Here is a 144,179-nt window from a genome sequence, read left to right on the forward strand (position 1 = left end):
TTCTAGGGTTTCGCTGCTCCAAACAGGTCATCGTGGAATTTTCGCTATAACTTTTTTTCTGTGACGTTTCAGAAGTTGCAAAAAAAACCCATTTGAGAAGAATTGGTGCTGAACCTTGGGTCCGAATTTCAGAGATTTTCGCGCGATATTTTCGGAGATATGATCTAAGGAAGTTGGCCTTTTTGCAGACTCCTGAATTACATTCAAAACAGGTGACCTGGGGAAAATCGTCATAACTCTCTCTCTGAAGATCGGATTGAAATTTCGTAAAAAGGTTCAGAAAGAGGACGGACTGTAGTTTCTTGTATGTGTGTTTTAGATTCAAAGGTTAAAACAGTGGCTCGTGGCACGTCGTACAAGTTCGCTCTACTGAACTAGTCTAAAAGAAAGTCACTGTGGGAGATTTCACATAACTCTTCCTTGGAGAATCCAATTTGGCTCAGACTTGTGGCATTGGAAAGAGGACGCAGAAGGCTACTGCAGGTATCAATTTCAGAACTGGATGATTCGAAATTACAGAGACACATCAGATTCAATATCAGGCTTCTATAAAGTGAAAAAAAAGTGTGTAGTTTTTTTTTTAATTTTTGTGTAAGCTTGGTTTAAAGGAATTCAAAGGGCATAGTAAAGAATTATTATCGGTAACTGATGCCCCGAGGAAAGAAAATGCAAACACCTAGTAAGGAACCTGAAAGCTCTAGCATGACTCATGAAGAAGAAGAAGAAATGCTACGTGATATATCAAAATTACAAGAACAAGTGCAACAAATGTCACGATCACAAAAGCTAACAGAAGCTAAGATAAGTGGCGTGGAATCTAAGATAAAGGGCATGGAAGCTAAGATGGATGATTCAAAGACATATTTGAAGAGAGACATGGCAGATTTGAAGATAGATTTGAAGACAGATATGGAAGAATTGAAGAAGTTGCTACAAGAAAGTGTCACTGATGGTGAAAAGGTAGTAAAGGAAACTCATGATGAGAACAAAAGAAATGTTAATCATGATACCATAGACGCTAATGCTGGATCGAAGACTCATCATGTTCCAAAAATCGATATGAGGAAGTTTGATGGCAAGGATCCTGCCACATGGATATTACAGATGGAGCAATTCTTCGATCTCAATAATGTGCAAAACACACAAAAGGTACGTATGGAAACTTTATATTTGGAACCAAATCAGTTTGTATGGTATCAATGGCTTTGTTCTCGTAAACAATTTATCACTTGGGCAATTTTTACGGAAGAATTGATAGCACATTATGAGGATACAAAAAGCAACACTTTTTTTAGCCAATTGATGAATCTCAAACAAAAGGGTTCAATAATGGAGCACATTGAGGAGTTCCAAAAATTGAACATAAGGATAAAAGATATTCCAGAGGAGCATAGGATTGATGTGTTCATAGGGTCTTTAAAGGATAATATCCAACATGATGTGCGCCTTTGGGAACCTGATTCATTAGAGAAGGCATTCAGGTTAGCAAGAAAAATGGAAAGCAAAATTATGGCAACTAGGAAGCATACCATTCACAACTATAAAGATGGAAGTGTTGTTGCCCATAGTCTTCCACAACCTACAAGGTTGACACCGCAACAATTGGAAGAAAAAAGAGCAAAAGGGCTTTGTTACAATTGTGATAGCAAATACACAAAAGGTCATAAGTGTGCTGAGAAGAAATTATTCTACATAGATTGTGAAGAGGAAGAAGAAAAGGAGCAAGAAAGGTCAAAAGAAGAGGATATATTCCAGGAACAAAGCCTATATGAAGAACAAATAAATCTGACCATATCTTGTAATGCATTGGCGGGAATTACCACTCCTCAAACCATCAAGATAGAAGGACAAATCAAGAAGAAAAAGGTGATAGTGTTGATTGATTCAGGAAGCACCCACAATTTTATTCATTGTAGGGTAGCAAAAGAATTGAATTGCTTCCTATATCCAGCACCAGAGTGTCAAGTGATGATTGCAAATGGAGGAACAATAAATTGCTCTGGAAAGTGCCATAATATCAAGCTATCCATGGGAGAATATGTATTGACTAGCCCAATGCTTTCCATTCCAATGGGAGGTGCTGATGTTGTACTAGGAGTCCAATGGCTACAATCCTTGGGTACAATAGCTTTTAATTTTCAAGAACTTTTCATGAAATTTTCTGTGGAAGGAAAGGAAGTTGAATTAAGGGGTATTGCAGGGAAACCAGGAAAGATAATCAGCTCTAATGGTATGACAAAGCTTCTAAAAAAGGAGAAAAGGGGTGTAATTGCACAATTATGTTCGCTAGATGTTTCCACATTAGAATCATCTATTTCTCCAGATCTCCAAAAAGTCCTGGACAATCATTCCAAGGTATTTGAGACTCCCAAAGGTCTCCCACCTATGCGTGATCATGATCATGCTATTCATCTGATTCCAGGAAGTGTTCCTCCAAACATCAGGCCGTACAGATATCCCTATGTCCAAAAAAGTGAAATTGAACGTATGGTTGCAGAAATGCTAGAGGCTGGTATAATTCAACCGAGTCAAAGTTCTTTCTCTGCTCCAGTAGTATTGGTGCACAAGAAGGATGGATCATGGCGCATGTGTCCGGATTATAGGGAGCTCAACAAGCTCACTATTAAAGATAAGTTCCCCATTCCTGTCATTGATGAATTACTGGATGAATTGCATGGATCAATTTACTTCACCAAGTTGGATCTTCGTTCAGGATATCATCAAATCAGAATGAAGATTGAAGACATTCCGAAAACGGCATTTAGAACTCATGAGGGTCATTATGAATTTTTGGTCATGCCTTTTGGCCTTACCAATGCACCTTCAACATTTCAAGGTTTGATGAATTCAATTTTCAAACCATTCCTTAGAAAATTTGTGTTAGTATTTTTTGATGATATACTTATCTACAACAAGTCTTGGAAGGATCATGTTGAACATGTCGACAGGGTGCTACAACTATTGGAAGAGAAACAATTATATGCCAAAAGATCCAAATGTTTCTTTGGAGTCCAGGAGGTGGAATATTTGGGTCATATTGTATCTCATGAAGGAGTTAAGGTAGACCCTACCAAAATTAAAGCCATTAAGGAATGGAAAATCCCCACATCCATAAAGCATTTGCGCGGATTTCTTGGGTTGACAGGGTATTATCGCAAGTTTGTTAAGAATTATGGGAGAATAGCAGCACCTCTAATGACATTATTGAAGAAAGATGCATTTTCATGGACTCCGGAAGCAACAAAGGCCTTTGAACATCTTAAAGAGGCAATGTGCCAAGCACTGGTCTTAGCTACACCGGACTTCACAAAAACCTTTACTGTGGAATGTGATGCTTCAGGAAATGGAATTGGTGCTGTTCTAATGCAAGATGAAAGACCCATTGCCTTTGAAAGTCGTCCAATCAAGGGAAAGTTTCTAAGAAAAGCTATTTATGAGAAGGAAATGTTGGCAATACTCCATGCACTTAAGAAATGGCGACCCTACCTAATGGGAAGACACTTCAAGGTAAAAATAGATCATGATAGCCTTAAATACTTTTTAGAACAAAGATTATCCTCTGAAGAGCAACAAAAGTCGGTCACAAAGATGTTGGGTTATGACTTTGAAATCATCTACAAAAAGGGGAAGCAAAATGTGGTGGCAGATGCACTCTCAAGGAAGGATGAGGATGTGGAAGCATTGTTGTGCGCTATTTCTATCATCCAACCAGATTGGATAAATGAAGCAAGGGAGGAATGGAAGAATGACGAAGAAGTATGGGCACTTATTCGAAAGCTACAACAAGATTCCAGTACGTCTGATACATTTAGCTGGAAAAATGATTCGTTATGGTACAAAGATCGCTTATACCTCTGTAATAATTCCCAGCTAAAACAAAAGATTCTTATGGAATTGCACACTTCTCCCTTAGGAGGGCACTCAGGATTTTTAAAAACTTACCACAGGGTGAAGAAGGAATTTTTTTGGGATGGCCTTAAATCAGATATTCATAAGTTTGTGGCAGAATGTTTGGTTTGCCAGCAAAATAAAGTTGAAACAATTAAGACACCGGGTCTATTACAACCTTTACCCATTCCAAGCCAACGTTGGGAGGAGGTATCAATGGATTTTATCACAGGTTTACCCAAGTCTGAGGGAAAGAGTGTCATCATGGTGGTAGTTGATAGACTTACCAAGTATGCACACTTTTGTGCATTATCACATCCATTTAAAGCCAGTACAGTTTCTACTGCATTTATGGAAACAATTCAAAAGCTACATGGAAACCCAAAGATTATTGTAAGTGACAGAGATCCCATTTTCACTGGAAATTTTTGGACAGAATTATTTTCTTGTCTTGGTACTCAGTTAGCTCATAGCTCATCTTATCATCCTCAATTTGATGGGAAAACTGAGATAGTAAACAAATGTTTGGAAGGATACCTTCGCTGCTTTGTATCTGATAAACGGACACAATGGGTCAAATGGTTGCCTCTGGCTGAATGGTGGTATAACACTTCCTTTCATACAGCAACAAAAATGACCCCATTTATGGCACTTTATGGGTATCAACCACCATCCATCACATCATATTTAAGAGAAAATTCTAAGGTTCAGGCAATGGAACATCACATCGAACATCAACAACAAGTCCTCCAACTCTTAAAGGATAACCTTGTGTTGGCACATAATAGAATGAAACAACAGGCAGATCAGCATCGCAGTGAAAGAAGTTTTGATGTAGGTGATTGGGTATTCCTACGGCTACAACCATATAAGCAAATGTCCCTCAAGCAAGCTAAGAAGGATAATAAATTATCACCAAAGTATTATGGTCCGTACAAGGTGTTGCAAAAGATTGGTACTATGGCATACAAATTGGAGCTTCCTGCAGCTTCTCGATTGCACCCAGTTTTCCATGTTTCATGCTTAAAGAAGATTATAGGCGATAAGCTCCCAGTTCAAACAATATTGCCAGAACTTGAAGAAGAAGGAAAAATTATATTGGAACCGGAAGCAGTTATAGAAACAAGAACTCGACAGCTACGAAATCGATCAATTTCAGAGTACCTTATCAAGTGGAAGAACTTATCCGCTGAAGATTCCACATGGGAGGACGAGAATTTTATGCAGAAGTATCCTGAACTACTCAAGCGTTGAGGACAACACTTTTTTGAAGGAGAGGGGCATGTTGGGTCCCTATAATACTAGTGATTACCCCATTACTATTGTAGTTATACCCCTTATTTATATTGATGTACCCATGTAGTGCCCATATTGTTACTATTGTGCCACATAGAAGCCCACTATTGTTATTGTTGTGCCCTACAATATTATTGTTATGTAGGCTTTGATTGTATTGGGACCACTTAGACTCCTATATATAGAAAGGAGGTATTTTCATTTGTATCATCCAAGAATTGTTCATTTATGTAATGTAAAGGAGGTTGCCCCCTCGAAGAGGCTGAATTCTAAGGCGTGGATCTCTCTTTTCTATCTTTTTGTGAGTTGGTTTCATAACATTACAAGGCTTTGTTTAACGATGTTCACATGTCATTGAACAGTAGCCTTTGAAGCACAATGGCCATATTTATGGTTTTAATTGGGGGTGGTTGTCGATCAATGACAATCCCTATCCATGATTAAACGCCTCTCTCACAAGGTCCCTTCAGAATATGTTAGTTTCCAGCCTGATAGAATGACTTAGCTTTTCAAGGATTGTGATAGAAGAATATAAGGAGATTCCTAATAAATAAGCAGTCAAACAGACTTCTTAACAACTAGAGAAATTTGGATGCATGTAGAAAATTTCTACAACCCAAAAAAATATATTGTAGAGGATGACAGAAGGCAATAATTAGTAAATATGAAGAGGAGATATGTGAGACAAATAGTCCAATAAGCTAATCTCTTTAATGATTATAATTTTGCAGGGGATTTCGGAAAGATTGATACTCAATCTATTATTACCCAGAATCTTCTATGCAAATTTGAACATGTGCAGAAAGAGAGTGTGAAAGTACTAGAAAACACAAAATTTTGTCAAACTAGAGCCAGAAAGCTTTGATTAGAAATCCTATAATAGAAGCTATTAAAAGTGAAGAGCCTTAACATCAAAATCCCACGTTGTTTATTACAAATGAAATAATATATATAGACAAGATCTCTCCTAACTGTTACAATAATTATGGAATAAAATCCTAAATAGTATACTAAAAATAAAACATTGTCTCTAGATTATCTGTTGGAAACTTTGAACTGCTTGCAACTATCTTGCCTTGAAATCTGGAATTGGTCGAAAGATTTCTGAAAATCTGCACAATAATCTTCAATCTGCTAATTTTATGTTTCTATGTTTTAGTCTTATTCTCATTCCCTTGAAGTCTAGAAAAAGGTTGAAATTGTTTTCTCATAATCAGCTAACTGTCCCTTTGAATTCTATTTTTGTCATTTTCTTATTTTCATCATCCTTTATTTTGTCACAAATACTTAAAGAAAAATATATTTTTAAATTAAATTTCCAAATATTTGATTAAAATCTTAAATGAATATCAGGATTTAGAATTTCAATATATTTATTTAAATGGTTTTATAAACCATCTAGTTTTCCAAATCCATGTATTGTTTTCTTTTGCCCCCTCTATTGTTTCTCCTTTTCACCCTCCTCTGTAAATTCATTTCATACCTGCAAATTCCTTTTACCCTTGTAGAATACCTGGAGTTGATTTGTGTGGTTGGTAGAGTATTTTCACTTCACTGTTTTACTTTCACCTGCAACATGATTTTACACCTATAAATTGATTTCACCATGCCTCTAAATTTATTTGACATGGGCCTCTTTTACATTAATCTCCCATCGGTGAAATGCATTTACATGAACGCATCTTTGCTCACATGTACATTAATTTCAAAAACATATGAAATTTTCATTTTTATTTTCTCTCATAAATTCATTGCATCAGTGAATTTCATTTTACCTAAAATCATTTTACACCTTAGCTTGTTATTTCATTTCACCCACTTGACCTTCTATCTCTGAATTTTCTCTAACTCCCACCCACATAGAATTTATTTCATAATCATATGAAATTCCATTCCCCCCACATTTATAAAAGTCAACAATAAAGTTCATGGTTTTCGGAGAGGGTAGTGGTAAGTGGTTTAGGAAGGGGGTAGTGGTAAGCCGTTTAGGAAGGGGGTGCAAAGTGAAAAAGGAAATAACATGTGTAAAAAGCAGTGGTGTAAAAAACATCTTTTCGCACCACCCTTGGTTAATTGTCATAAGAGAAGAGCTTAGTGGTGCTAAATATATTTATAACCCTTGGATTAAATGTGCTCATATCTCGAGGTATGGAAGAATGGGGGAGTTTAAATAGCTATATGCAGGGTGGGCCACAAACTTTGACCTTTAGCTTTTGAGTGTTGGATTTAAATTCTTATATATATATATATCTGTGTGTGTGTGAGAGATCATTTAGCCCAGGCGGACCAAAATATGTTACAACATCCAACATCAATTCTAATGGGGAATGCTTCCCCCTATCGGATGCAGAGAACTAGTAGACCAGTTGTCTTAAGTGTCGGGCATGGAGTCATACCGTAAACCTGATCATCAGCCATTCATCTACCATCATATAAAAATATTACCAATCCTCATGGATCAATATTGTCATTTGAATACCCTGCTACTGCACACTAAAAAAATGCAACTGTGAAATGAAACCATATATCTGCACTAATTCGGATACACTTTCTTACTGAAATATGAAAATAACTAATCAATCCCACACACCTCTATTTAAGTGAACTGAGAAACTTTACACTGTTATGTGTAATCTGATTTCCAATGTAACCAAGTGTGAACTAGATTTATTGACAAACCATGTTGCGAGCACTGAAAATCTGAAGAATATATACAATATGAACATATAATCCCATGGGAAACTTATACTTACAGGTGTACTTTAAAAGTTTCATCCTCTGTACACATTTTAGATTTCTGACTATTGCTGAGAGGGAGAGACATATATTGTTGATTGCAAGTACCAATGAACATTGCATAGCAGTATAGTCAACTAAAATTTCGAAACAGTGGAATCAGTTACCAAGTGGAATCGCCATATGACAAAGTGGAGTTGTCAGGTGAAAGAAATGCAACCAATAATAAATGCCTACTCCTTGTTCACCAACAAGGAATAGATCTAATCTTTATCATTCCCCGGAGAAAGATATCTTCGTTACTTTTCTCCCCGGAAACGGTGCCAAATGTTGTACCTGTTTCCCATAGGCATTCCTTGTTGCAAAAACTACGCCAGGGAACAAACTCAACCAGCCTTTAGGTTCAAGCTAGCCCTTGAACCAGAGGGGGCTCCCTCAGTGGTTACAAGGCTTTGTTTAACGATGTTCACCTATCACTGAATAACAACCTTTGAAGCACAATGGTCAGATTTATGGTTTTAATTGGGGTGGTAAGTGATCAATAACAATCCATATCCATGATGAAAGACCTATCTCACAAGGTCCCTCCAGAACGTGTCAGCTTCCAGCCTGACATAATGACTTATCTTTTCAAGGATTATGATAGAAGAATGTAAGGAGATTCCTAATAATTAAGTAGTCATACAAACTTCTTAACAACTAGGGAAATTTGGAGTGCGTAGAAGATTTCTACAGTCCAACAAAACACATTGTAGGGGATAACAGAAGGAAATAATTAGTAAGTATGAAGAGGAGTTATCCCAGACAAATAGTACAATAATCTAATCTCTTTAATGATTATAATTTTGCAGGGGATTTTAGAAAGATTGATACTCAATCTATTCTTACCCAAAATCTTCTATGCAAACTTGAACATGTGCAGAAAGAGAGTATGAAAGTACTAGAAAACACAACATTATGTCAAACTGGAGATGGAAGGATTTCATTAGAAATCCTATAATAGAAGTTATTACAAAGTGAAGAGCCTTGGCATCAAAAGCCCACATTGTTTATTACAATTGAAATAATATATATAGACAAGATTTCTCCTAATTGTTACAATACTTATGGAATAAATAGTATACTAAAAATAAAACACTCTCTCTAAATTATCTGCTAGAAATTTTGAACTGCTTCTAACTATCTTGCCATGAAATCTGGAATTGGTTGAATGATTGTTGAAAATCTGCAAAATAATCCTCAATCTGTTGATCTTCTGCTCCTAGGTGTTTTAGAGTGATCTTCATTCCCTTGAAGTCTGGAAAAAGGTTGAAATTGTTTTCCCATAATCAGCTAATTGTCCCTTTGAATTCTATTTTTTTCATTTTCTTATTTTCATCATCCTTTATTTTGTCACAAATATTTGAGGAAAAAAGTATTTTTAAATAAAATTTCCAAATAATTGATTAAACTCTTAAATGAATATCAGGATTTAGAATTTCAATATATTTATTTAAATGATTTTGATAAACCATCTAGTTTTCCAAATCCATTGGATTTACAAAACCATGTGTAGTTTTTAAAATCCATGGCTTGTTTCTCCTTTTCACCTTCCTCTGTAAATTCATTTCATACTTGCAAATTCATTTTACCCTTGTAGAATACCTCGATGGTTTTGCAAAACCATGTGTTGATTTGTGTGGTTGGTAGAGTATTTCACTTTACTCTTTTACTTTCTCCTGCAACATTATTTTACACATATAAATTGATTTCACCATGCTTGTAAATTTATTTCACCTAGGCCTCTTTTACCTTAATCACCCATCCTGAAATACATTTATTGCACCTTATCTTTTTCATTCGGCCTCCCATGCACATAGCATTTATTTCATAATGGTATGAAATTCCGTTCCTCCCACATTTATCAAAACAATAAAGTTCATGGTTTTCGGAGAGTAGTGGTAAGTGGTTTAGGAAGTGGGGGTGCAAAGTGAAAAAGGAAATAACACGTGTAAAACGCAATAATGTAAAAAACATATTTTCGCAGTCCCTCTTAGTTAAATGTCAAAAGAGCTAGGGGTGTGAAACATATTTATAACCCTTGGATTAAATGTGCCCATATATCGAGGCATGGAAGAATAGGAGAGTTTAAATACTTAAGTGCGGGGCGGCCATAGGCTTTGACCTTTAGCTTTAGCTTTAGCGCTCGGGGTGGGAAATATATTTATAACCCTTGGATTAAATGTGCCCATATCTCGAGGCATGGAAGAATAAGGGAGTTTAAATAGTTAATGTGGGAAGAGTTGGGGGTGTGAAACATATTTATAGCCCTTGGATTAAATGTGCCCATATCTGGAGGCATGGAAGAATAGGGGAGTTTAAATAGTTAAGTGCTAGGTGGGCCACAGGCTCTGACCTTTAGCTTTAGAGTTGGGGTGCGAAATATATTTATAACCCTTGGATTAAATGTGCCCATATCTCGAGGCATGGAAGAATAGGGGAGTTTAAATAGTTAAGTGGGGGGTGGGCCATGGGCTTTGACCTTTCGCTTTTGAGTGTTGGCTTTAAATGCTTCCTTTAGCTTTAGAGTTGGGGGTGCGAAATATATTTATAACCCTTGGATTAAATGTGCCCATATCTCGAGGCATGGAAGAATAGGGGAGTTTAAATAGTTAAGTGGGGGGTGGGCCATGGGCTTTGACCTTTCGCTTTTGAGTGTTGGCTTTAAATGCTTCGCATATGATTAGGATCAATTTTTTATTTTTTATAATATACTTTTAAAATATTTCCATAAAAATATATAATTATATCTTTATAAAAATAAAAATATTTAAATTAAAATTATTATATTAAAAAAATCATTTAAAAGCATAATAAATATATATCTCAGCATTTAGCCCAGAAGGAAATTGGCAATTTCTCACTGAAATATTTTTAATTTTCAGTGTAGTAAAATATATTACAACAGGACCTTGGACTCATGCACTACTTTCTAGGTCTTGAGGCATGGCAAACACCCAGTGAGATATTCCTTTCACAAAGAAAATATGTAATGAAGTTGTTAAAAATATTTGGAATGATAGAATGCAAGTCGATGGCCACATTGATGGAAATGAACTTCAATAAGTTATGTGGAGAAGTTGCGAGACCCAATTTGGCAAATCCATGCGAGTATAGACAGTGAATTGGTGCTCTGATGTTCCTAGTGCACACTTGTCCAGAAATATGCTATGTAGTGACCAAGCTAAGTCAATTCATGATCAAGCCTCTCCATGCACATTGGATCGTTGCCAAACACATCTTCAGATATTTGTGTTGGATGATTGCATTGGTCTGATATATTCTATCGGAGATGTTCGACTTCATGGATACATTGATGTTGATTAGACATGGAATGTTATCGATTGGAAGAGTATGTGTTGATGTTGTTTCAGTCTTGGATCTGCCACGATATCCTGGATGAGTTGGAAGCAGAGGTTCGTAGCATTGAGTACCATCCAAGCAGAGTATATTTCCACTAGCATGGCTAGTTGCAAAGCTGGTTTGGTTAAGGAAGCTCTTTGGAGATCTTTTGAGTAGGTCCTAGATACTACAATAATATATTGCGACAACAAGAGTGGGGCCTCTGTTTGGCAGAGAATCGTGTATTTCATGACAAGTCCAAGCACATAGAGATCTAATATAACTTCATTCCAGACATGGTACGGAGAGGAGTCTTTAGACTCCATAACATATCGACAAATGAGAATATTGCTGATATTCTCACCAAGTCTTTGTCGAAAGGGGAGTTCTTGGTCTTTAGAGAACAACTTGGACTGATGGATGTGACCCATCCTGATAAGGGACAGTGTTGATCAAGGACACTGAGCTAGCTCTTCCCCCCTGTTGAGCTCCTAGGGTGAGGAATTGATATAGAGGGCTCCTATGGTTGAGGGATCTCCGAACAATAGGGTATTACCCCTATATGTTATCCATAGGGTTGGAGATGTTTCTCCCCTATATATGCATATGGTTGGAGATGTTTCTCCCCTATCTGGTCTATGCAAAGAATACCCCAGTTGGCATCATACCCACAAGCCAAGCTTGTTGGGAATACTATTCCCCGTTTGGCCAACGGGTTGAGAGTGTACCTAGGGTGTAAAAACCAAGTTGATTATGATACATTTGTTCTACCTTGTGACTATTTAGGGTCATTGGTGGGAAAATTGTCAGGCAATAGGATTAGGTTGATATTTTCTCCCCTTTGTGGTTTCAATTTGAGAATGAGCTCCCCGATGTGATTCCAACGTTGATATGAGCTCCCTAGTGTATTTGAATATCTTATTTCTCAATATGGGGTTTAAAATATGTGACTCCCCCATGAGATAGAGAGTGGAATATAATGCTCCCCGATTGTTCTTTTAGATTCAAGAATGTTTTAGTAGATAGAGTTCAGCAGAGATGGACATGGCATGAAAAAATGATATTGGTAGGTGGAATTCTTCCTAGTTGAGAGAAAGTAATAATTTATGCAACTAGGGTAAAATTCCACATTGTAAATCCCATACATCAAATATGATGATTTCATTAGATTCCTCTTTTCAAGAGGAACAAAATCGACCTAAGGATCACCCCATTTGGACAAGCAGAAGTTGGTTTTTGAATTTATGAACCCTCTCATATACATTAAGACAGGTCGGCCTCACACATATGTACAATTGGACAGGTCGGCCTCAACATCAAGTGGACCCTCATGGAAGCCTATAAATACAAGATACCTCAACCACATTTGGACAGCATCATCAAGAATTCTCTTCTCTTCTATTGTTTGGTTCAGGTAGGTCTAGCAAAGGAAGTTTAGGGTAAGGTCCGAAATTACAGGTCTGAGGCTCAGATGTGTGTAAGGTTTCTGTTTTTCAGTCGCACGCTCGTCATAGGATATATTTGACTGCAATTGCTTTCTCGCAGTGCTCCAGAGAGCGACTAGGAAGCCACAGTCGCATGCACAACATCCTGAAGGAAGCAACCTGGGCGCAAAGGCAATTCTGGGAGGTATGGACCCCAGTCACTTGCTTTCCACGCTTCAGGGAGCGACCAAGAAATCATAACCACTCACACACAGTTCCTCAAGGAGCAACTGGGTTTCAAGCTATGGTTTTATAATCTAGAGACCACATTCGCTCGTTTATAGTGTCTCAGGGAGAGACTGGAAAGGCTCAATCACTAGTATATTATCTTCATGAGCGTGACCAGGGTTCTGAACTAGCGTTTGACAGTTGACTGCAGGCAGGAGAGTTTCTCTTTGTTGTACAGTAATTCTAGAAGTTTTTTTCTGATTTGTATTGGGTAAATCTTGGTTGATGATTATGTATTGTGCTCATTGTACTCTTTGTTGAAACATTTTATGACAACCTAATAAGAATATCTGAAAGGGTTTTCTCCCACAATGGGGTTTTTCCCCCTAGTCTTTGACCAATCTAGTGTCTCTTGTAGTTGTGCTATTGTCTCCTTTGTCATTGCATATATTGTTCTATCTGCAGTTACTATTGGAAACATTGTTAATAACTGGATGCATTTCTTAATGAAGACTTGATTTGGGCTAAAGTAATTGAAACAACATAAAAAAATCTGAAAAATTAACAAATTTTACATCCCTTCGCACAACTGTCATCCTAAGGGATGGAAAGCACACACGGTAGTTGAGTGGAGTTTCTGTATAACCCACAAATACCCCCAATTTTGATGTTGTCTCTAGCTTCTTCCTTGATCCTTTGAAGACATGGCAATAAATAGAGGCTCCAAAAATCCTAAAGTGCGACACATCCGACTTCCTCTCCGAGAAAGACTCCTTCAGTGCAATCATGCCAAGAATCCAATGAGGACTCCAATTCTACAAATAGATTATTGTGTTGCATGCCTCATCCCACAAGTGAAGAGGTATGCCTTGGTCATGCAACATCACCCTCGTTGCTCCCACAATGCTATTGTTCTTTCTTTCAACCACCCCATTCTAATGTGGGTTATGGGGTGTTGTCAATTCTCGTCAAATGCCTTCTTTCGCATAGAAAATTTTAAACTCATTCGACACGTACTCACCTCCATTTTCGCTCTTGAGAGCCTTCACCTTCTTGTCAATTTCTTTCTCAACCATTGCCTTGAATTCTACAAACTTGGAGAATGTATCATCTTTCTTCCACATGAAGAAGATCCAATACTTTTGTGAGAAGTCATCAATAAAAATGACAAAATATTTGTGTCTGGTAGTGGAGGTTGTCAAGAAAGTTCCACGGACATCAGAGTGGATCCTTTCCAAGAATGCATGTGCTTTGTTGTCATGATCATGGAATGTGGATTTTGTGTACTTCCCCAAAGTACATCCTTTGCATACACCATGTTGCTCAAGTGCTCCTTTGGGGAGGCCTATGGTTATTTCTTGCATAATATTCAAGGCACCATGATGAAAATGGTCAAGTATTTTGTGCCAAATTTCACCGACATCGTGGCTCTGCACTTTCTCCGCCTTAGTGCTTAATGCAGCACAATCTTCCACATAATAGGTTCTTCACACAAACCCTGATCTGCTTCACATGTCCCATGCCTATGTTTCTCAAGAATGCCTTTTCTTTGTTGAAGATCACATCATAAGCACGGTCTTCCAAAACTACAACAAAGATGATATTTTTTTTAGGCCCGAAACAAACATGATATCCTTGAGCCTAAAGGGGGAGCCTGACTCCCTCTGAAAGGTGATTGTACCAATCTCGATCGTGTTATACCTTTCTTCGTCCCTCGCCTCGATGTGCATTTGCAAATATTTTTCTTCCAGGGCACTGAAAAAGTCTCTACACCCTGTCATGTGGAACGATGTACCTGAGTCCAAGTACCACACGCTCCCCATCATTGTGTTGGCCATGCATGCAATAAGGGTAAAGTCAAGCTCGAACTGTGAAGCCATGGCTTCACCTGTTGCTCCTCTTGAGGTCTTCTAGCTTGCCTTTCTGTGTGGACATTTCGTGGCATAGTACCTGAATTCGTGGCAATGGAAGCATTTAATTTTGGACAAATCTTTCTTCTTTCCCCCTTGACAGGATTCTGGTTTGGATTGAGACTTCTTCCCTTTTCCCTTCTTTTCCTTTCCATCCAATGAAAAATTTTCTTCATCCTTTCCTTTAGATGAAGTCCCATCTATGGTATTCCGCTTTATTTCCTCTTGTACCAAATCAAACCATAAGCGCTTCCAATTCAATAGTTTCTCCCTCCCGTTCACTGAATCTTGATAGTTATGCCAGCTCTTGGGAAGGCCCAGAAGGTCTAGGATTACCAAGTCTTCTTCAGGAACATTAACACCGACCCCACCAAGTTCATCACGACATTGTTTGAACTTGCTCAGATACTATGGAATAGTGTCATTCTTCTCCATCTTGATACTTCAAATTTTATCTTTGAGCGCCAGCGTCCTATGGTCACTATTATTCTCAAACAATTATGTCAGTGTTTTCCACATTACGAATAGAGTTTCTTTTATGTGGAGATTTTTGACAATGTAATTCGGTACTCCCTCCAAGATTATTCTCCTCGCCTTGGCTACATCTTTCTTCCACTGAGCAAGGTTTTGGGCATCATATTCCATTGGTTTGGCAACATTTGTCTTTATTTATTCTAACAATCCATTGTCATCCAATATTGTCTCCATGTGATCCTTCCATGCAAAAAAATTAGAGGTGTCTTCCAAGGCATACTCTAGCCTTAGTCTATTGTAGGCCATCACAAGCCATGTCACACAAGTTAACTGCATCCAAGTTATCTGCTAATGTGGAAATTCGAATTTTCTCAATTTAATAAAGGAAAAATCAAATTGAGAATTTCTCGCTGCATTTTTCAACAAGGATCAAAAGACAACTTTAGTTGCAAGAACTCCACAACAAAAAGGAGTCGTAGAAAGAAAGGATGGGTCGGTATAAGAAGTGGTGAGAACAATGTTGCTAGAATTCAATTACTAGATAAGTTTTGGAAGGAAGCGATTGTCGCAACAGTTTACATCATGAACATAGCACAACTTCGAGTTAGCAACGACAAACACCATATGAGCTATAGAAAGTTAGGCCAACTTCAGTTAAGTATTTCAGAATTTTTCGAAGCAAATGTTACATGAAGATAAATGTTGATAGTTGGGAAAATTGATTCTAGAGTAAGCGAGGTAATCTTCCTTGGATACTCAACAAGAAGCAAAATTTGTAAATGCTACAATAAAAGACTACACAAAGTTGTGGAATGTATTGATGTAAGAATAGACGAAGCTTGGCCAAAGAAAAAAGCAGAACAAACAAATGAGAATTTAGAAGATGCCATCTGTGTGGACCAAGAAGAGATTACTACGAGAAATAGCTTTTAAATTTGTACAAAAATTCACCCAGAGAAATAAACTATTGGAGATGCTGATGAAGGAATACAAACCCAAAGAAGAATGACCAATTCACCAAGAAAAGACAATCTTGCTTTGCTATCCAAAATACAACCAAAGGACTTTCCACAATCCAATAAGGACCAACATTGGGTAAATGATATGGAAGGAGAATTAAATCAAATTGAGAAAAAAATGGCACCTGGGAATTTGTGCCATGACCGAAAGATAAAAATGCAATTGGGACCATGTGGGTATTCAAAAACAAGATGAATGAAGAGAGACAAATTATCATAAACAAGGCAAGACTTGTTTGTTTTATGTACAAATTGAAGAAATTGACTTCAAAGAAATTTTTGCTTCAGTTGCTAGATTAGCAACCATAAGAATGTTCTTGCACTTTGTGTGTTTGAAAGGATTCAATTTTATCAAATGGATGTTAAAGTGGCCTTTCTAAATGGAGACTTAAAGGAGGAAGTACAAATTGAACAGCTATAAGGTTTTGACTTGTCCAAAAATATAGACTGTGCAAATTGAAGAAAGCTCTTTATGCGTTAAAGCAAGCTCTAAAAGCTTCGTATGCCAGGCTAGACCACTATTCAACAGGAAGGTTTCAAAAGAGGGGTTGTTGACTATAATCTATACATCAAGCTAGAAATGGGCAATGTATTGATTACACTTGTATATGTGGATGGTCTCATCTTTTGAGGCAAAAACAATGATGAATCATGAATTTGTGCAGGAAATGTCAAAGGAATTTGAAATATCTATGATTGGATAATTATCTTTCTTTCTTCGAACTACAGTTTTCTCAAATCAATGAAAGAACATACATTTTCCAAACCAAATACCTTAATGAAATGCTCAAATGTTTTGGAATGGAAGAATGTGCACCAATTAGTACCCATATGATTGTTAGATGCAAGTTAAGCAAGGATGATGAATCTCTTGAAATCAATTCAAGACTTCACAAATCTATGATTGGGAGTCTATTATACTTGACAGCTTTGAGACCACACATTATGGAGACAATTGGAATGGCTGCAAAATTCCAATCAACATCAAAGGAATCACATATGCAAGTGGTAAAAAGGATATTCCCATACTTAAAGGGCACACTTGATTTTGGGCTTTGGTAACCAAAGAGTACATATTTCACATTAACAGCGTACACATCTGTTGATTGGGAAAATACCATTGATGACAGAAAAAATGTAAAGTTTTAACCTTGTACAATTAGTTGTTGCACGCAGATTCTTAATAAAAAGAGAAAAATTGCAATCTCACACTCAAACTTCACACATATTTTATCCCAGAAACCCAAAACAAAGAAAACCAACAAGATTTTTTTTCACTATCTTTTTTGTATAATATGCAATACAATATACATCTTGTAACATATGAACCTCCAATCGAATCATAGTTCCATAATCGAAACTAAAAAACTGGTGGAATCCACAATGTGCCACAAAATTTCTCTTAGCAAAATCGTGGGCTAAAAAATGTCAAAAAAAATATTTTGAGGCGCTACACCAAACCCCCTGCAGGGGGGGCGCCTTACCCCTTGCATATCCCGTAGAAACCCCCTTTGTTTATGGTGCATATAAGTTGTGCAAAGAATATAACACATACTCAACAAAAAGCACCAATGGGAGTGTATTTTTCTTGGGAGATTGCCTTGAATCTTGGTCAAGCATAAAGCAATCATCAATTTCTCTTTCTACAGCTAAATTTGAATACATAGCAGCAACATATTGTTGTACTGAAGTTCTCTAGATGAAACAAACTTTACAAGACATCAAAGTGGAATATGATCATTCCATTGTTATTTTTTGCAACACTAATGCAATCAATATCTCAAAAATTCCTATCATGCATTAAAAAACAAAGCATATTCCAATCAAGTATCATTTCCTCAAAGAACAAGTCACCAAGCATAATGTCAAAATGAAATATGTTGGCATCTTTACCAAACCTCTACCCAGAGAAACTTTTAAGTATCTCAAGCAGAAGTTGGGAGTGATCTCTCCTTTATCTCAGTAAAGGAAGCACAAACTCAAAGGGGATACCCTTTGGTATTGATGTCAAAGGGGGGGAGCATGCAAAATGGGAAAGCAACTGACAAGAAATATGAAGAAAATGCAGACAAGGGAAGAAAGTGTTGGAAGAAGCAGATATCAAAGTATTTCCATCAATAACAAAGGCATAGATTATTGACGACGGTTGTTATTGATGTCAAATTTTGTCCAATTGATAAAAAACATTACATAGTCAAATTGCATATTCCAAGACCTTTACAATGATATATGGCAACCCCTCTCATTCCATATGAATAAGGAGATATGAAATATTTTGTCAAGAGGACCCAACCAAAGTACAAGAAAGCCCCATTTGGATATCCTATCTTTGAAGGCAATTTTAATCCAATTACCTAGCTCAAATGGGAGCATCAGATATATTGTTGGAAAGCTTATTCCAAGACCTTTTCAACCATATATGGCATTCCTTTTAACTCCTCATGGAGCAACCTAATGTTCAAGCCTAAAGTATAGGAGCACATCTGAAGTTCATACCTCATGAACCAAGAAGAAGGGAAGTGACGTCGAGTGGAGCAACTTAATGTTCAAGCCTATGGCCCTAGTGTTGATATGCAGTTCATGGTAATGTTAAACTCTTAAAGTAAAAGTGACATTCTCCTTTATTTTTCATTTTCATCCTTTTACTTAAACTTTTAACATTACCATGAAATTACTCAAAATGTTTGAGAGTGGTTCCACCCTCACTGGATTTCATATGGAGAAAGTAGAATTTTAGATCTCACTCAAAATCCAGCAGACTTATCTCTTTTTCAAGATTTCAGGATTAGGGGGATTACAATGTTTCCATTGAATTTTGTCATGTACTGAAGTATGGAACTTGTATTTAATCAAGAGAACCAAGCCCTCTATGCAGGGGAGACTCCCAATAATCAAGATCACATAGGGTACTAGGGTATGGAACTTATATTTAGTCAAGAGCACTAAGGTCGTTCAACTATGTAAGAGGAGACTCCCAATCAAGCACAAGATAATAAATTGGAAATTTCTCTTCGCTGATTTCGGATATTGTTATTTTCATTATGTGATCATTCATGAGAAATGTGATGTATATTTAGAGACTTATAGTTTACGCATTGACAATTGCAATTTAATCATAATGTAATAAATTAGAATGTATCATGTATGCTTTATGATTGCACATATTTCTTAACTGTCTTTATATATATATATATATATATATATATATATATATATATATATATATATATATATTGTGTTTCCCCATTTCCAAAATTTGGGGGGGGTCACATTTCGTACATGTGCCCATTTCGGGAACTCGTACCCTTTTCCTCGTTTCATGCAACTTATATATATATATATATAGAGAGAGAGAGAGAGAGAGAGAGAGAGAGAGAGAGAGAGAGAGAGAGAGTTGTGAACTTCGCCATACAAAGATTGTAAGGTAGAAATCGTAAGAGCAATTTTTTTATACATCAATTATATAATCAACATTGAAATGCCAAACATTTGAAGATGTACCATATTCACGTACTAACCTCAAAACAGATTTGAGAGCCATCATTTCACAGAAGGCATTAGTTTCCTAACCAATTCCTACTTTGAATGCAATGTCATGATAGGGAGATATAAAATTCATCTTAAACCCCCCTCAAAAGGGTTCCCTTGTGATGCATTATCAAAAAAAACCCCAAGGGGTGTTCTTGTTTATTGCCTCTTTTGCCTGTTCTTGTTTATTGCCTCTTTTGCCTAAAAATATGTGATTGATTTTTCCTAAAACCATGGGTAGGCATTTCATATGCTAAGGGCCTAGAATACACAATTGCGAGTTTATTTATCCTCAAAAACCTTTAAGTCTTAGGCAAGGTATACTCCCCAAGCTATATTAATAGGTAGTGCTTTGTATCTTTAATGTCTCCTTTTTGGAACACCAATTTCTAAATGCTTCTTCAATATTTTTACTTTCCCCATGGTTCCTAAACTCTATAATTCTTTCCACTTATTTTTGTACCTCCTTGGTATATGGGCAATTCCAAGATGACATAATATAGAGTTTCTTCTTGATGAAATGGACTACATCTTGGCCCAATGGAATTTCCTTTTGTTAAGGACCTCCCATGTAGATGCCTTATTAAGTTTCCACCACCAAATCTAATGACCACCTTTTCTTTCCATTGCTAGTGTTTTATAACCAACTTTAGGAAGATAAATGTTAGTTAGATTCAATGACCAAATCAGTTTATCTTCCTCTTCCGTAAGTCCAACATGATACTCTTTGAGTATGATTATGTATCTTTCCCATCATTTAGCATGGTCTTCCCCAAACATATATCTTTCGAAGATAGCCCTTGTTAATACAAAGTAGTAGTCGTTTCCTAATTTGTAACTTATCAATGTGTAAAGTACCCTAGATTTCTTAACTCTCGTATCATTGATAAGGGTAGTATGTGTATACCTTTTCTCCCTACCCATTGAGTAGGGTCAATTTGGGTTTTATATCCTTTTCCAAGTTTCCATATCAACCAATTTCCAACCAACTAGAATGCATAAGTAATGACTTTCCAAATTATTGAAGCATTTCTTACTTGTTTACAAAGATTTCTAATGTAATCTTTCACTATGCCAAGGGCGTATACCTTTTCTCCCTACCCATTGAGTAAGGTCAATTTGGGTTTTATATCCTTTTCCAATTTGCCATATCAACCAAATTCCAACCAACTGGAATCCATAAGTAATGAATTTCCAAATTATTGAAGCATTTCTTACTTGTTTACAAAGATTTCTAATGTAATCTTTCACCATGCCAAGTGCTATGTACTTTTCTCTTACGACGTGAAACCACAAACATGATCCTTGAATTATCCTCCACAATTTTTTTTGCGGCAAGAACCTTTTAGAAGAGAAAACGGTTTTCAATCCCCCATCCTCCAAGGGCTTTAAGTAAGGCCAGTCTTTTCTAAGAGGTCGACAAAAGACTTTCTTCTTTTGATCTTCAAACAAAATAGATTTGTAACAAAGTCACCTAATGGTTTCCAAAACTCCTTTTGGGACCCATGCAAGTGATATCCAATAAATTTGGATCACTGCCAGGATTGCTTTAACTAGTATCAAACAACCTCCTTTGGATAACCACCTATTACACCACGTGCTTAATTTCTTTTCCACTTCAATAATCAAGCATTTCCAGTCATGTTTCGTATACATTTTTGGATTTAAACAGAAATGTAGATAACAATTAGTGGGCCATAATCTTTTAATTGCATCATACCAAATAAATCATTTCATGTTTGAAGATGACAGAAGAAAAAGAATGTTCATCAAGTTTTTGAATTTATCCTTCAATGGCTATGGTTCTCTCTAAGCACTGAAAATTTCGATTAGAAGGGAGCGACTTAACTCAACCAGATACTCCATACTACCACAAACTGTGTACACAATGAAATCCCTACTTTACCTATCCAACCACCAAAGCGAAGTAAAGAACTCCACCGAATTATAATTATAATTATTTTATCTACAACCGTTTACAAAAGTCTCATTTTCTGTGAAATTTGACCATAATGACCAATCCTACGCTAAAGAAAGCAGATTAATATTCAACAAACGTAAAGAAGATTCTTAGATACAAATTGAATGGTATGGTTTGCACATTGACAATTGCTCTTATGAAGTGAGCTTGACTACGGCATTTTAGTTGGATTTTAATTTGTTTAGGTCTTTGTTAAATCGATATTTCTATAATTCAACATCATTGTACCTAATTATTATCTAGTTCGGTATTAACTCTACTGCAAGATAGCAAAATCAACAGTAGTCTACAAAAATGTCTCGTCTGCTTCATCTAAATATAAAACGATTCTATTGTGCAGTCAGCATTAGGGCATGCATCTCCTGTCGTGGAACCTTCTGATGATTCAACATCATATGGTTAGTTAGCAAGGGAATGTGCTAACCTCCTTATTGAACAGAAGATTCTTTAGTATCACTGGACTCTGTCATTGCATACTAACTGGTGAGGCCATACACTGAAAACAATGTACTACACTAGATTTAACAGAGTTAGCAAGGGAATGTGCTAACATCCATATTAAACAGAAGATTCTTTAGTATCACTGGACTCTGTCATTGCATACTAACTGGCGAGGCCATACACTGAAAACAATGTACTACACTAGATTTAACATGAAGCACACAAAAGGTCCTCTACATACTCCATATTTTTGGAAAATGAAACTCAGGCATTTGCATATTGTACCTAAAACACATTTCATCTGAACTTGCACTTCATTCTATCTATCCACATTAGAAGTGATTCGTGCACAAAATTTTAAAGCTGTTTTTTTAACTTCTTTAAGAGCATGTTCATTAACCAGCCATCCAAGTAAAGATGGTTGAGATCACTGTGAGCATCAATATGCAAACAAACAATTCTCTTGAAACCAATTATTTCTTGTACTCACTCCTTAGTAATGCAAGAGAGGCACGAATCATATAAATAAAATAAATTGACCAATCATTGTGTATCTTCGTCGGTGTTATCTCCAGGAGGATCTTATTAATTCATCATTCAAAACAGGAAAAAGTCATATAAATAATAAATCAATTCAGTTGAAACAAATTCTTCATGATGGCTATTATCATGGACTGCATTTTACAGGTCTTCATTCCAATCTTGAATACCATTAATAGTTCACGTCCAAAATCTGCTTTGTAATATACTCCAAAACATTAAACTTGAGATATAGTTTTATTGTCATGTGAGAGCACCAGCAAATGGTAGTATACAATTTCCCACGGCAACTAAACCTCCTATTACAGTTGAGCTGCACACATATAAAGACTTTGCATATAAAAAAACATAATACATTTCCAGGAAATTCACTGGCTTTTTGTGAGTCAGAATGACCAGATATAGAAGACTCACAGAAAGTATATTTAATGTGCTTCCAGTAAGCAGCTAGGCAAAAGCCATGTCAGCCTCTGCATTTTCAATACTTAACCATGTTCTTCCGATCCATAAAATACATTTATTTTACCATATGTCCATCTTCTTCAAGCTGGCAAACTGTATCCAAGCTTCACATCAGCCTTGAGACTTTTGTCATTAGAACTAGATAAAATATAAACAATAAATTTTATTTCTATAATGATACGTAATGCAGGAGATACTTAACTAAGGACAAAAGATAACATGAACATAGAGTTCTGGTTCATCAAACTCCAAGAAATTAATTTAGCTCAATATATATTTATTTCTCATCGCGTCCATAGCATAACATGTAGGCAGCTCCAATAGACTACTTTTGCAATCCCACTACGTATTTAATAACACATGGAGAAACAGCAAAATAGGCAGGCACAAACTTGGCCTAAGAAGAAACATGGATATACTACTAAATAGCAACATGGTGACAAATGACATTATCTAGAAACCAGATCAAAAATCATCGTAAACAAGGCAATGTAAGTATCCAGCACCAAGGTGCTATTATTAGCAAATCCCGGGCATGATTATGCATGTTTACAGAGGTCTCTTACTTCAAGTAACAGGATACTAACTGGAATCATCCACATCTGGTCTTCGTTAACATAATTTGCTTTCCCAAAGCAACCAGTTATAACATCAGGTCTTCACATATAACATATAACGATAAAAAGTCAAACTGGGATAACACAACCTTGTGTCGAAGTTACTTACACGGTTTGAAAAATATTCAATATCTGCCTTTGCTAACCAGTAATAAGGTAGCATTCTCTCCTTCAGAAAGGGGGAATCTATAAATTCATTAACTTGCTTCATGCACCAAAATAAGGGGCTTTGTAATATATTCAATGTTGTAAGAAATTATTAAAGAATACATAAAACAGAGAGAATTGACAAACCTATCATATCTGACACCAGATGAAGTTGGTTTTGTTGCAGGAACTTCTTTCAGAGAAAAGTAGGACCTACATTTTTTAGCGAAAGACTGAGTTACATATGTGCTGAACCAACATTCTTGTTAACCATAGTTCATAATTTTCAAGAAACTGCTTTGACCTGGAGACAAAAACATTGAGCTTACACAATAGCATTTTTTAAGGAAATCCCCAGGCATCCTCCACAAAATCAGGCTTAACCTCAACACAAACACAATTGCTAATATGAGAACAGCATAATGAAATAATGGCACTTTGGCGTGCAACCTAAAACAAAAAACAAGATAACTTATTTAATGTACAAGCATTTTAAAAACTCCACTCTCTAGACATATACATAAGAAAGTCGTATTTTCTTCGTTGACGAAAACATGAATTTAAAATTTACTTGAAAGTTGAAACTGCTCATCAGAAAATCTAGTTTCGATAAGATTTTTATTATTTGAGAACCAATTCTAGCAATCAAACGGACATCAATTTCACACATCATAGAGAATACAATAAATAAGAGTTTTCAAAAATGCGGACCTAGAAGGTCTTGAAGTGTAATACCTTTGAAAACTGGAGGCTTCTCATATTTTATTTTCCTGTCATCTTCATTTTGCCACTCACTATCATCATCATTTGTCTCTTCCTTTTCCTCATTTCCCACTTCACTCTCGCTTGCTGTCTCCCACTCAGAGTCATCACCTTCTCTGACATATGCTTCCCCTCTTTTGCCATCATAGTGTACAGCTCCATGTTTCAATGCTGCTTCTTTAAACAACCATGCAGCATGCATCTGTTTCTTCACCAAACGTTCAGCATAGTCAGGAACCTTGTTTTGCTTCAAACAGAGGTCAGGATCTGTTGACTGGGAACATTCATTAATGAACAATATTGCATCTAACAAGCTTTCCTTGGCCAAGCCCAGCATATCATAAGCTTGAGCTCTCCTCCACAAGCTTTTTGCATGACGATTAACAGGATTATGTAAAGACAATGCACGAGTGGTGTCACTAATTGCTGCCAACGGGTCTTGCAAGAGCAGATAGCATTGCGCCCGATTGCTATAGAGGACAACTCTCTCTTTCTTTGATTTCACAGGACATAGGGCTAATGCCTCGCTATACTTTGATGCTGCACCTGCAATGTCTCCTGAAGAAAAAAGAGAATTCCCCTCGAGCTTTACCACAAGAGATGCTGCTTGCTTTATGTGTAGATCTTCTTTGGGCATATTTTTCTCCCACTTCAGTCTTTGACGGATACTAGTTAACTCATCAAGCAGTTCTTTTGTACGGGATGTAAGCATTGTACGAATAGATACCTGTGGTGAAGAATAATCCTGAAGAAGAACGTTGGCTATTGACTCACCAAGCTTTTTATGGTCCCCCAAACTCGACAATTCTGCTAAATCAACGAGTGCCAGTGCTGCCTTGTCCATGACCTAACATAATCACAAAAAATGGCATCAGCACACAGCCAAAGAATACAACATGATTTTGCTTAAGCAATTATTAATAAATAGGAATTTGAGTGGTGTAGAATGAAGAGAAATTCACAAAAGAAGACCAAAGGGATTGGAAGATAGCAAAGGTTGAAGTTTAAGAATGAAATGTTATAGAAAAATCTGTATAATCATACCAAGTGCATTTCCTTTGATTTACGAACAAATTCCAGACTTCATACCATGCAGGCAGTATCATAGTTATATTTCTGTAACAGCTAGAATGCTCAATAGATAAGCCCCTACATCTGTTCATTGGAATTATTTACAAACATACACTGGGAAAGAGTTACCAGTTTCTAAAATTGGTCCCCCGTCTCAAGATAATTTTAGCCTGTAACTTCCCCTGACCCTTGATTCTATGGGATGTTGCCAAATCATGTTATGGGATCTCAAACACAGTGGGTTATTATGTTGCCTTAGTCCATCCACTTTGTCAAACAACTCAGCAATTCGAATGTTTCTAAAGGAACTAAGAAATCTTGAAAGCCCTGACGTATTTATAGCCATTTTTCAATTGGGGCTATGGAAAGAATGGAATCAAGTGGAACGTAATCCCTCTTTCCCCTCCTTTGTCAAATTCTGCACCTCTATCCCAAAAAAATATGCATCGTTGAAGAGGGTCATACACTACAACCCTACTAATAATATGTAACAAATTGTCTCCTTGTTACCAACATGACCACCAACTAGCCCTTCATGAACTTCTCTGAGGATGTCAGAACAACCTCTCATCCCCCACGCTTACGAAGTATTTCACTAGCCTTGATGTCATAAAGTAATTTAACAATAAGCTAAAGCTTCAACCACTTTTCTCAGTGCTTTAAAATTATGCAACATCTATAAATACCAACCAGAAAGTGTCTACTGGCAAAATTTAGGCATCTGGTAGATCTTCTTGTAATTGCACCTATTCATCTATTTCTATACTACATAAATAACCTAGAATTTCATGATTCCCCTATGCTTTAAAAAATCTCAAGCTCGTATTCCTCGAATAGCTTGGTTCTATGTTGTCCTGACATAATAGGCTCTGTCCGCAACAATATCTTAGTGCTTGATGGCCCACATCAAAATCAAACTTAGAAGTCAATAAGAAATTACAAAACTTTTGCAAGGCATATGCCATGTACCATGTCTCAGGATTTTCCCTTCAGTTGTATAATTCCTTTCTAACTTTTGATAGCATCTGACAAGAAAAATATATTGGGTGATCCAGACTGCCCTCTCTAGATTATCCTAATAGCAATAGATGATTTTTCCACATTCACCTCAAAAGGGGCTGCTCTAACATGGGAATTTTATAATAAGTATTGCTGCATTCTCTTTTTGAACAAGGTGAAGGCTTGTTCACATTGCCCTCTCCATCCAAAAGTGACATCTTTGCCTAGTAGCCACTCCACAGGATAGTTTATTTGTGCAGAGTGTTGAAAGAATTTGTAGCAATAAGTGCGTGGCATACACACTCTGTCCCACGACGAATTGCCTTGTGGCTTTAGGTCAAAAGCTGTATTCACCTTAGCTAGATCTCCCTTTTACAATAGGGTGGTAATAATGTGGCCAAGTAATTTTCCTCAAAGGCTCATAAGATGCACCTTTTTGGGTCGAAGCATTAACCTCAAATGTTGAATATGATCATCAAGCATTGAATATAAAAACCAATCATCCAAATTGATCTTCAGGAATTTCAAGATGAAGTATCTGAAAATATCAGTCACATTTCAACTGAAAGCTACAAGTCATCAATCCATCTAAACGGTGTAATGTTATAGTTATATGCTCATCATTTGGTCGCAAGCCCAGTTTGCATTGATCAACTTTAGTGATTTTAACCTAATTATAGCAAGAAAAACTATCTCTTAAAGAGGAAATCTTCTCGCAAGCTACATGCTCCAAGGATTCTATAAAGTCAGTAGAAAAGGGGTCTCTAACTGTAACTTTATTCAACTCCCTATACTCAATTGCAGATTCCAAAATTCTTATTCTTATTTTAGAACACAAGAATCAGACTTGTCCATTCATTGATCTCTATGGGCTTGATGTACACAATTCCCAACTATCAATCTCAACTTTCAACTACCCTTTCCAATGATGTGATGAACATCTGGGCACATGATTTATTGATTTTACATCAAGTAGGAGATCAAAATGTAGCTCACCCATTTTTTGAGGAATTTCCTTGTTATCTTTATATGGCTAAACAAAAATATTGGTAAACTCCCAAAATAGTGCATGGGCATGATCATTTGTGCAGGTATTTCACTAATTCGCATCCTCCATGATTTTTCCTTCAGCTTCGTTACCATGCTGAACAACCATGTAGGCATCCTAAGAATTGGCAATCTCGATAGTTTTTTCACCTACTTATATTGAGCTTATGTCTTTCACATCCTCTTGTTTCTGACCATGTAGAATCTTCCATTTTTTTTGTTTCTTTTGTCATCATTCAATTATTTTTTTATGTATCTAGCAAAACATGATCCTCTCCTACTTCTCAGTAGTCACCTCTTTAAAAATATGTTTCAGTATTCACAGTTACATAAAATAATTATTTAATTGCATTGCAAGTCTATAATGTATCCATCCATTCTTGAATTTTCTGCAAAACTGCCTGCAGTTGCAGACTACTACTAGCATTGATTAGCGTTCCTAGTATTCGTCCCTCCGAACTTTTCCATGGATCTATCCAACAAAGTGTCTGCTGCTCTTTCTTAACATATAAATGCCATTCCTCAGCAGTAACTGCAAGGTATACTGAGATATTTTGAACATATATGAGGTGGATATTTAAGCGTTATGCCTTAAGTGCAATGCAAAATCTTGCATCATTTGGCGAAATGCACGATCTTCCATCATTTCGTGCAATGCTTCATAAATTAAACTAGAATTAGTATTGAAAGGAAGCTTTGATGACAGAACAAGTGTGATTCATAATAAAGAACCATGTGTAGTTCAATTCACTAAGAGGTGTTGAAAAACAAACAACCACCCTCTTCCCATAGGGTCCTAAATATATATTTTTAAAACTTCTGCATGTGGACTATTCGATCATCCGCTTCTTTGAATGGATTTGTAGAAAAACAAGTTGGAATAGATACAGTCCTGGTTTTGAGACAACTGTGGCATGCAACTTGTGAAACCCATTTTTTGACCGACTCAGAATGATATATGATTCAGCATCTATGTTAACTATCCAAAACTCATAGCTACATCTTTTAAGTGCATTGTCTTTGTTAGCTTTATAGACATATAAAACGATACTAGTCTAGATTTTGGGGCTGTATTAACCCAGTTTAATATTTGAAGCCAAAGGATGCAAGAGGTAGCACTGGTCACATGCCAAGAAGATTTTAGAGATTATTAACTTGATGACCAAAGTCAACTGCCATGTAAAGTAATTTCACCATGTGAATCTTAGATAATACACTAGGTCTTCAAGGACATTGACCTATTACGCTATTTTTGTTGAACTATGTTCTTCCTAAGAATTATTTAATTCATACAACGCACTAAGGACTTCAATAAACTTTCTAAAGACAACCATGCCTAGGATATATTTTCCATTGCTTTTACTAATGAGTATAGCATCTCATATATAGACTTGTTTTCAGTTAAAAATGTTGGGAGAATCAAATTGGCCCCACATCAAAACTTTGTGTCTCAATTTTTGGCTTCGGCCTTGTAATTTCTTTGATTCTATCTACTTTGTCCTTTTCCCTAAGATCCAATCGCAAGAAATTCTCTTCTCTAAGAATTTATTTTGAAGAACTTCTTATCAGAATGCAACAAACGTGCCCTTTCCCAAACTAGGAGTATTACAATAAAGTGTCATTCACTTACAACATTCAATGAAGAACCCTTCGACTAAGAATCCGCAAGTTGAATGTATTTATTTTCAAAGTCACTAAGGACTTACCCTATCTCCCACTTGCAGAGGCCTGATTGCCCATGAGGGGAAAAACATGTCTTGGTGGGATTTGGACCTTGGTGGGGACAAATATCACCACTTTTGTAACCATGAACAAAGATATGTTCATAGTGTAAGCAAATTTGAAGATGATCCTCCTAGATTCCATGCATTCCTATTCAAAGAAATCGATTCTAAACTATCATTGGGGAAGCTTGGGATGTGCACATTTCCCAATTGGGTGGTTGTAACATAGAGAGTGTACTTTCCCATTCTATTTGGACTAAAGCATTACAGATAATGATCATATTTAGAACTTAGACGTATTAAGTCTTAGATATATAATTAAGTCTTGCTCAATGAAAAATTTAAGGACGGAAATTCATTTTAAAATGCAGAAACCTTGGTAAATCTTACTAGTCCTTAATATGCAAACTATAAAATGTTTGGAAACATTTTAACTAATGCAATGGTTGATAGTTAGGTGTTTGGAAGTTACATGCATACTCCTCTTCTCCTACTATGTAATGAGACATCACATTGTCTAATGATATGAATGAATCCACTCTTTCTCATTCTAATGTGTATCATGTTAGTGTTTATGTGTGTGAAACCAACATTGTATCAGAAACATGGAAAAGCCAATGAAGCAGGGAAAGCGACTGAGCGACTAATATGTTCAAAGAAAGCACCAAAAGACTACAATCACATACATTAGATAGAAGAATTGTGTGATATATTGCATGTGTTGTTGATCAGTTCCATTTGGAGAAGGGGAATACACTCAATCGTGGGTCCATGAGAACTCATTGTAGCCATTTGAAAGAGAAAAAAAGGATGACGGAGCATACCATTGCTGAGGCAATTGATGAGAAGGAAATTAGTAGCCACCGCCACCAAATAGGAGGACCGCGACCAAATAGAAAAATCCATCAAGTTATTAAATCATCCGAATGATTGGATTAGTGTGTCATAGAATATACACACAAAAAGCTGTCAAGGGATGGTCTTGGCTCTACAAAGGTATATTCTTTAAAAAGTGAAGTCGTCAAGAAGCCTAAAGCTGTCAAGCCAGCATTAGTGTGGAGTGGTGGAGTTGATGTAGGAAAAGTATGGCATACGTAGGGAACTCGTGAGGAATTGACAAAGTGATACACTGTGTGAGCTACCGTATGAACAATCGTCGAGGAAAGGGTGTTTACAAGTCAATGAAAATACATACAATCAACACATTGTGGGGAATAAAATATTTCAATGTGTGAACAAAGATATCAGACCTGACCTAACAAGGAGAAAGGCACGCAAAAGAAAGTCACAAGGCACATGTTCCAAATAGGTCTGAAATTCGTTGCCAGATGAGAACCAATTTCTTTTTATCATGCAAGAATTGATTGTAGTGTTGAATGTGAAATTGGCAAAATATACTAAATTTCTGAAATGACTCATCCACAGAAACTTTGTTTTAGAACAAGAGTAGGGCTATAGTTGATTGTTTGTGTAGCGTGCTGCTGTTTGGGATAGAAATAAGGCTTTCAATCGCTGAGTCGTAGCAGTAAATTCAGATTTATTTTGTGCATTGATATCCCAGAAAGATGGAAGGTTTATCCCATATAATGTTGGATAAATACGGAAAGTTTAATGGTTAGAATTTTAAACTATGCAAATATAAAATGCTTGCCATATCTGACTATGGATGTTTCAACAAACTTGTATTAGGAAAAAAAGTACAGAGTAAGATCAATGTGGATGCCCAAGTGCAGTATGATGAGAAGAATCGAGAAGTTGCAATACTGATCAAGATCTTGGTAATGAATGAGGTGCTTCTTGAAGCTCAATTTAGTAATGATGCATTTTTCATGTGGGGGAATCTATGAGACATGTATGAAACCTCAGACAAAGGTAGAGCTTTCTTCCTTAAAAGTATTTTTCAATTAAAATGGAGTTTGAATCCCTACAAGATCATTTGCTAAAAATTAAGGATATTAGATATTTGAAAAGCACTCTTTACATCTATCTAATGGACTTTCCAACTGAATTGAGCTACTAAGGCAAGGATGAGCTGTATGGTACTCATCTTGGTTGTAGGAGCAAAGGTCCCCTCATAGTCTATGCCTTCCTTCTGTGAGAACCCTCGAGCAACAAGGCGAGCCTTATACTTGTCTAAGGTTCCATCAGCTTTGTATTTCACTGTATACACGCATTTCCAGCTAATGGGCTTCTTCTCTACAGGAAGATCAGAAAGGGTCCAAGTGTGATTCTTCTGGAGACTCTGGAATTCAGCTTCCATAGCCTGTTCCCACTCAGGTATAGCCTTAGCCTCTGAATAGGTTTGAGGCTCAAAAACACAGTGTAGGTTAGCAATAAGAGCAAAATTTACTGTAGGTTGTTGTTTGCTCTTCTTTCTAGAAGTTATACCTTCAAGGAGCTCATTATCCCAGAGATCACCAATAGTTTTAGCCCACCATTTAGGCCGGAGAGTAGAAGAACCAATATCTGGAGTAGATGGAGGAGGATCAGGAACAACAAGAGCAGCGAGATGAGGATTATTTTCCAGAGGGAACTCAGGTAGTGCATCATCAAATACTGATGTTGCATCATCCCTCCCATCAGGTGGACCTAACGGAAGAAGAACACTGGGAGGTTGATCCTCAGAACACTGCTCAGAAGGAGGGGACTGAAAGAACCCTCTGTCTTCATCAAATACTACGTCCCAACTGAAGATAAGACAATCAGTGTCTAATTCTATCAGCCTGTAGGTCTTGTGGTGATCACTACACCCTATCATCATGAGTTTCTGGCTTTTGGAATCCAACTTAAAGCACTTAGCAGCTGGAATCCAAACATATGCAACTGAGCCAAACACTTTGAGGTGACTGATCTTAGGCTTACAGCCAGACCAAACCTCTTCTGGAGTCTTCCCCTTAACAGCCTGAGTAGGTGAGCGGTTAAGAAGATAGACAGTAGTAAACACTGCTCCAGCCCAAAATTTGTTCGGAACACTCCTGTGTTGTAACATGGAACGAGCCATTTCAACAACCGTATGGTTGAGACGTTCGACAACACTGTTCTATTGAGGAGTGTAGGGTGTAGTTAACTGGCATTTGATGCCATGGGTATCACAGAAGTTGGAGAAAGCAGAAGAACAAAATTCGCCCCCCCCCCCCCCCCCTTATCTGTCCTAAGAGTTGTGATATTACAGCCAAACTCTTTTTCAACTAAGGACTTATACTTCTGAAAGATACTAAATACATCAAATTTATGTTTTAGAAAGTACACCCACATCTTTCTACTGGAATCATCTACAATAAGAAGAAAATATTTGCAACTAGTAACTGAAGATGTATTCATAGGACCACAAATATCAGCATGAATTAACTGGAGTACCTTAGATGCGCGCCAAGATTCTCCATCCTTGAATGAAGAGCGGCGTTGCTTGCCAGCTTGACAGGCGCCACACACTCCCAACTGTTGAGTCTGAATATCAGGTAACCCTGACACAAGGCCCTCCCGAGATAGCTGAGAGAGATACTGAGTGTTTAGATGCCCATATCTCTTATGCCACAGAGTGCTGATGGGAGAAACACGAGCTGCTAGAGCCACTTCTGTAGAATCACCAGTGTCAAGAAGCCTGTATAGACCATGATCCTCTAGGCCAACAACAACCGTAAGACGAGTTTCCCTGTCAATAATAGACCACTTGTGCGCATTGAACACTACATCAAGCCGAGGAGAGTTCCTCATAATCTGGCTGACATACAACAGATTAATTTCCATACCAGGAACATAGTACACATTCAGGAAGATGAGTGTGCGCCCATTAGATTGGATCTGAATTGTACCTCTACCAACCATTGTGTACTTTTCAACTCCGTCGAATACCATGGCATCACTGAAAGATGAGAAGTCAGTAAACCAGTCACCCCTGTGAGAGAAATGACGTGATGCACCAGAGTCAATGTACCAGGCAGAAGACGAGGCATGATCTAAGGACCTCTTAGCCATAAAGGCGTAAAAGGCAGATTCCTTCTGCTCGGAATGTTCTGCAACATTCGCTTGTTGATGAGACCCTCCCTGCTTCTTTTGTTTAGAAGCAATTCTCTGTCGGCAATCTTTCTTCATGTGTCCGAACTTGTGACAGTAGTTACACTGCACATTTTTCTTCTTAGCAGGATCATAAGGCTGAGAAGAACCTATCTGCTGAAAGGACTGAGAGGACTGATATTTGGCAGCAAAAGCATTTTCTAAGGCTGATGAAGCACCACTACCAAATTGTTGTTTCCAACGATCCTGCTGCATGAGTTTGGTGCATAACTCTGGAAACATCAGATCAACATTAGTGGAGGTAATGTTGAGTGTTTCTAGAAAGTGCTCATAAGGTTTTGGTAGACTTTTCAGAGTGATGACTACCATATCTTCTTCCTCCATGGTCCGACCAATGGCTTCGACCTGATCTCGAATGTCTTTAATCTTGTTACGATGTTCCTGTAAAGACATACGTTCGTCCATCATGATGGAGAACAACTAATTCTTTAGAAAGAAAGCTCTGCTCTTGTCGGATGTCTCATGCAGTTCCTTTAAATGTTGCCAGATTTCGGCAGTTGTCTTGCCGGAAGGAATCTGTGGTAACTAATCATCAATCACAGAGAGTTTGAGAAGCATAACAACCTCTCGATTTCGATCATCACACTTATCTTGATCAGCACCAACTGTACTAGAACTAAGCTCTTTACCCAAAACGAGCTGGTCAAGGTGCCTATATTCAAAAATGGTCAACATTCTCTATTTCCAGATGTTATAATTGGTGCCATTAAAGCGTTGATTGCCTTCCAACATCAGATCGGTTAACGAGGTTATCCGCACGTTTCCCAAGACACGAAAATCAACAAAGGAGTCTAGCACAAATTTCAATGCAGATGTTGGCTTATCCAAACAAAATCTAACAAGTGCTAGAAACAAAATTCAAATCCGCTGACTCGAAAATCGAGGCACGAAAAACAATGCACCCATAAAATTCTGACAACTACCCAGTTGAGATATCACAAAACCCACGTCAAATCTGTAATCAAAAAACGTTTTTGACAAATGAAAAAGGTAAAATACCCTGGTCGATGAAAAAACGAGCCACGAAAAAAATCACCGCAATAATTGACGGATTCTCGAGCTGGAGCCACCAGAATTAGAATTTCGGTTTCATTTAACTTGAATAAGCAACATTGGACTTGAAACTACATTGGAGAATTGATGTGCAGGAAGAAAAGATCCACTTGGAACCCGCTATAGAGCTTTGAAGAAAAGATCCTGCATGAAGCATTGGACGTCGAGCATGCCTGCGTTGACTAGTTCCTTTTTTTTAATTGAGGACAAAGGTATCGTTGGACAAAAACGCAGTGATCGACTTGCAGGATGTGGGTATTAGTGATGCTTCGTTTCCAGACGGTGAGAACACCTTGCAGCTTCCTTTGCGTCAAGACACAGATTCAAAAATCTTCGTCAAATGTCGTCTTGATGTATTTCGGCCCCGAAACTCGCCTTATCTGTTGTAGTCCTGAAAGGAGCAATTTGGCTAATGATTCAGCTTCCTCGCACTCAGAAAATTCGTCCTCCTTTTCTCTAATTATTTCTGCTCTAGCAAATGATGAAAGTCGGTGCCAGCAAAATGATTAACTCGGCCCTTATAAATCGATGAATTCGGCCCCTGCGAATACCATAAGCCCGCAAGATATTTTCCAGCTTGATACCGAGCACGGTGCCGCCAAGACATTTGATGGCCTAGTCGTGTTTTTCACCGTCAATTGACGCTGGGAGGAGTTGACAATCGGCGCCAGGACAAGTCTCGAAATGTAGACAAACAATGAAACGCCCAGGTCCGATCCCCACGGCTTACTTCAGGCACTGGAGATTCAGAACAGGAGCGGGAAAATCCTTCGATTAATGCGCCAATCAAAACGAAAGCTCTTGCAACGTAGAAATCCACACCCGCTGTAACTTAGAATCAAACCAAATCCGACCCAACACTACATGGACAACTCTGGTATGAAAACCCTCAAAAAAACTACAACTCCGAAATTATGATGCCCAATAAAAAAAATTCAGACTCCTAAAGAGCTATTTCGAAATGAAGCAAAATTTTTTAAACAATGAAAAATTATTTCGAAAAAAATTCCTCAAGCTCTAATACCATAATTAATGAATGAATTAAATTGATTTGCAATGAGAAATGAAGCTCAATAAATAATACAAATGTATTTACAGAAATAGAAACAGCAAGTTTCTACTAAGAAATAGAAACAGCAAGTTTCTAAGAAGAAACTACTTAATAAGATAAGAGTAATGTTTTTAAAACCGAAACCGGTGATCGGACCGGTCCACCTAATGAACCGGTTTACTGACCGGAACCGGTCTAACAGAGACTGGTTTGGTTTAAACGAACCAGTTTTAAAAAATACATTAAATAATTAATTTTTTTAATGAAACAAAACTATTTTTAAGATGTAAAACCATGATTCCAAGCCAATAGAGACAAAATATGCAAAGTTTGCTCATTTATATTATACCATGTAAAGGTGAATATATCAAAATGGCACCGAGTACAATACATATCATCGAAAAAATAGCAAAATGCATAAGAAATGAGGCTCTGAATGGCCTATAAAGTCCAAAAACAATGTTGCAAGCTATGAGGTCATTGGCCTACTACAAGTCTACAGTGTACACATGATCAATCATCAAATTCATCACCACTACTAGACACAGGATCATCATCAGGAGCTACATCGACATCATCTGGTTCAGAGTCTGAGGATGCCTCAGCCTGATCTGCAACCTTAGTATCAATGCCACCAATGACAATAGAAGCGGACCTAATGGAAGCACGAGTTTGTAGACCTGCATGACTAGTGCCTTCCATTGGTTCTTTGCCTTTCCTTGATGCCGCTATTGATCCTAGTTCTGATGCCACCACATAATCTGCATCATCCCCCGCTAAAGCCATGTCGATATCAAAATCAGCCTCAAACACATGTTCTTCAGTCTCCTCCACCCATTCTGATGTTGGATCAATATCGTCCAACACAATGGGATCTAGATCAGGAGTTTTGCTCATCATTTGGAGCTCCGATTGCATTTATTGTTTACCCCCAAACCATGAAATCCTGAAAACCATTAAGTCTGTTGAATTGAGTGCAATCTAAAATTCTAGTTTCTACATATGAAATCCAATGAGGTCGAAACCACTCTCAAACATCCTGAGTCATTTCATGGTAATGTTAAAAATTTAAGTAAAAGGATGAAAATGAAAATTAAAGTGCTCATAAGGTTTTGGTAGACTTTTTAGAGTGATGACTACCATATCTTCTTCCTCCATGGTCCAAACAATGGCTTCGAGCTGATCTCGAATGTCTTTAATCTTGTTAAGATGTTCCTGTAAAGACATACATTCTCGAGCTGGAGCCACCGGAATTAGAATTTCGGTTCATTTGACTTGAATAAGCAAAATTGGACTTGAAACTACATTGGAGAATTGACGTGCGGGAAGAAAAGATCCACTTGGAGCCCATTGTAGAGCTTTGAAGAAAAGATCCTGCATGAAGCATTGGATGTCAGGCGTGCCTACATTGACTGGTTCCTTTTTTTTTAATTGAGGACAAAGGTATCGTTGGACAGAAACGCGGTGATCGACTTGCATGATGTGGGTATTGGTGACGCTTTGTTTCCAGACGGTGAGAATGCCTTGCACCTTCCTTCTGCGTCAAGACACGGATTCAGAAATCTTCGTCAAATGTCGTCGTCTTGATGTATTTCGGCCCCGAAACTCGGCTTATCTGTTGTAGTCCTGAAAGGAGCAATTCGGCTAATGATTCGGCTTCCTCGCACTGAGCAAATTCGTCCTCCTTTGCTCTAATTATTTCTGCCCTAGCAAATGATGAAACTCGGTGCCAGCAAAATGATGAACTCAGCCCTTATAAATCGACGAATTCCGCCCCTGCGAATACCATAAGCTCGCGAGATATTTTCCGGCTTGATACCGAGCACGGTGCCGCCAAGACGTTTGATGGCATAGTCGTGTTTTTCACCGTCAGCCGACGCTAGGAGGAGTTGACAATCGACGCCGAGACAAGTCTCAAAATGTAGACAAACAATGAAACACCCATGTTCGATCCCCACGGCTTACTTCAGGCACTAGAGATTTTAGAACAGGAGTGGGAAAATCCTTCGATTACTGCGCCAATCAGAACGAAACCCCTTGCAACGTAGAAATCCACACCCACTGTAACCTGGAATCAAACCAAATCCACCCCAACACTACATGGGCAACTCTAGTATGAAAACCCTCAGAAAAACTGCGGCTAAGAAATTATGACGCCCAGTAAAAAAAATTCAGACTCCTAAAGAGCTATTTCGAAATGAAGCAAAATTTTTCAAACAATGAAAGATTATTTCGAAAAAAATACCTGAGCTCTAATACCATAATCAATGAATGAATTGAATTGATTTACAATGAGCAATGAAGTGTAGAAATTTCTCATTTCCCACCCCGGTTTTCAGTTTCTCCTTATTTCTCCCATATAGTTAAATGCCCTTTCCCATAACCATACATTTAACAAGCTGGAAAAAATAAATTTGCTGAAAACACAAATTCTGGAAATTTTACAGAATGCTGGAAATTGCAGAAATAAAAATCAGCAGTAATAAACAGCCATTATAACACATTTAAACACTGAGATTTTTTGTCAATGTGACCCTGGAAAAACCCCCTACAACTCTTGGGGAAAACCAGTTTGAGAGCTCTTCTTTATTTCTGGAAAATGCCTTTTTACAGTAAGAGAAATATTCAGCAAGCAAACTTTTACAACTTATCTCAACCTTGCTGAAACTCCGCCCTGCTGAAACTCTGCTGCTGATACTCCGCTGCTGAAACTCCGTTGCTGAAACTCCGCTGCTGATACTCCGCTGCTGAAACTCCGTTGCTGATACTCCGCTGCTGAAACTCCGCTCTGCTGAAACTCCGTTGTTGAAACTCCGCTCTGCTAAAACTCCACAGCTCACTGTCCAGAAATCTCCCTTGCTTTCTTGCTTTCCTTCTCTCAATCTGCTCATGAAAGAATGAATGACCTTTTCCTTTTCCTCCTTTAATCTAACCCCAAGTGACTTTTGGGTGATCCCTAAATCCAATGGTCGAAATAGATTGAGATCTAAAGTTGAGATTAAATGTTCATTTAAATCTCACTTTTTATTTTTTAATTCACCCCACTTCAATAAAGACCCACTTAGTCATTTATTTCCAAAGTCACTTTTCCTTTCTAATTTTTCATTGACTTTATAAAAGTCACTTTAAAATTAGACTTAGTAACTTTATCACTTAAAGTCACTTTTAAATTAGATTTAACTTTATAAAATTATAAAGTCACTTTAGGAGAAAAATTAAATTCTTTTGGATACATTTCCCTAGGCCAAAGATCAAAGCCTAAGGGAACCACCTGTCCTCTGGTACCAAATTTCAACACTCCCTCTTACCGAGGAAGGTGTTCCTCACCACACCCATCTTGTCTCTGAAGTAGACATGCTTGCCCCGTGGTAAGGCTTTAGTAAGAATATCTGCAACCTGCTCATCAGTGGAAATATACTCAAGCTTCACAGCTCCCTTCTGAACATAATCTCTGATGAAATGATATATGATCCCGATATGCTTTGACCTATCATGAAATACTGGATTCTCTGTGAGTTTAATGCAACTCTAATTATCACAGTAAATCACTGAAGGTCTCAACGGCTGACCAAATAAGCCAAACAACATCTTGCGAAGCCAGATAGCCTCACAACTAGCTAGACTGGCTGCCATATACTCTGCTTCCACTAAACTCAGTACTACTGACTGTTGCTTCTGGCTGAACCATGACACTACTGCTGAACCCAACCCAAAAAAGCACCCTAAAGTGATCTTCCTATCAGAAGCACAACCTGTCTAATCAGAATCAGTGTATCCTGCCAATCTCACTCCATCTCCCTACCTGTAGTCCAGACCATAATCCACTGTCCCCTGCAAATATGTATCTATCCTGGAGTACCAAGCTCTGGGAGCTTGCTTCAGGCCATAAAGGGCCTTCTTCAGTCTGCACATATGGGACTCCTTCCCATGCACCTCAAAGCCCTGTCGCTGCTCAATGTACACCTCCTCCTGTATGAAGCCATTGAGAAATGCAGTCTTCACATCCATCTGGTGGATCTTCCAACCCATCTCTGCTACTATCGATATAATGGAGTCGATCGAAGTATATCGAGCCACGGGAGCGAAGGTCTCCTCATAATCAATTCCCTCTACCTGGGAGAACCCTCTAGCCACAAACCTTGCTTTGAATTTCTCAATGCTGCCATCTGCAACATGCTTTACCTTGTAAAGCCATCTGGAAGTAACCACGGATTTACCCTCATGCCTCGGCACCACCTCCCAAACATCATTCTTCATGACAGAAGAATACTCCTCCTGCATGGCCTCTCTCTAGACCTACTGGCTAGCTGCCTCCTCATAGCTAGAAGGCTCAGAGTCAAGGATGCTCATAACCATCGCCATATAGCTACAAAACCTCTCAGGTGGTCTACTCTCTCTGACCGGCCTCTTCGGCTCAGCAACAGATGAGGCATCTCTCAAGGTGTCCTGAAGCCACTTGGGCTTCCTCTTCCCTGAGCGCACTTCTCCCACCGGAGAATGAAACTCCTCCTCATCATCATCAGGAGCCTGAACTCGTGACTGTCTGTCTGTTGTCCTCCTGCCTGCACCTGAACCTGTAGAAGCTGAGGTACCGTGTGAACTGTCCATCAGTGGACTCCCTAGTGAACTGCTCTGCATGCTACCCGGAGCACCACCCCTCTAGCTCGGTGAGCCACTGCTCACTGACGAACCTGACATCCTCATAGATGTACCTCCTAATCCTCCTGATCCCTGCCCACTGGATCCCTGCGACTGACTCAACTGCTGTTGAGGGTCTGGCTGATCCAGATACTCTAACTCCCGTGATCTCCTAAAGGCCCTGTCCTCCTTGAACTTCACATCCCGTCTGAAAACAACTCTCCTTTGTGCAGGAATGTAAATCCGAAAGGCCTTTGAGGTCTCACTGTAGCCCACAAAGATACCCTTCTCTGCGGTGGGCTCTAGTTTGGTCCTCTTCTCCTTGGGTATATAGGAGTATGTAATGCATCCAAAGATATGAAGATGACCAATATCAGGCTTCTTCCCAAAGAAAGCCTCCTCCGGAGTCATGTGCCCCAAGGCACGATGCGGACTCCTATTCTGCAAGTAAACAGCTGTGTTGCAGGCCTCTGGCCACAAGAACAATGGCAACCCCTAATCATGTAACATGGCTTTGGCAGCCCCTATGATGGATCTATTCTTCCTCTCTGCAACCCCGTTCTGTTGGGGGTTGTAAGGAACAGTGAACTCCCTCCTAATGCTTGCCTCCGCACAATAGTCAACAAACTCTCCAAGGGTGTACTCTCCTCCATTGTCCGACCTCAGGGACTTGATCTTTCAATCTGTCTGTGTCTCCACAAGAGCTCTGAACTCCTGAAACCGCTTGAAGACCTCACTTTTGGTCTTCAAAAAATAAATCCAGGTCCTCCTGGAGTGATCATCAATGAATAAAACATAGTACTCATATCCACTCAAGGAAACATGAGACATCCGACCGCTCACATCATAATGAATCAAATCAAGTATCCCAATCGTTCTGCTGTCACTGCTGGGAAAAGGGGATTTGGCAAACTTGCCCATCGCACAACCTCTGCATGTATCAAAGTGATCAGTACTGAAATCTGGCACACCTGTAGTGATCTCCCGCAATGTCCTCAAGGCTCCATGATACATATGTCCCATCCTACAGTGTCAGCTCTCACACAGCTCAGAATTGTTAGCTCTGCTGTCGGTACTACTGCTCAATGCCAAAAGGGGCTGGAATGCAAACTTGTACACCTTTGCATGGCGTACACCTATCACTCTAGTGGAATCAGCTGGAGTGCCCCTGGGATACATCAACACCTGTCCTCCCCTGAACAGTACCTCATATCCTCTGTCCTCCAAAGCTGAGACAAATATGAGGTTCTTCCTCATCCCTGGCACATAAAGAACATCTGACACTTTCAAGGGAGGTTTGGACTCCCTCTGAAATGTTAGTGTCCCCACCCCAACTGCTCTAACAACTATGTCATCACCGAGTACTACCTCTATATCAGTGCCACTCTCTGAAAGCTCTGAGAAGTACTCACGGACTCCTGTCCTGTGACGTGAAGCCCCACTGTCCACATACCAGATACCTGAAGATGCTCCGCTAATCGAGGGAAAAGCATGCTCCCTCTAAACCTGTGTGGCAGGTGATCCTGCACTAGAGGACTCACACGTAGTGAATGCAAACTCCCGCTCAAAACGACCTGCAAAGTCCTCAATCTTTGCTGAAGCTGCCACGTCCTGGTTCTTCCCCTTCTTCTTCTTCTCCGGACACACAACTGCATAGTGTCCCATCTTTTGACAATTCCAACACTTCACCTTGGAATAGTCCTTCTGTGTGTTCCCCTGTTTACCTTTACCTTTGCCTTTCTTGCCTTCTGCCACCAGTGCTACATCCTCATCCTGCTCAACTGGCTTGGCTGCCCCAAGCTGACCTTTCCTGATCTCTGTCTGAATGCAATCATCCCAAAACCTCTCCCATGTGGGAAGGGTCTCACGTGCACAAACCCCATCAGCAAAGTTCAACCATGAACGGGGGAGGCCATTCATTGCAATCTGCACCAACTCAGTGAGTGGAATGGCCTCTCCAATCGCTGCCAACTCATCTCTCACATTAGTAATCTTTGTGAGATATCCAGCTGCACTATCATTACCCATTTTAATGTTCTTCAGCTTCTCCTTCAGGACCATCTTCCTGTTCTCATTGGTACTCTGGTAGAGATTGGACAATGATGTCCACATCTCATGGGCATTGCTCTTTCCTCTCACATGAGGAATGCAATGGTCTTTGATTCCGTCTAGAATCAGCCTCTTACCCTTGTTCTTTATATTATAAGCTGTTAACTGAGTAGCATCAGTAGGCACAACAATAGGGTTCTGTGTGGTATGCACCATGATATCCCAGACTTCTGCCTCCTCAAAGATACTCTGCATTCTCTCCTCCCAAATGTTGTAATTTGTATGCCCATCCAGCCTATCCTCCACCTTCAATCCCAATGACATCCTGTTGTCCTAAAACTGAAAAATAGCACTGCTATAGTAAAAATAAAACTGTTGTTTATTGAAAAAATCAGCTTGCTGGAATTTTCTGAATGAAAAATCAGCAGCTGTAATTTTTCCTTTTGCTGTCCCAAACTGTCCTTCAGCACTCAACCTCTGATACCATGTAAAAATTTCTCATTTCCCACCCCGGTTTTCAGTTTCTCCTTATTTCTCCCATATAGTTAAATACCATTTTCCATGACCATACATTTAACAAGCTAGAAAAAATAAATTTGTTGAAAACACAAATTCTGGAAATTACAGAATGCTGGAAATTGCAGAAATAAAAACCAGCAGTAATAAACAGCCATTAAAACACATTTAAACACTGAGATTTTTGGTCAATGTGACCCTGGAAAAACCCCCTACAACTCTTTGGGAAAACCAGTTTGAGAGCTCTTCTTTATTTCTGGAAAATGCCTTTTTACAGTAAGAGAAATATTCAGCAAAAATCAGCAAGCAAACTTTTACAACTTATTTCAGCCTTGCTAAAACTCAGCCTTGCTGAAACTCCGCCTTGCTGAAACTCCACCCTGCTGAAACTCCGCTGTACAGACACGCTGAAACTCCGCCCTGCTGAAACTCCGCTGCTGAAACTCCGCTGCTGAAACTCCGTTGCTGAAACTCCGCTGTTGATACTCTGTTGCTGAAACTTCGCTCTGCTGAAACTCCGCTGCTGAAACTCCGCTCTGCTGAAACTCCGCAACTCACTGTCCAGAAATCTCCCTTGCTTTTTGGCTCTCCTTCTCTAAATCTGATCATGAAAGAATGAACGATATTTTCCTCATTTTCCTCCTTTAATCTAACCCCAAGTGCTTTTGGGTGATCCAAGTGACTTTTGGGTGATCCCTAAATCCAATGGCTGAAATAGATTGAGATCTAAGGATGAGATTAAATGCTCATTTAAATCTCACTTTTTATATTTTAATTCACCCCACTTTAATAAAGACCCACTTAGTCATTTATTTCCAAAGTCACTTTTCCTTTCTAATTTTTCATTGACTTTATAAAAGTCACTTTTAAATTAGATTTAACTTTATAAAATTATAAAGTCATTTCAGGAGAAAAATTAAATTCTTTTGGACACTTTTCCCTAGGCCAAAGATCAAAACCTAAGGGAACCACCTGTCCTCCGGCTCAATAAATAATACAAATGTATTTACAGAAATAGAAACAGGAAGTTTCTACTAAGAAATAGAAACAGCAAGTTTCTAAGAAGAAACTGCTTAATAAGATCACAGACGATCTTATCCGAATTGGCATTAAACACTAAAATAGCATTATTCTAATATCCTCCCTTAATGCTCAATCTATTTACAACACCTATAGACCCTCTGAATTTTACAAACTTAACAGGACCAAGGGGCTTGGTGAAAATGTCTACTGGTTGCTCCGTTGTGGGAACATACAGCAACTGAACGGATCCATCTTCAACAAGCTATCGAATGTAGTGACAATGGGTTTCCACATGCTTTGTTCGTTCATGGAAGACTGGATTCTTGGCGAGTTTGAGCACTCCCTAATTATCACAGAACAAGAGAGTAGGACCTGCCTGGGAAACATGCACATCCGCAAGCATACGTCGAAGCCAAACTACCTCACAAGATGCCTTAACTACGCCCCGATACTCTTCTTCTCTCGAGGAGAGAGCCACGGCCTGCTGCTTCTTACTAGTCCATGTAACAGCACCGAATCCCAGAATAAACACATACCCAGCTGTTGATTTACGATCATCAACCGAACCTACCCAGTCGGAATCTGTATAACCACTGAGTGTAGGATCTGAACTCCGAGTGTACAAAAGTCCATAATCAGGAGTGCTACTCACATAACACAGCACACACTTCACTGTTATCCAATGATCAGCCTTAGGAGCTGACATGAAGCGTGAAATGTAGCTTACTGCAAAACTGATATCAGGTCTAGTGGCAGTAAGGTAGATGAGGTTGCCCACTAATTGCCTGAATAAATATTCATCCACAAGTGTTGAGGATGACTGAGCTGAAAGTTTGAGCCCTGGTTCCATAGGAGTTGTGGTAGGTTTGCAATCTTGCATTCTGAACCTGTCCACAAGACTTCTGGCATACTTGGACTGAGAGAGAAAGATGTTGTTCTCAGTCTGCCAGACTTCAACCTCCAAACAGTAATGAAGAAGTCCCAAATCTGTCACATCAAAAGTGTTGCACAAATCCTATTCGATCCCATGGATCAAAGGTGCTAAACTGCCAGTAATGATAAGGTCATCCACATAGACAACCACAAACAGAATATCATCACCAATATGTTTGATATACAGGTTTGCATCAGATGGACTCCTCTAAAAGCCATGATCTATTAGGTACTTATCAATTTTCATGTACCAAGCCCAAGGGGCTTGTTTCAGACCATAGAGCGCTTTGACTAACCTACAGACTTTCTGTTCTTGACCGGAAACCTTGAATCCTAGAGGTTGCATCATGTAGACTTCTTCCTGTAAGTCACCATTTAGAAAAGCACTCTTTACATCCATCCGATGGACTTTCCAACTGAACCGAGCTGCTAAGGCAAGGACAAGCCGTATGGTACTCATCTTGGCTGTAGGAGCAAAGGTCTCCTCATAGTCTATGCCTTCGTTCTGTGAGAACCCTCGAGCAACAAGGCGAGCCTTATACTTGTCTAGGGTTCCATCAACTTTGTATTTTACTTAATACACGCATTTGTAGCGAATGGGCTTCTTCCCTGCAGGAAGATCAAAAAGCGTCCAAGTGTGATTCTTCTGAAGACTCTAGAATTCAGCTTCCATAGCCTGTTCCCACTCAGGTATAACCTTAGCCTCTGAATAGGTTTAAGGCTCAAAAACACTGTGTAGGTTAGCCATAAGAGCAAAATTTACTGTAGGCTGTTGTTTGCTCTTATTTCTGGAAGTTCTACCTTCAAAGAGCTCATTACCCCAAAGATCACCAATGGTTTTAGCCCACCTTTTAGGCCGGAGAGTAGAAGAACCAATATTTGGAGTAGATGGAAGAGGTTCAAGAACAACAAGAGCAGCGAGAGGAGGATTATTTTCCGGAGGAAACTCAGGTAGTGCATCATCAAATACTGATGGGGAGCTTTTGCATAGGCTGCTCCCGCATATCCTCGCTCCCTCGCCCCCTGTCCCGGAACCTTGGTGGAACATTGAGAAAGAGTTCTATGTGTTCATCACCCAAAACAAGGATCCAAAAATTAGTAAGAATGAATTGTACATTGGTTCAAAAGTATCTAGATATTTTACTAATAGTATTGATTGGTATGCTGATTTCATAGAGGTTAAATTTCCATCTGTTTCTGTTGTATTAAGTGAAGAAAAAGAATATAGGATTAGAGGAAAGGGAAATGTCCAACTTCAGCGAAGATGTAACAAGGTAATGATTAAAAGTGTCTATTATGTTCTTCATTGGGAGAAAAATATGCTTCCCATTATTATAATGAAGCATAGCCTACATTTAAACATAAATTTCAACAATAATAGGTGTTTTATGGTTGATAAGAACAGCAAGAAGATGGTTACTATATTATAGGACCCTAACAGTTACTATGGGTGTGAAAAACAAAGTTTATTCTGGTTGTTATAAGTGGAGAATGCAGGATTGTGTCACTAGAGAGACAGCCATAATTTCACTGAAAACTTCAGTGTTCCACGGGGACACGTCCCCCAGGGTCGGGTGCGCACACCCCTCGCACCCCACGCACCCGGGACAGGGAGTCTCTTGGGGGTGCGTTTCCCCACACACCCTTTTTGGGGAGTCTTGGGGAGACGCAAGGGGGTGTGTTTCCCCAGTGTGGGAGTCTAGACTCCCCAAGACTCCCCAAAAAGGGTGCGCCTAGGCGTCCCCCTTCAGTGTGGGAATCTAGACTCCCCAAAAAGGGTGCGCCTGGGCGTCCCCCTTTAAATTTGTCTAATAAGACTTAAAAATTAAATATTAAAAATAAAAAATTCAAAAATCAAAACCATTAATTTTTTTTTAAACTAAATAACTAAAACTTAAAAGTTTAAGCTGAGGGACGGTGAGCCGAGTCATTGTTGTTGAGAGACACTGAGCCAAGACAGCGTGCTACGTCCCCTTGCAGGCTTGCTGTTGGCAGTTGCTCCAGCTGTTGTTGTTTAAAATTTTGACCACGACTTTCAAGTTTCAGCCGCAGCCCAGCATCCTCGGACCTCCTGAGTCCTTTGCCGTCAACCCTCTGTCCCTGACGCTGTGCAGCTCCACCTCCAGGTAGACATTAAAGCTTGAAATCTGAACTGTTTTAATGTTGTAGTTTAAAAAAAAAATGTTGTAACAGTGAACATACAGCCTGCGGCCCTGCTGTAATTTTTAAATTTTTAATTTTTTTTTTAAATTTGATATCATTTGTTTAAACTATAATTATAATGTTTTAAATTTTAATAATTTTTAAATATAAATTTTAATGAAAACTTCAAAATGCTTCAAAACACAGTCACTTGAATTTAATTTTTATTTTTTTCTTATGTTTTTGTTTTTAAATTTTAATAATTTAAATTTAATTCTACTATATTTGCATTGTAAATTTTAATTTACATGATGAATTTTTTTTTTAAACTCTTCCTGCAGGGCAGAAAAACAAAAAAAAAATTGCAAAATAAATTAAAACAGTGACACAACAAGCTGCAAGCCTGCAAGTGTAAAATCATTGATTACAACATGAGCATTATTTGAATATTTTATTATTGATTTTTATTTTTGTTTTTTGTATCTCATGGTATGTATGAATAATAATTAATTCAATAATGAGACTTGTCACTTGAGTATGTCATATGAATGATGTATGTATCAAAATGAATGATGAGGATGGATCAATGATTCAAATTTCAATTGTCTACTTAATATTTATATGCTTTCATCATTGAATAGTGAACAATGAATATGAACTCGAATTATATATATATATATATATATATAGGTATAGGTATAGGTATAGGTATAGGTATAGGTATAGATATATAGATATAGATATAGATATCTATATCTATATCTATATCTATATCTACCTCGACGACTCCCCGCACCCCCGAAATTTTCCTAAAATTTGAGGGTACTCCCACACGTCCCCCCTGTGCGTCTCCCCGCACCCGCGTCTCCCCGCACCGGAGTCTTGGTGGAACATTGGAAATCACCTCTTATCTCTGCCCTAGATCTCTCAACTTATGTCACTCTTGGAAATCCTTTGGCCATTAAGGTGTTTCCAACTCAACCTCGACCATTAATTAGAATATTAAATTGCTTTCCTTTGGTTCCAGGCCCACCCACTTTGGGTTAGAACCCCGAACTTGGGTGTCTCGCCCACAAAATCTTCTTTTTGTGGGTTTTCTCCTCACAAGCCTAGCACCCAATGCTTGTGGGAGTATCTCCTGAGGCTACTTAATTTCAACGAGTTCTTCTGAGACTTGGAACAAACAAGACATTGTCAAAATCTATAGAGTTACTCGGCTCAAGTTTGAAGGGATTAGTACCAACTCTTGCTATTGGTACTTGGCATCATCAACAAGCCCAATCTATACTCCCGAGTCTTGCTTTGTTTGACTAAAAATAACTATAAGGCTGATGTCATACGATGAGATGCATTGCCCACACACCATGCATCCTTGTGAATTGTGTTGGTAGAATGATAAGCTACCTTTGAGAAATCCTTCTCAGACTTGGCAGTAAATTCATTCATCTGAGTTTTTGTTGAGGTCACTACCTTCTTTTGCTGTTGCATTCCTTCAATCTTCTAATCAAATTTTCTTTATTTGATCAAAGCTTACAATGTGGCCTTTGCAACTTGTTTTAACCAGCAACTGTACGGTTAGTAAGCCTCCTAGATCTTATGTGTTTGGCTTGTGTAAGAAAGTAAAATTTATAGCAATACGGTACAATAGTATAGCCTACCTTTTTCTCACTTGTTCTAAACAACAAATCACTCTTCCATCCTTTTCACTTTTGAATCACACTCAAGCAATCACAAAAGATAAAGTATGACTTGCAATTTTCAAGGTGTACGACATATGCATGGAAAAGGCTGCTACAATAATTAGTATTGGTTGTACTTGCTAGTCACTTCAACAATTTTCTCCTCCTTGAATGTGCTTCTCCCTTCTGCTCTCTCTCGTTCTCTTCTCATGTATATGATGGAACTGTCCTCTCTTTTGCTATTTATGCTTTGAGAGAAGATACCTAATGTCCTCAATCATAGTTGCCACCTATCTCAATCATGAGATGTATGTGTACGATTACATCATAATCTAAGTCACTAATGTTCTAGAGCTTCTAGAACATTTCATTTAGATTTCTAAGAATTTCATTTTTCTTTTATTTTTAAACTTTTAAAGTCATAGAATTATTTCGCATTTCTGTTAAGGGGTCACTAATGAAATGTCTCAAATGAGTTTCTATATGTTCTCATTGAACCCGTGAAAGAAGTTCTTGCTCGAGCTATATTTCTGAACATATCCCATGCCCCTATGCTATTTAAAAGTATATCCTGGCTTGAGTGCCTAATTGGGGGTCTGCGAAGGGTCTACAAGCTGCTTAGGGCCGTGAGATGTAGCTACGGGTTTAACGAATGAGGAAGACACATCAGAATGAGAAATAGTCAATTAATTATATCACTAGATGATATAATGTCTTGTTACATAGCAGGAGAAGAGGAGTATATAGTGTAACTCTCAAATAACTATTTATTAACCACTATATTAATTACTATATAAATCCCTCATCATTACATCACTTTATTAGTGAGACCTTATTATATGTCTAAGTGCTATATATGATAAATGTCTCAAATACCTTCCTATAATGGTCATTTTACATGCTTGCTCAAAATATGAAAAGACAAAAGCTTTGAACAACCAAGATGTCTGCAGTCCAGAAGATAAGATCTTCAAACTAGTGACTGTAAGTGAACTGTATCTAACAAAGCTGATGAAGTACAATGTATGTCACCATCCTTGTAACTGACCATTGACTCACCAGTCAGATGAGAGCCTATGTTAGTTGAATGGTCAGTGTTTCCATCATTGACATAGAGCTTGGTTTGTTCACTGAACTCACCTGCTATATTAAATGTTTCATCATTACTATCAATTTGTTAGTGAGACTTATATTACATGTCTAAGTAAACTCTATCCAACAAAGTTAATGAAGTACAATGTACATCACCATCCCTTCTGACCATTGACTCACTAGTTGAATGAGAGCCAATGTTGGTTGAATGGTAAACATTTCCATCATTGGCACATTCCTTGGTTCACTAAACTCACCTACTCCACATCTTGGGAGTTCAACATGTCATTTTTGTGTTTGTTTCTTTGAGGAAGTGATATCTCATTTTACCACTTCATGTTCGCCCTTCCTGAGGGTCTTTTTATGATTTACAGCAGTTAATGCATAATCTAACTGTCGTTTGCTTTCTCTTTTTTCCCGATCTTGTCTTGTTTTAGTAGTAACATCATCAAAGACTTTGTTTCTTTTCTTTGTCTCACCTGACACATCTTTGTTCTAGGCTTCATGGTAAAGTTTTGTAGATTTCTCTTGAATGATAATTGCTTTTGATGCAACTTTACTTAGTCTTTTATTAGCTTCTTTCTTTCACTTGATTATGTTAATGTTTTCTATCATCAAACAACTACCAAATCATAAATAATCATGAGAAAAGGAACACAAAATGTAGGCAATCAACCAGGGCCAAAACCTCTTCAACTTGAGAGGAAACCCAAATGAATTCTTCCTCTTATAGAATCTTCAAGTGATGAATTCCAAGACCAAGACCCTTGACCTACTAATCTCTCCAAGACCAAGTCACGAGATCTTTTTCATAGCTTCTCCTTCTTGCCCAAGTCAGCACTAGTCAAACTAACTTCTTGCACTGCTAATATCAGCTACTCTGAAATTTCAGCCCATTTCCACAGTGATGCAATTCTCAACCTACCTGAACCTCTGCAATTCTATACATGTGCGCTGAATGGAGGAGTTTGGTGATGCTTTCCTTCTTTGCTAGACTTCGATTCTTCCCTCTGTGATTTCGTCTAGCAAAGAACGTTGGTTTGGTGACCTCCTTCTTGCCTTCTTCAAGGACTGATATAACTCTATTGCAAAAAACCCTAATTTTTGTCACACGTGCAAGGAAGATGACCCAAAACGGTGCCAAAAACTCTTCGCCCTCCTTCCCTTTCCTTTTGTTGGTTATGAGGTTGTCTTCTAGTGTTTTCTCGCACTTATTCTTGAGTTTCATATGCTTGAATGAATGCCCAACAAGTCAGGCCAAGTCCTCCTTTATATAGTAGTTTGCCCATGCTAAATACGTCAACTTGTGCTTGTGACTAGGCCGACATCCTCTTTTAAATGATCTTCATTGCCTTTTGAAGGTTGACTAGATGAAGTACTTGTGACAAGGTCTTGGAGGGTTTATGACTCAAATAAATTCTCTTTTTACAATATGTAACATGCCCAAATGGGTCTTTAATACATGACATTAACTCAATAGAATTTATGACTTGATGACCAAGCCTAATAGCTCACAATGGGAACTTCATCTATAAAATTCCTTGAGCATGAAACCCATGTCCCAAGCATAAAATAATTGTATTTCTCTTCTTTACATCAATTACATAAAATCATGATTACACGTCATTATGAAGACCAAACCTAGTTACATATTTCAACACTCCCTCTTCACTAGGGAGGTATTCATAATCAATACAAGGTACTTGGACATTCTCAATCTAAAGAATTCTCATAAGAAGAGTGGGATTGGTAACCCATCTATTTAGCATCATATCATCTAGCAATGTCACACAACAAGGCCTTGACTAACCGCTCTATCTCTCCACAAGATTAGAGCACAATGTTGGCGAAATCAATGATTTATAGACACCCTCATCATTGTCTCTCTCAGAACATACCCCACTCAGGTTCTCTCAGAGTATGTTCCACCAAGACTATTCTTATCTTGGACGCCTAGTCCTCAAAGAATATTGGCCCTCTACAACTACTCTTATCTTGGGTGCCCTAACACATCCTCAAAGAGTATCAGATGCCAGATGCTTACCCAATCCTCCATTCTTTCTTCCCAAATGAAGACAGGAATGATGTGTCTATCTCTTCCCCTCAACTAGGGAGGATATACCCATTCCATTGAAGGAATGCACCCATTCCTATAAAGGAATGTACCCAAGCTCCCACTTAATCAGGGACTTGACCAAGCTCCCTCTAGACCAGGGACTAGCTTCCAGCAGCTCTTTAGGTGGAGATTATGTGACACGATTCGGGTTCGGATTCGAGTTCGGAAACAATTAAGTTCGATTCGAATTCGAATTTTTTGTTGGGTTCAGCGAATTTCAAACCTTGAGGTTCAAATTTGGCAAACCCTGTGACATAGGGTGGAGACCATGGGACAACGAGTTGCTTGTAGGACTTCCTCTTTTGATGTCATGAAATTCTTCTTTAATATCAAGCCTACATCTTTTGGGACTTCTTGTAGGGCACAGACCATCCATCACTTTTATTCATGAATCATGGCAGTCATGTCATCCTTCTTCTCACCGGAAAGAGATCCATTAGTCCACATATGGCCTTCCTTCATGCCTTGCTACCTTCTTCATGTCAGAGATCTTTCATCCTACCACATGAATAACAGTTGTAGATGACATTTACAGCTCTTCCATTTTCCCTTAGTAGCTTGCATTAGCCCATCCAGATATTGTTCAAAAATAGAAAACGAACATTAAATCAAGATTACCTTTGTGATAATCTTTCATCACGACATCTTGCTTGTATCAACATCCTGCATACATATTGACACATCTCCACAATGATATACAATGTCAAGGGCCTATTTCTTTTTCAGACTTTTTCAGGATCTTTATATCTTTTTGATGGAGATATCATAGTCAAATCTTTTTATTCCTTGGAATGTTGAATGCCTTCTTCATGGTTGCATTTTTCACGATGTCTTCCTTTCTTTATTCACATATTTCCTCTCAGGAACTTCCAATCATAGTTCCTTTTACTTTGTCAACCACCTCACATTTCATATGAGGATATATTATGTTGATTTCATCTAGTCAATATGTGAACCATGCCTTCATGTATCCCATCAAAGGAGGACATCCTTTCCTTTGATCATGTTATTGAGATAGAGCATTCATCCATGATATCTGAAACCATATGACATGACTCAATGAAATATATGCGTACATACCTCATACCTTTCTTTAGGTCATCTAGACTTCCTTCAACAGCTTCCTTGATTGAAAGAACTTCAATCACCTTGACCTGCTTCTCTTCTTATGACATCATACCTTTATTCCATGGATCCCATACAAGGTGGAATTCTCAGCAAGACGCTTCTTCCAGTGAAGATTCCAACGAAGGATCCTGATCATCCTCATCCAGCAAAAGCTCCTCTTGAATGATGTATGATGGGCTCCATACTGGATGACTTTCTTCTTCCATAAGTACTACTTATGCTTCTAATGAGGCTACCAAGAGCTACATCCTTCTATAGGTGACTGCTATAGACTTCTATTTCAGCTATCTTTCACGCTTCTCTTATGATAAGGTCTTGCACTCTTGCTTTCAATCGTATGCTTCTTATGATGTCGTGATGCATACTATCATGCTTCTTAGTAATTCCTACCATAGTAGCTACACAATAGAAAAACTTGAAAAGAACTAAATGAGGAAGACTATCTCAATCAAAGTAGAGATCTTTTACTTCCTCTTTCTTGGATTTCTTATTTTCAACTTCCTCCACTTCTTCAGTGATATGGGCTTCTTCTCTTCTTCTTTTGTTGTTGTCCTTCTTGAGTTTAGGACAATCTCTCTTGTAGTGCCCATATTGTTGACATCCATAACATTGAATCTTTGCCATATTCTTCTTTCTTTTTTGAGGACCAAATTTTCCAAACTTCCCTTTTCTCTTTGCCATAGCAGCATATGCTTGAGTTTTCTCATTTGATCCTACATCAAATTTTGCCTTCAACCTGGTTTCTTCAATTTTGCATAGTGACCATAGATCCTTGAATGGAGTAGCTTCCTTCTTCCCATAAATGCTTGTTGTAAAGTTACCTCATTCCTCAGGTAGTGCATTTAATACTATGGTGGTCATGTCCTTGTCCAAGTCTTGTAGTTGATCCCCTATTTCAGATATCCTCATAAGGTATGAGGTTATTCCTTCTTCTTTCAATATCCTTAGCTTGTAAACTTCGTGTCTTAACAAGATGACTTCTCCTGCAATGCTTACAGAAAACAACTCTATAAGTTTGTCATAAATTTCTTTTGAAGTTTCGAGTTTAGATACATAGGGAATGAGGGGATCCTTGATGGATTCTACGAGAATCCTTTGAGCCCATACTTCCCCTTTCATATACCTTGCAAGTGCTTGAGCATCTTCTTTTGGAGGTTTGGTGACTATGCCTTTAACATGTTCCATGACCTCATTTTCTATGAGGTTCAAATCTGTCCTTTTCTTCCATGCAAGAAAATTTGAAGCCCCAACCAACTTGTTGCTTTCCTTGCAAAAAGACATTTTGATAGATTCAGATGTAGACATAAATATACTTACTTGAGAAGATGCTTCTTCAACCTGCTGCCTTCTTGAATTTCATGATGATATAGGAAATTGAAAACTTCTTGTTGAAGATGCTTTTCTTCAAGAGTGATCCTTGGCTCCAAAGAGAGGGAGATCACCTTGAATCCTTTGATGATGATGACAATGTCCTTGATCTTGCTTCTCTTGGATGAGTAGACTTCAAGTTACTTTGATTTTTAGATCTCTTCAACTTGAGTAGAGGTAGGGTCTTTGTGGTCTCTTTCCTTGATCTTGAGCAAGGATCCCAAGAATGCTTCTAGTGTAGACTTCTTCTTTGATCGATCTAGGGTTTTGACACTTTTCTTCAAGAAGATGATGTAGACCTTGTCTTCAAAATGCCTTGAAGATAAGATGTTTTTCTAGATGCTTCGATGCCCTTCTAGAACTTCAGTGCTTGAGTGTCCCTTATTGAGCTTCCCTTCATTGATTTTTTACCTTAGCTCTAATACCATGTTGAAAAATATAGGGCAGAGATAAGAGGTGATTTCTCTTAGTCTTTTATCAGCTTCTTTCTTTCACTTGATTATGTTGATATTTTCTATCATCAAACAGCTACCAAATCATAACTAATCATGAGACAAGGAACACAAAATGTAGGCAATCAACCAAGGCCAAAACCTCTCCAACTCGAGAGGAAAACCCAAATGAATTTTTCTTCTTATAGAATCTTCAAGTGATGAATTCCAAGACCGAGACCCTTGACCTACCAACCTCTCCAAGACCAAGCCACGAGACCTTTTTCACAACTTCTCCTTCTTGCCCAAGTCAACACTAGTCAAGCTGACTTCTTGCACTGCTAATCTCAGCGACTCTGAAATTTCGGCCCTTTTCCACAGTCCTGTAATTCTCGGCCTACCTGAACCTCTGCAATTCCATATGTGTGAGCTGATTGGAGGAATTTGGTGGTGCTTTCCTTCTTCGCTTGACTTGGAGACTTCCCTTTATGATTTTGGCTAGAAAGAGCGTTGGTTTGGTGACCTCCTTCTTGGCTTCTTCAAGGACTGATATAACCCTAATGAAGAAACCCTACTTTTTGTCACATGTGCGAGGAAGATGACCTGAAACAATGCCAAAAACTCTTCGCTCTGCTTCCCTTTCCTTTCGTTGGTTATGAGGTTGCCTTCTAGTATTTTCTCGCACTTCTTCTTGAATTTCAGATGCTTGAATGAATTCCCAACAAGTGAGGTTGAGTCCTCCTTTATATAGTAGTTTGTCCATGCTAAATAAGCCTACTTGTGCTTGTGACTAGGTGGACATCCTCTTCTAGAATGATCTTCATCTCCTTTTGAAGGCTAACTAGATGTACTTATGACAAGGTCTTGGAGGGTTTATAACTCAAATAAATTCTCTTTTTACAATATGTAACATGCCCAAATGGGTCTTCAGTACATGACATTGACTCAATAGACTTTATGACTTGATGACCAAAACTAATAGCTCACAATGGGAGCTTCATCTATAAAATTTCTTGAGCATGAAACCCATGTCTCAAGCATAAAATAATTTTATTTCTCTTCTTTACATCAATTACATAAAATCATGATTACACATCATTATGAAGACCGAACCTAGTTACATATTTCAACAAGGACAGATATGAGTACCCAAAGGATAGGCTAGTCACAAGGTGTGGAGGGAGACACACTTGTGTGCATAGGACAACCTCCAAGAGGCTCGTAGACCTTAGAGAAAAGTCGCAACATCAAGGAGAACAACAGCGAAGGAAGAAGCCTATTTTAGGAGGTCGAGTGGACTGTTCAACCAAGCAAGTAGAAGTCGCAGCTAGCTAAAGGAGGCCAAGTGGATTGTTCAATAAGGCAAGTAGAAGCCACATGTAGCTAAAGGATGTCGAGGGTGTTGTGTAATATCCTAGCCTCTAGGGCAATTTTTTTGCACAAAGATACTAGGGTTTTCACCAATTTTTTCCAATACACAATAATTCAATGCAATTAACAGAATCTACAATTAACCCTCTTATTGATGAGACAAACTGGACAACCCCTCTTAATAAAGTGACAAAATGAATAAAGCAATGTGTCATGTAAGGAATAGTAAATCCATAGAACAATATATTGTTTATCAATTTTTCAAGGCAACAAGTCAAGGCAACACGACAAAAATCTGCACAAAACTATGTTGCAGGAAACATGGGGCAAGGGTACATTTCTGTATGGAAACTGGTACAACGCATTTGGTATGGTCGTGAAACGTGTTTCCAGCCGTACTGCCACGTTTCACAAAACTGAAACGTGGCCAGTATGGCCGGAAATGCATTTCACGGCCGTACGACCCACGTTTCAACATTTACTTGTGTTTTTTTTTTGTTTTTTTTTAATTTGTTTTTAGGGAATGCTAGTGACTTCTAGTTGCTTCTAGATACATGTATATCTTATTCTCCGCAATTATAACAAAGGTGTTTGGAGAATGGCTAAGGCTAAGGGAAAGCATTTTAAGTTTGCATTGTGGATGAAATTGTTTAATTTAAATTAGATTGATTGTAATAGGGTATTTTTTAAGTTTTATTTTAGTTATAATTTTAATTATTAGATTATTTTTATATTTATATGTTATTAGAGTAAACTAAATTCTTTTGAGTTTTATATCAATAAGGAAAATGGTTATTAAATTTGTTGGTTTAAAATTTTGAAATTTAATCATATAAAGTAATTTTGTTATGGAAATTTGAAAATCTTATTAAGACATAATGGTTTAAGAGAAGAACCACAAAGTAAAGGTATCTAATGAATCAACAACAACCAATTTAAAAGCCATATTCAAAATGATAAGCATAACCTTTTCTAAAATGAAATTCATGAGGATGAAAATACCTAGGCTGATTTAAGTTGAGGAAACAACGTCAAAGCATAAAAACAACCCTAAAAATGAATGGCTCTAGATTAAAACTCAATGTATACGCTTGAAAATCATTTTTCAAATCAAACTAAGAGGTCATCTAGCTATGTAAATAAAACTAAAGAATAGAGTAAATTAGTGATAACGATCAAAGCATACCATGTGACCTTACTTTTTAATGCACTAAAGGGCTTTTAACATTTTTTTAATATCTAGATGGAGATTGACACCAATTTTTATATAAGAGTTTTCATATTCAGTGATTTAATTTTTCAAGATGATCTTCTCAAATCTTCAATTCCTTCAGTGTACTTTTGCACCATTAGGAGCAATTGCTAGTTAAGTAAATGTCAATATTAATTCCTATTAAAATATTCTATTGATAACCCACATTGAATATTTTTTATATACAACATTAAAATGTTTTATTTTAACAATTTTTTTCTATATATAGATATATATGAAGTTGATATCAACATAAATTAGTTAACATAGATCTTCAAATAGTTTATTTAAATCTCTTGTTGAAATCTTTTTGAAAAGTATACGATTTAAACATCTTATTCGTACATTTGTTTTTACTTCTAATCATTTTTTATTATAGACGACATTATTTTTCTATTCATTATTATTATAGAATGAGCCTCTCGGCTCAATGAAATAAGACATGATGTAAGGGTGTGTGACAGTTGTACCGTTGCAACATTAGTAAACAAAAACGATTCATTATTCCTCTCTCCACCATTAAATGTGTGAGTGTGTGCACCTTGAATTCTTATAGCTTATCAAAGCAATAGCCAACCCAGTGCTTGGAAGTGTGTGATCAAATATTTTAAGAGACCGTATGGGTCTTATTCAAAAGGAATAAGAGACAATAGAGAGGAACAGAGGGCATTGATGTGGGAATTCAAAGTTTTTTTTAACATGATCTATTAAATTTCCAAAGGCTTAGATTTTGAAATAATGTCAACAAAGACAAGATAATCTGCAATGTTAAAAGAAAAAATGACAAGCCCAAGCTGAAAACAACAGAACTAGATAACAAAAGATTGAAAATTTGAAGACACCATCTGACATGCCACATGTCAGACAATGGAGCAGGAGAAATGTTTTGGTGACATCCCCTCAATGCTGCACGAAATTCTTCCAGTCAAAATAGGTTTGAAAAGGCATATGAATAATTACCTGGAAAACTCATTGATACTGTGCACAAAACGCTGAAACACATGCACACAGTTTTCTATGTTCCATAGCAGATAGAACCATGGTGACAGCAAGTCATATCCAGGACACCAGAGGCAGAACAGAAAGTAGCAGGGCATTGTGACAGATGTGCCTTAACAAAATTGAAAGATAATTTGCAGATATAACCAGAGATGTAGACAGACAATTTTGTATTGCAGATATAAGAGATGTAGACCAACATTGAAGTTGAAGATGACAAGACAACTCAAAAACGAGAGTTATATCGTGATGCTTCACATAGCCATATTCAAAGGAAATATATGAAAAGATAAATCTATGCAGATTTGAGAGGCAAACAGATACATACATAGAAGTAGCAGGATTGCATGCAGAAGCGAGATTACAATTGACCCATGATGTCAAAGATAGGCAAATTTCCTGTGAGTACAAAATGAGATAATTGCAAAACAAAAATCAGTTTCCAAAATATAAGAAGAACACACAGAATGCTCAAGTGAAGTGATTGCCTACACGTAAATGCTAGCATGCAAAGAGAAATGCCCAGAAACATGAAGTTACTTTCAGATCAGTCATTGCAAGCATTCGAAGGAAAGAATCAATTTAGGGCACAAATAAGTATGTCCAGACAAAATGCTCAACAGAACAAAAAACAATGGGAGATATTATTCCACCTACTCATGCAGAGGAATGGAACAAAATGTTGAATTTGCTCACACATTATGGCAGCCCCAGCATTATGGCAGCCCCAGCAACCATAAATAGAAAAAAGGTGAAGGACAGATTCCCAAATTTGAATCTGTTGCAAACAAAGAAAGTGCAGAATGCAGACCACACACTGTCATAATTAGATACAAGGGACAGAACTTGAACAGCTGTAGACAAAATGAAGAGCAGGAATTGGGAACAGAACTTAGACAGAGTATTTGTTCTAAGTAGTGTCATATTTAAATAGGTGAGAGAAAGTGACCAGTTGTAGACAAATTGAAGGCTCGGATTTGAGCACAGAAACTGGCCACAGTAATTGTTCTGAGCAGTAAACAATTAAAAAATAATATATTCCTGGATAATGTTTTTCTTTTTGTACAAGGAAATCGTTTTATTCCTGAGCAGGGGCATTAAAAATTTTAACACATGAGCATTAAACTATTGGAATGTTCTATTGGTCGCGATTACTAGAGTAAAACAGAGTATTTAACCCAAAATCTTAAACACACTCTCCCTAAAAGAGATATAAGGAACATTTTCCAGTTTATCCCTGTAGCATGTTTTATCGAAGGGAATTACAACAGAAAGGACAATAGGGTGTGGACTGTTACCAATAATGTTGAACCAATAAAGACAAATTGTTTTGATTAGAAACTCAGGTAAATATCCAGGCAAAGGGTACAGAAGCCAGTATGCTTAGCCTGACAGATTTTGCAGGTACAGAAACATGAAAGGAAAATGCCCAGATTTGAAATTGTTGCAGATCAAGAAAGTGCAGATCACACACCATGCATCGTGTCATATTCAGATATCAGAAGAGACAGAATGTGAAAAGCAGTAGATAAATTGAAGACCGAGAATTGGACACTGGTCCTGGCAACATTTAACGACAAGATCAGGTTTTTTGCCTTTTGTACAAGGAAGATGTTGATTTTTCTAAGTGAAGGGCAGCATAAGCAGGGGCACTGATATTTTTTATACATGAAACAATAAAATATCAAAATGTCATTTTGGTCACAATTACTAAGGAAAAATAGATATTCATCTCAAAATTTAAACACCTTCTTCAAAAAAGACATGTTAGAAAAATGGTTCAGTTTACTCTCATAGTGTGTTGTCCAAGGAAAGTAATACATGGAAGGAAAATGGGAGCTGGAACGTTACTGATGATGTTGAAACCAATAAAAAGTTAAAACTACCTGTTTTGATTAGTAACCCAGTTAAGTCTCCAGGTAAAGGTCCCAGAAGTCGTTATGCTTAGCTTGATAGATTGTCAAGGTGAATCAAATTATATATTAGAGTGATGAAGATATAACAAAGTTGCAAGATTATCTGAGAATGATTGGTCGAATACTGCTTTCAGAATGAGGCAGACAACACAGTCTGATGAGCTCCAGTGAAGAAACAAGTATAGATATGAAGAGAAACTAAAGATAAGGCATGTAACCAGGTTACAAATGTAGAGAATTGGCAAGCACTATGATACAAGTGTCTCACTGTATAGTGGTAGAATCAGATGTACATCAATAAATTTTGTAGTCTTGTAATTCTTCTTTGTAACAATCTTGACTTGCAAATTTTTGGACATTTGGATTGAGAAGTGTTTAAGGGGGTTGGAGTATTAATACTCCAATAATATTTAAGGGGCATCTGACCATTGTAACTTTAATTGCCCTGGCTAGTGGTTGGGTGGTTAAGCCACCTTAACCACTTAGGGAAGTTATGAATTACAATAAGACATGATGTAAGGATGTGCGAGAGAGATCTCACTGCAGCAGTAATAATGAGTTCTTTATTTTCTCTCTCTGCCATTGTCTTTGTAAGTGTGTGTACCCTAAATTCTTACATGGAAGAAGTTGTAATGTCCCCAACCACTTCGGAAGCTTATGACGGAGTCCACTAGCCTAATGTGGTTCCCATAGGCTAAAACGGGAAAAATTTAATAAGGGGAATAAATTTGCCTAAGGAAACATTATAAAAATATAAGGGGTGAAATGGGGTCATTTCGTAGACAAGTGAAAAGTCACTTTAAATAAAGTGAAAATATTATAAAGTGACTTTATAAAAGTTAAAAGGATAAAATGGTGGCAAAAATGGCCATAAGTTTTCTATTCGTGCATTTGTGATTTTGAAAAAAGAGCTCCTGGAGAGAGTTTGGAGAAGAACACCGTCATAGTTGGTTTTAGTGTTGAAACTATACACTCTAACTAGTTCAAGGTGTGAAATCACCCGGATTTCACTGTTGGGATTCAAAGGAGGAAAGACTTGCAAGAGATCTGAGCTGGAAGAGGTATTATCAATTGAATCTCTGATTTACTATTCTTCATTTATCTTTCAAGTCAAAGGCAAAAATGGAGAGTCAAAGATTCAAGCAATAAAATATTTGTTGATGGATAGAGGCCAAAATGAGCATGTTTCCTGAGGGTTGATGTATCAAATCCTTCATTGTTCAAAGCTTATCTCTCTGAGTACACTTGGGACAGGTTTTTGTGCTGTGAAGGTTGAGATTTGAAGGTGCAAACATACCACAAGATCCCAGTTCATTTTTCAGAACGATTTCTCACTGTGGGACATGATTCACTGAAGGAGAGAGGATCGAAACCCTTTGTCTCCACTGTTGGACGAGTTTCCCTATCATTGGATTGAATCTCTGCTTCTGTGGGACGAGATTTCTTTTGTTTGGGGTAGCAGAAAATTACAAGTGTGTTGATGTTGGGTATTTCCTCAAAGGGAATTGATTTGGGAGCTTTGGTCACTTGTCTATGATATAAGCCGCTTCTAGAGACTACTGTCATCTTGGACAGGCCGCAGTTCTCTATTCTGTTGGTTATATCAATTGTTACCTTCACTCTTTTAACTATTGGGTTGGACGTGTGGCTTTAACTTGGAGTCTGAGCTTAAAATTTGATACTTTGGCAGCGTATTCTAAATCCAAGGGACTGATATATTATTCATAGTGGTCTGTGCTTTATATATATATATATATATATATATATATATACACATATTTCTGTGGTTGCTACCTAGAATCAGGTCCACTCCTTCTCATCTGTCTACTGAGTATTTATTTTCCGAATGAGAAAAGTATTTACTATGGGTGTTATTGACTTGTATCAGAATGTGAAAATTTATAGGTTTGTTATAAGAAATATGGATTTGTTCTGAGATTTGTGGGCATATGTTGAAGCATTAAATATATCATTTGACCCCTTTGGAGACTTTTTCTTGATGCTTATGGTTCACTGAATCACTATATTCATTTACTTAAGTTAAAACTATGAGAAAGTGCCTACAACATTATATAGATACACTGTTTGATGAAAGGCACCTCTGAAATTTTTTAGGTGTAAACTCAAAAATTTACTAAAAGTTTGAGAAATTTCCAAGAGGAAATTTTACAGTGGTATCAAAGCATGTTCTTGGACAGTTGTGTGGTCTAAGGGCAGCTTGTCAGTGGTTACATGACTGAGGAAAGTCCCTTTACAGGGATAACTTATAGAAGGAAACATACCTACATGGAGCCCACTCCTCTTACAAGAGAAGACATCCCAGATAATGGGAATGAAGAAACACCAGATAAAGGGAAAGAAGTTGAAAAAAAACCTGAGGTAGAAGAGCCAAATATGGGTGATAAGGAGCAAGCCTTCAACAGTTTCTTTCAGGGCAATAAATGATTTGGCTAAAGGCCAAAAGGAGATGGTAGACATGTTGTAGCACAGAGCCATTCACACTCATTTAGTAAAACACCCAGACCCAATATGTCTCAGTTTTTGCATAAGACAACAAATGATCAAACAGAACAAACTAGTCAAAGGATTCTTTATGCAGATTATATGTAGTATAGAGCATTGGGACGAGAGTTCCAATTTGCCATGAGCTTCATTGATTTTTCCCATCTTCAGCTAAAGAGCAGACCTAAACCATTTCAAAGGGTTTCAAGGCAAAATAAAAAGTTGCAAAAGACATTAGGGAAGGTGACCATGCCCTACTTTGAAGGGTCATCCAAATGTTCAGAACGATCATGAGTTTTGAAGTTGGATACTAATCTCCAATTGCATTAGATGACAGAGGAGGAGGCTACTAAACTAGCCACATTACACTTGAGTGGTAAGGCCCATGAGTGGTGGTACCATGGGTTGGTGACTATGGGTCACAGCAGCATCCTCTCATACACCGAGTTCACTCAGAGACCCATTGAGTAATTTGACAGGAAGGATCCGGAGCTTCATTTTAGAGAACTCGAACAACTCAAGTAGACAGGTAGTCCAGAGGTTTATATTTCAAAGCTTTAGAGGCTACAAGTCATGGTCACAGATATCTCAGAGGCCAGGTTGGTGATGCTATTTGTAGCGGGGCTACGTGGATGGGTCAAAGGCTTACCCACCACTCTTCATGCAACAATGAACAAGAACAGGGACTTGCATGATGTCGCCTCTAAAAATAAATTCACTCCTAAACCTCTTTTCCCCCAGAAAGGTAAAGAAGCCAAGCCCTTTCAAAGGGAGTGGACCAGGAAACTGAAGATGGATGAGGAGACCCGGATAGAGCTAAGAAAGAAGAAACTATGTTTTCGTTGTCAAGAGCCATGGGCATCGGGGCACAAGTGTGCTGGCGGACAAGGTAGGCAAGGCTCACTACATTGAGGTGTACTCAGAGAAAGACAACGATGATGGGGATGATGAGCCAGTGCAGGGACAAGTACAGGGACGAATGCACCAAACAGTTGGAGGTGAGTCCTCACATGCAGAAGGCAAAGCTCCTACTATTGCCTCTATGTCAGGATTCCCCAAATATCACACTTGTTAATATGGCAACTAATTAGGGTGATTTCTCTTATCTTGATAGTTGCTTGTGATGTTCTTTTACTTCTTTGATTAGATTCTTCTTCTGCTTCTTATTATTATTATGTTCTTTACCATCAAACAACTACCAAAAACAAATGGACACAAGACGTATGATACAATCCAAGGCCAAAACCTCTCCTAGAGAGGAAAACCCAAAAGAATCTCCTCTTCTTATGGACACAATTCAAATGAGAATTCCAAGACTCAAAACCTTTGACCGATATGCCCTCCAAGCACCAAGTCAATCTTCCAACAAATGTTCATTCAATCAATCCCATGTCAACAAGAGTCAAACTTCTTCAAAATAACTCCAATCAGACCCTCGGCCCTGCAACTCGGATCTGCAACTCAACCTGTAATATCTCGGACCTGTAGCAGCACAAAAACCATAGATTTCCTCACACGTGTGAGCTAGAATGATCAAATTTTTGTCTTGTTCTTCTTCGCTTGAGTTTGCATTTTGTTTCCTTGACTTGATTCTTGATTTTTTTGACTTTCACTCTTCCTTCTTCAAATTGAACTTATGTGTGTGTATTCCTAAATGAGGTCAAAGTCCTTCTATTTTATGCTTATGGTGGGATCAAATTACCCCTTACTAGGCCGACTTCTCTTGGACAGGACAACTTGTTTTTGGAGGGTTATTTTGACACTTTAGACACAAAAATATGTTTTCTTTCTTGTTATAAGTTGCCCAATAAGGTCTTACAAATATGACAATGACTTCTTTGACTCATGACATTAATTCTTTGGACTTGTCAAACCCTAGAAGCATGAAATGTTGAGAAATCTAGGACAACTTAGTTAGGGTTTATTTTGTTTGATTTCTCTTACATTTTTTACAATTTCTTGTGATTAAATTAATTTTTCGTCATCGTTATTATATTTTGTTCATCACCAAGATAAATGGCAAATAAGAAGATGACAAAGACACCAAAGACAAGCACACAGCCAAAGCAAAACCTCTATAAAGTGGAAAACCCATTTAAACTCTTTGTGTAGTATAATCAAATCAAGTTGAGACAAACCAAGACCATTTGTCATAGACCTACCAAGCAAATAATTCATCTTCGTCATCAGACAACTCTTTAGGAATAAAGGTCCCTTCACTTCCTTTATTATTTTGTACTTTCTGCCCTTGTATCCAAAATTCAATCATGCACTCACAATACACTTCGTTCTTGCAACAATATTCTATGTTGGTCTTGAACTTTGGTCGAACTTTGGTCTTGCAACTTTAGCACAATTATACCAAACTTTTTCCCCTTCTTTTGTACAAACTTCGACCATCTTCTTTCCCTGTCTAATTGCAGATACAAACTTGCTTGTCACATGCCAAACTAGGTCGAGTTTAGTTGATATATATTATAAATAGTTATTGGAGCCTAACAGTTAAAGAGGTCGACTTCATATAAGGCTAGGCCGACTTGATGGATGAGAAGCAAGGCCAAATTTTGACATAAAAATATTTTCTTTCTTTGACATAATGAGCCCAAGAAGGGTCTCTTACATAGAATTTGACTCTAACAAAAATCTTAGAGCACACAACAGGTGCTTTGACCTATTGACCAATGACCCAAGCATGAAACCCATGCTTTAATAAGTCAATAAAAAATTCATTTTTCTTTTCTTTTGACAAATACATTACATCATGACTCAAATACAATTATGAAGACCGACACTAGTTACATTCTTCAACACTCTCTCCTAACTATGGAGGTATTCATAATTTATACGTATACATATAGGTACAAGGATGAACTAAAAATGATATGATCTACAAAGACAAAGAGTCATATGGCACCACAGTGCTTTCAAACTAGATACTTGACCAAGGTATCTAACCGGGTGGGTCTAAGGTGTGTTCCAAGCTTCATCCACTATAGGTACCATCAAGTTTCCACTCTAACACCAACCCACAGATATAGGTGTGTATCCAATGTTGGAGCTTCAAGAATCAAGACCAACGCCACCCTCCCTACTTCGAGATCAGGACATCAACACATACGTCGGCCAGATGTCCTCCCAGGCATTAGGCAGTCAGTGCTAGATGCTTACATCTCTCCCTATAAACTAAAACAGATATATATCCACCAATCCAAGCATGCTTCCAATATTCTTACTTTTCATGGAGAGATCCTGCATAATCACAACCCCAACTAGTAATAAACTTTCCAAATGTATACAAGTTAGCACAAACCTTTGGGGTCCTCAAATATTTTGATGTTGTTAAGGTCATCATCAAATTATCTAAACTCATTTCTTACAGAAGCTTCCTTCTTCAGCTTTTTCCAGTAGTACCAAACGCAGCCTCAACACTTATCAACACAACCAAGTTTTGTTTGCAACTTCATCAATCGCGAACAACCTGTATGTAGTGCTTTTAGCTATTCTCTGATTTCATTCTTTCTTCGAGGTCTTATAGTTATCACAATATGTCCTCCCTCTTAACTGGGGAGATATACCCTTTCTTTATTCAAGCTTCGTCTTTATAACAAAAACTTCTTTCTTCTAGCCACATAAGCTCGTTTATTTGTATCATCATATTATCGGAGAAACGTCAACCTTTCAAAGCTTCATTTCTTCAGGAGCACTATTCTTTCTATGGCAACAAGGTCATCTATCCATCAACATTCTTACAACTCCCTCTTTCCATCATGTTTAACATCATCAAGTCATCACCAAGTAGGCAATCATCTTCAACATTTTGAAGTCCATATGCCTACAATTCTTCAACAGCAAGTATAACCAAGCACAAACATACAAGAGCAAGAAGTTAACTTTATCAAAATAGAGTTAGCATGTTATTACAATGGGAGCATTAGTACAATCAGAATTTAGATATCAAAATCCTAAACCTAGTTAGGTCCATTCTCAACAAGTGTTACATCTTTTATACCCTCGACTTACACATCCAATTATGCTAGGGTTTACAGTGAACCCTAAAGATTAGGGTTTTACCGAAGTAAACAAAAGATAAATTGTATAATAAGGGTAGATTCAATTTAGAGATTAATAACCCTAACAACATAGAATCTTAATGATTCTATAGCAAACCCTAAACATGAAAAAGTAATATTAAGCAAATTTCAAAATGATAGTACTTTGAAAGTTTGTTGAAAAAGATTAGCTACAAATCTTGTGGTCTTAATCACCCCTGGAGTTGCTCCTTTTACAAACCTTGAAGTGATCCCTATAAACTATGACAACGTCTTGTTAGGATATTCAGACACATAGGAAATAGTTAAGTATAGCTTCGTCTAGTGTAGAGTTAGGTAAAGTGTGTTTCTTTACTATGTACAATTGTAACTTACAATCTAACGGTCACGATATGTTCTAGACATGAAGTGATCTGACGGTTCATTCTATCCTCAGTATTATCGACACTTGATCCATGGCTTAACACCCGATTTGATCTCTATTTAAAGAGCATGGAGGGTCATTTGTAGGATGATCGTTCATGAAAGAAGCTTATATAAATTTTCTTTATTTTATTAATAAATTGCCTAAAGTGGCCGCGTTGGCTCAGATCTATTAGAATAATGCTATTTTAGTGTTTAATGCTCATTTATGTAGATAAAATCGTCTGTAATCTTATTAGCAGTTTCTTATTAGAAACTTGTTGTTTTTATTTCTTAGTAGAAACCTGTTGTTTCTATAAATACATTTGTATTATTTACTGAGCCTCATTGCTCATTGTGAATCAGTTGTTGTTTCTATAAATACATTTGTATTATTTATTGAGCTTCATTGCTCATTGTAAATCAATTCCATTCATTCATTCATTAAGGTCGTAGATTGTTTCACTCTTTGAGGGTTTTAACCACGTCAAAAATACTAGTGTATTGATCTGTGATCTATTTGTAAGTGGTGTCCTTTGATGTTCTATCTGAGGAACTTACCCAGTAAATTCCTACATGGTATCGGAGCTATTTGAGGGCCGCATCCGTTGGTAATCCAAATTTGAAGCCGGTACAACTGCATCCGATTGTCATTTCCTAGATCTATTGTTTTTTACTGCTTTCGGGCCGAGAGGACTACTCTATTGTGTTAGGAGCATCTATTCCAGTGAGGAACCCCTTTCGTTTCACACAAAAAGATTTCCAGTAGCCCTAGCTACATCATTTTTAAAATTTGGAGGTATACAATCTTTATTTGCAATTCTAGCTATTCATCTCTCTGTTTATTTCAATGTTTTACAACTCGGACTCGGACTCCGACTCGGCCGAGGATCGACTCCGACTCCGACTCCGAAACGGTAATGACTCGGCCGGCTCGATTTCAATGACTCGGTCGTTGTAAAAAATACATTAAATATTTATTTTTTTTATAAAAAAACATAATTTTAAAGATTTTAAACATAATTTTAAAGATTTTCATTCATGTTTCCAAACACACAGCGTTATAATATAGATGGAAGACAACATATGATCAAAGTAGGCTCATGAACCAATCCATTATATCAAAATGGTACCCAATGGCAATACATAGTCAACTGTCATACATGATCAAAGACTCAAAACAAAATACAAATAACCAAGGAGGCTAGAAATGGCCTCTACAACAAAAGTAAACTGTGATGGTGACCAGACTCCAAAAGTTCTTACAGTTGTTTGGAGAGCTTACGCTGATGGATGTAAAGCCTATAAAGGTTATTCCTACATGAAGAACCTCCAAAAGAGGAAGAGCCAGGATTTTGAAAAGGTTGGACAATTTTCTTGTCAACAGTAAGCTTTTGGAGGAAGCCAGCAGGCATAAGTCATGATTAGTAATTGGAGGACTTTCTGATCACTTACCAATCCTGTTTCAACTAGCTGAAGAAGATCAAAAATATCTGTTGCTTTTAAATTTAACAATACATGGTTAAAAGATGACAATGTAAAATCAAATATTGGTTTGAAATGACAGATACTCAACTTCACCATTTACGTTTATTTAAAAACAACAAAAAATCTCAGAACAGTTAAATATATCATTTGGATTGGAGGTTCACAATGTAGAGTTTCCTTTTACAAAACTGTTTTTAGGATTTACAATTAAAGGAGAAACTATCTTGTCATCTTAATGCATTAATACAACAAGCAGACACATAAAAAAGAAGAAAATGACACCAAGGCTATTTTATTACATAGCCTACCCAGAAGATATAACATTGTATTCACACTAAGTAGTTTCCATCACAGTCTACAGAAGCATGACCCTTTGGAATCCATAAACTGAATTTAACTTTATCAAAAATCACAAAAAAATTGAAATTTTTCTAACTGTTTCGCTGCCCAGCCGGAATGCATTGACTCGGCCGAGTCATAACGGACCCGGCCGGGTTGACCGAGTCACATATGACTCGGCCGAGTCATTGGATGACTCGGCCGAGTCATATGTGACTCGGTCAACCGAGCCGGTTAGCTGGCCGGGTCAAAGTTCAGGGTAATGACTCGGTTCGAAACGGCCGAGTCGGAGTCGAAACGGGCGGGTTGTAAAACAGTGGTTTATTTGGGTTTATTTCGCTCTCTGTTCTTTTATTACCGGATCTATACCTTTCATTTCTACGTATGCTCTTTGCCCCACGACTCTATGCGATTTGGGCAAATCAGAAACAGAAAGGAAAGATTTTTCTCATGTGTATGCTCTTTTCCGCCGCGCCTTAATGTGATCTCGGAAAATCAGGAACATTGAGAAAAGTATATAGTTTCTGGCTAAAGCTAACTTCAAGCCGTAAGGTTTGTTTTTTTGTATGTCCATGTTGGGTTTTGTGTTTTGTTTTGTAGGTAAAAAAGAGCTTTTTCAAGCAAGCACGCACCCCAAAACTTCAGTGACTCAAAAAAAACCCCCTTCCTCTTTTCCAAAAATTACTAACCTTTTAAACTAACTCACTTGGTTCAAAGTTACTTTATGATAATAGAGGTCTTGAGTTCAAGTCTTTCTTTTTGTTGAGTTACTTTTTCAAAAAGCACATGTAACTTATGTTTTAAAGTTACTTTATGTAAAAGTATTCTCACCCATTATAAAAAGTGAGTCACTTATAATTCTAAAGTCTCTTTATCTTTTATTTAAGTTACAATTTAGTTGGTAGTTCATAAAGTACCATTGTAAAAGTGACTTTCACTTATTTATAAAAGTGAGTCACATAAATAAATAAATAAATAAGTGAGCTAATTAGATTAAGTTTGGAAAGGGGGGGGGGGGTTTAAATATAACATTATCATTCATTTCCGCACATTCATGCACTTCATCGGCATCTTCAACAACTTTTCTTCAAAAAGCCATAACTTCTTCATCTAGAAGCCGTTTTCAGCGCCATTTTTATTAATCGGCCTAATTTTTCAAGATCTTTCTATTGGAACACTTAGTTTCAACTTCTACAACTTCAGTTTCTGTTAAAATGCAAAGTCCATGCCAAGTTATTCTTGACAGCACCAACTACTTCCAATGGTGGTCCTACATTGTGGATTTACTTTGCAGTAAAGGTCTTTACAAAATAGCCTCAGGCCAAGAAACCAAACCTCAAGATGAAGATAAGGTAGCCAAATGGGAAAATAGGCAAGATCAAGCACGTAGGTTGATAGGGATGTCTATTTCTCCAGACCTTGGATTCCATATCGCAGAACTTGATACTCATAATGAAGCAATGAAACAGTTCACTAAATTTTTTGGAATTAAAAATGAAATTAGAGCCCATCAACTCTTAAATGAATTACTTACATTGGACCCCAATAATTTTCTTCCATTGAAGATTTTTTGTCCAAGTTCAAGACCCTTAGACTTCTCTTAAAAGGTGTTAAGATTAAGAAAGAAGATGGTAGCCTTATCTATTCCATTCTTACTAAGTTGGGACCAGCCTACTCTGTGTTTGTTTCCACCTTCCATTCTACTAGAGAAGCCTTTATTTCTCAAGGATAAGCCTACAAGTCCCCCTCTTTTGATGCCTTTTGTGATTCTGTAATAAGAGAACAAGAAAAGCTCTTATATCTTAGTCTTCTTAATCTTGGAAACTCTTCTAAGAAAGCCTTAGCCGCCCAGCAACAACCAAATTCAAAGAATCCTAAGAAGCAATATTCTAAAAAGAATGGTCCTAAACCAAACAAGGGTCTTAAGCAATTCCAGTCTCAAAATGAAAAATCATTTCAACAAAATGATAAGGCAAATAAAACAAAGAGAAGAAGACTAATAGACATGGCCACTTTTGTAATCGAGATGGCCACTTAGAATCCAAATGCTTTAAGAAGATGGAAGCCTTGGAAGCGGCAATGAAGAAGCATAACATCCATTTGGAGCACTCTTCAACTTCATCTTCATCTTCAAGAATAGCACTTTTTGCATGTGGTTGTCAAGCATCTCGGTCTGGTTATGCAATAAATGTATCTTCGTCTTCTCATTCTCATGAGTGGCTCATTGATTCTGGAGCTTCTTATCACATGGCCAAAAACAAAGCCATGTTTTTTTCTTTAAATGATTGTAACACCAAAAATATATATGTTGGTGATGATAGATCTCTTAGTGTTATAGGGATTGGAACTGTTCATTTAGACAATGGTCAATTTAATGATGTATTATGTGTTCCAAGCTTATCCTGCAACCTTCTATCTGTATATCAGATAACTCATTCAGGTGAAGGTAAAATCGTTGAATTTTCACCTCACGATGTTCTAATTAAGGACCTAAGAAATCCTAGACAAATTTTAGCTACTGGCATTGCTGATGATTCTACAAGGTTGTATAAGTTTAACAACTTTGGGTCATCAAATCTTCCCTCGGTATTTGTTGCTCATAATGATGAAGTGAGCAATCTTTGGCATGAGCGATTTGGTCACTTAAACTATCGCTCCCTTCAGAATCTATGTAAAGAAAATATGGTGACAGGTCTTCCAATGGTATCTTGCAGAGATGGTGTTTGTTTCGGATGTGTACTCGGAAAACATCATCATGATAGTTTTGAAAAACGTGCCTCTTGGCATGCCTCGGCCCCTTTACAGCTTGTCGATAGTGATTTATGTGGTCCACTTCTAGTTGTTTCATTCTCTGGCTACAAGTATTTCTTAACTTTCATTAATGATTTCTCCAGACGCACTTGGGTACGCTTCTTAAAACTCAAGAGTGAAGTATTTAACATGTTCGTGGCCTTTAAGGCCTTTGTTGAAAAACAATCTGGACATCAAATTCTTAAGCTAAGATCTGATAATGGCGGAGAATATGTTAATAACAAATTCATCAACTTTTGCACTGAGAATGGAATTCAAATGCAACATATTGTTTCATATACTCCACAACAAAATGGTGTAGTTGAAAGGAAGAATCGCACCTTAAAGGAAATGGCTAATTGTATGCTTCAATCTACAGGACTTAATCTGGGCAAAAGCACTTAACTGTGCAAATTACATAGTAAATCGCACTCCTACTAAGGTTTTAAAGAATATCACTCCAAAAGAAGCATGGAGCTCAATTAAAGCAGATGTAAGTCACTTTCGTGTTTTTGGAAGTGAAGCATGGGCCCATATTCCAGATTGGAAACATAAAGCTTTAGAACCTAAGAGTGAAAAATGTATTTTTGTTGGATATTCTAAAGATGTCAAAGGATATAGACCTATTCCACTTAAGTCCAAAAATGTTATCATTAGAAGAGATGTAAAGTTTGTTGAAAATATATCGGCCTACGAGCCTAGTTCAGCGGATGTGCCACCTCTCTCTCTCCCTTCTACTTCTGAAAATATTTCTTCTTCAAATGATGACAGCGAGGATGACAACCCTCCCCCACCTTCTCAAGATCCTCCTTCCGCTCCTTAGCTTCTAAAATGGGTCTGTGCTACTCGAGATGCAACAAGTGCTCTTGCCGGTAATCCTATAGATCAGCAACGTACACGTTCTCAGTTCAATAGAGCCTCTTCTTTACTAGCTCAAGCTTCAGCAAATTATGATCCTGACACCTTTACAGAAGCTTTAGGCCATCTAGATTGGGACGCAACTATGAATGAAGAATATCGTTCATTATTGGCAAATGATACATGGGATCTTGTTCCTCTTCCAAAGGGACAAAAACTTATTAGATGCAAATGGTTTTACAGAACCAAGTATGGCCCAGATGGAAAAGTTTATAAACATAAAGCTCGTCTTGTTGCTAAGGGTTTTTCACAAGTTGAAGGCATTGACTATACTAAAACCTCCTCCCCTGTTGCCAAAATGAACTCCATCTGCTTTGTTCTTTCCCTTGCTGCCTCTTTCAAATGGGAAGCCCATCAGATGGATGTTAAATTTGTCTTCTTGCATGGAGACTTGCATGAAGAAATCTATATGGAACAACCTACTGGTTTTATACAAACAGACTCCAGCCTTGTATGTCGGCTTAAGAAATCCCTTTATGGTCTCAAGCAAGCCCCTCGGGCTTGGTATGCCAAAATGGGTAGCTTTCTTTTAGAAACTTGCTTTTCTAGGTGTCATTCTGACAATATTGTCTACACCAAGAAAGTGGGCAAGGCTCTTATCATTCTTGTTCTTTATGTTGATGATCTTATCCTTAATAGTAGTGATCCCAACCTTGTAAACCATGTGAAATCCATCCTTAAAAAGAAATTTGAAATGACAGACTTAGGACACTTGCATTATTTTCTTGGTCTTCAAGTCTTGCAATCCAAGAAAGGTATTTCCCTTTCCCAGTCCAAGTATGCATGTGATCTTCTATGCCATTTTCACATGGAAGACATTAAACCAACCCCTTCTCCCTTTCAATCTAGAGCCAAACTTTCAGCCACTTGTACCTCCCCTGAAGTTGATGCTACCTTATACTGTCAACTTGTAGGAAAACTTTTGTACTGACCTATACTCATCCTAACCTTTCCTTTGTTGTTGGCCTTATTGCTCGGTTTATGCAAAACCCACATGAAAGTCATTGGAAAGCAGCTAAAAGAATACTTCATTATGTTCTGTTGGACACCTAATCCTAAATGGGTTAGTGTGGAAGCCGAATGGACAAAAGGAGTCCAAGAGACCTTGGGATGTGGAACCCAATGGTCAGATATTGTACTATAAATGTATATCAGTTGTTAATAAAAAATGTACTGCATGATTTATCTTTCATATTTTCTCTCGCTCCCATGTGTGTTTAACATGGTATCAGAGCCATGATGTGTGGCCTGTGTAGTTTTCTTCCTCAGGGTTTATCGTTTAGTTAAAAAAATGAGATGTTGTTATTCCCTGAGCAACCGGTCTGAGTTGCCTTGAATAGTGCTAGCCTAGTCTTCATTACCTGTAACGCTCCATTAATTCTGCCTGCCTGTTCTTCTAAATACAATAATCGCTCTCTGACTGTCATAAACGTTTAAAAAAAGAGCGTCATTACACTTGCGCCTCTACTTCCTGACAATTCACCTGATTATTCTCACATGCGTTACTGAATGTGTTTGAATAGCCATTAAACTTGAACGTTGTGGCACGCTGTATCGGAGCACAGGTCCTAGGCTCCTTTTTTTGGCTCCTGTTTCCTGACTCTGGAGAACCAAAGAGAAAGCACAAGGTGAACAAGGACTGTCAGATCTTGGTCCCCAAGGATGGCCTCCAGTTCCCGACGAATCCAAGGTTCCAATCGGCGTTCTATTCTAGCCCTTTCATTCAATTCATCTGTGATGTTCTGCTTCATGTTAGTTCTATTTTGAAGACGAGGTGGAATAGCTCTTAGGCCCTTTCTGTATATGCTGGCTCGCCATGTCAGGGCCTTTTCGACAGCACCCACCTCTTCAAGCCTGCGTTTCTCTGCAGCCGAAACAAATCTAGAATGACCAAAAAAAGCGTCGTCGTGGCAATGGCCTCGTGCGCCTCTGATTGTCCAATGGTATCAACGTTTGATTTATTGAATGGTTTTTTGAATATTAACAATGTTTAATGAATGCGTTGTTGAATGCGTTTGAAACGTTATGGTAGTTGAATGCGTTTGAGTATTAACGCTGTGGGTTTACTCACTGGAAAACCATGGATTCCATGGCTCTCTTAATCTAGAATCGAGTTTTCTCCACCTAAATATGTGCAGATCCATCCGGTAGAACTGTCTCATGAGGAGCGTGAACTCTACAATAACGTAGAAACAGAAGGCAAAAAAGTGGTTCAAAACTTCATTAATTCAGGCACCGTGCTAAATAATTATTCTTCTATCCTTCAGATAATTCTACGGCTACGTCAAATTTGTGATGATGCGTAGTTGTGCCCATCTGATGTGGAGTCATTGTTTTCGTCTTTCAAATTAGAAGATGCTTCAGGCGATCCCAATTTGCTGAAGAAATTACTTTCAGTTTTGCAAGCTAGAGATGACTTTGACTGTCCAGTATGTTTATCACCACCATTAGAGGCTATCATAACCATCTGTTCACATGTGTTTAGTAAGAAGTGCATTGAGAAGATATTGAAACATCTAAAGCCACAGTGTCCATTGTGTCGTAAGCAGCTTACAACATCTGATCTTTTTAGTTCACCAAAGGTTGTTGACGAGAATGAAGTTACATCAGAAAAAGTAGCCAAAACTGGTTCAAAAATTAATGCATTAATAGCTCTATTGAAAGAGTCCCAAGATCATGATCCAACTACAAAATCTGTTGTATTTTCACAATTTCGAAAAATGTTGATTTCTTGCAGGAACCTTTGGAAAAGTCAAGCTTCAAGTTTGTCCATTTAGATGGGTCGATGCCTCCAAAGAAGCGCGCTACATCCATTACAGCATTCATATGGTATTGAACTGAGTTTGTAGAATGGTCCAGCGTATAGTCACAAGTTCTGTGGAGTCCAGCAAAATGTTGAATTTTTGAAGGGCTGTTGTGAGAAGTCAGAACAGTAAGCGATGGAGAATTCAATGTATGATAGCGTTGAATGCTGAGTTGATAATGCGTGTTGCGAGTTTGAATAAGGAGAGGTAAGTTTAATGTGTTGGTATTCGATTTTTAATCAGAGTCTGGTTGAAATTGATCAGTGTTTTAAACTGATCTGCGTTTTCCAGAGTCTTGAATCGATTCAATTTGTGTTGAGTTTGGAGGATAAAATGTTGATTTAAAACATTCATATGGTTGGATAAGTATAATAAGCATGGGCATTTGATTTTATAAGCTTGATAAGCAGATTGCGAAAAGGCGCATGTACAAGATTGGACTTTGGATTGAATGATGTTTATTTGATATGAAAGCATGTAAACGGGGATTGGAAATGCAGATTGTAATTTGGGATGATGTGTATAAACACATGTGAATGTTGGTGATTAAAGAATGAGGGAATTAAGACATGGGTATGAATAAAGGAAGTATTCATAATTTTGATGCTTGAGACAATAAACTTAAAGGAATATCGTAAATTTTTATATTGAGGGAATCTTTCCAACCAGTTGAACAAGAAGGTGTGTGAATCTTCAGCAGTTCGTTTGTCCCCTGACTTGGATATATCTGAAGAAATGGTGTAGGTACTTCAAATAATTATTTTATTAATTTCGATACTTGCATTCGAAAGGAAGATAATCCATAAAGGTATTGCCTTTTGATAGCCATCATTTCTGCTTTGAAAGTGATTATGCTGGGGGATTTTTGGGAATGACAGAGTTCAATGTTCATAAGAATTGGGGACTGTTTATATTCTTTAAAGTTGCAGCAAATTGGCATTATTTAGGAGTTCAGTGAAAATTGTTTCAAGCCAAGACTATTCTTTGTAGATCGAATTGGTGTATTTTCTTAAAGGTTGTTCATATCAGAGATTGTTATTGAACTAGATTGAAGTTGTTGCCAGGACAAGTTCCCTTGGATTCAAGGTTGGTACAGGAAAATATCTTTTTGAGGCCTAAATTGCTTGTAGCTTTGTTGGAAGTTAAATTCTTAGGTGAATTGAAGAAAATTCATTTTTGAATGACGAGTCTGTTTTCTGGATATCACCATTCTTTGTGTGTTGAATCTATTGCAAGCTGATTGATTTGAAGTTGTTGCCATAAGTTTATATAAAAGAGCAATTGGTATCCATCTTTTCCTCATTATTTTACTATTTTTTGAGGTTAAAAATGGCTCCAATTGGTGCAATATTAGAGTTACTGGACAATCTAATACTCTCTACTATGGATAATACAGTCAAAATCAGCAAGGATTTTCTCACCGATATTCATAGTTGTTTACAAGATGTACATGAAAAGATTGATTTTTTGCAGCTTGAATCACAGCTACAGCAAGAAGAGCTACATCAAAATAGACATCATTCTGAACCTGTTTTTGTTCAGAACATTGAGACAACCACCCATCAGCAGCAAGTCAATAATGTTACCGTTCATTCAAATAAAGCAGCAGTTGTACATGCAGATGTAGAAACTCAGTCTGCACTTCCCAAGCCCATCATCAGACCTTGGGAACAGCTTGTCCACAACAAGCACAGAACTGGTCTTGGATATGACAAGGACTTGTCCTTTCATATTCCAGACTATGCCAAGCCCATTCAGTTTCAGAGTGTTGGATTTATTCATGACAGTTCACCTGCCCCTCATGACAGTTCAACTTCAGCTGTTCCAGACTCTGTCTCTCTTCCACAACAGCAACAACAACAACAACAACAGGTTGTGAAATGCCAACACTGTGACCGAGTTGGCCATTTGAAAGATCACTGTTTTGATCTTCATCCATGTAAGCATTGTCATAAAACCAGCCATTCTTCACACAGATGCTTCAGAAACAAACGTCCTGCAAGAACAAAGATTCATCTTGGATGGATCGCTTCTTGGCAATGGGCATCAACAGCCAAGAAGATATTCCAAACACATGTCAGAACTTGTTCCAGAGTATTGAAAAGTCTTGCAGCTGAGTTTTCTCCATCTTCTCACCTTGTATCTGAAAGGGGGGGAAATGATGGTCATCCACAAGCTTCAAAGTCACATCAAGCGAGCCTGAGCCACAACCTGCCACACCAGTTTCAGAGTTGTAGCCAGAGACAAAGATGCCCGTGAACATGCCTTCAATTGGCAATCTCGGACACTTCCTCTAGCAGAAGACTTCAGCTTCTTGCCAGCTTTGGAAGAATTCCAGTAACAAAATTGAGGACACTTCCTCTAGCAGAAGACACTAGCTTCTTGCCAATTTTGGAAGAGTTCCAGGAATTGCATTAAGCATTCCAGAGTTGTTGGTCATCCTTAAACCATCACAGGTTGAGACTTCCCTTTTCAGGTTGAAGTTTTACCTTTTATGCGGGGTGAGACCTCCCTTTTATGGTTGAAGGTTTCCCTCTTTAAAAGAATAGGATCACTTCCTCTAGCAGAAAACTTCAGTTTCTTGCCAATTTTGGAAGAGTTCCGGGAACTGCACTAAGCGTTCCAGTGTTGGTGGTCATCCTTAAACCACCGCCCTTTATACCAACATTTCATAGAGCACATTCATCCTAGTGCTGCCATGCATTTTTGCACATTTTGTATTTCAGCTCTCTTCTTGGACTCATACATAACCCTTCGGATTAAGGGGGGGAATGTTGGACACCTAATTCTAAATGGGTTAGTGTGGAAGCCGAATGGACAAAAGGAGTCCAAGAGACCTTGGGATGTGGAACCCAATGGTTAGATATTGTACTATAAATGTATATCACTTGTTAATAAAAAATGTATTGCATGATTTATCTTTCATATTTTCTCTCGCTCCCATGTGTGTTTAACATGTTCGAGGTACAATTCAGTTTGGGATTCATTACAGTGCAGAAGCATCTCCTCTATTGATTGGTTTCAGTGATTTCGATTGGGCTGGTGACCCTGATGATCAGAAGTCTACTGCAGGTTATGTCTTCACTCTTGGTTCAGGACCTATTAAATGGGCTTACAAGAAACAAAGTGCCATTTCTCTTTCTTCAACAGAAGCAGAGTTCGTAGAGGCTAGTAAGGAAGCCCTATGGCTTCGTCAGATCCTGTCAGAATTTGGCTTTCAACAATAACATCCGACTACACTTGTGTGCCATTCAACTATGCAAAGATCCAGTCCAACATCAATGCAGCAAACACATTGAACTACACATGCACTTCATCAGAAAGATCATTCATGACCATGTTCTTGAAGTGCAATTTTGTTCAATCGATGATCAAGTTGCAAACATCTTTACAAAGTCTCTCACAGAGGCGAAGTTTACTAAACATCGATTTATGGTTGGAGTTCAGGAAGTTGTCTCTAGGGGGGGGATAGGCTCTATCGCCTCCTTCCTTCTCCTATTGTCATATTTGTACATCCTTCAATCCTATCCCAAGTTGTTCTTAAGGGGGGATGTTAGGATATTCTGACACATAGGAAATAGTTAAGTATAACTTGGTCTAGTGTAGAGTTCGGTAAAGTGTGTTTCTCTACTATGTACATTTGTAACTTACAATCCGACAGTCACGATATGTTCTAGACATGAAGTGATCTGACGGTTCATTCTCTCCTCGGTATCACCAACACTTGATTCGTGGCTAACACCCGATTGGTACATGATCTCTATTTAAAGAGCATGGAGGGTCATTTGTAGGTTGACCGTTCATGAGAGAAGCTTATGTAAATTTTATTTTTTTTATTAATAAATTGACTGAAGTGGCCACATTGGCTCAGGCTATGGATTGTTTCCCTCTTTGAGGCTTTTAACTACGTCAAGAATATTGGTGTATTGATTTGTGATCTATTTGTGAGCGATGTCCTTTGGTGTTCTATCTGAGGAACTTACCCTGTAAATTCCTACATCATAATTCATTTCCTTATGAATCAACTTGTCTCAAAGGATCCAATTCGATTTATCAAGTACAATTAGTGTTTCTATGAATTTTACAATCCTTGGATATTAACATTCTTCATTATGATAAAAACTTGTAAACCCTAGAAGCAACTAAACCCTAAAGACATTTCATACTAGATTCTAAACAAATGATCATGCTCTACTTACCTCAAGATTTCATACCTTCGTCTTTCATGCTTGAAATATTGATATTCCTATGTGCTTGTTTCCCTTTTCTTGCAAACTGAAGACAAATTGTTAGATAACTAAAACATGAAGAGTGATACTTACTTGAGAGATGCTTCCTTCAAGCTGCTTAAGTCAAACAACAGTGTTGTTGCTCTGCTTCTGCTCTTCTTATCACTGACTGAATAGAAACTTATCTCTTCTGTAGCTTTTCTAGATAATTATCTGCCTTTCCAATGATGTCTATAAGAGATAAACTTCATATGTTGTTTGTAATGACCCTCTGGTTAGGGCTTCTTCAAAAACACCTTGACTGTCAAATACTGAGGAGGCTTGAAGCTTGAAAATCAGATTTTAACTCAACTGTACAAATTTTGAATATTATGTAGAATAGGGATCACAAGGTCAACTTCAAACATGACTATTCAAGATACCTCAGCTTTTATACAGGACAACCAACATTTGTCTCAAATACCTTGGCTTTTATACAACTGTTTAGGATAGATATAGGACTGCGAATTAACTCCAAATATGGTAATTGTATATAGGTGATAGACCAAACATGTAGATTCGACCTTGGGCCCTTTTCTATGCATGGGTTCTCGGCTTCTTTTGTAGGTGCACACTTATGCTTAAAACTTTGAGGGTGTCTCCTTATAGCTTCAAGATCCTCCTATCAAAAGGCACTTTAACTTGTAAATTTGGTCATCCACAAAACTGCACAAAATTTGGATTAGTGAATTCAGATCTTTTTCCGATAGAGATTTCAGATCATAGTATTTATGCCTAGGTCTTTAATCCTTTCATCAAGGGATTCGGTCTTGAAAGGGCTATTAATCTAGCCTCTCGGATCTGCAAAGTGATGTTTCTTTCCTCCTTAAAATCTTCACTCGTTTTGCTCAGGTCTGTTGCCCTAACCACAGAGATATTGACTAGTTGATGTGCCTAGTATTCAAAATCACTTCCCTTTAGGAGCTTGACCCTATCTTCCTTGCTAGTTTTGTAGTTCGTGTGACCATCTTTATGCCCTTATATAAGTGAACCAAGATCTGATACCCTGTTGAGAAATCTAGGGCAACTTAGTTAGGGCTTATTGTGTTTGATTTCTCTTACATTTTTACAAGTTCTTGTGATTATATTAATTTTTCATCATCATTATTATATTATGTTCATCATCAAGATAAATGCCAAACAAGAAGATCACAAAGACACCAGAGATAGGCGCACAACCAAGGCAAAACCCCTATGAAGGGGAAAACCCAGTCAAACTCTTCCTCTAGTAGAATCAAATCAAGTTGAGACAAACCAAGACCATTTGTCTTAGACCTTTCTCCATCCATCAAGTCTACCAAGCAAATAATTCATATTCATCATCAGACAATTCTTTAGGAATAAAGGTCTCTTCCCTTCCTCTATTATTCTCTACTTTCGGCCCTTGTATCCATGTTTCAGTCATGCACTCACAATACACTTTCGTCCTACAAAAATATTATCTTTTGGTCATACTTCGGTCTTGCAACTCTATTGCAATTATACCAACTTTGTCCCCTTCTTTTGTTGTTCCTATTATAGGCTTCGATTATCTTCTTTCTTTGTCTAATTACAGATCTGAATTTGCTTGTCACACACCAAACTAGATTGAGTTTACTTGTTATAAATAGTTGTTGGAGCCTCCACTAATAGCTGACATGAACAGTTGAAGAGGCTAACTTCATATTAGGCTAGGCTGACTTGATGGATGAAAAGCTAGGCCTAATTTTGACATAAAAAATATTTTCTTTCTTTGACATAATGAGCCCAAGACGGGTCTCTTACATAATGACTTTGACTCAACAAAAACCCCAAAGCACACAATGGGTACTTTGACCTATTGACCAATGACCCAAGCATGAAGCCCATGCTTTAATAAGTCAATAAAATATTCATTTTTCTTTTTTTTTGACAAATACAATACATCATGACTCAAATACAATTATGAAGATCGATGCTAGTTACATTCTTCAACATGAAGAACATGCTTGACCTAGAAAGACCACTTGACTTGAGCATGAAACCAAAAGTATACATGTACAAGAGCATGATTACAATCTAGGGATTTCATGGAATCTTTAGAGAGAGGGAAATCCTAGAGTTTTCAAATCCAAACCCCAAGTTTCTTGATGTTACCTTTCAAAACATCAACACTAGGTTTTGAATTTCAAATCCAATTCTATCCTTACTAGGGTTTGCCATTTCTCTCTAAACTACCTACAAACCCTAGAGACCAAAAGCTATGATTTTTATGAGGGAATAATATAGAATAGGGTTAGGATTTCTCTTTTAACTAGGGTTTCTAAATATGATTAAAAGAACTTAGATGCTAATAACCTCCAACAATATGAAGGCTACAAACCCTAAAACCAAAAATGAGATCTCAAAAACTCTAATCAATTTTAGTCAAACCTTATATAAATAAAAACAATTATATATACATCAAAGACTATATACCCAAGTCTTCCAATATCACAAAAGTCTGCTACAAAGGCTTTTTCAAGATGTCATGATCTTCTTGTTGCTTTCAAGATGCTCTTAAAATATTTCAAAGATGACTCTTCAAATGATGTGGTCCAAGGATTGCTTCAAAATGCCACAATTTAGGCTTGGAATTATACAGATGTCAGACATTTTGAAGTTGACTTTAGCCTTACAGACAAGATTAGCAAAGTTATTGTCAAGGCCTTGAAACCTATGTCACAAGGTTCGTTGAACTTTAACCTTGAGGTTATAATTTTGGCGAACCTTAAAAAAGATTGAGGTTCGGTGAACCTCATAGCCATTGACCAAGTCCATAGATCCTTATAATTTATCCTTGCAGTTTCCATGTCCGTGATAGCATTTTTGATGTTTACTGATGTTGATTTCTTACTATTTTATCCTATAATTCGTTTTAAATTAATATGTATATATAGATGAACCTAATGGCGAACCTCATTCGAACCTCATCAAAAACTTTGTACTCAAACCAAACCTAATCATTGTTGAACCCGAACTCGAACCTGAACCATGTGACATTGCTTGAAACTAGGCCTAAAAATTAAAATGCCTTCAAATATTTCGGTCCGGGATTTTTCTATTTTTGTTTTAGGACTACTTCAAGCCCACAAGAGATGCTTCTATACACACTTTGGATTTTGGACTTCTGAAGATTCCGCTGAAGGCTCGACCCTTTGGTTAGGATTAATTGTAACTTTAGAACAAACCTTATAAATAGGTCTATAATGCCACTATAAACCATGGTCTTGATACTTTTATAAGGAGGTTACCATGCTGCCTATTAGGACTGCTTCTGGTTCACAGTAGTTATTTCAAATAAGTGACTTCAAAATTCAGTTATCCTTAAAAATTATGCACAAAACACTTGAACTGGACTTGGGCTCTCGGATCTTTGAGAAGATGATGATTTTCAACTTCTTTAGATACTTCTAAAAATTCAAATCTTAATCTTCAACCATTTAAATACCTGTAATGACAATATGTGCGCCTGGAAAGTGCTTCTTGTAATCTTTAAGTTTTCAACCTTCTAGTATAGGACAATGGCCCTTATTTTTTATTGTTCTGAGCCTTTAAACAAATTTTGAACCCTCTGAAACTTTCGGACCTATTTACAAGGATATATTCCAGACTTGTATGCCCAGACTAACCTTCTTTGATATTGAGGATCGACAATCCCTTATTCTATACTTGTAACCCTTCTTTTAACAAACAAATGTGACCTTCTAGTTGCATAAGTCATTGACCTAAGCTCTGAAACCATGTTGAGAAATCAATATGGCAGCTAATTAGGGTGATTTCTCCTAACTTGATAGTTGTTTTTGATGGTCTCTTACTTCTTCGATTAGATTCTTTTTCTGCTTGTTATTATTATTATGCTCTTTGTCATCAAAAACTGCCAAAAACAAATGGACACAAGATGTAGGCTACAAGCCAAGGCTAAAACCTCTCCTAGAGAGGAAAACCCAAAAGAATCTCTTCTCTTCTTATGGACATAATTCAAATGAGAATTCCAGGACTCAAACCCTTTGACCGATATACCCTCCAAGCACCAAGTCAATCTTCCAACAAATGTTCCTTCAATCAAGCCCAAGTCAACAATGTCAACAAGAGTCAAACTTCTTCAAAATAACCCCAATCAGACCCTCGGCACTGCAACTTGGATCTACAACTCAACTTGTAATATCTCGAACCTGTAGCAGCACAAAAACCTCGATTTCCTCGCACGTGTGAGCTAGAATGATCAAATTTTTGTCTTGTTCTTCTTCGCTAGAATTTGCACTTTGTTTCCTTGAATTGCTTCTTGATTTTCTTGACTTTCACTCTTCCTTTTTCTTCAGAACAAACTTATATGTGTGTATTCCCAAATGAGGTTTAAGTCCTTCTATTTATATGCTTATGGTGGGGTTAAATTACCCTTACTGGGCCGACTTCTCCTGGACAGGCCGACTTGGTTTTGGACGGTTACTTTAACACTTTAGACACAAAATTACATTTTCTTTCTTGTTACAAGTTGCTCAATAGGGTCTTATAAATATAAGAATGACTTCTTTGACTCATCACATTAATTCTTTTGACTTCTCAAACCCTAGAAGCATGAAGAACATGCTTGACCTAGAAAGACCACTTGGCTTGAGCATGAAACCCATGCTTATAAAAATCATAATAATAATGTTTTATTTTTACTTTTTCTTTTATACAATATCAAGAGTACATGAATCATTATGAAGACCAAAACTAGCTACATATTTCAACAATACTTTCTGAGTTAGTGGGGTTCTAGCAAGGCACAAGGTGACAGTGTTGATTGATAGTGGGGCTTCCCACAATTTTATAGATGCTGATATGGTGGATCGGAGAGGAATTCATACTGAGGAGTTTGATGGTTTTATGGTTGTCATACGTGGGAAACATCAGATGGACTGCAATAGATACGTCCCCAAGCTACAACTAACTATGGGGAACCATATAGTGACTGAGGACTTCTTTGTGGTAGATGTGACGGACACCAACGTGGTGTTAGGCTGCCATTGGATATATTACATCAGGAAATATACTACAAACCAGCAAAATATGGAGATGGAATTCAAGGACCTAGTAGATGGCAAAAGGGTAGTTTTGACGGCCATGCATCAGTACCCACCAATGCTAGTATCATCCAACCACATGGAAGCAATATTAAAGTGAGGCGATGTTGAGTGGGCAGTAAAGTGCCTTGTGACAAATAACAGGCAACCAAACCAGCCACGATAGCACTCACAGGACATTCAGGTATTACTGCGTAAACCCCAAAAAGTTTTTGCTAACATTCCTCCAAGTAGACCTCTAGAAAAGGGTTTTGAGCATGTCATAGATCTACATGAGGGTCTATAGGGAGTGATAACCAATCCTTACAAACATCCCAAGGTTTACAAAGATGAGATAGAGAAGGTCATAAAGGAGTTGTTGAGGTTGGGCCATTTTCGACGTAGCTCCAATCTGTCCGCTTCTTCGATAGTGATGGCTAAGAAGAAGGACGACATGCGGATGTGCATAGACTATCGGGCTCTCAATAACAGGACAATCAAGAACTGGTATCCTATCCCCAAGATTGATGATTTGATGGATGAAGTAAAAGGAGCCAAATACTTCTCGAAGATTGATCTTTGTGTTAGTATCATCAGATTCAAGTTCAAGAGCAGGACATCCTGAAGACAGCTTTCAGGTGCCATTATGGGCACTACGAGTTCTTGGTTATGCCATTTGGGCTAACCAACGCCCCCAAAACCTTTCGATAGTGCATGAACCATGTGTTCAACAAACAATTGCAGAAATACCTGTTTTTTTTATGACATATTAATCTACAGCAAGACATGGGAAGATGATCTGAGGCACTTGGACAAGGTGTTAGGGATTCTGGGGGAAAAGGAGTTATATGCAAAGGAGTCCAAGTGTGAATTTGGCATGACGGAGATGCTCTAGCTAGGGCATGTGATTTGTCATGATGGGGTTCAGGTACACTAGAAGAAAACATGGGCAATCATTGAGTGGCCCACCCCAAAGAACGTTACAAAATTGAAGAAGTTCCTTGGTCTCTACACTTACTACATGAAGTTTGTTAAGGGGTTCTCAAAGTTAACAGCTCCTCTTACGGATCTCACAAAAAAGGGAGCTTTCGGTTGGTCAGAGAAGGCACAAGAGACATTCAAGAGGATGAAGGAGGTGATGAGTATGTGCCCTGTGCTTGCACTACCAGATTTTACCCAGCCATTTGTGCTAGTATGCAACGCTTCGGGGACGGGAATAGGAGCAGCCCTTATGCAAAATCGTCACCCCATAATGTTCGATAGTCACAAACTCATAGACTATGAACAACACTATTCAATCTATGACAAAGAAATGTTGGCCACCATGCATGCATTGGCCAAATTCAAGCAATGTCTAGTGGAGAACAAGTTCAAGGTGAAGACAGACAATAACAACCTAAGGTTCCTCGTGGAATAGAAAGAACGGAGTGAGAAGCAACAAAAGTAGATCAATAAATTACAGGCCTATGACTTCGAGTTAGAGTAAGTCAAAGGCAAAAAAAATATAGTGGTTGCTGCACTTTCAAGGATACCACCCACCTTGTCACTCATAGAGATGATAAATGATTGGAAGTCGTTGTCGCTAGTTGTTAAATTATGGTATGTTCTATGCTTAGAGCAGTTTACTTATTTTCTTTAATATTATCCACAAATTAACAATTACATGTGCATAAAGTAAAGGGCAGATAGAACATTAAACGATCAACAGAAAACAAGCCAAGATAAGAGACACAAGATGTGGCAGCTAGCCAGGGACAAACCCCAATATGGGGAAACCCTTTGATCAAATCTTATTTTATCTTCAAAAGTTCAGCGGAGAGAAATAGTACAAAATCTGATTTCTGAAATTTTATATCAACAACAGCAAACCCTAGATCAGCAAAGTCAAACTTAGCCAAATGAGTGAAAATTGATCTCCAATATGCTGAGTCAATTTCCAATCAACTTGCCCTTGAACAGCCTAAAGAAGCAGCCCTAGAACAACCCCAAAAGTTCGATCGAAGTGCAGATTTCTAAAGTTGACTGCAGCCCTAAACTAGGGCAGTCAATACAGGTCAAATCTGAGGTCAGATCACCTCGATTTTTGTGCCAAAAATTGTGGCCTGCCTAGGAGAGGCAACCACACCTAATCCACACTCCTTAGAGGGTTACCGCTAGTCAACACTGGTCAAAGATGCTTTATGTTCTGTTTCTACATCCTTTTTTCCCTAGGATGACTTCCTTTTCATTCACACGTGAGAGAGAGAGAGAGAGACTCTTTTTGCACAGGAGAGAGAGAGATGTGTGTGAGAGTGAAGTGTCCAAATGAGGAAAAGAGCTCCTTGTATTTATATGCAAAACGTTGAGGTTGAATAGACATGACTGTTGGGCTTCTGAGCCTACATAAGTTGTTGGCCGACTTTGATAATTTTTCCATAATCAAAATAAATTCGTATCTCCATAAATACTTATCGGAATCGAATGATCTTTAGATCAATCCTACACCTCTCGATGAGAGGCATCTAGGAAAAATATCAGTAATCACAAATAAGGTGATCCACATGGAATTTGGCCCTAGTTTCCAATTTCAACACTTGTGGAGTATTCAAAAAAAATCCTGTGAGATTCTGGAGGGGTTGATTCAAAATGACAAGTACCAGGTTATGAATGATATCATTTATTATAAAAACCAGATCGATTTGGTACCTGAATCATAACTCAAGGGGTGAATTATGCAAGCAGCTTACAGCTCACCCTTAGCAGGGCATCAAGGATATGTAAAGACCTACAATAAATTAGGGAGAGGTTCACTTGGAAACGCCTCAAGATGGATGTGTTGAGGTTCATGGGGGAATGCAACACTTGCCAGCAAAACAAGGCAAAACACACTAATCCAACAAGTTTATCGTAGCCACTCCCTATCCCAAAGCAGAAGTGGGAGAGCATTTCCATGGACTTTATCACTATATTACCTCCGGTGCAGCGCGAAGATTGTATATTTATGGCGGTAGATCGGCTCACAAAATTTGCTCATTTCTTCACCATATAGTCAAAATATTCAACATCGCAGGTGGCCGAGTTGTTTTTCAAGGAGGTCTTCAGATTACATGGGTTACCGAAGACCATTGTCAGTGACAGGGATAGTAGTTTCATGGGCGGCTTCTGGCAGTAGCTTTTCGGACTTGTGGAGACTGAGCTAACATCGAATAGCATCTCCCACCCACAGACTGATGGGTAAACAATGATAGTCAACAAATGGTGGGGAGGTTATCTCTAGAATTATGTAACGAGCCAACAAAAGGCATGGGTAAAGTGTTTGCACCTGGGAGAGCATTGCTACAATACCACTTTCCTCATGTTCATTAGCATGACTCCATTCAAATCATTATATGGGTATGACGCCCCAACATTTGCAGACGAGATATTTGGGTATAGTCGAACACCTCTAGCAAGGGACTGGATTCAGGAAAGCCAATATATTTTAAAGGTCCTCAAGGGCAATTTACACATGGCTCTGGATCAACAAAAATCATATGCAAACAAGAACACAGTGAAGCACAGCTTTGAAGTGAGAGATATGGTGTACCTTCGTCTTCAGCCCCACAGACAGTCATCACTCAAAACAAAAGGGGTGGAAAAGTTGAAACCAAAGTTCTATGGGCCAATCAAAATTGAGACGAGTAGGGGAAGTAGCCTATGAACTCGAGCTTCTTGAAGGATGTAAAATTCATAACATCTTTCATGTCTCATGCCTTCAAAAGGACCTAGGGAAACATGTTGTCACTTCCACAAAACTCCCACCATTAGGCAAGGAAAGAGATTTGATCTCGGTGCTAGAAAAGCTCCTAGAAACAAAGGAAAGGAAGTTGCGGAATACGGCAATAAAGGAGTACATGGTAAAGTTAATGGATTTACCTTTGGAAGATGCCACGTGGGAAGGTGAATAGGTGCTCAAACATCCTTAGTTGAAATTGATTGAGGACAAGCAATCTTGGGCGGTGAAGACTATAATGTCCCCGACCACTTAGGAAGCTTATGACAGAGTCCGCTAACCTAACGTGGTTCCCATAGGCTAAAGCAGGAAAAATTTAATAAGGGAGCTTAATTTGTCTAAGAAAACATTATAAAAGTCTAAGAGGTGAAAAAGGGACATTTCCTAAGCAAGTGAAAAGTCACTTTAACTTTATAAAGTGAAAATATTATAAAGTGACTATAAAAGTTAAACGGGTAAAATGGCAGCAAAAATGGCCATAAGTTTATAAAAGAGAAAAAATGAAAAGACTCTCCCCAAGCAAAAATGACCATAAGTTTATAAAAGAGAAAAAATGAAGAGACTCTCCCTATTCGTGCATTGGTAATTTTGATAAAAGAGCTCTTTGAGATAATTTGGAAGAGAAATTAGGGTTTGAAAACCCTAGCTGCGATAGTTGGCTTCAGTGTTGAAACTATACATTCTAACTGGTTCAAGGAGTGAAATCACCTAGATTTCACCATTGGGTTTCAAGGGAGGAAAAGACTTGCAAGAGATCTGAGCTGGAAGAGGTATTATCAGTTGGATCTCTCATTTATTATTTTTCATTTATCTTTCAGGTTGAAGGCAAGTTTGGAGAGTCAAATATTCAAGACAAAATATTTGTTGATGGACGGAGGCCAAAATGAGCGTGTTTCCAGTGTGTCGATGTATAAATCCTTGGCTGTTCGAAGCTTATCTCACTGAGTACACTTGGGATGGGTTCTTGGGCTGTGAAGGATGAGATTTGAAGGTGCAAAATTAGCACAGGATCCCAGTTCATTTTTGGGGACAATTTCTCACTACAGGACGTGATTCACTGAAGGAGAGAGGATCGAAACCCTTTGTCTCCACTGCTGGACGAGTTTCCTTATCATTGGGCCGAATCTCTGCTTCTGTGGGACGAGTTTTCTTTTGTTTGTGTACCAGAAAGTTACAGGTGTGTTGATGTTGGGTATTTCCTCAAAGGGCCACGATTTGGGAGCTTTGGTCACTTGTGTATGATACGAGCCGCTTCTGGAGACTGCCATCATCCTGGACAGGCCGTGGTTCTCTATTATGCTGGTTATATCAGCTTTTACCTTCACTCTTTTAACTGCTGGGTTGGACGTGTGGCTTTAACTTGGAGTCCGAGCTGAAAACTTGATACTTGGACAGCGTATTCTGAATCCAAGGGACTGATCTATTATGCTGGTTATATCAGCTTTTACCTTCACTCTTTTAAGTTTTAACTGCTGGGTTGGACGTGTGGCTTTAACTTGGGGTCCGAGCTGAAAACTTGATACTTGGGCAGCATATTCTGAATCCAAGGGACTGATATATTATTCCGAGTGGTCTGTGCTTCATATATATATATATATATTTCTGTGGCTGCTACCTAATATCAGATCCACTCCTCATCTGTCCACTGAGTATTTATTTTCCAAATGAGAAAAATATTTTCTGTGGATGTTATTGACTTATATCAGAAAGTGAAAATTTCGGGTTTGTTATAAGAAATATAGAATTGTTCTGAGATTTGTGGGCATATGTTGAAGCATTATATAATAAATATATCATTTGACCCCTTTGGAGACTTATTGTTGATACTTACGGTTCACTGTATTCATTTACTGAAGTTAAAACTGTGAGAAAGCACCTACAGCTTCACTGAAATTTTTAATTGTAAGCTCTGAAATTTACTAAAAGTTTGAGAAATTTCCAAGAGGGAATTTTACAGAAGCCCTAGCTAGATTAGGTTTTGGTGCTAAGAGCAATTACAGGAGTTAATTTTACTGGAGACCTGAGGATAATGATAGTGTTTTCAGAAGGCAAAAGCCTCAAGTGTGTGTACTTAGAATGGAGGTAATAGAGAAGCCAAAAAAAAAAATGACCAGGATAGTATCCACGGACTAAAGAGAGTTGTCAAGATATGTCTCGCAGCTTCAAAGCAGTTGAGGACGCTCAGAATGAAACAAACCTCAAAAAAATGCAAGAATGCTTTCACTCTTGCCAAAGAGATGAAGATATTAAAGACCTATTGAAAGGAATGAAAGAGGAATTATAAAACTTCAAGGAGCAATTTGTTATAGCAGAAAGGTTCTACAGTTTGTACATTGAATTATAAAACTTCAAGGAGCAGTTGACTGTAAGATAAAGGTTCTACAGTTTGTATGTACATTGACATAGGTGAAAGCAAGAACCAGATGAAACAAGAGGAGCAAAGAAATTTTAAATAAATTAACAAAGCTAGAGCAGAAACTTGATAACATTGAGAAGAATTTAGAGTAGCTGGATGTGTTTTGCAAGTCAAATCTGATTAATACGAGCTTCAGTTAGAGATTGGGTTGAAGGCATTTGGCTAGCTCAAGCAGAAGGTCTCCTTGTCTTCTTTTGATTTTATTATACAGCGGAGTGTAACTATGTATGTTCAGATATAATACAAATGATTTTAGCGCTCCAATCTGGTTATAGCTACACTTTTAACAGATGTAAGGGCATAACTGAGAGAATATCTGGGTCAGTTTATAAGGTCCTAATTTTGAATTTCTGGCATATGGTCAATTCTGGTCCCTGAAATCCTGAGTCAGTTCTGGCATATATGAGAAGCCTATTCCTGTGAATTTTTAAATAAATATACTTACAGAAAATTATTAAGTTACGTTATTGAGGTATGTTAGGGAGCAAAATGGCTTGATGACAAAAGGATTACAAGTACTTTCAGACATCATCAATGACAGCAGTCTTCTATCCTAAAATATCAAAGTTTCTATATCACCAATGGGGTTCAGGTTCAATGGTGAGTCCAGTGGCTTTCAAGACACACACCAAGATTCAAATCTCCCCAACAGCATATGCAATAGCTTGACCCCTTATGGGCATTTTGTGGTTGACCACTTGTAAGCCGGTTTGCTTGCACAAACAGGGCTCTTTTTGTTCACCCTTGTAGGATGTATATAATTATGCCTATCTAGTTAGCCAAAGCATCACTTTTGAGGGGAAAATTTTCATATTTCAAATTTCTGTGTAACTGTATGCTGAATCCCTATCTTATATAACTGAAGTGCTATTGACTGATATTCGGAACCCTCACATCTCCCAATTATGATTTTTCACACATTTATATTTCTGAATAGAATAAGCCTACATGCAAACATAATGCATAGTCATCAATAAAAAAAGAGCTATTTTATGCTCTAACATAAGGAAATGCAAAACAGGTAGCTGCTAGAGAACACTCAAACTGGAAATTTTTCATTCAGAAAAATAGAAATGCAGTTATAAAGGGAGATAGAAAAATCATGCCTTATGACGAGTATTTGAATCCTGAAGCAACCACAATAGACAGTCCACTGCCATATACTGCCAGTCATCTGAGGAACGTGCAATATTACAAAGTGCTTCAATAACACTAGGGCAGTTTGCAACAGGTGGCCGACCAAGTTTATGATGGCAAATAGTTCGTAACAGCCCAATACCAGCTGGTGAATTCTCATTTACAAGGCCACCCCACATGCCAGGTAATTTGACAAGAAAATCAGGTTTGCAAACAACTGAGAGAAACTCTGATTTGAATGCAAAACAATTTATAAGTTGAAGTGACCAGCACTGGAGCTGGCTAGCCCATTCTTCAGCCTTTCGTGACTCCATTTCCAAGCCTCCCATGCCACGTGTAAGGAGGTCACAATGATAGCTAAGCCGCCTATCTACAAATTGGTAAAAATGTGTGTATACAATCTCAAGGGAACTTAGTGCCAACTGCATTGAAAGTTCAAGGACTTCTCCGTGACTTGCTACTGCAGGAAATGTACTATCATATGTTGCCAAATGACCTAATGCTCGCACTGCCACTCTTTGTTCCACCCAGGTCAATCGGCCTCTTAAAAGCTCCACCAATGGAGGAATGACACCAGCCTGCACAGCCCTTTCTGCAAATTCCTCCATGTTCATGGTATATGATCCGATAATATGAGCTGCATAGTATGGGATGTATATGTTTTGGTCATGTGAAAGCCAGCGCCGATTCTTTAAACCTTTTAATATGAGAGCTGACATACACTCAAAAATACCTAGATCAATGAACTCAGGATCATTCGGATGTGCCATGGCAGTGTTCCACAGGCCACTGATGGCAAGAACCTGGCCTTCATCATCTTGAGAGGGTAGGTCCTTAAAAAACTTCATAATACTTGTTCGACGCTTACTTGGATTTGCCTCTTTCATGACACAAAAGAAACACCCTGGATATGGACAGTCAAGATGATTTTTATCCATGCCTCACCAATGAAGAAGATGAAAAAGCCACAACATTACCAAAAATGCTTTGTTAAGCCCCAAAAGAGCTTTAGAAGAACTTAAATGCTGGTCTAGACATAAAGCCTGCATCCACAACCAACAGCTATTATCATGGACGTGTTGCACAAAAATTCAAAATAGACAAATTTATTTGAGTGATATTATCTTAAAATTCATATCGTAAGCATAATAGAGGCATAAACATCTTGAAGTTGATCATAATACATTAGCTCAATCTTAATTTTCCCCATATGATGATGCATATATTCATGCACAACTGTCAATTGGGTCTAGCCCGAGTGGTTGTGGGATGGAGTGTTATCTCCCTACCTAGGCTCTATTCCCATAATTGATATGTTGAGCTCATAATGAGTATATTGTTGTAATGGCTTTGAGCCTGTTGTTGACTTGACCATGTGCCCTGATGAATACCCTGGGTTCCATCCTCAGAATGAGGGGAAGTGCCAGATGGATTTCCCCAAGATATGTAACCAGGGGGCATATATATATATATATGCACAACTATTCCTTTAGGATGTGTGCCATGTGTCATGTGATACTAGACTTTGCTAAATTTCAAAAGCTAATGCATATACAACGCTTCTTATATGGGAACACACAGACACTGCATGACTCAATTCACTTTTATCCACTTTGACCTATCAAAGTGGGCTGAGCATACAAATAATGTGCGCAAATGGAATTTCAAAGTGATTAATCTATCTTATCATGAGAAACATTTCCTTGCGTCGAATTAACTCATTGCTTAAACTACACATGCTTTTCACCATTTATGTTACATTGTTAATTTATTTGCTCTGTTTTAAAGTTCGCACTGTTGCGAGCTAAGGTTGTTTTTGCTCAATTGTCATTGGTAACATGCTGCTGACACACAGATAAAAAGCTTGGACCTTCCTCTGGATTGAATCTGATCATAATATAATTGGCATAATCATGAACCATTTTCTTAATATTACTTTATGTGCTTCATCTCAACCAATGATTGATCTCAATGTAGGTGTTCAGAATTGGATAGAACTTGCAACATACAGATAAAAATGATAATTTCAGGCATTTCTATTACAGTGGATTGAGATCAGCGATCTGCTGATATAATTCAGCATTTGTAAACAATTATGAATAATAAATTAAAACCTAGATAATAACTTTCAGATAAGATCATTTTGTTAAATGTCCACAAATGACCAAAAGTAGATCAATGGGACTCAAATGTAGAATATAGTAGAGACATTCAGAAGGAATGCCAAAGCATCTCCTATAACCTAAAAGGTAAAGCATAAAATGAAAGAAGCTAAACTACTGTTTAAGGAAAAATAACCAAAATCAAAATCATAACCCCATATACAACAGGATAAAACACAGCCCCATAAAAAGTGTCGAATAGGAAGGGTAGGAGGAAGCCTCAACACTAACATCAAAGATAGGAGGTAGGAGAAAAGGAGGTAGCAGAAGAGAACGTCCCTGCTGAACTATTGGCCACAGAGAAGGAGGCAATACATTTTCCAACACTGTCCTTAGAGGAGAGACCAGATCTGAGAGGGTTGGACTGTGAAGTAATGGGAGGAAGACTGAAGTAGAGAGCTATCTGGACAGACTCTCCTAACACTCAAGCCCATAGGAGAGAACCTGGTGATAGCAAAGCTGGTGTCCTGTAGAAGAAGGCAGTAACTGGTATGTGACAAGAGCGGAGGTGACCTCTGCTGAGATCAAGAATCAGAATCCCTCAAAATGTGTGTGGGAGTGTGTTTGCTAACCAAAGATCAAGAACAGGTCTGTGGTCTCATTGATCTAGTGACCAAAGTATTTTGTATAACAACATGCCACCAGCAAATGGGAAACAAGGAAACGAAGAAGAAATCCACCAAATGGAGTCTATTTGAGGAGATACTTATAAGCACTAAGACTTGTATCCTAACACATCACTCAAAAAAAGAGCTAGGCATCTCTGGTCTTGACAGAGCAAGGAAGTACTGAGATAACCCCCAAAGTCCAATAAAAGGAGTGAACATCCCTCTGATTTCATAGTAGATGAACATCTGAAGATGAGGTGCTCCTCCAACACAACGTCCTGCGGTGACACAGCCAGAAAATCCTGTCCAACCACATGACGTATTGGTCTGTCTTAATCTGCAAGCTGGTGGAAGCACACCTTGAACTGGCCTAAATTTGATATCATTACAACAGATCTCAGTTTATCTCAGAGGGTATTGAATCATTCATATGGCAGCAAAGTAATGAGCAAGTGTCCTTTATCTTGGGCACATAAACAGCCTTGTAGAGCTTTATTTCTATATCGTATATCCCAAGATACATTTTACCCAAATAGTTCATGCAAGAGAGCTTCACAGCACACACCAGAACCGGCATTATGGTTTTACTGAAAACGGAATCAAGAGAGATCTTAAGCTGCACTTCATCCTGACCCACAAACACTCTACGAAGAATTAAGAAACTTTTTCTGAAGATTCAAGCCTGTAGCAGTATACATGTTCTCTTGCTTTTAAGTAACCAAGCAAGAAGTTTGACACAGCCTATGGAAAAAAGTCTTAAGTGTCAAAAATCCTTTGGATAGGGAGCTTCGCTCCCTAAGGCAAAATTCTTTCAACTGAGATCAGATTAGAATTCGGCAAAAGGTCCTTCAAGCAAGAGACCATGCTCTAGTGGACCGGCATAAGCTCTTCCAGTAAGGTGAGGGATAAAATCTTTTCCAAGACATATATCCGGGAGAGTGACTTGCATCGAAAAAAAACTCTGGTATATTCAAAGTTCTTTCCAAGACAAAAACAAGACAGCAAATCCATGATGTGGTGATGAAAACACGGTACAAGACAATCCAAATCAATGTTGCAAACATCGCATCGAGATAAAATCAACAAGGGTTCAGAAAACCAAAAAAGGGGGAAAATCAGGAAAATATCAGCAAACGTCGACTAGGTCAAAAAATCATGAATTAGAGATAAATTTGAGATCTTATCAAGATGTTCACAACACTGATCCAAATAACGTCCTTTTAGAGGACTATTCAGCATACAAGTTGTCAAAGTGTTTTAATCCATGCTCAAATTCTATAAATATGTGTCTAACAACACAACATGTATGCACTTGATCATGTAATCATTACTGAATGACAAAACTACACTGAGTACTCATTAAAGATATATGGCAATCAACTTAATTTTTTTTTTGCAGATTAGAGTTCAAAAGGCAGATGTTTGCTATTATCCAAATTAGTCTGTGTGAACCAAATTATTACAGCACGTTAGAACTTTACATGAGAATTAAATGACACCAAGAAAGACTAGATTTGTGTTTTTTGGCTCCAAGGATGCACCTTGGGACGTGCTGCTGAATGGGACCTTGATGACTGCAGGGGCCAAAGCTTATATGCATTCTCGGCAGGATTTTGAGTATGCCTTTCAACACTGGTATCCCCTTTGGGTTGAGTTTCCAAGGATGCCAGAGTAATGTCATGCACATCGATCAAATCAAGGAGGAAATCATTTAATCATTGGTGGGCAACAAAATAAAGGCAGGATCAATGAGACCAAAGGCCCGCGTGTGTGTTGATGCTGATTTCACACAGAATACATCCTCTGAAATTTGTCTGCAACTGACAGGACAGTTCCATATTCAGAAGGAAATCTATCTCAATTCTCAACTTACTTAATGATTGCTTCACTTACTTTTCTCACAATCATTTAATCAAGGAATTCCATAACATTACATGTTTCTACTTTCTAACAATATTCAAGAGGTGGGTTTAAAAGACAACCAGTTTATAAACAATAACCTTTAAATCTTAAATGACTCAAGATGCATCCTACAATGATTTTGTCATTCAAGCACTCATGATGAGCATGTGCATTAAATACAAATTGAAATAATCCAAAACCACCAAATTTGTATGCCAGTAAGCAGAGGTGATGCAAGCATGTCAGTTCCCCTTTAGGGTTACTATTCGATAAATACCTGCTTTAGATGGCATTTTCTCAAACTTTGACCGGAAGAAGCATCTTATTTGAATAGGCTACAAGATTTGAATCAGGAAGATGTTTTAAACGAGCACCATTAAGGCCTTTTGTATGAGCCAGATATAAGTACAAGTAATGAAGTGTTCTTACCTGCTACTTTATTGAGGGCTTCGTGAATAGGACCATTTCATGGGAAGCTACCAACCAGGTGGATTTGTAGATTCATAATTAATATCAAAAAATGAATTTGGATTGTGACACGTGTAGATTGTAATCTCTCAAATTCATTTCAAGAATCAGGCATCGGACTTCTTAAATACAAAGAAAGCGTTGTATCATGGCTTCAGCAAAAATGAGTATCTTCTTATTTTTGTAGACAGTTAGATCCTTCGTGCAATTGGCAAACTTGAGAACATTGTGCTAGAAGCTATTGCCCTAAGAAAACCAAGAAAGATGAAAAGGATGACTCTAGGAAATGAGATAATCCACGTCCTAGGCAGCGATTGCACAGAGTAGATCAAAGAACAAGAAGAAAGGGATGGGGAATATTTGGAGAATAAACAATACATAAAGCCTGTTTATAGAAATAACTTCTATGCTTATGCCCTAGAAAAAGAAAAAGGGGTAGTAAATCTACCATCCAACGGAAAGTGTATTCGAAAACAGCAACTCATATGTAGTTCATTCGCAAGGGCTGAAAGATTCTATGTACTAGAGCTTATAGTTTGGTATCCAAATCTAGGTGAGCGAATTCAATGGAAAGTTAATATAAGAGTAAACGTCATTTTATTGAATAAAGTTTTTGTACAAAGAAACTATCTATGCTATCGAAAACTTTTAAAAATGCTCATCTTCAATATTTGAATCCATTTATGCGTGTTACTATTGGATCAATTTAAAGTTTAATGATAATATTTGAACAGTGAAACAAGCCATATCATGTAGAAGGAAGCTTCTAATTGCAAAAAATAGCTGTAGAAAGAAAATATCTGATTGATGTGCAAATGGCAACAACGAGAAAGAGGAATGCGTGCTTAGAGAATAATGATTATCAACATTTCACAAGTATGCAGTCTCCTTTAAACACAAAAATATGTAAGGAATGTTTAAAGAAGCAAACATCAAGAGTGTGTAATATTTATTGAACAATCCTTCAAGTGCAGAGGCCGATATTTCTGAGGAATCTAAATCGTAGAATCCTTTAAAGAGAACAGTAAGTCCACCAAGACAAATAAACGGCAAATTCCTACGTCCTCCAGTGCTGCAACTTGTAATTATTTTTATTAGATAATAGTTACTGGCTATTGATTCATCGCAATATTCCTCTATTGCGAAATCGACTCCAAATGCAGTGGCTTGAAACCGAATTTTATGCAGTTATTTTTTAAATTCAGCACCATTGGTAGCAAATCCAGAGTATTAAATCTCCATTACTCTAAATTTCCCAGTGCTCTGCCCTCAAGCTTCATCGTAAAGTACATTGCAGTTCTATAACCTAGACTTGAGCTCCGAGTTAAAGCTCCGGCAGGAGCTCGTCCAATGCGCCCTTTTCCGTCACAAAATCTCTCAATTATTTAACACCTCGAAGCTCAAGAAATAGATCGAACCCTAAGCCTTCAAGTTCAAAATGAAATTCGAAAATAACATTTAAATTCCACAGAAAGTTCCTTGTAGAGAACAGGAAGCATACTAAAATGTAAAGCATGCGAAAGATCGAGATTCTGAATGACCAAAGAGCAGGCACTTACATAAAGAATAAATAATCCTAACAGAGACCGGAAGCCACGAGAATGGAACTCTTGAGCTTCGCAAATAATGGAATTTTCGGCACTGATCTCAAAGCTTGTCACCCTTGACGATATGTTTTTGTGCGAGCCTAGGGTTTCGGTTCTGGCAGCTCAGCCTGTCAAATACATCATCTTAAAGATCGGTTGTTTTTCGCAGTGTTAACTCCGATGGGAATCTTCGATTTGCAGTGAGGTGGCAGCCCCGCAGCGAAAGGCTGGCGGTGTGAACCGTATCAGTATACTACTAATTCAAAAAATTTAGAAGCTGGACAATGTGGAATTAGAAGATGCCGCAGCCGCCATGGCCGGATCGGTGTGTATCTTCTGTATGCGGGATTTGCGTGTATATGCATGAATGGCTAAAGATTTAATTGCTTGAGTGGGCGGATGTTCCCGCTGAGGCAGGGCCAGGTGGGCACCACCAGCAGAGAAAAATCTGCATATATAGACCCGTTTTGTCGGACGCCTTTTGAATTTGACTCGGTGGAAGTGGAATGGCCATTTCAATCTTTCACTTTTAAATCAAAATGAAAATGATTGATTTAAATTTATGGAGCATGGAAAGCGATTTTATGTAAGTAGTGGGTAGTCATTAAAGTAATTGTACGATGAAATATTTTAAATCTGAATGTGATATATGGTTAATTTTTTTCAACGATGGGAAATTAGTAATTTATAGGCCATTTATGAATTTTTACCATCAATTAGGGTACAATTTAGAAAGGGATGAGAGTATCACATATGGGTGGATGGGTGAGGTATTCTTTTTCGATAGGTAATATTTTTAAATTTTCTTTTTCGATAGGTAATATTTTTAAATTATTTATAATAAATTTTATTTTTCAATAGAATTTTAATAGGATATATTATAAATGGAGATGTAAAATTTAATTATTAAACTGTCGTGGATATTTCATTGGACAGTGTGTCAATATGAGATTCTACATTATTACAATTTTATTTAATTTCTAGATTTGTAAATTTAACTGTAATTAGTGCAAGCATGTAAAAGTAAATCAAGCAAAAAAGTAGAGAACAACATAATAAGCTCACACACACATAATACACAAGATATGCTCTCTGGGAAACCCTTTCGGGAGAAAACCCAGCTAGAAGGTGAGGCCGCTTCGCTCTCTTTCTCTGTTTGGAAATATGGTTGCAGATACAAAGAAGTAATGTATGTGGCCCATGGGCTGCTACAGTGCACAAATCCTCTCTGTGTGCTCTACCTCTTATTTGTCCTGGCTATCTTTTCTCAACTATGGAACAAAATGCTCTCTAAAGAATGGAATGCATCTTCCTCCTTGTTGCCATGTTATAACATAGCCCAATAGCCTACTAGTGGTTAAGTTTGACTACATCAACTCTTAACTAGAGTTACAAAATAGACTCTTCTAGAGTCTTCTACATCATAAACACGTGGCTAGCCCCTTTTCCTTGAATAATGGAGGTTGACGCGACATCTTCCCGAACTATAGGTGTAAAAACAAGAAGGTCAACTTCTGAGTGGCATAAATTTTGCATACGGACTCTGTTTGACGTGATTCTTGCGTCGTTGGAAAGCTTTCTGTGTGTAGAATAACATGAAAATGTGTTCCACTTAGGCGGCAAAGTTTTACCCCCAAAAAAACATCGTTTGATGCCTCAAAAAGCTCTCGAAGGTTTCAGACCTCGTTTCGCCAAACTGGGCCCTGTCAATAAAAACGGTCCCGTGAGTTGATTCCTCCACTTTTTCCACTCCAAATGCATCGAGATGGATGACAAACAATATAATGATCCAACTCGGATCAATAGAAACAAAATCCAGATCTTTGTCTCAAGCTCGCTTAACAAATCTTCGAACCTGTAGCATACTATCAATAATTCCCCCCTCGTTGGATACAGGGTGAGAAGATAAAGTATTCTTCATCACTGCAAGGTTGGTTAACACTCTCGAACATATCCTAAGATATGATCTGTAAATCTTCTTGGTTGTTTTCGACCAATCCCAAGAAGCAATCCATCCGAAATTTAGCTTCTTTCTTGCAATAGTTTTCTTTCTGGAACATTTGTTTGAATGTTGATTACACTTTCCACAATGCTCACATGGGTGAAGATCAAAACAATGATCTTTGTAATGTCTAACTCTATTACACTGCTGGCACCGATCAATTTGTTCTAACACCATCCAAAAATCCAACACTTTGAAACTATATTGGCTTAGAAAAATCAGGCATATGAAAAGCTACATCCACAACATCTTTGTTATAACCCAAACCAATTTTGTGTTTGTTGTGTACAATTTCCTCCCACAATCTTATAAAAGTTTTCGGAACGATAGGCTTCACATCTGTATGCAAATAACTCTCGCACGCACTTGCCTAAATATGACTTTCCAATGCATCTAAAGTTTCTCCTGAAATGGCTTCATTACTCTTCGACTGTTGTTGGGAATTAAGATCGTCACGATATACTTGAGACTCAATCTGGAGAAATTCAACTGTCTCCAACGCATCATGTAAATGGACTGTAATATCAACAAGACTTGCTTTGTTGATATTTATAATTTCATCAGCAGTAGAATTGATGAGATTGTTTAAAATTTCTAATACATTCTTAATTTGAGCCATTTTACTCAATCTCAGGTGTCGGGTTCGACCGAAAATGCACCCGTTTTACAAAATAATTTCAACTTTAACAACACAAATCACAACATGTAACAGACAACTACAAAACTTCCTAGCCAAAATGTAACAATCTCTACTGAGTAACAAATCAGTTGACGATCATACTTCAAGCAAAATCAAAATATCATCGAAGTTGGGAGGTTATTTAATTAGTTCATCATCATCCAACAAAGGTTTTCTTGTAACAAGGATTTATTGTCAATTGCAACTTCTTCACATCGCTTTACACTTGTAGCATTAGAAACATTGATGGCATTCTATGGCAGATTTTTGCAATGTGAAAATTGTTCAATTTCACTCCCCGGGTAGTAGCGACACTTCACAGTTCAATATGGGAGCAACAATACTAACGAGCCAACACAAATATATGCACTGTAATTTCTTTACTCCAGCCCAAATCTTGATGCCAAAGCTTTAATAATAAAAGTTTATAATGCCAAATAGTTGAAATACAAAATGTGTAGTATATTATGAACAAACTAATGAAGAAATCTGCCCAACTATGAATCAACTCCTTCACCCTCAACAACTTTCTTCTAAAGATACAAAATTGATTGTTCTCCCATCCAAAAACATTTCAATAGATATTCTTAAGTATAGAATTAACTTCTTCAACGAGACTAATTAAAAATATTGCAACCACTATAAACCACTATAAAGAGCAATCTTTGCAGATATGTAATTGAATTGAAATAGTCTCCACTTAGACACACAGCATGATGTAAGACCAAAAACAGCTCCCTCCTTCGATCGATCTAAATAGAACCAATCCAGCCTTGACAATTCTTGCACAAATTTTTGACTTCAAAGCTTTGAAAATTTATGAAGGACTTCTGCAATTTAGATATCAATACTCTGGTAGTTCTGCAATTATAATTGGTTTCTTTCTTCAAAGCAATTGACAAACAGCAACCCGGGAGCATATATTCCTTCCTTGAATTCCACTTGACAAATTAGCACGCGATAAGGCAATAAAGACACTATATAATGACATGCTCTGTCGCTCGATGACTTGGCTCATATATTATCCCTGTGCAGTAAAAAAAAACTTTATACTATGAGACACACAGACTTCATAGACTTCCGAACACATGCTTCAAATTTATAGGTTTTAACCCTGTACAAAAATTACCTGCATATGAATTCTAAAACATAGAAAATAAACAATGCGAGAGCATAACACATAAAACACATATACACAAAGATTTTCCCCTGGATCCCAAAACCAGGACTACTAGCTTGATTTTTCATTATGTTCCTTTCAATGTTATAATACATATTTATACATGCTGAAGTATCCAAAACCATGGACTGAAAAATCATCACGTCCAATACCATGGACAGAAAACCATCGCATCCAAAAAAAACATGTGCAAAAATCATGCACAAAACCATAGGTGGTTCCGCCCATCCTAACATAGGGTCCAAAACCAAAATAAAGTGGGGTTACGGGTACGCCTCAAACCCCGTGTGACCCCCCCCCCTCGCTACACAATCGGCGCAACGAAGGGGGGCTCTGCCCCCCCCTCTAACCCCCGGGTTAACTACATGGGCTAGTCATGGAAAGAATATAACACAACCCAACATTCTCCCACTTGTTGTTTTCTTTCCACATGGGGCCACAAGAGAGCTTAGTCATTTTTCCAGCCCTGAAATGCCCATTGTCTCTCTACACCAAGAGAACTTCTCATAGCTCACAGATTTTGTCAATGCATCTGCAATATTCTTCAAAGTGCCCACCTTTACCAGCGACACCTTTTTGTCTTCTATCATATCCCTCACAAAGTGATATTGAACATCAATGTGCTTTGTCTTTGAATGATATGCGAGGTTCTTTGCCAAGAAAATTGCACTTTGGCTGTCACAGTCTACCTTATAGCTTCCTGTACTAACCCCATACTTGAACACAATCACTACAACCAAACTGCTTCCTTGCTTGCATGAATGGCTGCCATGTATTCTACCTCTGTAGTTGATAGTGCCACTACAGATTGTTTCTTACTCATCCAACTGATTGCACCTCCAAATAGGTTAAAAACATACCCACTTGTAGATCTTCTCTGATCCAGATCTCCATCCCAGTCTGCATCAACAAAGCCACGAATATCCAACACTCTGTCCAATCCTGGTCTTTATTGGTAGCACAAACCATAATCACTAGTGCCACGCAAATACCTGAAAACTCGCTTCACTGTTGTCCAATGCTCCTTTCCTGGTTTTGACATAAACCTGCTCAATACTCCCACTGCATGTGCAATGTCTAGTCTAGTACAGACTATTGCATACATCAGGCTACCGACTGCACTTGCATATGGAACACGGGACATGTCCTCTTCCTCTTCTTGTGTCTTGGGACACTGTTCAGTAGATAACCTCACACCTACAGGAATAGGAACCTTCACCGGTTTACTATCCTGCATATTAAACCTCTGCAATATTATCTCGACATACTTCCTCTGGTTTAACCAAAGCTTCCTCTTTTCCCGGTCTCTTTTAATTTGCAAGCCCAAAATATAATTTGCAGCACCAAGATCTTTCATGTCGAATTTGGAGGACAATTGGGTCTTCAAATCCTGGATAATTTCTTTGTCATTTCCAACCAACAACATATCATCCACATATAAGACCAGATAAATAACATAGTCACCAATTAATTTAAAATAGACACAGTGATCTGCTTTGCTTCTGGTGAAGCCAAGTCCCCATATAAATGTATCAAGTTTCTAATACCACATCCTTGGTGACTGTTTTAACCCATACAAAGACTTCTTTAACTTGCATATCAGTTCTTTCTTACCCTTCACCGCAAAGCCTTCAGGTTGCTTCATGTAGATTTCCTCTTCCAGATCCCCGTGAAGAAATGATGTCTTCACATCCATCTGTTCTACCTCAAACTCAAAAGCAGCATCAACAGATAAAAGTAATCTAATAGAAGTTACCTTGGCAACAGGAGAAAAAATATCACCAAAATCAATTCCCGGCACCTGGGAATAACCTTTTGCTACCAACCGAGCTTTGTATTTCTCCACTTTTCCTTCTGCATTTGTCTTCTTTTTGAACACCCATTTGCTGCCAATGGGTTTCCTTCCAGCTGGCAACTCCACCAAATCCCAAACCTCATTTTTGTGCAAAGATGTTATTTCATCAACCATGGCCTCTTTCCAGAGTTTTCCATCCTCTGAATCCACTGCTTCCTTCACAGTTCTGGGATCATCATCAGTAACAGACAAAGCAAAATTTGAACAGAAAGCAGATGGACTATACCTTTCTGGCTGCCTTCTTTCTCGAACTGATCTTCTCACACCCAGAGTTTGTGGCTCTTCATCTTCTGATTCTTCCTTTGCTGTAGAGTCTGATTCTTCCTCCTTAACCTCAAACTCTATCTTCTTAGGTTCCTTTGGTTGGACTTCATGTTTAGTAACATCTTTTACCTCTCTGAACACCACATCTCGGTTGTACACAACCTTCCGTGTGACTGGGTTCCAAATCTTATACCCCTTTAAACCATCCTTATACCCAATAAAGATGTGCTTTTCATATTTACTATCTAACTTGGTTCGTTTCTCCTTTGGAACATGTACATATGCATCACATCCGAATACCCTCAGATGTGAAAGAGAGGGTTTCTTACCAGTCCATAACTCTTGTGGAGTCTTATCCTCCAACGCTGATGAAGGTGACCTGTTGACTAGGTAACATGCAGTATCCACCGCCTCTACCTAGAATTCTTGTCCTAACCCGACACCACTGAGCATGCTTCTTGCCCTTTCCATCAACGTCTTATTCATTCTTTTTGCAACTCCATTTTGCTGAGGTGTATATGGAGTAGTCTTCTGTCATGCTATACCACACTTCTTACAGAATTCTTCAAATTCCTTGCTGCAAAACTCTCCACCATTATCTGTCCTCAGCACCTTTATCTTCTTCTCTGTCTGATTTTCCACGAGAGCCTTAAATTCTTTAAACCTGTCAAAGGCTTCAGATTTCTTCTTAAGGAAATATATCCATGTATTCCTTGAGAAGTCATCTATAAAAGATACATAGTAGACAGACTTACCCAATGATGGAACCTTCACACGTCCAAACATATCACTATGCACAAGTTCTAATATCTGTTTCGCCCTCTTACTACCAGAGGGGAAACTTACCCGATTCTGCTTCCCATATACACAATTTTCACAGAAATCAAAATCCAGAGAGCTATTACTCACACCTTCTACCATACCTTTACCATGAAGTATTCGAAGGCCCTTTTCTCCAATATGTCCAAGCCTTTGATGCCACAACATGGTCTTCTCTCCAGAGACCACTAGATTTTATGCTCCACTTTTAGGAACCACAGAACTGTTGCACCCATCAATAACAGATTCGAACTCCCTGCATCAATACCAGTGCTCCCTAAACCATTTTGCAAGTATCCTTCTCGAACACTATTTTTACACCTGCATCATCTAGCTTGGTTACAAAAATTAGATTTTTGGCTAATGCAGGAATATGCAGAACACCCGAAAGTGTTCTAACCCTTCCACCTTGCAACTTCAACTTTACTTTTCTGCGACCAATGATTATAGTCTTCCTATCATCCCCTAAGAAGACATCACCACCATCGTATTTCTCATACTCGCAGAACCACTCTCTATGGGGAGTGAAGTGAAAGGATGCACATGAGTCAATCAACCATGCCTCATGATCTACATGTGTACTTGAAGAAGCCAAATACACATCCCCACCTTCATCTGAGGTGGTTTTTGCCTCTGCAGAAGGAGCATCATCAGATCCCTTTCCTTTATTAGGAGCTTTAGATTTAGAGTCCCTTTTGTAGTGCCCTTCCTTTCCGCATTTCCAGAACACCACCTTTACAGGTTTTCCTGGAGATTTAGATCTCCCTCTACATTTAAATCCCCCACTCGATGACTTATTTTTGTTTCTGTTCTGGGACCATCCTCGTACAGCTAAGGCATCACCATTATGGCTCTCCATATTTTTCTGTCTCATCTCCTTCGTCAGCAAGGATGAGACTATTTCATCAAACTGCAAGGCAGTTGCATTGCTACCTATTGCAATAACCAGACTATCCCATGAATCTGGTAGAGAACACAACAAACTAATGCACTTATCATCTGAAATCTTAATATCAACAAATGATAACTGACTTACCACAGTATTAAATGTGTTCAGATACTTTGTCACCAAGTCTCCATCTTTCACCCTCAGGTTATATAGCTTTTTCCGCAGGAACAGTTTATTCACCAGAGACTTAGATTGGTACAAAGTCCCTAACTTGTCCCACAAAGCCTTCACCGTAGCTTCCCCTGATACATTCAACAATACTGAATCTGAGACACACAATCGTATTGTGCTTTTTGCCTTTTGATCCAACTTCTTCCATTCTTCATCGGACACTCCCGTTGGTTTAGTACCCGGATCTACCGCGATCCACTGATCTTTATCCACCAATAGATCCTCCATCTTGAGTTTGCACAACTCAAAACTCTGACCATTAAATTTCTTGATCTCTATCTTTCCACTGCTCACCATCTTCTTTCACCACTAGAATCGATCTCGCAAATCTCCCACTGAATAGCGTCTACCACAGGCCCGAGTGAAACCCCTCAGCAACAAAGGCGTCCCCTTGAAGCCAAAACTGCTCTGATACCAAATGTAGGTTTTAACCCTGTACAAAAATTACCTGCATACAAATTCTAAAACACAAGTGGGGTTACGAGTACGCCTCAAACCCCCTGTGACCCCCCCCCACTACACAATCGGTGCAACGAAGGGGGGATCCGCCCCCCCTCTAACCCCTCGGTTAACTACATGGGTAGTCGTGGAAAGAATATAACACAACCCAACAAAATTCAATTTCTCCTGGTCGTGAAAGTCTCGATATCCAAGAACATGGAAAAGTTTAAATCATGGTCAGTCAAAACTAAGTGGTTTTTCATAGAATGATAACTTACTTATGAGTAGCACAAACAACTGTAGATATAACAACATCCATATATAGAAAATTTGGCTATCATAATTCACATATGAAAGACCCATATTACCAAATGTTCACAAATTTATGAAGAGAATTACCGCACCGCGAGAATTACCGCCTCCATATCATCCAATTCATCTAGTAATAATGCTCCCTGGTAACCATTCTCTCATGTGTTTATTGAACATTATGGGTCGGCCTTTACTGCTCGCTTGAGTGCTCCTTTCAATTTTGGAGAAGGCTTTTGTCCAATGCTTTCTCCACTAAAGCAAGCACAACAACCGTTATCATAAAATATCATGAGCCCATGGGAAACCATAGATACGTACAATAATACACAAGGTCTCTCATACCATGGCACACCAAAACTCTGAGCACACAAAAAGGCCACAAAACTAGTGGCACAATTCAATCAACAAGGCAGTGTTGATGGTGTTGGACCAACCAACATGTTAGGGGATCTCCCCGGTAAGAAGTCCCAATTAGACCTCAAACTGTTTGGTGTAGGAGTCCCAGCCGTGGGTCGTACGGTAATGCCTTGACCGCGATTTTGCACAGAGGCAAGTACGATGTCCCTGTTCGTAGCAAGGGTGTGACAACTACGACGAGTCAAGGAAGGTGCATGAGAGGTTCTAACACATGGGGAGTGAGGTGAGTGCGCCCCTTGGAAACTTGTAATAGTACTCGACTTGGAAGGGAACACATAAGCAAAGATGCATCACCAGCTGGAAAGAAAGATAGCGAGCAATCCAAAGTGATGTTTAAACCAACAACACATCTACAACAAGATTCATACAATTGCATACAAAATAGTTCATACACAAATGCGTAAGTTAAATAACATACATTGCTACAACAACCAGAATAGTCCAACTACAATAACAACATATGCATGAAAACGTGTTGGCTCTGTTATATTAAGAAGTGTAAGTTCCAGTCATACAATACATCCATGTCCAACCACTAGTTCCAATAGTGGAACGTTACAGCCACAACCGCCTGCTCCTCCAAAGAGATATACTAGCTCTGCACAGTGGAGAAGCCAAGGCGCGTTACAATATTGTCCAAGCTTTCTCTAAGATACTCCTATCGAAGCTTGGCTGACAAAAAGCCTATACAATGAGTTATGAGGTACTATTTATAGCAAAGGGTGGGGTGACCCTTGACATTCCCCTTTGAGACCGTTCATCTACCCTCATGACTCTTCAACTACTCTATGATTGTTACATTCAACTATCGACACTTGAACTTCCACTTGACAAGACAACATGTTGATGCATAATGTCTACGCTACTCTCCAAGCATGTGCTAGTGACTGTGTGCATCAACTTGTTGAGGTACATGTTCAGCTCCAGTCAGACTTGCCTCTTGTCTTCGCCTCGGTGAGTGTGTCGAATGGGTGGGATCGCATGTGTGCGCGCAATGACATGCATGCTGCTGCATTCCCTTGCATGTCATCAACAACAATGCTAACCTTGTTTGCTCTATGCCAGCTATTGGGATGGGTCTATAACTTGTACGGACACAGTTTCATCCGTGAGTGTATGTTGCGCCCCCTACTGTACCTGTTTCTGCTGCAACTCATTCTCTCATCTATGCAACTCTTGTTCTTCCTTGAGTTGTTGCTTCAGCACATGCAACTCCTTCTTTGTTCCATTCTCTGCCTTCGCGCAATCTTCATGTCGCGTCGTCACCTCATAGCCTGAGTCTCCAAAGTTGCTTTCATCACAAGTGGATCTGCTTAAGCTTGCAACTTTGTTCCACCTCTGTGTTGTCAACAAACTTCCTCTTGTGTTTGTTGCATCTGGTATGTTGCCTTCAGTTGTTGTTGATGGTGCTGCTTGTTGTGATGTTGTTGTCGTCATATCTTGATGTCCTTGTCTACGAACAACTCGATGTCTTCGTGGGTAGGCAAGTGATCAACAACAATGCTAACCTTGTCTGCTCCATGCCAGCTATTAGGATGGGTCTATAACTTGTACGGGCACATTTTCATCCGTGAGTATATGTTGCGCCCCCTGATGTACCTGTTTCTACTACAACTCATTCTCTCATATATGCAACTCTTGTTCTTCCTTGAGTTGTTGCTTCAACACACGCAACTCCTTCTGTGTTCCGTTCTCTGCCTTCACGCGATCTTCATGTCGCATTGTTACCTCATAGCCTGAGTCTCCAAAGTTGTTTTCATCACAAGTGGATATGCTTGAGCTTGCAACTTTGTTCCGCCTCTGTCTTGTCAACAAACTTCCTCTTGCGTTTGTTGCATCTGGTATGCTGCCTTTAGTTGTTGTTGATGGTGCTGCTTGTTGTGATGTTGTTGTCGTCATATCTTGATGTCCTTTTCTACAAACAACTCGATGTCTTCGTGGGTAGGCAAGTTCATAGACACTTGATCGACTACATCCCCAAGTGTGCTCTGAACAATGTCTTCAACTCTGCTCTCCTCGAAACCATTGCACATGTGCTGCTGAGAGGCAGATGAACACCTATGATACCTGGAGACATGGAAACACTCATGGGAAGCAATCTATCAGTCAAAAACCAAAACGAACTTGAGAAACAACTTGCAACATACTTGTGTGGTTGATCACGAAGGTTGTGTAATTTTCGTCGGGATGTCGGGAGACTGACTGCCAAAACTGCGCAAGGCACAGTTGGGGCTGTCAGTAGGTTGACTGACTTTTTGAAATGCGCAATGCACAATCCAACCTGGCCTACTGAGGACTGAAACTGCAAAATGTGCAATTTCAGTTAGTAGTGACATGCAACCAGCAAACTGCATTGCACAGTTTCTGGGCCCAACATGACACTGCCTCCAAGAATTGTGCAATGCATTCCTAGAGGTCAGTGTCTGGCTAGAATTGCACAATTTTTGGAGGGAAGGCAGAGCCTTTGCTTTCGGAAATACGCAGTGTTAGCCGGGTAAGGCATAGTCCGGGCCAAAGTAGCTTAGACCAGCCGATAGGCTATTGGAAACATGAGAAGTCTGAATGCATGGTGAGATGAGTGTAAACAAGAGTGGATGATCATTCATGCAAACAACAAGTGCAGGATTCAAAAAATGGGAAAGCATGCATGTGTGTGAAGCGAGTCGCCACAACGACGACCGTTTGTGCAAAACAGTGTCATGCATGTGATAGCAGTGAGATGCGAACGAAAACTGAAACGATGTTTCTACAAGCTAACATGCATCAAAATGACAGTAAGTGCTCATCAAAATCAAGCAGACATCAATCACACAAAGCGAAATACAAAAAGTGACAGAAATGCAACACAAGACATGGAAGGTGAGCTTACCCCAAGACAATTGAGCTGAATGTGTCGATGACTCCTATATGCAATGTGGGATGTCAGAGCTGCAAGGTCGATGCAAAGAAAGAGCTTTGTAGCGTCTGATTCATGAGTTTTCATAAAATCGAAGATGTGAAGCGTATGCCACAAATCTAGGAAGAGCAACACTTTGTGGGAGGTTTCTGAAATGATCCTTGCATGCAACCTCTAGCTGCTAAAAGTAGATCCCTGAATCAAGGGATGCCTTTGCATGTTGCCTTGCTGCCTTGGGAGAAGTAGTCCATGCATGCAAATCAGTTTTGCTTGGTCCCGGAGGGAATCGTTCAACTCAACTGCACATACAATAGCTTGCTCAGCTGGGAGGAATAAATGCGCATTTCTGGGAGGGAGCTGGGCTGGCTGCCCAGAGGGTTTGCACAATTCCTGGGCAGAGCAATTGACTGCTGCCCATAATTGTGCAATTTTTGGGCTGAGCAGTCCTACTGGGAGGAATTGCGCAATTTTTCCAATGAACAGTGACAGGCATATTTGCACAATTTTGGAGCCCAGCAAGCTGTCACACAGAATTGCGCAATTTCTGGAGGGAAGGCTGGTTCCCTTCCAGAATTGCGCAATTTCTTAAGGGAGATGCTCAACCTGCAGCTGGACCAAGTTTGCTGAAACAACTTGTGAGGGGGATGCAACAAGCTATCATGGACAGGCTGTCATTCTGCAAGAAAATCACTAAAGCTTGTGTACTTTGACAAGGCAAGACATGTTGTCGTGAAAGGTTGGTAAGGAGGCTCCAAAATGAAACTAAGGCAAAATTTTGGAGGGTGGTTGTAGCCACTACAACAGGCGGATAAACTACTCCCTCTGATACCACTATTAGACACACAATGTTGGAAACCAAATACAACTGTATATTAATTGATCTCAAATAATGATGTACATGTTGTACATATCAATAAATAAAATAAATTGTTGAATCAGTTTCCGAGTCTTCTTGGACTGCAATAACTAATCACCTTAACACAAACCTAATCCCGAGGATTACTTATCTAACATATCATAGGAAAACCATGGTTTAAGAATACCATAGGAAAAAACCATGGGCTAGAGAATTTTATGTTTTTTTATTTTATTGTTTAATTTTAATTTAATTTTGTTTTGTTTTGTTTTATTTTGATTGAGTCAAAATATTAAACACAATTAAAATAAAATAACAAAATAAAAATAACCCTATGTAAATAAAATGGCATTCATGTCTAATGTAGCCTATTTAAAGGGGGGAATTAAACCAACCTAGATCCATCTTAATTGTAAATCTAACAATTGTGGAGAGGGATCAAATCTCTTAACATGCAAACCTTTTTTAGAGTGAAAATATATTTGATCCCTCTAGTGTTTGGTTTGGTAGACGCAGTTGAGATGGATCTAGATTGGTATACTAATATTACATTACGTACAATTGCGAAAACTTAAATGCTTTAATCATTAAATGTTGTCGAATTATTTAAAAAAGAGGTAAGTTTGCTATATAAATAGATTCATTTAGATTAAATGATCAAAATGATGCAATGGGAGAAGTGGGTGGCCTAAGTAAATGACACTCACGACTTTTTGTTTTCATAGGCATTATTATGCTTTGTATTAAAAACATAAATCTGTTTGAACCGTAAATTTATGAAATGGGGTGGGAGATCAAATAATATTTGGAATTATAAATAGAGATCTAAACATTTATTATCAAAATCATTATTTTTCATCATTGAATTTTGTAATATTATTTTTGGATGTGAATTACTTGAATTTGCAGGAAACACATAGGAAACGTTTGTTCACACAGAGTATATCATAATATTACATTATGTACAATTGTGAAAACTTAAATGCTTTAATCATTTTTTTGTTGAATTAGCTATAAAAAGGGATGTTTGCTATATAAATAGATTCTTTTATATTAAATAGTTAAAACATGCAATGGAAGTACTCAGTAGCCTAAGTAAATGACACTCAAGAATTTTTATTTTCATAAGCATAGTTATGATTTTTATTGAAAACATAAATCCATCTAAACCCTAAATCTATGAAATGGGGTGGGAGATCAAATCCTTGGAGGTGTAAACCTTTTTAACAATGCAAAGATTATCCTCACCACTTCATAGAGCTTTGGCATCATTGAAAAAGCTGACACCCCCAGGGTTTGATTCCCTATATTGCTCAATAGAGTTTAAGGTATATCTAAGAATGTTAAAATGGTTGATTTAATGATATTATTATTAAAAAATATTTTTTTTTCCTATTTTTTATATGTTAGAATTTGACATGACATCAATGGTACACTCACTTGCTCAATGCATTCTACCCAAAATAGGTAGATTCTAAATGTAAAGAAGTGGATTTGTGGTGATACACATAGAATGTATTACAAAAATAAGGGTTTTAGCTTGTCCTGAGATATTGCCTTCTCCCACCCTCAAATATAGAGATTAGAAAGGGGGCAAGTGTTTTCTTTCCCAGCTTCAGACACTTGTTATTATGAGAACTTGTGAATTTCTTTGTAAACTACTTACAATGTGGCATGCATTTGAAAAACATATCTAAGCTTCATCCAAAACTCCCTAGATATATTCATATTTGATAAGAAATGATTAAGACCCAATGCTTTCTTTTGGCTTATGTCTGTTGATTTTTGGTAGCTTGGGAGGTACTCCAACCCCTAGGGTTCGGGGTTGGGAGGTTGGAGTGCCACAAAAGGGATTTGTGGGCTTAGAACCCCAAGGTGTGAGCTTTGCACCCAGGCATGTGGGTGTGAATCCATGAGGGTTATTAGACATGTGATGGATGGAGATGATATATGATGTCGAGACAAACCAGACTAATTGAAAATCATCAAAATTTGAGCTGTCTATGTAGAGAAATTACTTTTTGAAGTTAAGGAATGGGTTTTGTCAAGGTCGGCCTAATGATAGAAGGCTTAATGACAAGTTGGCAAGCCCTCTTGGATGAATTTGACAGAGCCCTTATATAGGATATACATACAAGGTGTGGGAGCATTTCAAACCATCCCAAGTGCAACGAATTCAAAGGAGGGATCTTTTGTGGTAGCCACAACACTAGGAGGATAGGGCTGAGGTAGGAGAGGGGTTTTTTTTTAGGGTTGTTTGTGGTTTTGATAGGTCTGAAGTGCAACAAAGGCAAACTGAGGTATATCTAGGTAGTTTATTGCAAGGGAAGAGTGGTTTCCTCCCTGTTTTTGTGGGTTGCAAGCCCTTTAGCAGTTGCAAGGCTAACACAAGCCGATTATGGGCTAAATGGAGGGGTCGTAAGGCCAAATTCCTATGACAGACCTAAAGGACAAGTAGGTTGGGCAAGAAACATAGAAAATGAGGCAAGCCGCAATGATTGGAGGGACTATTGGAGGAGTTTGAGTGGGTTGTTGTGGTGGAAAATCAAGCCCCAACCAAGTGTCAATCCTACAATAGTTGCATCAAGTTTATAAATAAAGGTATGATGATCCTCAAATTGAATTTTGTTGCTAGGTGGATGGAGTCCTAGTTTGGACAGGGGCATTGGGCATCTTGTGGTTGGTGGGGGGCAACATGTAGGTGTCCAAAATTAACCCTAGAGCAATGGACAAGAAGGACTTTGGACAACTATGAGTTTAGTGAAATTTTGGTAGCGTGAGTAGCTCCTTGATGGACTAAGGAGGCTACTAAAGGAGGCAGATTGTTGGAGCTTGTGTTCGTCATTAGAGAAGCAACATTTGATGGTGATAGGTAGCAGCTATTGTGCCCTATGTTGGTCTTCATTATAGCAGCACATGAAGATTATAATGGGAAGAAGACACTGAGTAGCTAAGGAGCAGCAGTGGGCAGTTGTGAGTTGTTCACAAATGGAGTTATGAACAACTCAACAAGAGTCTTGATGTGTTGATGGACAAACGATCAACAAGAGAATAGATTGGAAAGTCAAGATTCAATGGCAAAAATGGGCTTGGAGAATTAATAGAGGCACGTGCTACAAAATGAAAGCAAAGTGTTGAAAATGGCAACAAGAAAACTCCTGATTTATTTTTCCCTTGAATCAAATTAGGAATAAAATTGTAATTCCACATCATAAGACAACTTGTACAAGTTAACTAAGTTAATTTGACTTAGTTGGTTCAGTTAATTCAAGTTGAGGGCCTAACTTGAGTCATGTAGAGTGGTTCCTACTTTATAGGAGCCCTGGTTGAGTGTATTTTTGAGTTTTAATTAATTAATTCAGTTTATCCGAGTTAAAGTCAGTTAAACTAGTTCCCACAGATGGAGGAACTAGTACGAGGTCAAACAACGGGGTGTTGCTTCATGTGTTCAACCATTTAACTTATGATTCACTCGTAAATAACTTATGCATGTCATATCTAAGAGTTACCCAGTTGAGATTGGAGTTCAATGGAAGTGTACTAGTAGTTGTATAATTATCTAAACTGTACAAAAGGTGCATGTAGTCAGAGGAAGAGCCTAAAGGAACTACACAATCCAGTGGAGGAAATGATCCAGGTGGATATTGGTGGCCACCTGCCAGGTCCACCTGGACCCCCACCATTGTCTTTCTCAGCATTTTCAGTTTCCTTAATTGTAGCACAGTTTACTATTTTTAGCAGTTTTTCGGGTCCTGAACTTCCAGAGCCGTTTTGAGGCCCTAAACGACGTTTTTTTGGAATTTTGGGGCGACCAAGCCTTATGTTGCCTACCAAAGTGGTAGTACTCGGATAGATCTTTCTAACGAGCTATCGTACGCGTCAAACGAAGATCGTATGCCAAAGTTACGACCCCGGGAAATTGATGTACCAATTTACCCAAACGGGGCCCACAATTTGGCGTTTCATCTTCTAGGGTTAGGTTTCGGTATGTGAAGGGTTTTCCATTGTTTCTCAACAATAAATAGGCCTTCGAGCCTCATTGTAATACAGTTCAGAGGCATGTAGCCATCACATCTCTTCTCAGAGATAAGATACCATCGCCCTAGCTAGTTTATTGCCATTTCTGTTTGTAAGCATATGTCAGTATTTTCCATTAATGAAATGAAGTATTATTTCCGCTGCATCTTTCTGTATATGGTTATCTCTGTAATTTGTTGCGTTCCTGCTTAAATCTGGATCAGTGGTATCAGAGCGGTCTGCTTTTTCTCTGTTTTTCTTTGCATGTCCCCAACAAGGTCGGGATATAAGGAGTTAGGGCTTGAACTGGTTGAACCTTTGCAAGACCAGCCTCGCAAATCCCGACGGCCTCCCATGGCGGACGAGAAGAAAGACGAGGGGGCAGGAGATCCCATCAAAATCTTGCTCGAAGAAGCGCTCGAGCGACAACGGAACGCGATGATGGACAGCTTTGCGCAGATCCTTCAGCGGCTACCCAGAAGCGGCGCATCGGCTTCCAGCAGCTCCTCTGGAAACGCCACACCCTTGAAGGTACAAGTTAATTTTGAAATCCCCGTATTCGAGGGTCAGATAGACGCCGATGCCGTAGATAAATGGTTAAATCTGCTAGAGGGTTATTTTTCTGTTCATGAATTTTCGAGTCGGGAAAAGATTGTTTTTGCTCTTCTCAAAGCAGCCCCCCACGTCAAGGACTGGTGGGAAACATACTGCGAGCAGAAGGATGAAAGTATTGGCTCACTATTTTCAGCTGCACCCACCTGGGATTCGTTCCGGGATGCCATCAAGGAGCAGTACTACCCTGTCGGAAGCTATGAGGATGAATACATAAAGTGGACCACGCTGCGGCAGGGAAGGGACCAAGATGTGCCGGAGTTCACCAATCTTTTCCATACCCTTCGCACAAAGTTGGGTATCAAGGATTCGGAGCAACATTTGATACTCAAATACCGTGGCTGCCTGCACAAGTACATCCAGGAAGAAATACAGTTCCTAAACATCCCCTCGCTCGGCGCAGCATACCGGTATGCCGTCAAAGTCGAGCAGAAGTTTAAACAAAAGAAGCAAGACTTTGGATCTGCGAATCCAAAGCAGGGGAAAGGTGCCCCTAAACCACAGAACAAAGGACAAAGCCAAGGCGGGACAACCCAAGACAACCAGCTGAAGCTGCAAGCAAAGAGCAACGCCGCGAAGCCGAGAAAGGACACTGGAAAATGGTGCGAGTTCCATAAGAGCTCCACTCACAACACAAGTGATTGTCGGGCCAAACAGTCACTGGTGGCTGAGCTAAAGGTTTCAGAATCAGATGCATGTTCCGACTCTGAGTCAGAACCCGATAAGGGGTATGAAAAAGGGAAGCAGATCATTGATGCGGTGTTGCTACCGCAAAGATCCAGAAAAATGAACCCGAAGATCCAGAGGAGGAGGAGTGTCTCTTCCACTCCCAGATGTGGGTCAAGGGCTCCCCGATACAGTTCATTGTTGATAGCGGGAGTCAAAAGAACCTCATTTCGGCAGAGGTCGTGAAGCGGTTGGGCTTACCGACCACAGCACATCCACAACCATACACCATTGGGTGGCTTTACCAAGGGCGAGATCTTCGCGTGAGCCAGCAGTGTCGCCTTCCATACAACATCAAGCCCTTCACGGATGAGGTATTGTGTGACATTGCTCCCCTTGAAGTTTGTGATGTATTACTAGGACAACCATACTTGTGGAAGTGACATGCTGTGTATGAATCAAGGCCCCGTGCTGTTATTATTACACTGGGAAATAAGTTGTTCAAGATACCAGAGGTACCACCACCTGCCGCCATCTCTTTGATTACTGCAAAACAATGCAGTAAGATCATTTCCAAAACCAGGAAATTTGTTTTCCTGATGATACGCCCTCAAGGGAAGAAGAAGACAGTGGCCACGGCCTCCAAACGAGGTCCCTCTACACGGCAACTACAAATGGACAAGATTGTGGAGGAGTACAAAGACATCTTCACCTCCCCGGCAGGGGTTCCTCTGCACTATCAAGTCAAGCACTCCATTGATCTGACCCCAGGTGCGCCGCTACCCAATGGACCAATTTATCGGCACTCCATTCTAGAGAAAAATGAAATCAAGAGGCAGATTCAGGAGCTCCTACAGAAAGGTCACATCCGTCCGAATTCTTCGCCCTGTGGGAGCCCGATAGTGTTGGTACAGAAGAAGGATGGGACGTGGAGACTCTGTATTGACTATCGGGCGCTGAACAAGATCACTGTCCGTAATAGGTACCCGATCCCGCGGATTGATGACCTCCTAGACCAACTAAAGGGGGCGAAATATTTCAGCAAGATCGATCTGAAGTCAGGATATCACCAGGTACCAATTGAACCCTCAGATGTGTGGAAGACTGCCTTCAAATCCAAGGAGGGCCTCTTCGAATGGTTGGTCATGCCTTTCGGATTGACGAATGCTCCTGCAACCTTTATGAGGCTAATGGATGACATCTTGCGGCCATTCACCAACTCCTTTGTAGTAGTATACTTGGATGACATTCTGATCTTCAGCCAGAGTTGGGAAGAGCACCTCCACCACATCCGACAGGTTCTCCAAACACTGCGGCAACACAAGCTATGTGCCAATTTGGAGAAATGCACTTTTGGCATGACCGAGGTCCAGTATCTGGGATACATCATTGATGAACAGGGGGTGCATGTCGATCCAGCCAAGGTCCAAGTCATTCGGGATTGGCCCTCTCCAACCACTCTAACAGAGCTCCGCAGCTTTCTAGGTCTTGCCAACTTCTACCGCAGGTTTGTGTTGGGATTTTCTCATATTTCTTGGCCCTTGAGTCAAGTCACCAAGGGCGGGGCGAAAGCAAAATTCTTTTGGTCTGAATCTCAACAGAAGGCATTCAGGGAGTTGAAGGATCGCCTCTGCACGGCACCAGTGCTCGCGTTACCAGATTTACAACAACCATTTGAGGTCGAGACAGATGCCTCTGACTATGCTATTGGGGCAGTCCTTACTCAACATGGACATCCAGTGGCATATCACAGTGAAACACTTTCAGACACAGTCCGGAAGTACCCCACTTATGATAAAGAGATGTATTCCATTGTACAGGCCTGCCGACAATGGAAGCATTACATTTTGGGGAAGGAAACGGTCATCCACACAGACCACCGACCTCTGCAATTCATACAGACCCAAGGGAAATTGCAGAATGATCGCCATCAGAAGTGGTCTACATACCTGCAACAGTTTCACTTGAATATCAAGTATAAAAAGGGCAGCACCAATAATGTTGCAGATTGCCTCAGTCGACCACCGATCATGGCGCTAACCACCGTGCTCAACTCTTGCGGGCACGAGACTTCTGATTGGCCACTTCTCTACAAAAGCGACCCAGAATTCGGCCACACATACCAGACACTCTTGGAGGGTCGGCAGGTTGCAGATTTTCACCTCCAGGATGCCCTATTATGCCACCTCGGTCACCTTTGTGTTCCTTCAAGCGAGCGTGCCAAGATGATTTGGGAAGCACACTACAGTCGGGCTGCTGGGCATTTCGGGGTCGAGAAAACAGTGGCAGTACTGCAAAACTATTTCTATTGGCCGAATCTTCGACAGGATGTTGGGAAGTACATCCGATCATGTACTGCCTGTGCCATTGCCAAACCGACCATTAAGAAGCAAGGCCTCTATACCCCGTTGCCTACCCCTAGTCGACCTTGGGAATCCATCTCCATGGATTACATGTCAGGCCTTCCTTCCACTAAGCATGGAAATGACTGTGTTTTTGTGGTCGTCGACAGGTTCTCAAAGATGGCCATTATGATGGCCTGCAAGAAGAATATCACAGCAGAAGCCACTGCTAAACTCTTCTTTGAACGAGTGTGGGTGCACTTTGGGATCCCACAGTCTATCATCTCAGATCGGGACAGTCGGTTTCTCACCACATTTTGGTCCAGTCTCTGGTCAATGCTGGACACCAAACTCACGAAGTCCACAGCCTTCCATCCTCAAACTGATGGCCAGACAGAGGTTGTCAACAGGATGATTGTGCACATTCTGCGCATGTATAACTCAAAGCATCCACGCACATGGGACGAGAGCCTCCCCTATGTTCAGCACAGCTACAACCGAGCTCTTCACAGCTCCACTGGCCATAGCCCTTTTCAGGTGGGTTTAGGATTCCAGCCACTATGCCCCATTGATGTGGCCATGCCACTTGCAGCTACTCACATGAATTCAGCTCATGTCCAGTCCGAAACAGATAAGGCCACCAGCTTCATTGAGCGCATCCAACATATTCGCCAGCAGGTCCATGAAATTCTTGAGAAATCAAATGCCAAGTACAAGCAGCGACATGATCAACACCGGGTGCCACACAAGTTTCAGGTGGGCGACAAAGTCTGGTTGCATTTGCAAAAGGAACGCCTTACTGGAGCCTATCGGAAATTGAGACCACTTCGATATGGTCCTTACACCATTACTAAGGCGATGGGAGACAATGCATTTGAGCTCAACATTCCCCCATTCCTTGGCCTGCACCCAGTGTTCAATGTGGACCGCCTTCGGCCATACTTTCCACCATTGCTAGACACATCCGACATTGCAGAACAGCTCAAACCCACAGAATTAAATCCAGATTGCATGGAACAAGCTGCAACTGATCGGATCATGGACACACAGATCAAGAACACTCGCCAACAGCATATCCAACTGTATCGAGTTGTCAAAGCAGGCCAACTCCTTCAGCAGGGCAAGTGGCTCACCAGGGAACAAGTTCAACAGAGGTTTCCTCATCTCATGGAGGAGCTCAACGCAATGGGGACCATTGCTTCCTAAGGGGGGAGGAATGATCCAGGTGGATATTGGTGGCCACCTGCCAGGTCCATCTGGACCCCCACCATTGTCTTTCTCAGCATTTTCAGTTTCCTTAATTGTAGCACAGTTTACTATTTTTAGCAGTTTTTCGGGTCCTGAACTTCCGAAGCCGTTTTGAGGCCCTAAACGACGTTTTTTTGGAATTTTGGGGCGACCGAGCCCTATGTTGCCTACCAAAGTGGTAGTACTCGGATAGATCTTTCTAACGAGCTATCGTACGCGTCAAACGGAGATCGTATGCCAAAGTTACGACCCCGGGAAATTGATGTACCAATTTACCCAAACGGGGCCCACAATTTGGCGTTTCATCTTCTAGGGTTAGGTTTCGGTATGTGAAGGGTTTTCCATTGTTTCTCAACAATAAATAGGCCTTCGAGCCTCATTGTAATACAGTTCAGAACAGTTCAGAGGCATGTAGCCATCACATCTCTTCTCAGAGATAAGCTACCATCGCCCTAGCTAGTTTATTGCCATTTCTGTTTGTAAGCATATGTCAGTATTTTCCATTAATGAAATGAAGTATTATTTCCGCTGCATCTTTGTGTATATGGTTATCTCTGTAATTTGTTGCGTTCCTGCTTAAATCTGGATCAGGAAATTTCCTATTAAATAAGGGCCTAATTACTCATTGAACAACACAAGGAAGTAGGAGCTTGGAAGGCTAGTAAATTGGCTAAGTGTTGGCTAGAGTCAACCTACGAAGTAGTGAGTGAGATAGAGATAGTGCAGAGGTTGCTCATGCTTGAGCAAAGCAACTAATGCAATATACGTTGCAATATACATATAGCATGGGTTTTTAGTTGGGATTTCCCGAGGAAATCATTGTGTAATGTTTTAATTGAATTCTTTCTCTTGTATGATTTGTGGTTTCTCGATTGATTAATTGTTTCCTCTCATGAGTATGGTAGATTTAAGTCTTTTTCTTTTAGAAATTTACATAAGCAAATTGAAACTACAAGGAATTTATACATGGTATTAGAGTTGGAATCACTACCATAGAATGTTTCATATTAGAACCAGTCCTTGAAATAATCATGTACAATGATCATTGAAGAACTAATGAGTTGTTAGGAGGCAGAGTTATGGAGCCCTAGTTCAGGGTAGATTCAGAATACCCTATGTGCAAGCTTATTAATGGAGCTAGAAGGCTACTAATGGGCATATGAGTGAGCCAATGTTTAGTGACACAAAAAGGAGTTGTGAACATTGAATTTGATAGATTGAGGAGTAGAGAGATTGAGACTCAAAGGGAGTCTAGTTTCAGAGGGAGCACCCCTACGCAAGCCAGTACTTCAGAATATGGGGAGATCAAACTCATTATTGTAGTAGTTGTAGCAACAATGCAGAAGTAGCAACAGAGCAGTAGAAACAACAATATGAGTAGATTAGAGTTCACTTTGAATTAAGTTATACCTCCTTGTGTGAGATGAGGCAATGTGAAGCAATAGTTCCAAGAGTTGCATAAATTTGGGCAAGGTCCATTGAGGTGTTTTTGTATCATGGATCATTACCTTGCTATGGGGGCCCACAATATTTAGTAGCAGGAGGATAAATGTCAGTCAGATACTGAGGAGCGAAGAACAGAGTTGACAACAGAGCAGGAGGCTCAGTAGCAGAGTCAGCAACAACACAATTTTCCCAGTAGACAGTTGCAGATTGATTCGATGATTTTTTTTGGATGTTTTTTTAGTTGCAGATGTTGCAATAACAACATAAACAGTGAGAAGTGTTGCATGCAATACATTCCAAAGGTGTTGAATCGGGGTAGATGTGAATCCCTTTCTTGTTGAGAGGGAGTGTTGAAAATGGCAACAAGAAAATTCCTGATTTAACTTTCCCTTGAATTAAAGTACAAATAAAATTGCAATTCCACATCACAAGGCAACTTGCATGAGTTAACTAATTTAATTTAACTTAGTTGGTTCAGTTAATTTGAGTTGAGGGCCTAACGGGAGCCCTAGACTATTGTATTATTCAGTTGGATTAATATAACGAAGATTGGGTTATTGTACAAAATTATGTAAAAAGTTGTGTATATTTTGTGCACTAGTAGATGTATTATTATAGATTGATCCGCTGTGCAAAGTAGCTTCATTGTGATTCTTAGTTTGGTAGTGTCAGTGATTTGAGATCCTATCCTATACACTAGGATCGTGGAAAATCAACATGGTATCAGAGCGTGTCTGAGCTAGTTCGAAGGGACAATGAATTAAAGTGTGCACAATGAAGTACAACTTAAGAGGGAGTTGGTCACATTGTAGGTGAAGGGCTCACTAAAATGTCAAATTTGCAGGTTGGTCTCTGGAATGAGGATAGGTTGGAAGGGTTGTACAACTATAGTCCATGGAAGGAAAGGATCAAGTTGATCTTACAGATCAACAGGATCTGGGAATTCGTCGAGAAAGCCATCAAGAAGCTAATTGACCTGTTGTCGCTGCTACAACACTCTCCAAAATTTTGGCCTATATTCAAATTTTGGAGCCTACTTTAACCTTTCATGTTGTTGTTTCTAGTAATAAGAGTCATTCCATGTGTTTTCTCTAAGTTTTCTAGTCCCTTTTGGAAGAAAACCAAAGTGTCGTCTTTTGCCATGGGAAGTGTCACATATCGCATAAGTGGAGTTATGGTTTGTTTCAAGGGGTAACTTTGGTGTTAGTGAGTCCTATTTATCATATAGACATGTATTACACTCATTCCCGAAGTTTCATGCATTGTCGCACAAGTGTCGTCACTAGTTGAATTTAAGCTTCCGTGATCCATATCAAGTTTTTTTAGAAGAGTTTTCGACGGAAATCACATTATAATACATTTGTCGACGCATTTCAAATCAACGAGTGTGGTTCATCGTCAGGACAAGTTGAAGAACCAGATCATGGTTGCATGTTAAACAGGGAGAGCAGATCTTCCAACGGCTATATTTGACTAGGAAACTGCTATATTGGACTGGGCAACTAGACTGGACCATCGACTATATTTGACTATGAAACGACTATATTTGACTAGCCAACTAGAATGGACCAAGGGATAGGGACAGGGAAAAATAATCAGTTAATTAATATGTAAGTTAGTTTTGTTATATTTATTACCAAATTTGAATAAAGGTAATGTTTGTATTTAATAATCAAGAGTAGCTATTAATAGTCCTTTTTTTTTTAATTATAATTAATAGTTAGTTAATTAATATTTAAGTTAGTTTTTTGTTATTTTTACTACCATAAAAAGTAATTGCCTGTATTAACTATTAATAGACCTATTTACTAAAAAAAAAACAAAACACTTAAATTATATATATATATATCTATATCTATATATATATATATATATATATATATATATATATATATATATATAGTTTAAGTGTGTATATATATATATATATATATATAATTTAAGTGTATATATATATTAAGAGAGAGAATCTTCGGCGAAAATCACATGGAAAATCATTTGTCGACGCGTTTCGAACCACACTGGTTGGTTCGAAACGCGTCGACAAATGATTTTCCATGTGATTTTCGCCGAAGATTCTCTCTCTTAATATATATGGATCACAGAAGCCTGAACTATATATATATATATATATATATATATATATATATATATATATATATATATATATATATATATATATATATATATATATATATATATATATATATACACATATATAGTTTATATATACATATATGTAGTTTATATATACATATATATATATATATATATATATATAGTAAGTATATATACATACTTAATATATATATATATATGCCGTAGTCTTTAACGCGACTTTTTGAAAGCCTTTCCGGCGATTTTTTCCGGTGAAAATCCGGCAGTAATTTATTGAAATCCAAGTTTGATAACTAGTTTCTGCACAATGAAAGCGTCCCAGGGGTTTTTCAGGGTGCTGAATCCGAATATGCAGTTAAAAAACCATTTTAACTGCAACAAATCATGATTTCATCTCAATTTCTTCCGCCGGATTCCGTCACCGGAATCTCAAAAAGTCGCATTATAGACAACTCCTATATATATATGTATATATAAGTTTATTAAATCTATTAAGTTAGTTAAATAGTTGACCATATATTAAGTTTAAGGAATCTAATAGTATTGAGAATGAAGCAAATTCCTCCTCATTAAGACAACTTGGAAATTAAATTAAAATCATTGAAGAAGAATATGGTTGGTTAATTCATTTTTAATTAATTATATCCAAAGCAGTGGTAAGATCAATAGTTAATATCAATGTTTAGGTACATATTTATTTTTTTAATTCATTTATTTATACAATAATGTTAATAAAAAGGATTTTTATTACTAATTCAAACTGAGTTCTTATTTTTAATATGGAAGGAGTGAAAGAAAACTAGTAAAATTAAAATAAAATACTAAAAAATAAAGAATCAAGAAGGGAAAAAGGAAAACAAATGATCCAGATGACGAGGGGAAAAAACAAGGAAGACCTCCCAGAAAAGAACAACACACGGGGGGCGGGGGTGGGAGGGGGGCAAGGTTGCTAGGAAGAAAGGGCAGGGATCCAACAATTGCTAATTTTCCAGTCGTCATCTCTATTGAGATTGCTCGACCCTTTTTCGATTTCTATGGCTTCCCTAAATTTCCGGTGATGGAAATGCGCAACCTTGGCAATAACACGGGCCTCCTCAATACATACGTGATGCTTAGTCTTCTCCGCGTGTTCCGCCAGGGCGGAAGGCCGGGTCCTCCCATGTTTTATGTGTTGATTTGGGGTAGCATCGGATGTGCTATAGCCATGAAACTTGGTGGAGAGGCTAAGGCACATGAGATCTCCAATACCTAGAAAGAGTTTGGGCAAATTCTAAACAGTTTGGGAGATATTAAAATAATTAATATTTTTAATGTAATCCCTAAGTCTAAACTTAGGGAAAATAAAATATTAATGTGAATTAATATGAAACTGTGTTAGAATGGTCCAAAAGTCATAGATCAAGCCAGATCTAATCTTATCCGTTGATTAGGGACTTAATCTCGACCGTTGATTTGTCAATAAGAAAAGTATAAGAGGAGGCTTGAGGGTCACTTGGAGAACACACTGAGGGAGACCAGTCAGTTCAATTTCTGGAGTGGGGTTAGCTGAGAAATTTAACTAGTGGTCTGGTGAGAAGTTAGGAGGTAGCAAGTACAAACAGAGAGACGGGAGATCAGTGCAGAGGCAGAAAAGGCAGACGCAGGGCCAGAGGGAGCCACATAGAGGCAGCAGAGACTACGCAGAGCCAGCAGGGCCTGCATCATCCACGTAGAGGCTGCAGGAGTGACGCAGAAGGCCAGAGAGGCTGTGTAGAGCCTCAACAGGCTGACGTAGAGGGTTTTAGGCCACACAGAGGTCACCAGTGTTGACGCTAGGTTCAGAAGAAGTGTTGGAGAATTTGTATATCTGTGGGTAAGCTAGTTTGGCACCCTTTGTACTAGAAAATTGTTGAATAATAAAATCCTCCCTTGCTACACCGGTTTTCCCACATTGGGTTTTTTCAAGGGTATTAGTCCAAAATATCTATGTCAATGTGTTAATTCTTGTGCATATGTTTGTTTCTATATTATGGTGTGATATCTGCAACAATATTTATTTTAATGTTTATTGAAGTGATTTCATGAATAACTTATGGTGGAATAAGTAGGAAAATTAAATCAATTACTGCAGTGATAGAATTTTCACACGGTATCAGAGTAAGTAATCAGACAGAAAGGGAAAACCAGTTATGGGTCGAGACCATGATGTAGAGGCATCTATCTTAGGGGACTCATGCATATCTTCAGAAGATTGTACAAGAGAAAGAGATTTCTATTTCTCTATGTTGGCTTCCAGGTTAGAAGAAGAAGTGGCGTGCATGACTAGTGCTGCATCATCAGAAGTATGGTATATAGATAGTGGAGCCTTGTGGCATATGACGGGAACGAGGGAGTGTTTCTTAGAATATCGAGAAGAGAAGATGAACTTTCAGATCACCATAGAGAACAAGGAAAAGTGTACTCTAGTAGGGAAGGGTACCATAATTTTTCAGACAGAATCGAGAGAGTGGTTCCGTACCACAAATGTGTTGCATGTGCCAGGATTGGGGATGAACTTACTTTCTGTGTCACAACTACAAGGCAAGGGCTATGACGTCTACTTCATCAAGGAAAACATATACATCAAACACCCAAGCTAGAAAAAGAAAGTGCAGATCGAGATCAAAAGTAATCGGTTGTATAGATTACAACTAGAATCACCAATGGCAGTAATAGGCAATCATGGGGACAAGGACTTGAATGAACTATGGCACAGAAGGATGGGTCACTTGCACCATGGATCTCTGATAATTCTCAGGAGCACTGTAACAGGGGTTCCAGATCTGAGTACAGAACGAGATGATGTATGCAGGGGATGCGCTCTAGGAAAGTATGCCAAGGCGACATTTCCAAAGAGCAAACATAGGGCCAAGAGTGTACTAGGATTGATACACTCAGATATCTGTGGACCTATGTTTGTCAAAGCTCTTAGTGGTGCCGAGTATTTCCTTACTTTCATTGATGATCATTCGAGGAAAACTTGGATTTATTTTCTGAAAACCAAGGATGAGGTTTCTTGTCGATTCAAGGAGTTCAAGGCTCTGGTGGAGAATCTGACTGGGAAGAAAATAAAAGTTTTGTGATGAGATAATGGTGGAGAGTATGTCGATAAGGACTTTACCGATTATTGCACTTAAGGAGGGCATCAGAAGAGAGTGGACAACTCCCTACAATCCGGAGCAGAATGGGGTAGCAGAAAGAAAGAATAAGACTATTGTAGAAGCAGCTAGGGCCATGCTATATGATCAGGATATGCCAAAATTCCTGTGGGTGGAAGCATGCAACACAATTGTTTATGTTCAGAATAAGACTCCTCATCGGGCATTGGGCAAGATTACTCTAGAGAAAGTCTTCACTGGGAAGATGCTTGAAGTTAGTCATTTCAAGATATTTGGGAGTTTAGCATATTGCCGCATACCCGAAGAAAAGAGGAAGAAGCTGGATTAGACTACAAAAAGGGATATTTAGTGGGATATAGCAAGAACGCTAAGGCATACAAAACCTATCTTCCAAGGAGAAGGAAGGTAGTAGTACGATGAGATGTAAATTTCATGGAAGATGGAGCTTTCAGAAGATCTCATGAAATGCCTTCCAAGGAGCAGTCGAAAGAGGATCCATTGGTCATGCCTCTCCAACCAACGAAAGTGAAGAATTCTTCCTCAGGTCAGGAAGATTCTCAGGATGAGGAGGAGGAGCAAACAAAAGCACTTGTTGGCAGAGGAAGAACTAGCAGGGAACTTCGTCAGGTTCAGCGTAATGCAGAGAACTTCATCGGTGAGCCAAGGAATAGTAAGAGGGAGTGGAAACAACGAAACAGATATCAGGCGTTAGTAGCTCAGGATAGAGAGCCTGCTAGCTTCAAGGAGGCAGTGCAACATCAGGTCTGGCTAGATGTGATGGTAGAGGAGTATAACTCCATAATGGTGAACGATGTTTGGGAGGTGGTGTCAAGACCTCAAAACAGATATGTGGTAGGTTCGAGATGGATCTACAAGATCAAATATGTTGCGGACGACAGTGTGGAGAAATACAAGGCCAAGTTTGTGGCTAAGCGGTATGCTCAAAAGGAAGGGATTGAATATGAGGAAACCTTTGCGCTGGTAGCCAAGTATACATCTATTAGGACCGTGATACCTCTTGCAGCCCAGATGGGATGGGAGATCCATCAGATGGATGTCAAGACGACATTTCTGAACAGGGTAATAGAAGAAGAGGTATACATTAAACAACCAGAGGTCTTTGAAACTCATGAGAAGAAGTCTCATGTATGCAGACTAAAGAAAGCCTTGTATTGGCTGAAGCAGGCACTGAGAGCATGGTATGGTCGAATAGATGGCTACTTGTAGACGATGGGGTTTGTCAAGAGTGACGCAAATCCGAATCTCTACTATCTGGTCATAGAGAACGATACGCTTATCTTAGTATTATATGTGGATGATCTCTTTCTGGCAGGATCATCTAGACTCATTGAGGACTGCAAGAAGAATCTAGCCACAGAGTTCAATATGAAGGATCTGGGACGAATGCACTACTTCCCAGGGTTGGAAGTTTAGCAACAGAAAGGAGAAATCTTCCTTGGGAAAGGGAGGTATGCTACAGAAATCCTGAAAAGATTCGGGATGGGAGACTGCAGACCTATGGCTACGCTAATGATCACCAACTGGAAGAAGATTGATGCATCAGAAGGCAAGGATGTCGATCCCACCCTATACTGACAAGTCATAGGTTCCCTGATGTATCTGGTCAATACCAGGCTAGATATTTGCTACGTTGTCAACACCCTCAGTCAGTTCATGGTGGAACCAAAGAGGGCACACTGGACAGTAGCCAAACATGTTCTCAAGCATTTACAAGGAACAGTTGATTATGGGCTCTTATACACCAAGGGGAAGGATATCAAGTTGAGTGTATTTACTGATGCAGATTGGGCAGGAAGTTCAGGGGGTCGGAAAAGTACCTTTGGGTACTATTTCAACATTGGATCAGGAATGACCTCCTGGTGTAGTAGGAAACAAAAGTCCGTGGCTTTGAGTTCATATGAGGCAGAATATATGGCAGCAAGCACAACTTCATGCGAGGCCATATTGCTTAGAAAACTGTTGGTGAACCTATTCAGAAGAAATATGGAGGCGACCAGGCTCATGTACGATAATCATAGTTGCATCAAACTCTCTGATAATCCAGTGTTTCATGATAGGTAGAAGCATATTGATATTCGGTGTCACTTTGTCAGAGATTGTGTCCAACGAGGAGATGTACAGTTGAGTTACTCTCCTACAAGAGAACAGGTGGAAGATGTCCTCACCAAGGCCCCTTGGAAAGTCAAAATTCGACTACTTCAGGGAAAAGATGGGGATGGTAAAGAACCCCTTTTAGAAGTAGAAATGAGTGTACGAATGAAGAGGGAGTTGCAGTGTAGATGCAGTGTTGGGAGAAAGGACCAACAACAACACAGATGCAGAGGGAGATTTCGTACAGATGCAGCAGTGGCAAAGCCATGGGCAACAATATATGATACAACAATGTAGAGGATGTTGGGCAGGAAGGCTTAACATCAGCACAGGAACCGATACCAGATGATCAGGGTGATGCTCAGTGAGGAGTATTTCCAGAGCATAGTCCTCACTAAGAGGGAGTGTTGATTTGGAGTAGCATGGAATGTGCTCTAGCCACGAAACTTGGTGGAGAGGCTAAGGAACATGATATCTCCAATACCCAGAAAGGGTTTGGGTAGATTCTAAACAGTTTGGGAGATATTAAAATAATTAATATTTTTAATGTAATCCTAAGTCTAAACTTAGGGAAAATAAAATATTAATGTGAATTAATATGAAACTGTGTTAGAATGGTCTAAAAGTCATGGATCAATCCAGATCTAATCTTAGTCATTGATTAGGGACTTAATCTCAGTCGTTAATTTGTCAACAAGAAAAGTATAATAGGAGGCTTGAGGGTCACTTGGAGAACACACTGAGGGAGACCAGTCAATGCAATTTTTGGAGCGGGGCTAGTTGAGAAATTGAACCAGTGGTTTGGTGAGAAGTCAAGAGGCAGCAAGTATGGAACAGAGATACAGGAGATTAGTGCAGAGGCAGAAAAGGTAGCCGCAAGGCCAAAGGGAGCCATGCAGAGGCAGCAGAGACTGCGGAGAGCCAGCAGGGCCTGCATCATCCACGCAGAGGCTGGAGGAGTGACGCAGAAGGTCAGAGAGGTTGTGCAGAGTTTCAACAGGCTGACGCAAAGGGTTTCAGGCCACGCAGAGGTCGGCAAGGCTGACGCTGGGTTCAGAAGAAGTGATGGAGAATTTGTCTATCTGTGTGTAAGCCAGTTTGGCACCCTGTTGTACTAGAAAATTACTGAATAATAAAATCCTCCCTTGCTACACCGGTTTTCCCACATTGGGTTTTTCCAGGGACATTAGTCCAAAATATCTGTGTCAATGTGTTAATTCTTGTGCATATGTTTGTTCCTGTATTACGGTGTGATATCTCAGCATTGTTTATTTTAATGTTTATTGAACTGGTTTCATGAATAACTTATGGTGGAATAAGTAGGAAAAGTAAATCAGTTACTATAGTGATAGAATTTTCGTATTATGTTGGCTGAGTGCTCATTAATCCTCTGATTAATACAATGACCAGTCTCACCAATATAGGGGGTCCCACAGGAACATGGAATAACATAGACACCTTTCATGTCCTTGGGGTCAATCGGGTCTTTTACCGATCTAAGGGAGCTACGAATGGTGTTAACGGGTCTAAAGGTTGAGGGAACATTATGCTTCCTAAGAATTATAGCAGTCTTATCAGTGGTCCCCTAGATGAAAGGGAGATGAACCTCTCAGACTCAATCTTTAGGGTCTTTCTTGACTAGTGAATTCTTGTTGGCTTTAAGGAAATCTTTATGACTGAGGTGCCTACTATAACCATTATTAACAAAAACATTAAGGATATGAGCCTTCTGTTTATCGAGGCTCTTTTCATCATAGATCCTCAGTGCACGAGTAGCTAGGTGTTGAGAACACCCATCTTTTGAGCAGGGAAATGATGGGAGCTGGCATGAAGATACTGCTCAGTATGATTTTTCTTCCGAAACATTTGGTGGGAGAAAGAACCGTCATAATTCTTCGAAATGAGAACATCGAGGAAGGGTAGGAACCCATCAACTTCCTACTCCATAGTGAACTTTATGGAGGAGGATTGATTGTTGAAACGTTTGAAGAAAAGATCCAACTCTTCTTGGCCATGAGACTAGATGACACTCGTGTCATCCACAAATCTCTTCCAAAGATTGGGCATGAGACAGGTTGAGGCCAAAGCCTTGGATTCAAAATCTTCCATAAAAATATTAGCAACAATCGGGGCCAGGGGGAGACCTGTGGTGTTGCTATGGGCTCCCCCTACCCCCAATTATTGCTAATATTTTTATGGAAGATTTTGAATCCAAGGCTTTGGCCTCAACACATCTCCTGCCCAAGCTTTAGAAGAGATTTGTGGATGACACGGGTGTCATCTGGTCTCATGGCCAAGAAGAGTTGTATCTTTTCTTCAAACATCTCAACAATCAATCCTCCTCCATAAAGTTCATTATGGAATAGGAAGTTGATGGATTCCTTCCCTTTCTCGATGTTCTCATTTCGAAGAATGATGACGGTTCTTTCTCCCACCAAGTGTTTCAGAAGAAAACTCATACTGAGCAGTATCTTCATGCCATCTCCCATCATTTCCCTACTCAAAATATGGACATTCTCAACACGCTAGCTACCCGTGCGCTGAGGATCTCTGATGAAAAGAGCCTCGATAAAGAGAAGGCTCATCTCATTAATGTTTTTGTTAATAATGGTTATAGTAGGCACCTTGGTCAGAAAGATTTCCTTAAAGCCAGTAAGAATTCATTGGTCAAGAAAGACCCTAAAGATCGAGTCTCAGGGGTTCACCTCCCTTTCATCCAGTGGACCACTGATAAGATTGCAAGAATTCTTAGGAAGCGTTTCCTCAACCTTTATACCCCTTAACACCATCCGTAGCTCCCTTATATCGGTAAAATACCCGGTTGACCCCAAGGACATGAAAGGTGTCTATGTTATTCCATGTTCTTGTGGGACCCCCTATGTTGGTGAGACTGGTCGTTCTATTAATCAGAGGATAATAAGCACTCAACCGACATAAAACATGGGAGGACTTTGTCTTTCGCCCTGGCAGAACACGCGAAGAAGACTAAGCATCATGTATGTATTAAGGAGGCCCATGTTATTGCCAAGGTTGCGCATTTCTATCACCAGAAATTTAGGGAAGCCATAGAAATTGAAAAAAGGCCAAGCAATCTCAATATAGATGATGGCTGGAAAATTAGCAGTTGTTGGATCCCTGCCCTTTCTTACTAGCCGCCTTGCCCCCCGTGTGTTGTTCTTTTCTGGGAGGTCTTCCTTGTTTCCCCCCCTCGTCGCCTAGATCGTTTGTTTTCCTCTTTCCCTTCTCGTTTCTTTATTTTTTAGTATTTTATTTTAATTTTACTAGTTTTCTTTCACTCCTTCCAGATTAAAAATAAGAACTCGGTTTGAATTAGTAATAAAAATCCCTTTTATTAACATTATTGTATAAATAAATGATTTTTTTTTTTAACATTAATATTAAATATTGATCTTACCACCCCTTGGGATATAATTAATTAAAAATGAATTAACCAACCATATTCTTCTTCAATGATTTTAATTTAATTTCCAAGTTGTTTTAATTGGGAGGAATTTGCTTCATTCTCAATACTATTAGTTTCCTTAAACTTAATATATGGTCAATTATTTAACTAACTTAATAGGTTTATTTTATTTTATTTTTTCATATTATATGAATGATTTAAGTTTTTTTTTTTGATAGTAAATAGGTCTATTAATAGTTAATACAGACAATTACTTCTTATGGTAATAAATATAACAAAAAACTAACTTAAATATTAATTAACTAACTATTTATTTATATAATTAAAATTAAAATAAAAAAAACCCTATTAATAACTACTCTTGATTATTAAATACAAACATTACCTTTATTCAAATTTGGTAATAAATATAACAAAACTAACTTACATATTAATTAACTGATTATTTTTCCCTGTCCCTATCCCTTGGTCCATTCTAGTTGGCCAATCAAATATAGCTGTTTCATAGTCAAATATAGTCGTTGGTCCAATCTAGTTGCCCAGTCCAATATAGTCGTTTCCTAGTCAAATATAGCCGTTGGAAGATCTGTTCTCCCTATTTAACATGTAGCCATGATCTGGTTCTTCAACTTGTCCTGATGATGAACCACACTCGTTGGTACGAAACACGTCAACAAATGTATTATAATGTGATTTCCGCCGAAAACTCTTCTAAAAGAAAGTGTCGTCGCAAAGTGTACCTTAAGTGTCGTAGTTGGAGGAAGTTGCTATATTGTGGTTGCATTGAGGGGATCATGTTGTTATTTTCTTCTGAGTGGTCAATGTTGTGTCAACAACTATTTTGAATTTGTGATCATGTTCAGGTTTTGTCCTTGTTCACTTTGACCTCATTAATCCCACACTTAGTCAAATCCTAAAAAGTTCTTGCTCGAGCAACTTGACTCCACACAACCCTATGGAACTACGCATTGCATAGTCTCAACCCTCAATCTCATACCTTGCCTCTTGAAACTACACAATGCATAATTCCTACCTCCCAGAACTACGCATTGCGTAGTCTCAGAGCTCAACCATGACACCTTGAGCTCCAGAACTATGCAATTCAGCCTCCCAGTCAGCTCATTCTACGCACTGTGCAGTGTCAAGCCTCAAGCTCTTACTTTGCTTCCTTGAACTATGTAACTTCGCAATCCCTATGCCTGTCTCCTTCCAGAACTATGCATTGGGCATCTTCAAGCCTCAAGTCTCAATCCTGACTCCTGACCTCTGGAACTGCGCACTGTACAATCCCTGAGCCAGTCTCTTAGCTCAACGCCTAGTTCCAGCTTATTCAGTGATTTTCATGAAGCATGTTAGACTAGGAGTTTTCAAAGTGATGTCTTCTTGTCATGAGTTGTGTCTAGCTGTAGGAATTATATGCTGACGAACGAGAACAAGAAGGAGACCATGCTAGGAGACAGTTATGCAGTTGCAAAGCACAAGCTGATCATTGAATGAGAAGATGAAAGGGCACCAAATTACAACAATAGTTGAAGATCAAGATTGTAGTAAAGACTCCCTGCCTTCAAGCCTTATGGAGGAGGAAGAAGAAGAACACACACCATCTTTCAAGAAGACACAAAGATAACAACAAAAATAATGGTTTGACATCACCATATCATCATGCAGTCCATGTCATGTCTTGCCAAGGTGTCATGCCGAGATGTTATATAAGTCATCATTTGTGGATGATTGTGTAATTTTCAATATATGAGAATTTAATGCAAAGTGGAAGTCCAAGAGTCATCTATAGAATGTCAAAAGTGATCAAGGAGTCAAAAGTTCATATGGAAGTCAAATAGTCATGAGGGTAGTTCAAGAGTCACAAGGGAGGTGAAGAGTCACCCCATTTGTTATATATACACTCTCATAACTCATGCAAAGGACTTTTCACCTTGGCTCCTCCTACCAGACATTATAGACAAAGATAGTTCTTTTGGAGGAGAAAGTGGTTGCTCTAATGCTCCACTACTGGAGCTAGTGGTGTTCATTGTACTTATGTATCTTGGAACTTACTTAATACTTGAATCTCATTGAGCCAACACACTTTCATGTAGATGTCGTAAATGTTGTAAGATTATTCTTTGAATGATTGTGATATATGTTGTTTTCATTTGTACTAAAGAAATTGAACTATTTCAGTGGCTTTGGTGCTTATCTTGTTGAAGGTGTGTTATTTGTTTTAACAAACGTTTCTTCTATGTGAACTATTTCATTAGTTGATCAACGATTCATTCATATATATATGCTTGTGTGTCTTTACTAGATTAGCAGTATTACTCTTGTTTTAAAGGCTCACTTTTAGTTCCCCTTCCAATGAAAGAACCTTGATACATTTTTCAATTGAGCATTCCACAAGGCATACCCACTTTTTCATTCAAAAGTACATGCACATTACTCTCTTGTGCTGAACATTGTAGCCAAGGAAAATCTCTAATAAAAATGGTGGTTGGGCCTTATTTCCGGAAGGGATCCTACATCGAATGGTGTGAAGTATAATTGGGACTTTTCATCAGGAAAACCCCCTTACATGTTGGTGGGATCTAGCACCATCAACATTTTGTTGCTATAAGGAGGGAAACCACCTTTTTATGGATGAAAAATCACCACATCCTAACAGACAAACCTCCACACAAGGTAGTAACGTTCCCATTTACACTCCAACTCATTCTCCTGAAACAGAAGGAACTAATAAGTCTAGTCTTGGACAAGCCTTTGAGGTTACTTACGATCAACTCTGGACTATGTGACCCATCACCCGTAAGTTTGCGAGAGCTATTGGTTTACTCCATGTTGTTGTTATTCTACCTCATAAGCCTGTAAAAGAAACAACTCCTAGTGGTGTATTGGGTTCTTCAATGGAAGATTTGGTTATTGCAACCCGTGAGGAGTTGGTTGAACCTACTGAAAATCAATGGGAACTTCCACCCATTGAGGAGAATCTAGAAAGTGAAGGGGGATATTTTCAGTTTTTTTGACGAGGAATATCCTGATTACAATGTATATTTCAACTGTGAAGGTGAAGATTCTTCAAATTTAGAAGAAGAGTAGGAGGAAATAGATGAAGACATCGTTGATGTAGACTTGGATTGAATGGCACAAGGGCCACTCGCTCTTCTAGACAATCTTCACAGGATGCCAAAACATCTAGAGAAGTTATTGTCAAAGTTTGATCCCAATAATAAGACCAAAGTTGAAGACCATCTAGATGATTTCTACATGAATTTATAGATGATTGAGGTATGCTTTGATGATGTTTCTTGTAGACTCTTTTTGTACACCTTAGAAGATAGAGGGTCTATATGGTATCATAATCTTTTGACCAATTCAATCCATAGCTGGAGGGAGTTTAAGAAGATATTTTTGGAAAAAATTGCAGACGATGAGACTCCTGTCATGTTGTTAAAAGAACTTGGGAACTTGAAAATGGGGGAAAAAGAAAGAGTTAAATATTTTAACCAAATATTTACTTGTTCATTGAACAAGTTCCCCATTGATGTGCAGCTACATGATGACATCACCAAGGATTATTACACAATTGCCTTTCCAACTAACATTTATGTGTTCTTTAAGAGAGTTGCAAAGAATACCTTGGCCTTAAACTTTGCAAAATCTCTTGTTGTTGAAAAAGACTTGTGTTATATTGGAGTCATTGAAGACATTGATCATCCTAAATACTCCAAGGAAGATGGTAAGAAAAACCAAGCCTCTTCCAGTAAATCTAAAGAAAAATATTTTTTTGATATGAAAAGCTTACCCAAGTCTCTGAAGTTGCTCACGAATGAGGTATTAGAGTTAAAGAGGAGGTCGAGTGAGGCATCCACTACCAAAAACAAGTTTTCTAGGCTGTTTTCTTTAAAAGGAACAACAATTCTCAACCGGCCAAATCTGCTCCAAGTTCTAACTGTTCAATGTCGAAAGTTTGGGCATGGATAATTTATGCACTTTTCATTAAGAGAAACATTCAGAAAAGACATGCCCATAGTGGAACCACAATATGAACACTATGATGACTAATTTGGTTGATACTCTCTTAGTGGAAGAAAAATATGAGCAGAGTGAAGAAGTAAATGAACCTGTCGCGTCAAAAGAAAGTTTGGGTGTTGGACATTTAGTGAACATGTTTAATTTTATTTACGCTGTTGATAAAAAAAAGTGTTGATTAATTGTTAGTGAGTGAAGCTCCTCCTAAGTAGTCAACTGATCGTTACAATTTGAGGAGCAAGGGACTTGTTTCTAAGCAGGAACTTAAAAAGAAATTGTTGCATAAAATTCTACGACCTTCAAATCTAGATCAGAATTCACAAAACAAGTTTGGAAGTGCTCCAACCGCTAAGAACACTTCCACCAACAACAAGAACAAGTCCACCACTCCTGAAGTATCGAATAAATCCACACCAACGGATTTGTTAGCCCAAATTGCTAAGGTGGAAGGCACTAATTACAACATTGTTGAAGATATGAAAAGAGCTCGGCCCAACATTTCAATCTTTGAGCTTGCAAAGATAATGGGTTAGTGAGAGTTGATTATCCATGCACTCTCATCACACTCTTTGACAAGTAATGAAGTTTCTGCTTCCTAGATAATGTCTAGTAACTCTCGCGAAATTATCAAGTCTATTGTTAATGTTGTAAATTTGAGTTCTAACACTCTTTGCCCTACATTTATTTTAACTTTCGAAATATTTAATTATAATGTCCATAATTGTTTAGTTGGTTCTAGTGCATCCACAAATGTTATGCCATTGTTTGTTGCTAAGAAAATAAATGCTAAATGGGATAAAATTGATGCACAAAACATACATCTAGATAAATCATTTGTCCAAGCCATTGGTGAACTCAATAATGTTATTATTCGTATATCATCTGACCATAGAGTAAATGTGGACATTATTGAAGCCTACTGTTTCTTGCTTCACAAAGATTGGTCCAACAAATTGCAAGGGTACTTTTAACTGACTGGACACATTTATGGCTTCCATATAAGGGTAGAAATAACCAGATTTGAGTTGAAAGAGAGCCTCACATGAAGCATATCGTGACACAACTTGTGGAAAAAGATGAACTAATGGGCTTTGCAGGTGTTAGTTTTAGAAATTGTTTTCTGTAAGTAGATCATGGATGTTATCTGGCACAACCTTCACATGTTCCACTAGAGACACAATTGGAACTCCTTCTTCGAAATCCATCTAGTGCAAATTACCTTTGTATAGTAGATGTAAATAGTAGTAGTATAGGACATAGACCTAGTATTTCTAATGTTTGGATTTTGTACTTTGATGGTTTGAAAAGGCGGGAGGGCTCTAGAGATGGTTGCATTTTAATAGACCCGTAACAAAGAAATATCTAATCTCTTTCCGCTTGGAATCTGAGTGCACCAACAATGATGTTGAACATGAAGCACTCGTTCTTGGTTTGAAGAAAGCCATCGACCTCAAATTTGAGGTGCTTAAAGCAACAAGTGATTCTAAAATCATCGCATGTCAGGTATGGAATACAATACAATGTGTGTCACCTAATCTCAAAAGTTACAAACAAGAGTTATGGCATTTGATTTCGCAATTCCAAGGTTTTGATATTATTTATGTTCCTAGAATCCATAATGTTGTTGTTGATACATTAGAAAATGTTGTTGCTAGGTTATCGTCGTTAAAGGATGGTTTTTCTGTTGAAATGATTTATAAGCCATTTGTTCTTGATAATATCACTAATTTTCATGTTTTCAATGATGAATAGTAGATACTGGACTTTATAGCGAATGTGGATGTATTTAAAGACGTAGCTATTGACAAAGACGAGCACGAGAAATCTTTGCCGGACGCAGCTCAAGCAAGCAAAGGAAACCCCATGCCCAAGGGTGTGGTGTCATTGGAAAATTTATATGACTTGCAAATCACCTCAAGGGACCAGTCAACGCAAAGACCCATAACTCCACTCTATCGCATGAACATATAAATCTTGGTGCAAATAAAGAACCGAAGTTTGTGAATCTCGGTACTTGTTGCACACTAGAAGAGCGGTAAGCCTTTATCTACCTCTTAACAAGTACCAAGATGTTTTCTCATGGACATAAGATGATCTTAAGACTTACGACACGCGAATAATCCAACATGAGATTCAAATTAAGGAGGGGACCAAGCCCTTACAACAAAAATTGTGAAAAGTTCATTCTACTCTTAAGCCCCTCATTCAGAAAGAGTTGAGGAAATTTTTGGATGCTCAAATCATTTTCAAAGTTAATCATTCAACATGGGTCACTAATCTGGTTCCAGTAAGGAAGAAGTCTTGGGAAATACGCTTGTGCATTGATTTTCGCAATCTAAATCACACCTTAGACAAAGGAAATTATCAAGTGTCGCCAATGGAACTTATTTTACCAACAATATCAGAGTCTAAAATGTTTTCATTGATTGATGGTTTCTCGAGATACAACCAGGTTTTGGTTTCAGAACCCGACAGGCACAAGAATATGTTTCAAACCAAGTGGGGTACATTTTCGTTTAAAATAATGTCATTTGGACTTATTAACGCAGGTGATACTTTTTATTGCACGATAATTATCACATTTCGTGGTTTAATTGGTCGCAATGTTGTGGTTTACTTAGATGACATGACAATGTTTTCGAAAAGGAGATCTAATCACTTGCGTCATCTAAAGCAAATTTTCGAGCAATGTCGCAAATACAGAATATCATTGAATCCCACGAAGATCATATTCACAATGTCTGAGGGAAATCTCTTGGGCCATATTATTGCAAAGAGTGGTATTAAAGTCCGTTAAAACTATCACTCATATTCCCTTCCCGATGAATAAGAAAGTTATGCAGTCCTTCTAATGGAAAATGAATTTCCTCCACAAGTTCATCTCAGAGTATGTACAAATAGTTAAACTGTTGAAGAATCAAGGGCAATTAGGTGTAGTGTGATTCTTCTAGAGTTGATAACAAATTGTGGAGTCTTTCTACTTTTTCTTGTTAGTTTAATCTTCTTCTTCTTATTATTAATGCATGTGCGTGTACTTCATCAATTTGCCATCAAAAGACAAACGACAAGAACACAAGATGTTGGCTCTCTTCTAGGGCCAAAACCTCTCTTCTCTTGAGAGGAAAACCCTTTGGTAAATTTCTCTTATTGAAGCTTATTATTGATCAATTCCAAACCCTAGACCCTTGATAAGAATATCCTCCAAGCACAAGTCAAGTCCTTACTCCTTTCTGCACTTTGTTCCCCGACACTTCCTTCTTCCTGCACTTTGATAGTAGTCCTTGTTAATTTTCTTTTATAAGAGATATTCCTCTTTGTTTCTTGGTAGATTCCTTTACATATGAAGAGTACTTTCTCCAACCGAGCTCTTTCTTTAAGATATAGTTGCAGACCTGATATGACAACAGTGTGTCACTGTTTCTTCGCATGTGTGAGAGGATTCCTTCAATATTCTTTTGTGGAAGTCCTCTTTTCTTCTTTGCTTGAGTGAGCTTCCTTTTCACTTGAGTGAGAGGCCTCATAGGCCTAATTTTCTAGCCCAACCAATGAGATATGTATGAATGTTGTGGAGGGCTGCTATGACAGCAAAGATACCCTCTTTATCTTCGCACGTGTGACTGTAGCTTTCCCTAGAAATAGTCCTCTTAGGCTCAGTTGTGTACCCTTCTTCTTCGATGCACTTGGAGACCCTTTCTTTGTCATTCATTCACCCTTTTCTCGGCTTCCTACCTTCGCTAATTTCAGAGATGAAAACTTGATGTTATGGTGAAGTGGAAAATCTATATATATAGAGGACTATCCCTCCTGTAGGCCGACTTAAAGACTGTAGGCTGACTTGAGTTATTTGCTTCGGTTGGCTTCTTTTGATGGTGCCACATGCTTGGAGGAGACTTGAATTTGCTTGAAGGTGTCTTCTTTGACATAAGTGTACCTGTAGTAACATGCCCTTAAGGTCCTCAACATAATTATTTTGACTCTTTGACTCACCTATAACACTTTAACATGTGCTAGACCTATTTCAATAAGCAAGAAACTCATTGACATATATTATAAAAATAATATTTCTTCTCTTGAATAAATAAAAATATCAAATGTACATTTATGAAGACCGAACCTAGTTACATTTCCTTCAACACTCCCTCTTAACTAGGGACGTATTCATACAACATTACAAGGTGTTTGGCTATGTTTCAATCTTGGAGAATTGACATAAAAGAAACCAGATTGGCAATCCATCTGTTATAGCATCATAGTAACCAACATAGTTTCCACAACAAGGCCTTGACTGACATCTCTATTGCTCAATAGATCAGAGAACAATGTTGGCGAGACCATTTACTTATAGACACCTTAGTCATTGTCTCTCAAGGTACATACCCACTTGGGTGTTCACTGAGTATGACCTTCTAGGAATATTCTTATCTTGAGTTCCCAACCCTCAAAGAATATCGGTCCTCTTGCCTACTCTTCTCTTGGATGCCCTACACGTCCTCTGATATGAAAATGGGGCACTTAGGCTTCTTGTCCAACTTATAAGAACCTCTCCCACTTCCAAAGCTTTAAATTTTCCCAAGTCCTTATGATTAACCAATGCGGAATTAAGAAATGCTTGCAAATATAGGTGTATGCTTATATTTATTTTTGACTGATTACATGGTTTAATTTCTGTTGTTGTGATGTAAGTTGATGCACTTAAACTGATATATAAATGCATATAACATTAAATTAAACAACATAGACAATGGAGCAACAAAACACACACAAAAACAACAATTTAAGTAAGAGTTCACCCACAACTCTTGGGCTACATCTCCGTGAGCTCTAGTCAATTCAACTAAGCTCTCTAGGATTATGGTATAAGTCATTTTTACAAGCTCTTGGCTCAACTCCTGCTGTTCTACACAGAAACAGTGGGTTCAAACACCATTTTATCCCTGGCTCTTGAAGCTATGGCTCTTGGCTCTTGGTTCTGGCTCTTTGGCTCTGACTCTGGCTCTTCGGCTCTGGCTTTGGTTCTGGCTCTTCGTCTCTGGCTTCTTTCTGCCCTCTACCAGTTCAAAGCCTTCTTGGCTTTTCACTTGGCTGCTTTTTTTCTTCTGCGCTGCCACTTTTACCTTAGCTTCCTGCTTTGGCTTCACTGTCAGCAACAAACAACCAACAACAGCCTCAACAACCAACAGTCCCCCCTTGTTTCTGTTGTTTTGTGGCTTTTTAAGCCAAATCGACGCTGTTGGTTCATTTCTGCTTCTCGAATTTTTATCTTCCAACCACTGTCCGCTCAAATCCCTTCTCTACGCGTCAGCAATCATTGCTAAATTCCCTCAGGGATGGATGCCACCTATACTGTAACGGAATGAGTCGTCGGTGCTTGAAATCCCTCAATATAGTCATCTCGGCTTACACAGGGAAACATACAAAACATGGGGAAAATCCGCAGAGAACACTCTTCACCGGACTTCAAATTTCCATAATTGCGCACTATATTCCTATCGGGTCCGCCCGTAAGTCGCCATTGCATGTCACAAGGGTCTGCCCCTTTGTATTTTGGAATTGCATAAAAAAGGGTGAAAATTCGCCAAATCGGACTTGAAATAGTGTTCAACAACGTTAATAAACCCTTTCGGGTCCGTAATCTCGCATAGGGCGCATTTCCTTCGCAATCCATTCATTTGGCGGATTTACAAAATACAAAGGAAATTAACATTTCCCGGATTTCAAAATATATTAAACACCGTTTATGATTGTTATCGGGTCCGGCTAATTGCATCGCATATATGTATATGTATAAGCCTGCTCCTCTGTGTAGCTCTGATTGCGATATCGCAATGCGATTGATCACAATCACATATCGTGATAACCCCGGGTCGTTGTAAGCGCTTTATTATGGTCGCTGATTGCGATATCGCTCCGTTGCAATTGCCGATTGCTATGTCGCAATCGAAATAACCATGGATTATGCTTCGATATCCTCTGATAGCCACTGCCGATTGTGATTGTCGATCGGATCTGGACCGTTGATCAGCCAGATCCGATGGCTCTTGTTTATTGTTGACTTAAGCCTCCGATAGGCCTTATTTCTTCAGATTTTTGCCTCTTTCCCAAGAACAAAAGGGGAACTTATTTTTAAGATAACTTCTTCATCTGAAGTCTGTTTTTGCCCATTAAAGTTGCGTTAGATTCAGCATGAGGAGATCTCTGCAATGAGACTATTTCCTAGAGTAGCATGCGATTTTCATTTTCCTTTGATTTACAAAGGATTTGTGCCATTTGGCACCTTTTACCTCTTATATGAAGTCTTTTAGACTTAGAGGTTTATCCAGGATCCATTTTCGAATCACGCCTTCCCACTAAAAGAACTTTTGGGCTCCAAAAGACTGATATACTGATCTGAACAATAATGAGAGTGACTCGCCCTCTTCTTTCAGCCTCCCTACACTTGCCTTTGCATAGTGCCTCTGAACCAATAGTTTTTGACCACTTCCCTTCTTGGATGGGCTGGTCTTCTTGGTAAGAACTGTCTTCCTCCTTGCCTTCCTGCAAAACTTCTACTGAAATGGTCATAGAAGGTAGTTTGAGCTTCTCTGGTTTGATCATTGATCCAAGGTGGCCCAAACAAATGTGAAGTACATCTGCTCCACAAAACTTTCAATTGTACCTGTTTGAAAAGCTGTCAATAACATCTGTTAACAACAACAAGCATACAAACAACAACTTGATGGACTAAATTCCTACTTCAACAAAGAAACATATTTCACATCTTGTGAACACCTCCATGTCTTACATCTGCATACAAATGATGGACTAGGTAACAAGCTCGCAAAACATGCCTTTAAACAAATGACCCTTCAAGTCAAGCATGTAGAAAAAGACCATTAGAGCTCTTTTTCAAAAGATGAAACACTTCATCATTATCTCCATTTGGAGACCAAGTTAACTTCTCCCAAGTCAACATGGCATCACATGCATGTCAAAGTAATCAACCCTGCAAGTTAATTACACATACATGTTCTAATCCAAGGAAACATGAACATCCTTGTGTTCATGCATCTCAA

General features: G+C 38.6%; 1 protein-coding gene across 10 annotated transcripts; it reads right to left on the reverse strand.

The window, feature by feature from the left end:
• Window positions 1-22,924: 22,924 nt before the first annotated feature.
• On the reverse strand, window positions 22,925-99,626 carry LOC149267129 (ARM-repeat/Tetratricopeptide repeat (TPR)-like protein). 10 transcript variants are annotated; one of them, XR_016260555.1, is made up of 6 exons: window positions 99,115-99,626; window positions 92,385-93,458; window positions 24,808-25,681; window positions 24,402-24,450; window positions 24,220-24,285; window positions 22,925-23,401 (listed from the first exon to the last, which is right to left on the reverse strand). XR_016260555.1 is itself a non-coding variant. In XM_089431531.1 (5 exons), the coding sequence occupies exons 2-4, from the start codon at window positions 93,351-93,353 to the stop codon at window positions 24,269-24,271; spliced, it is 1,860 nt and encodes a 619-aa protein (XP_089287657.1). In that variant the 5' UTR covers window positions 93,354-93,458; window positions 99,115-99,626; the 3' UTR covers window positions 22,925-23,401; window positions 24,220-24,268. The 10 variants fall into 10 exon arrangements, 7 of the variants coding, with proteins under 7 accessions (XP_089287657.1, XP_089287643.1, XP_089287636.1 ...); XR_016260557.1 differs by having other exon boundaries at window positions 24,402-24,456; XR_016260552.1 differs by lacking the exons at window positions 24,220-24,285; window positions 24,402-24,450 and having other exon boundaries at window positions 22,925-23,159; window positions 23,261-23,401.
• Between the last annotated feature and the right edge of the window lie 44,553 nt (window positions 99,627-144,179).

Source organism: Pinus tabuliformis, chromosome 6 (genome assembly GCF_031772625.1).
Source record: "Pinus tabuliformis cultivar Carrire ecotype Pingquan chromosome 6, CPIR1, whole genome shotgun sequence".
Classification (NCBI taxonomy): Eukaryota; Viridiplantae; Streptophyta; class Pinopsida; order Pinales; family Pinaceae; genus Pinus; species Pinus tabuliformis.

Coding starts and splice junctions, on each gene's coding strand:
- LOC149267129 (XM_089431503.1), bottom strand. CDS start 93,353: ATGGATAAAAATCATCTTGACTGTCCATATCCAGGGTGTTTCTTTTGT. Junction 25,682..92,384: donor ATTCAAATACTCGTCATAAG/GCATGATTTTTC, acceptor TGATTATGTTAG/GTCATGGACAAGGCAGCACT. Junction 23,402..24,807: donor GAAGCCTCCAGTTTTCAAAG/GTATTACACTTC, acceptor GCTTGGATACAG/TTTGCCAGCTTGAAGAAGAT.